The 144179-nt window shown below is 36.6% G+C and overlaps 2 protein-coding genes, 1 long non-coding RNA gene and 1 pseudogene across 13 annotated transcripts; 2 read left to right on the forward strand and 2 right to left on the reverse strand.

Annotated features, from left to right (window-relative positions):
* Window positions 1-22914: 22914 nt before the first annotated feature.
* On the forward strand, window positions 22915-48721 carry LOC145813862 (uncharacterized). Of its 10 annotated transcripts, none has more exons than XR_014357244.1 (8): window positions 22915-23292; window positions 23565-23656; window positions 23753-23798; window positions 29403-29546; window positions 39124-39384; window positions 39518-39576; window positions 45771-46040; window positions 48151-48721. It is a non-coding gene; the product is annotated as an uncharacterized LOC145813862 (long non-coding RNA). The 10 variants fall into 10 exon arrangements; XR_014357246.1 differs by having other exon boundaries at window positions 22916-23292; window positions 29403-29488; XR_014357249.1 differs by having other exon boundaries at window positions 22916-23292; window positions 29414-29488.
* A 2226-nt stretch (window positions 48722-50947) lies between these two features.
* LOC114317721 (putative disease resistance protein At1g50180) lies at window positions 50948-69265 on the reverse strand. Its single transcript, XM_082910003.1, has 5 exons — window positions 68652-69265; window positions 67181-67804; window positions 59892-60701; window positions 51647-52592; window positions 50948-51195 (listed from the first exon to the last, which is right to left on the reverse strand). Exons 1-5 carry the CDS (start codon window positions 69064-69066, stop codon window positions 51147-51149), a joined length of 2844 nt encoding a protein of 947 aa, XP_082766129.1. The 5' UTR covers window positions 69067-69265; the 3' UTR covers window positions 50948-51146.
* A 6790-nt stretch (window positions 69266-76055) lies between these two features.
* Window positions 76056-78770, forward strand: LOC145813651 (uncharacterized). The gene is made up of 3 exons (XM_082909385.1): window positions 76056-77403; window positions 77513-77744; window positions 77857-78770. Exons 1-3 carry the CDS (start codon window positions 76825-76827, stop codon window positions 77940-77942), a joined length of 897 nt encoding a protein of 298 aa, XP_082765511.1. The 5' UTR covers window positions 76056-76824; the 3' UTR covers window positions 77943-78770.
* A 14880-nt stretch (window positions 78771-93650) lies between these two features.
* Window positions 93651-100960, reverse strand: LOC114288863 (uncharacterized; annotated as a pseudogene). The gene is made up of 4 exons (XR_014357013.1): window positions 100819-100960; window positions 100594-100705; window positions 94120-94260; window positions 93651-94000 (listed from the first exon to the last, which is right to left on the reverse strand). The product of XR_014357013.1 is annotated as an uncharacterized LOC114288863 (transcript).
* Between the last annotated feature and the right edge of the window lie 43219 nt (window positions 100961-144179).

Here is a 144179-nt window from a genome sequence, read left to right on the forward strand (position 1 = left end):
AATATCCTTGATTGATTTTTTAATGATGGATAACATGTTAAAGTCATTTTGTTCTTAGAAATAGGGGAGCATGCAGCTTCGTTTGTGCGTCAAGCTGCCCTAAATTAACTTTTTAAATGTTCTTACAAGCCTCCTTCAGAATAATTTCCTAGATTTGTAGATAATCTTGTCATTTAACCAGCAATAAATTTTAGAATAGTATCAGAACTATTTTAAATTATTCATTTCTTTAGTGAACAGAAGCAGCTATCATTATTCTTTCTTATCTTGGCTTGAAGGATTGATATAAATAGGGATTTTTTTTTGCAGCAAAATCAGATTCTTTTGTGTAGATACCCCATTTATTACGGCCCTTAAGACTTGGATGTCCTTGCAGGCACATTCGATGATGGGTCTATTTGCTCACTAAGTGCTTGAAGTCCTCAGCGGAACGCCACAACTTTGAGCCTTTCACACCCTACTTCCTTTTTGTCTCATTTTTGGACCATGCCTTGGTCTTTCCAGCCTGCAATCTCTGGTGGCCTGCGAGCTGCCCCTAGAGGCTACTGGCCATCATTTATTGTCTGCCGGCCATTAATGTGCCTTGCTGGCAATCACTGATGGCCGGTCGACCACTAGTGTTTTCTGCAAATATTTTATGTCAACTGTGCCAACTGTTTGCACATATGCTTGCATCTGTCCACACGTGGAGGGCTGGATCTCCTTGTATAGATTTCATGTTTTCTATATATAGGGACCCCCTCTCTTATGTTTGGGGGTTAGAAAATTTTAGACTCAAAATTTTCCTCTCTCTCTACAAATTCTCTACACTTTTACCTACTTACACTGCATTCTTGCCTATACTTCCTTAACCAAACTTGATCACTTTTAAGCTGAGGTTCCTTGGGGTCTTCTTAGAGCTCTTAAGGTTGGTTTTGGCTTGAATTGTTGCCTAGAATCACTCTTTTCTTCAAGAGGTATAATATTTGCTTTGTTAGCTTACTTTGCATTCTTGTTTTCTTATCTTTTTTCCACTGTTTTTGAGCTTTTTTGGGCTATAAAAAACTCTGTTAAAGTGGGCTGAAATTTGTGGTTTGAAGCCATTTTAAGGTAGGGTGTGATTCACCATTCTTTGTACCTTGTTTGTAAGGCTTTCCCACTTGTGTTTCCCACTTTCAAACTATCTTTTTTCAAGCTTTTAACCACTGAATTTTAGAACTTTTTCAATGGTGAAAATCATATTTTGAGGTCCAAATTTGGAGGAGTTAGCCTCATCTCCTTGTGTCTTGTTTGCTAGCCTAGTTAGTGCCATGTGTTAGCTTATTTTTCTATGTTGTTATAGCTTAATTCCAGCATGTTTTAGCCTCTGATTTAGGCTGTTTTAACTCTGTTTTGGGTTGGTTATTGCATTTGATTCTTGTTTTGCATGCTTATAGTGTAATAGTCCTCACAAGTTTGGTGTTTAGGCCTCTAGACATCATTTGTTTAAATTGATTGCATGTTTTTAGAGCTTTTCATACTTAAATTTAGCACTAATCATCTCTGCAACCTCTCTCATTTCTTGTCTTTTCATTTTGCTTTGAAAGTGGTTTCAAGTCATTTGTGTGCCTAAGTGTGGAATTGAGGTTTCATACTTAATGGTTTAATCCCTTATGAGATTCATTACCAATGGTATGAGACTTCTTTCACACCTAAAGCAACTTGGGTTTTGAGCACTCTTTTCACTAGAGGACTTTAACTCACATTTTGGACTTAATTGGATTAAAGAATGGTTGGTAAGTTTAAATGAGTAACTAACAACTTGGGATTAAAAGTGAGCAAGATAATAACTTGTGTGTTGTGTGTTCAATCGGACGTTAATTGAACACAAGGAAAATTAGGACATTTCATACTCAAAGTGATGAAATGTGTCAAGTTTCCTAGGTTTCTATTACCTTTGATCATGCATGATAGGGTGATGGTTCTTGTGTGTCTCATTTTACATTTATTGATCTTGCATATCTTGAGTCACAACCCGTTATGCAATGAAATTGCTTGAGTTGATGATTTGTGGCTTAAGTTCACCTTTCCTTGGATTTGTTCATGAAAAGGATGGGTGAATTGTGTGAACAATCTGTGAAAATACCTTGTATATACTCTATTTGTCCTCTGTTACAGCAAAATGAACGGTGCATCAGTGGCCGGTAGGGCACCATTGATGGCCGGCAGGTGGCCAGCATTTTTCACCAGTGGCCGGCTAGCCACTAATCCAAATCTCAGTAGAATGTTGGTAAGGTGAAGCAAAATTGTTCTGGAAGTGTTTAATTGTGCAAACAGAGGCATTTAAGAGCAAAACAGAGGTCTTTTCGGGTGGAAACCGAGCATACGCATGCATATCTTTCATTTCCCAAGGCAGAGTAGCTAATTAGCTTAGTCTAGTTACTTAGTTTAATTATTAGTTGCAATTGTTTTGTAATTATTTAATTAGTTAGTTAGCTAGTTAATTCAAGTGCTGCAATAATAATTAGTTAAATAGTTTAGCTATTTATTTGATTTGTAATAATTAGCTTAATTAGTTTAGCTTAGTTAGCTAGTTGGTTTATTCATTTGGACTCTCCTTTGTGAGAGCGTAATGTAATAATATGTATGTCTTCCAACCCCACGTCTTTCTCCATTTTATTTAACTATTTTTTTTGGTTAGATTAGGGACATGTTTCAATTAGTATACTTTATGCTTGCATCCATTCATTTGTATTATATGCACCGAGGCTTGGCGCATTATTCTAATTGCATTGTCATTTCAATACTTCTTTGAATACGTGTTTAACCGCATGTCTTGAATTGAATCACATGTCATATTAATAGCCGAGTCTATTAATTGCATATTACATGCATTGCATTAGACATCTTGTATAGTTAGGAATTATGCATATTTTTTCTAACTCTTTTGTTTTATCTTAGCTTGGAGTACTAGGTGAGTTTTTAATGCTTTAGCATACTTACATGAGTGGGAGTGATTGCCATGTCTAGCATGCTTGCCATGAGGCTAAGTGCTTACTTGCTAAACTGTTTGAATGCCTATGGATAAAGGCTTATTTCTTGAATTGGAATGATTCAATAAATGTACGTTTAAGCCCATTTTCTTAAGTGGAAATATAGCGATCCCGGTTTTCCCTCCATTGGTTATTGTATTCCGGACTCGGTTTCGTGGATGTCTGTTGTTTCATTTCTGTCCTTTAATTCTTTGTATTTGAGTTTTGGGATGTGTTGGGCAGGTTTGTAACAGGTTGGGTGTGTTTTGAAACAAATGGTTGCTGCCCAGTTTTTGGTGTCTTCGCTTGAGCGAGCTCTGTGTTTTAGTTCCTTCGCTCGAGCCAGGGTTCCTTCGCTCGAGCGAGCTTTGAGTGGTGTGTCTCTTGGCTCGAGCAAGCGCTCTTGCGCTTGAGCTTGCGTCTGTATCTAGCTTGGACCTGAAGGTTGTGTTTCTTGGCTTGAACGAGCTTTCCTTCGCTCGAGCGAGCGAGCTGTATGTTTTGGGTTTCTTCGCTCGAGCGAGCATTCTTGCGCTCGAGCGTGCTTCTGGATTGCAACCTGAAGCTTCGTGTTGTTCGCTCGAGCGAGGTTTCTTTGTGTCTGGTCGCTCGAGCGAGGTTCAGTTCACAGCAGCAGCTTCTTCTTCACTTTTTCTTCATCTCTTTTACTCAAACCCTAGATCGGCTTCTCTCTCTCTCTCTCTATATATATATATATATATATATATCTTCTTTCTACAAATCCATGTAGTTTTAGGGGTCTTCTACCCTAGCCTCTTTGTAAGAAAGGTAGAGCTTGGTGTGGGCTTCACTTCTATCCGAAAAAGTTGGCGTTTGGAGCATCTTAGGTTTTCACCTTCTTCTCCATTGGGTCTCTCTATTTGAGGTAGGGATAACCTACTCCTCTATATGAGTTTTGACATAAATATTGGGTATTTTGGATAGATGGTGTTGTTTGGGAATTTTGAGAAAGTTAGGGTTTGTTTTAAAGATATAAAAAGGGGGTTTTCAATTGTTAAACTCCATGTGTATGTGAAACCTTGGAAAATGGAATTATTGTTGTTAAATTGATAAAATTGAACCTTAGGGTTGATACTTGACAAAGGGGGAAAATGCCCTAATTATGTTGAATAATTAATTTGGAGAAATATGAAATTGAGTTGAAAGTCATGAAATTGGAAAATTATGAGATTGAATGGTGTAGTTTGATGGATTAATCACTCGCCTATGAAAATGTTGATAATTTATCTGTTAGATGAATTTATTATCTGTTTAGAGATAACTACTTTGGGCTATCGGTAGAGGATAGTCTTGATTATTGTAGACACTGTATGTTGATTAGGGAAAACTGAAACTAATCAAATGGTTAAGTCATTGAATATGACGGTTGAATTATCACATTGAATATGCGCCTGGATTGATCATTGTATATGATGAACTATTTAAATACATTGCATATATATCTTGTTTGGGAGGAGATAGGGAATGTACTCCATGGTTTGGGAGGAGATAGGGGATGTACTCTCAAACCGGTGTGGGAGGAGATAGGGGATGGACTCCATTGATAACTAAGTTAGCCAGAGCGTCCAGGGTGAAAGTCCCGAAATCCCAATTACGTTTGCATAACGTAGATAATTGAAGTATTGAAATGTTTTAATATGAGTTGTAGTCTCATTTGAATTGTGGATAATGGAAGTGTTTTAATATGAGTTGTAGTCTCATTTGATTGTTTGGCTAGGTAATGGGCCATGTTTATGAATTTGAAGTGGTTAAGTAAGAGAAAGTGGAATAAAACACAGACATATTTGTCATGGAACTGGAAAGTGTTGTAAATTGGTTTATAAGTATTAACCATTTATCGAATACTAATGTTTTAGTTATTTCTCATATTTGGTTTAGTATATCTCTATTGGGCTTTGGCTCACCCTTTATGGGACATCATTTTCAGGTGCAAGTGATATGCCACCTCTAAGGACGTAGCTTGGGAGGTTTAGAGGCTGAAAGACCCTTTTGTTGATATCTTTTGTATTACATGTAAATTTAAGCCGAGGGCTTAATGTGTTTTGAGTTAGTACTCTCTTTTTGTAACCAAGTGTTGACTTGGAAAGTTCTAAGCCCGTAGGGCATTTACTTTTGATGTCAACATGTAATACTTTTGCACTTAATACTCTGATAAATGGAAATATGCTTTATTCTCTTATGTCTATGCATGTCATGAATGTTGGGTTTATGGGTATTATTTTGAGGGCGTTACAAGAAAATTTGCAAACTTTAAGCTCACTTGAGGTGGCAAAATCAAACCCTTTTTTAAAAAACAAACATGAAATTGAATTGTTCCAATTTGAGCAAACTAGTCTATACCTTGTGTGTGTGCGCATCACATAGTAAATGCTAGTCTAATAAACCAGAACAAGAGCATATAATGTTGATGAAAATCATATCATGATTAGTAGATGCCGATCTTTGATTGGGCGAGCGGGGATGCTTAATTCATGATCTTCCCCTCTCGTACCTAAGTTCCCGAGCCGAGACAACTTTGGTGATGACGGACACGTGGCCTTTGGCACGAGTCATGGGTTTCCTAGATTTTTCCAAAATAAAATATTTAAGTGATGACTCTGTATCTGGCAAAGCAGTCCATTTTTGGCAATTTGATTCAAAATCAATTTTCCAAACGATTTACCGGATTTGGACTCTTTGGTGTTTATCAATTTCACATTGCACTTGTGAGATTAGATTCAGAACCACGAGAGTCCTAACTGTAAGGCTTTCTTTCAAACTTTCCAAAAAAGGGGCGTGAAAAAGCCGAGCTACATTTTGCAATCACAACAATCTACTTTATGTTAACTTCTACTTTGATCTAAAGTTGTCACGACCCAAACCCGCCCCCATAGGTTTAGCATCATGACCGGCCAATAATCTTAAGATTATCAAAGACCTCTTAATCAGATTCAAAATATTAGAGGCTAGCGGAAGCAAAATATAAATATACAGCAAATTTAAACTTTATATACAAATATTATATACGTCATCATCACATTAGTCTTACGTCATCTTTATATACAAATAAAACAAAATGGGACTTAGCCCTATTTACAAAGTATGCAAAAACTTGTCTAACCAACAAAGAAAATAAACTTGTATCTTGTTCACAAAACTTGATCACTTTACACTTCGGGAACCTCCGCAGGAGGCACATAAGTTGGCTGACAAAACACAGATCCGGGTACGCGTCATTAGACTTGATATTGCACTCGTTCACCTACATATGTATATATATATATAAACAGTGAACTAAAACTCAGTGAATAACATTAAGGTAAAGAAATTAGTGAACGAACTCTGAGCATATTATATTCATTAAACAGATCATAATAGAATCAATTTCATATATGAACATAATAATGGTACATCCAAAAGAACAAAACAAAACGTCTTCCGACTAGAGTAATCGGTACCGGACACCGATTATCTAACATATCACCATTCCATTAAGTGGCTAACGAGATCTCATAATCACATATATGTCATGCACCCGCATTAACATGCCATCCTCCATGACTGTCACGATCCAAACCCGGCCCTATGGGTTTAGCACCGTAACCGGCCAGTAATCCGAGATTACCGAAGGCCTGCTTAACAGTAATACAGTAAAACAGAGTACAGGGCCTGGCGGAAGCCAAAACAGTAAATAAACAATGTCCAATGAGCTGTGATAGTCTGTATGCAAAAAGACTTTTCACTCATATATACATAAACAGTACAGGACAGTATACACAATATTTACATTCAGTTCGATCGGGGACTCAATCCCTATTTACAGTACAGTACAGTCTATACATTCTATTCGGTCACCACAAAACAGTACAGAAGGGGGACAACTAAAACACCCCTAAGCCAAAGCATGGCAGGCTCGGAACCTCACAGTGAGGCACAGTAGTTGGCTTGACAAAACTGGAGTCTATCCCGACGCTTCTAGTCGCGTTCTGGTGCCTGCACACCTACATATATATATGAGCAATGAGCTAAAGCCCAGTGAATAACACAATGCGTAAAGGGGTTAAGAATGAATGTCCTTACAGTAATAAAAACAGTTCATTGGTTCAGTATATCAGTCATTCAGTCATATGTGGTACATCCATTAGCATAGCAGTACAGTAAACAGTAGGTCTTAAAAGACCGAACAGTAAATGATGGCCATCAGTCAGTAAACAGTAGTGGTTCCAACGAGGGAACCGACAGAGATCTCTGTAGCAGTATCAGTCAATAACAGTAGGTGCTAAGGATGCCACAGTACAGTTCAGAATATAGGACTACATTCAATCAGTTAACAGTAATCAGTTCAGAAAGCAGTACAGTTCAATTGTTCAGAAAATAACCATTTTTGAACATATCTTTACACAGTTGTTACTCACAGAGTTCTGGGCTACAGTAAAGCTAGAGCGCGTCCCCAGTCGCCAACCCTACACAGTTTATAGATTGAACACACACTAAGCTACACAGTTGGGAAACATAACAATTTAATCCCTAAATGCCTTGATGTGTTCTACATCTATATCCTCGTTAAGATGCCTTAAACAAGGCCTAAGAATGCCTAGGATGGGATGAGGATGCGAAGATGTGATCAGAAAACAATTTCAAAATTTTCAGAAAAACAGAGTCCCGCTCGAGCGCAGGTTTCCCCGCTCGAGCGGACATGCAACAAAGGTACACGCTCGATCGTCAACTTTCCCGCTTGAGCGTACTGTAAAAGCACTGGATGTGTGAAATCTCCGCTCGACGGACGCTCGACGCCTGCTCGAGCTTTGAGACACATGCCTTCGCTCGAGCGTCAAATCCTCCGCTCGAGCGGATTGTAAAACAGTGCAAAGTACTGGATGCTCGAATTCCCCGCTCGAGCGCCACTTTACCCGCTCGAGCGAGAGTGCAAAATCTGGAAAACCCATATTGCACCTTCAAGCCAAAAACCAAGTTTCAAAGCATCAAAACCGATCCTCTTGGGCTGAATTTCCAGAAAACACTTGTAAACTCATGATATAACGTGATTCAAAGCTCAATTTGAGAAATCAAAGCCCAAAGGTGTTTAATTCAAACTCAATTTCAAACCAATTTCATGAACAAGAAGAACATGCAAACATGCATGAATTCAAACCAAGTTTAAAGCTTCAAAGCTTGCTCATTTGAGCTAATTGCTCCAAAAACAAGATGAATACATGGTCTACACTCAAAACATGGACATGCATGTGACAATTTGTCATGAGATCAACTCAAAAGTCCACAATACAAACATGTATGCAAAGATTAAGCTTCAATTCAACATGTATGAACTAAAACATGACTTAGCTCTACAATTTGACATGGACCATGCAAGAATTAGCTCAAACACAAGAATGAGAAGATGAAATCCTTACCTAAGTCTTGTATTCAAGGTACACAAGCTCAAATTGCAACCTATACTTCAATTCCTCAATCTCCAAGCAATTTACAAGCAAAATTGAGATGAAAACCACTCCTCTAGTTTCTCTCTCTCTATGGTCGGCAATCACAAGGAGGAAGGCTGATGAAAAGTTGCCTAAGTATATAATAAGTCTCAAACATGGCTCATGTAGTGGGCCACTTAAGTGGCATTAAGGTAATTAGTCCAACCTATGCAATTTAACTCACTTTAATCTAATTTAATCATACCTAATCAGTTTTCAGATAAATATACCATAAAATCGCATAAATCACAATGATCATAAAACGCTAACCGGTTCCCGGTTCGGTCGCCGATAAGGCCTTCAATTAGCAGTTTAAACATAAAACATGAACAGATAATCAAATAACCAACAGATAGAGTTACAATTAAACAGATATACTCAGTCAATTCAGTTTCAGATTTCAGTCAGTCAGTTCAGTAGTTTCATTCAGTTCAATTATCAGTCATAATCAATTCAGTCCAACGGTAATCAGTGGTTATTCGGTAAACAGTGGTGAGGGTTATGACAGTCTCCCCTCCTTAAAAAGAGTTTAGTCTTCTAAACTCGAGTTACCTTCATTCAGGAAGAAAACAGGATTCAGTGGAAACAGTTCAGGATATCTTTTAGCCATGTCATCTTCCCTTTCCCAAGTGGCATACACGCCACCATGGTTTTGCCAGTCGACTTTCACCAACGGGATCTCTTTGTTTCTCAGCTTCTTGATCCGTCTGTTCACAATCTGTATAGGCCGTTTCTCGTAAGTGTAGTCATCACTCAGCACTACACGAGTAGGCTCTATCACATGGAAAGGATCCCGGAGGTAGTCTCTTAACATAGAAATGTGGAAGACGTTGTGCATATGCTCCATTTCAGGAGGAAGCGCAACTTGATACGCCACCGGATTGATTTTCTCAATAATCTCGTACGGTCCGACATTTCTCGGCGCTAACTTGCCTTTGACTCCAAAACGAGTCTGGCCTTTCATCGGTGTCACTTTCACAAACACGTGATCACCCACTTCATACTCTCTGTCTCGTCTTCTAACATCAGCATAACTCTTCTGTCTGCTCTGCGCAGTTTTCAGTCTCTGTTGTATCAGTTTCACTTTCTCAGTTGTTTCATAAACAATCTCGGGCCTAAGCAAAGGCCCGTCTCTAACTTCTGCCCAGCAAATCGGAAATCTACATTTTCTGCCATACAATGCCTCGAAAGGCGTCATACCAATACTTGAATGATAGCTGTTGTTGTAGGCAAATTCAGCCAATGGCAAATGGCTTTCCCAGTTTCCCTAAAAATCAAGGACACACATTCTCAATAAATCCTCTAGAGTCTGGATGGTTCTTTCTGACTGGCCATCTGTCTAAGGATGATAGGCACTACTCAGTCTCAGTTCAGTACCCAGTGCAGTCTGTAGGCTTTGCCAAAACCTCGATGTAAACTTTGAATCCCTGTCAGAAACAATGGACACAGGCACTCCATGCAGTCTAACAATTTCATCATATATAGAGTATAGCCAATTTGTCCGCATTATAAATTGTCTTAACAGGTAAGAAGTGAGCAGATTTAGTCAGTCTATCAACAATAACCCAAATTGAGTCCATACCTTTACTGGAGCGAGGCAATCCCACAATAAAATCCATGGTGATATGTTCCCATTTCCACTCCGGTATCGGTAAGGGCTGCAATAAGCCTGCGGGTCGTTGATGTTCGGGTTTAATTTGTTGGCAATGAAGACATTTCGATACAAAATCGGCAATTTCTTTCTTCATTCCCGACCACCAGAAATTCAGTTTTAGGTCTTGGTACATTTTCGTATTCCCCGGATGGATAGACAGTTTTGAATTGTGGCCTTCCTGTAGAACTTTTCTTTTCAGTTCAGTATCATTCGGTACACACAATCTTTCTTGAAATTTCAGTACATTATTTTCAAATTTGAAACCCGGTCTAGGTTTGGTTTCCCTTTCTTCGATGATCTTTTTCAAGAAGTCATCCAGTTATTGTTTCTCTTTAATTTCTTCGATCAGTGCCGGTTGAGCAGAAATAGCAGCTAAGGTTCCACCTTGTTCTCGCAAAACAATTTCAATTTCAGATTTTTCAAGGTCACAAAGCAGCTCTTTCTGTCCAGTGAGTAAACAGGCTAAGTTCCCACTTGATTTCCGACTCAATGCGTCGGCAACGGTGTTGGCTTTTCCTGGATGGTACAATATCTGTAGGTCATAATCTTTAATCAGTTCTAGCCATCTCCGCTATCTCATGTTCAGTTCTTTCTGTGTGAAGAAATATTTTAGGCTCTTGTGGTTGGTATATACTTCACATGTCGCCCCATACAGATAATGACGCCAGATTTTCAGTGCAAATACTACTGTAGCAAGTTCCAGATCATGGGTTGGGTAGTTCTTTTCATGTGGTCTCAATTGTCGGGAAGCATAAGCAATAACTCTCCCATTCTGCATTAAAACACATCCCAAACCCTTATGAGAAGCATCACTAAATACAGTATAACCATCTATACCTGAAGGTAAGGTAAGAATCGGTGCAGTCACAAGTCGAGTTTTCAATTCCTGGAAGGCAGATTCCCTTTGGTCAGTCCAGTCAAATGATATCCCCTTCTGTGTCAGTTGAGTCAATGGTAAGGCAATTTTGGAGAAATCTTTGACAAATCGTCTGTAATACCCGGCTAGTCCCAAAAAGTTTCGGACTTCTGTCACATTTGTTGGTCTAGGCCAGTTCACTACAGCTTAAATTTTCTGCGGATCAACGGAAATTCCATCTTTGCTAACAACATGCCCCAAAAACATAACATGATCAAGCCAAAATTCACATTTAGACAGTTTAGCATAAAGTTTCTGTTCCCTTAGGGTTTGTAGGGCAAGTCTCAGATGATGTTCATGTTCTTATACACTTTTGGAGTAAATCAGTATGTCATCAATGAATACAACAATAAAGTCATCAAGGTACGGTTTAAAGATTATGTTCATGAGGTCCATAAATACAGCTGGTGCATTGGTAACTCCGAAAGGCATAACTAAAAATTCGTAATGTCCATACCTCGTTCGAAAAGTAGTTTTGTTTATGTCTTCAGGTCTAACTTTCAACTGATGGTATCCGGATCTGAGATCAATCTTAGAAAACACTTGAGCACCCTGTAACTGATCAAACAAGTCATTAATACGTGGTAATGGGTATTTATTTTTCACAGTTACCTTGTTCAGTTCACGGTAGTCAATACACAGTCTCAGTGAGCCGTCTTTCTTCTTTACAAACAAAATAGGTGCGCCCCACGGTGAAGTGCTAGGCCTGATAAACTTCTTATCTAACAGTTCTTGCAGTTGCACTTTCAGTTCTTTCAGTTCAGATGGAGCCATTCGGTAAGGAGCTTTAGATATTAGCTGTGTTCCGGGAATCACATTAACCGTAAATTCGATCTCCCTATCAATCAAATCCCCTGGCAAACTGTCTGGAAAAACATCTGGGAATTCTCTAACTATAGGAATACAGTTCATATTAGCATTATCGTCAGTAGATACAGTCAATACAGAACACAGATATCCTTTACATCCCTTTCTAATCAGTTTAACAGCTTTCACAGATGAAATCAAATACGGAGGAGGTACTACTCCAACACCATTAAACACAAATTCGAGCAAACCAGGTGGACGGAAAACTACTCGTTTCGTTACACAGTCTATGGTAGCATGATATTTCGTTAACCAGTCCATCCCCAATATAACATCAAAATGATCAATGTTCAGTGGCAGTAAGTCAATAAATAGATGTGCATCTCCAACAATAATTTCGCAAGCAGGATACATATATGCACAGGTCATAGATCCCCCAACAGGTGAAGATATAGCTAACAGATAGTTCATAGGTTCTAAGGGTCTATTCAATTTTCGCGAAAAAGCATGCGACACATATGAATGCGTAGACCCCGAATCAATCAGTACATATGCATTTTGAGTACAAATAGAGAGGATACCTGACACAACGGTCTCCGTATTTTGTACATCTCCCGGTACTAGGGCGAACACTCGGCCCTGCCTTATAGGCTCTTTCCCGGTAGCTTTGGGGTTCGGTTTTGATGGAGCATTTGATGCTGCGCCGCTGGCTGCAGCTTTACTATTGCCCTGTGGAGTAGAGGGGCAATCTTTGACCATGTGGCCCACCTTGCCACACCTGTAACAGGCTCCAGATATTTTATAACAGACCCCTTTGTGCTTCTTGCCACACTCAGAACAGGGTGGTATGGAACCACTCCCTTGGCTGGGGCTAGTTGTTGACCCCATATTCTGTTTCTTGTTCAATGGATTATGCTTGCCTTTCTTAAACTTGAAACCCTGCCTTTTACCACGCCATTCAGATGCTGGTGCTTCAGTTTTCAGTGCCTCGATGTTCGATTCAGCCATCAAGGCTCGGTCAAGGACATTCACATAGTTCGGTAACTTCAGAACATTTATTCTGTCCAGTATTGCAACATTAAGGCCGCCTTCAAACTTTCTGGCCTTCTTGTAATCGGTGTCCACCATATGTGGTGCATATCTAGCAAGTTCAGTAAATTTTGTCTCATATTCTGCTACCGACATGGTGCCTTGTTTCAATTATTCAAACTCAGTCACCTTTTTGTCCCTGACACACTGAGGGAAATATTTTTCGAAGAAGGCTTCTTTGAATTGAGCCCAAGTCATAACAGTGTTGGCCTCGCGGACTAACATCCACCACCTTCTGGCCTCTTCTTGCAGTGTAAAGGTGGCTAACAGTACTTTGTGTGCTTCAGAGCACGGAAAAACCTCAAACAATTTTTCTGTCTCAAGAACCCAAGCTTCAGCTTTTAACGGTTCAAGGCCTCCCTGAAAGAATGGCGGTTTCATTTTGCTGAACTTCTGGGTGAGAGCAATTATGTCCCCATCATTTACATTCACATTCTGTTCCGGTATAACCGGAGGAGGAGGTGGGGGCTGTTGATTCTGTTGCTGGTCTAATCTTTCAGTTGTTAGTTCCATCATTCGTTCTAGTCTGGCTATTCTGGCCTCAGAGGATGAGGATTCAGTTTCATTTGCAGTTCTTGCAGCATTATCCATTTCGCTATTAGCAGTTACAACAGTTATTAACATAAGCAGTCATTTTTTTTTAACAGATTACCATATTAGCATATATTCAATCATGTCCAGTCATGTCATAGGCACACACTTATCATGCTCATGAAATGCCCTAATCACTTTTCTAGGACATCCTATAGCTCATTTGGACATGTGTGTGTGGTATAACTCGTGGTTAAGTATCGCTCTGATACCACTCTGTCACGACCCAAACCCGGCCCTATGGGTTTAGCACCGTAATCGGCCAGTAATCCGAGATTACCGAAGGCCTGCTTAACAGTAATACAGTAAAACAGAGTACAGGGCCTGGCGGAAGCCAAAACAGTAAATAAACAATGTCCAATGAGCTGTGACAGTCTGTATGCAAAAAGACTTTTCACTCATATATACATAAACAGTACAGGACAGTATGCACAATATTTACATTCAGTTCGATCGGGGACTCAATCCCTATTTACAGTACAGTACAGTCTATACATTCTATTCGGTCACCACAAAACAGTACAGAAGGGGGACAACTAAAACACCCCTAAGCCAAAGCATGGCAGGCTCGGAACCTCACAGTGAGGCACATTAGTTGGCTTGACAAAACTGGAGTCTATCCCGACGCTTCTAGTCGCGTTCTGGTGCCTGCACACCTACATATATATATGAGCAATGAGCTAAAGCCCAGTGAATAACACAATGCGTAAAGGGGTTAAGAATGAATGTCCTTACAGTAATGAAAACAGTTCATTGGTTCAGTATATCAGTCATTCAGTCATATGTGGTACATCCATTAGCATAGCAGTATAGTAAACAGTAGGTCTTAAAAGACCGAACAGTAAATGATAGCCATCAGTCAGTAAACAGTAGTGGTTCCAACGAGGGAACCGACAGAGATCTCTGTAGCAGTATCAGTCAATAACAGTAGGTGTTAAGGATGCCACAGTACAGTTCAGAATATAGGACATACATTCAATCAGTTAACAGTAATCAGTTCAGAAAGCAGTGCAGTTCAATTGTTCTGAAAATAACCATTTTTGAACATATCTTTACACAGTTGTTACTCACAGAGTTCTGGGCTACAGTAAAGCTAGAGCGCGTCCCCAGTCGCCAACCCTACACAGTTTACAGATTGAACACACACTAAGCTACACAGTTGGAAAAGATAACAACTTAATTCCTAAATGCCTCGGTGTGTTCTACATCTATATCCTCGTTAAGATGCCTTAAACTAGGCCTAAAAATGCCTAGGATGGGATGAGGATGCGAAGATGCGATCAGAAAACAATTTCAAAATTTTCAGAAAAACAGAGTCCCGCTCGAGCGCAGGTTTCCCCGCTCGAGCGGACATGCAACAAAGGTACGCGCTCGAGCGTCAACTTTCCCGCTCGAGCGTACTGTAAAAGTACTGGATGTGTGAAATCTCCGCTCGACGGACGCTCGACGCCCGCTCGAGCTTTGAGACACATGCCTCCGCTCGAGCGTCAAATCCTCCGCTCGAGCGGACTGTAAAACAGTGCAAAGTACTGGATGCTCGAACTCCCCGCTCGAGCGCCACTTTACCCGCTCGAGCGGGAGTGCAAAATCTGGAAAACCCAGATTGCACCTTCAAGCCAAAAACCAAGTTTCAAAGCATCAAAACCGATCCTCTTGGGCTGAATTTCCAGAAAACACTTGTAAACTCATGATATAACGTGATTCAAAGCTCAATTTGAGAAATCAAAGCCCAAGGGTGTTTAATTCAAACTCAATTTCAAACCAATTTCATGAACAAGAAGAACATGCAAACATGCATGAATTCAAACCAAGTTTAAAGCTTCAAAGCTTGCTCATTTGAGTTAATTGCTCCAAAAACAAGATGAATACATGGCCTACATTCAAAACATGGACATGCATGTGACAATTTGTCATGAGATCAACTCAAAAGTCCACAATACAAACATGCATGCAAAGATTAAGCTTCAATTCAACATGTATGAACTAAAACATGACTTAGCTCTACAATTTGACATGGACCATGCAAGAATTAGCTCAAACACAAGAATGAGAAGATGAAATCCTTACCTAAGTCTTGTATTCAAGGTACACAAGCTCAAATTGCAACCTATACTTCAATTCCTCAATCTCCAAGCAATTTACAAGCAAAATTGAGATGAAAACCACTCCTCTAGTTTCTCTCTCTCTATGGTCGGCAATCACAAGGAGGAAGGCTGATGAAAAGTTGCCTAAGTATATAATAAGTCTCAAACATGGCTCATGTAGTGGGCCACTTAAGTGGCATTAAGGTAATTAGTCCAACCTATGCAATTTAACTCACTTTAATCTAATTTAATCATACCTAATCAGTTTTCAGATAAATATACCATAAAATCGCATAAATCACAATGATCATAAAACGCTAACCGGTTCCCGGTTCGGTCGCCGATAAGGCCTTCAATTAGCAGTTTAAACATAAAACATGAACAGATAATCAAATAACCAACAGATAGAGTTACAATTAAACAGATATACTCAGTCAATTCAGTTTCAGATTTCAGTCAGTCAGTTCAGTAGTTTCATTCAGTTCAATTATCAGTCATAATCAATTCAGTCCAACGGTAATCAGTGGTTATTCGGTAAACAGTGGTGAGGGTTATGACAATGACTTGGGAGTTTCTTTGGATGCCATAATAGATTCAAAATAGGACATTCGTTCACGTTAACAAAATCACATTTCAGAAATCATAATTTGTCGTATAACATTTCAAACATAATCATATGAACATATCTTTACAATAACGTTACTCACAGTGGGCTTCCAAAACAATTGGTCGGTCTTTGAGTCTTGACCTACAAACACAAATGTACATAGCACAAAACACGTCTCATTATTACTCACTCATATGTCCATTCATGGCTTAGCTTTCCTTACATTTATTTCTTATTCAATCCATTTCACATTACTTGTACATATGAATCACATACTCGGATTCATCTTATATATTTTCCAATGCAAATACTTATGTTGTTTCTTAGCTTATTAATCTTTAATCACTCATAATTCATGCCTAAGAATGCTCGGAAAGAAATGGGAACGAAGATATGAACTTCAAACATTTTTTGAAAACATGCTGAAAATGAGCTTATGGCTAGAGACATCTTTTCATTGCTACAACCATCATTCGCTCGAGACAACTTTTGGTCGATAGAGCCAACTTTTGTAGATTGCAAAGTACTGGAAGCTTGCAATGTTAGCTTGAGCCACCACTTGGTCACTCGAGCCATCTGCGACTTTTTTGGGTTTCAAAACTCAAATACAAGATCATTCACAAATCATTTGCTCAAAACCTCTTGAATTTTTCAAAATTGAGCTCAAAAACTCTTGCATGTAAGAAATTCCTTTTCAAAACATGAATTTAAATGGTAAAACATGATGGTTCAAACATGCATGTGCCAAATAACTTACAATAACAATTTAGATGCTCAAAACCAACCTGAACATAGCAAAACTCTTCATATTTATGCATGCATGTATTCAACCCAAAAAAAAATAAAAAAATGCTCGCATGTAGAAATCTTTTCCAAATTCTTTTTCTTAACTTTCAAATCATGGAGATTAACTTCAAAACAACTCAATTCTTGAATGCATGTATAAATTAGTTTCAAAACTCAACTTAGACAACATATTCATGATCAAAAGCAAAGAATGATGACAAATCATTCATGCATGCAAAACTTCTTCATCTACTTGGCATTCTTTAACTAAATACATGCAAATGATCTCATATAATTTATGATTTAAACTCTAAATCATATAATCTTCAAGAATTATGGGTTAGATTCTCACCTAGAGTCTTCAATTAGCTAGATTCTTGCACAATCTTGATGAATTCAAGCAAATCTTTGAGGTTCTTCTTCAATTACACACTTTCTCTCTCTAAAAGTGAGTTCACTCTCTCTCTAAAATGTCTCTCTCAGATTTTTACACTAAGGAATGAAGAGAATAAGCTCAAGAATGAGCTTAAGGCTCTGTATATATAGTTAGAGTGGTTTATTACAACAATTAGAATATTGGACTAATTAAACACAATTTAATTAATCATACTGAATCAATTATTAATTAAACTCACCAAATGGCTCTAGAAATTCCAATTAGCTTATTCATGTGGCCAATTTCAGTTTCTGACGTCATTTAGGCCATCAATTTTAAGTTCTAGACAGGAATCTTAACAGATAATTTCTGAACCAGACAGATACGTACAAATTAATCACATGGATCATTTCACAATTAAAATTCATAATTAATTAATTGTAATCATGATTTGCATTTCGGTGTCATCACAGAAGTTGTGCTTTTGTCCTATGTAAATTTCAATTTGTCTGGAAGGTTGTCATATCTTGGATAAGTGCAGTTATCAAATTTTTTATTTATCGCAGTGGTAGGGGGGTAGAAAATGTCTGTGATCATGTTACCCATGACAATAATAAAGTGTTATGTGTTGTGCGGACTCAATTTCGCAATGTAGAGAGTGAATGGGCCTTGTGGACGAGCTGTTGTGCTCTGAGAGGTGAAAACCTGCATAAATAATGAACGGTGAGGCCATTCAACTGGGGATTTGGTTGAAAACCCCTTCAATAGTAAAGTCAGGCTAAAGAGAAAGGTAGGGAAGACGAGTGTAAAGAGAGAGCGTAAAATGAATTCAGATCCCTTGTAAAGGGGTGTGGGTGAGGTTACCTTTTATAGGGAATGCTTGATTTGCTCATCATGTTTCTCTATCTGCCACCTGGCACTTAGCCGTTTAGCAATGTCACTTCTCATTAAAGGAAGCGGAGACTCTGTTGAGCGGTTTCTTTACTCGTGGGCACCATGTGCCCTTCACTCAGATGGCATTTGTTGATCCATTAGAGATTAACTCATTTTAACTCACTTCAAAGTGAGTAAGAGTCTTGGAATTTAAGTCGTTGACGCACTCGCTTCGGAGTGGGAATGGGTGCTAGGGCTTGGCCGATGGTCATGCCCACTTTGAAGTAAGGAAAGGACCAAGGCTGAGTTTCTAACTCGGCCCATTTTTGAGTGAGGGAAGGAGCTTGGGCTACGCCCATGGCCTTGCCTACTTCGGAGTGGGGAAAAGGCCAAAACTCTTAACTAATTTTTTATATGATTTTTAAAAACATTATTGGTTAGCCCATTAAACCAATAATCACAAAAATTTTAATTATCCCATGATTTATGCTTCTTAGAAGGAAAAGAAAAAATTAAGAGAGCTCCAAAACTAATATAAAATTGTCAATTTTATGATTGTAATTAAGAAATACACATATAATAAAACTATTAATTCATCCATCCCATATAATTTAAAAGTTGAAAATATTTATATGAAATTCCAAAATAAAATTGTAATCACATCTAAATCATATGAAATTAAAAAAAAATTAAAAGATAAGTTTAGCCTTAAATTTTATTCATATTTAATTCAAAACTGTCTATTATTTCTATATACTATTAACGCATTTCAAAATTTGTTAATTTAAATTTATCCATATATTGCATAATCTAAATCATATCTAATTCAAAATTTTAAAATATTTAGATGAGCCTTATGGAATTCCTAACTAATTTTTAAATTTTTTTAATTAAAATATAATTTTAAAAAACACTATTGGTTAACATTCAAATAATTAAGCCGAATCTAATTTGAAATTTTTTAAATAAATTTTAATAATGTTATGATTTTTTTTTCCACACTCCTACACTTCAGATTCAACTATTTGAATAAAAAAATATGTAAATTTTAAATTTTATAACATATGACATAATTTTATTAGAAGAACTGTTTGATTATGTGTAAATTTTGAAATAAAAATATTTTTATCAATAAGGTTATACCATACAAATTGAGAATAAATCATGTTAATTTTTTAAATTATTTATTAGTAACTATCAAAGATTTATAAATTTATTAACAAATAAAAAACAAATCTATATTCACATAGTATACAAATAATTTTTTTTATTTAAATTACAGATTATGCTTATTATAAGTCATGTAGTCATTTTGGCTCAAATTATCAAAAACTATAAATATTGAGGTTTATTTTTTGACCATTAGAATGGTCTGATACATTTTCGATACACCACAAGGTAAAAAAAAATGTAGGCCTATGGACTATCTCAATTAAATTGTTTTATATAGAAATTTAGTTTATTTTATTTATTTAATATATTTGTGTAATAGAATAGTTTTTAATATTGGGAACATTTTAAAATATATTAAATGTAAATTAAAAATAATCTATAGTGTCATGGTCAAATTCAGATAATGGCTTTAAGATCAATCAAATGTTAAATTGATTCAGCCTCTTAAAACAAGATTTAATGTGGTTAGTCGATATGGTGAACTCATACGAAAGAGAGTGAGAAGATCAACAGGTTTAACCAAGTGCCGCTTCGAATATTAGAGTTATTGGTGCACTTTTATTTATTTAATTTTTTTTTTATCTTTTATATTTCATTATTCAATGTAATTTTTTATTTAAATTAATTTTGATTGATTAGATTTTACAAAAATAGAAATATGATGCAGTTAGTTCCATATAAGATGTCACATCATATAATATCAAAATATGATAATTCTAACACTACTTAATTTAAAAATACATAAAAAATGTAAATTATCCAAATAGCTCCGTTTTGTAGCTCGAATTTTCCGGGGCTCGAGCGGCCCGAAATCCCAAAATGACATCGTTTTGGGATTTTTTTTTTTTTTTTGCCCCTTTTCTTCATCGTTGTCCATAACTCAGAAGAAGAAGAAAGAAAGAAGAAAAAGAAGAAAGAAGAGGATCATCAACAAACACACACACACACATCTGGAGATCATCAACACGACATCATCATCATCATCAACAACCAACACATCATACAGAAGAAGAAGAAGAAACACACAAATCAAACACACCCCCCCTCCACACACATCTGGAAAATCAAACCAACACACACAGACACACACAGAGCAGTAGCGGAAGCACCCGCACACACAGAACCAGCACGAGCCTCGTCGGCGGCAGCACCAACCTCGTCGACACACATAGAAATCGGCGATATGGGTCTCCGGTCTCTTCTCTCTCTCTCTCTCTCTCTCTACTCTGTTTATCTTTTTTGTTTTCTTTAATTTGAAATAAAACATAAAACTAAGATGAATAACAAACGGGGGTGTACAAAGATATATGGGTGGGTATAAAAGTCGGGCCATATTCGAGCAACAGATCTCGAGCTATCAATCTTTTTTGTTATCCAAAATCAATATTTTATATACAAATATAATAAGTGGTTTTAGGGGGTTTAGCAAAATGGTGGTGATAAAGCAAGGACAACTGACAAGAAGATGTTAAGATATTTAGCAGGAAAAATGCTAGATGATTGGGGTCGTAAAAGTCGTAAGATGGGTGAGAGAAGAAAATAAGAAAATGACCCAATGCGAACTACCAAAACTAGCGAGTGTGAAAAAAATCTAAAAATTATACTTGATATGTAAATATTGATTTTAGGAAAGACAAAAGGATAAGAGTCACAGGTAGTTAATTGTTTGTCATTTTCATTTTGTTATTATTTTTTTTGATTTAAACAAAGTTTGCTAGATTGAGTTTCAGAAAAATAATAATAATAATAATTATTATATGGCAAACTAAAAAAACCTAATTAGTAAAAAATAATAAAAAAAAGTGCAATTTTATTATTTACCATAATTTTTACTAATTACATTATAATTCATGTTATTGTTATTTAAAACTTAACATATAGCATCAATGCTAGGATGGGGGAAAAAATCAAAAGCGAAAATTTTGATAAAAATAGTTATAAAATTTAATTAATTTTTTTTACTGTTTAATTTTAATTGTAAAAGTAATTATTTATTATTTATTATAATAAAACTATACATAGTACGAGTATTACAATAATAACCAATGACATGAAAAATTATCTTTAAAAACTTACAAATTGGACAAAAAGATAAATAGGCATGCATTAGAAATCCAAATATCCAACTCATAAGAAATTGAAAAGAAATTCAAAATTTAATATAACAGAAGCATTAATGAGATTTCATTGTGAATATAAAAATGAAGGTGAATTATGTTAATGGTCCTTGTAGTTTAGGATTTGTGTTATTTTGGTTCTTGACTTTTTAATTGTGATATATTTGACCTTAAATTTTGAATCTCGTTCTAAATAAAGACATTTGAAAACACTGTTACTCCATTTTAAGGGTAAAGTTGTCAATTTGATAAAGAGCAATGATACATCCTCTTAATTTTGGAGCTCTAATTGAGTTTTAATGATATGGCCAAAAAAAAAAAAAAAAGCCAAAATATCACATCAATGGGTGGGGCTCACCATCTAGAGCTCTTTTAGAATTCTTATTTTAGAGCTTTCAAATATTTTTATTTGATAAAACATAAACTAATTTGATAAAAACAAATGTCAAAAAATTATTTTCAAATTTTTAAAAATTATTTATGCCTACCAAAAATAAAATTATATAAAAATAATAAATCTTTTATATTTTTATTTTTTTATCAAATTAATTTTTAGTATATATTTAGATGATGATTATGTAATAGGTGGCTATTTTTGTTAATTTTTTTGATGGTTATAATGTAATAAATGGCTATATTTATTGTTAACAGTTTTTTTTTTTTTTTATGGTTATCATGTAATGGATGGTTATAGGATTTTTAATGTGTAATCGATATGTTTAATATATGAAATATTTTGAATTTTGAATTTTTTGATTTAATAAATTGGTTTAATAATAATATTAAAGTTGTTACCATGTTTGACTTTTAAAAAAATTCAAACTAATTTAACGAAAATAAATATTAAAAAAAATTATTTAAAAAAACCATTTCTATCCTCCCAAAATAAAATTATATAAAAATGATGTGTTTTAAATTTTTTTTACCAAATTAATTTTTAATTTCTTAATTTTTTTTTTCTGAAAATAAATTCTAAAAATTAAAACAAACAGAACTTTATAATCAAAAAAATTTCAGCATTATTCATTACAAAAATATCATTACATTTTAAACAACATATAAGTTAACTAATACAAAATAAGTTATACGATGATTTTGCTCTTAAAATAGACCATTTACAAAGAAAATATATTTGATTATCTTTATTTTAAATAGAATTCTAAATTTAGGATTAAATATATGATAATTAAAAAATTAAAAATCAAAATAACATAAACCTCAAATTACAAAGAATGTTGGTGTAATTCGTCCCGAAAATAACACAAAAGGATTTTGCTTTTTCAATTGGGCCAATTTCTTGAGGCTAGTTCGTTTGGTACCCAAAAACAAAAGGTTCGTTTGGTTCCCAGCTTGCAATCAGACACATGTTAGGACGTGTTTGGATGAGTAGCATAAACATACTCGTGTGTTCTGAGGTATATGGTCATAGTCCAAACAAGCCTTTCGGCTCAAATCTTGGGTCTCAACCCCAACCCCAATCCAAATCCAAATGGTCTGTGTGTGTAAAAAGCTCTTCGTTTCTTTCACCTGAATTAGATCCATGATAGTTGTTGAAATTTTTGTAGCAGAGGGAGTATGGTATGGGAGTCATTTTTGCTTTGAGGGTTTACTTGGATTTGGGTCTCCTTCCTTGGTATGGTTTTTTTTTTTTTTTTGATAATATGGTTTTGGATGTTCAACGAGTGCGGGCAATGGCAATTGACATTGCGAAAATGCTGTTAATAAATAGGGCTAAAGGTGAAAGAGAAGGTATTGATATGATATCTAATCATGAAATACATGTCAAATTGTGATACAATATGAAATCGATACAATACAAAACGTATCTCACGATTCAATCCACCATCATATGAATCCTTTTTGTTTGAACGAATCATATGAATCCTCAATACATATATTTTTCATTACGATTCTGACAACACTGCTTTTCGTGTTTAATCTGCATTTCTTTTCTGAAATTTTCTTTTCCTTTTTCTACTTTTTTGTTCCTTTTTCCCCAAAATGATGTATGACCTTGACAGTGTTCTTATTATCAACAACCGGTTTGGAGTGGAATCTGCACCTGCAATTGTATTTTTGAAAGAACATGGAATCAAACATGTTGTGTACCATGGTATGTCTCTCATTTTTATTTTGTTTCATAGTCTTTCTTGCTACTCTTTGTAACATAAATAATCACACGAGGTTTATTTTGTTTCATTATCTGCAGGACAATTCATGGTTTGTAGCTATAATGGAACAGAATAAACATCAAGGTAATGCTGTTTGTTTTTACTTTATCAAGTTTTATAATATAGGGCCTTGACACTATAACAAAATTTGCCCGGTCATATTGCTTGAGTGACTGCAACCATTGTGTAAATGGCTTGTTACAGTGATTCTAATGTGCAAGTAAACCTCATGTGATTGACAAGTGCAAATGTTTATGACTATGAAGTTTTTCCTCGGTACATGTTTTCCTATGTAGAAATCTTCCTTGATAATTTCCTTCACATGAATCGAATTGTACAGAACTTGTCAGGTTATGATTTTGTTTTCATTTGATAAGATGTTGTGTTGCAACCTTTTTTCCGTATTGTGTAAATTTGTGGTAGAATCTTTTGTCAAATGTGGCCCTCCTTATAAAGTAACCCTTTTTCTTTAGATTTTACAGGAGTATAAGCCTGCAGAGTGTCCACCATTTTTCCCACATAGTAGAATAAATGACTCAGCAATGCATCCTGCAAAGTTGCTTGTGAGGGATCATCTTGTGTCTGCATTTGACAGTTAATGGGAAACTAACTAGGTTGTGTTTATTGGTTCCAATGGGTTGTGCTATTATACAAATGTTATTATAGATATCCTTTAGCTGATTTAGTTTACTTTTGTGATCTAATAAATGCTTGTAAGTTGTTCTATGTTGAGATTATGGTTATCATGGACGAGAGATTAGACAAAGCCAAGGTTTTAAAAAGCGGCCGCAACCGTTACGTAACGCCGTTACGTAACGGTTTTGGCAGTTACCGCCACCCGTTACGGCCGCTTTTGCAGTGTGATTGAGATTCACAGTTGTGTCGGCCGTAGCGGCTGCGGTAACGGTCGTAACGGTGCCGTAACAGCCGTAACGGCCTGGTATGCACCGTTACGTAACAGTTTCAAACTGTTTCTTTCGAAAAAACACAAAAAAAAAATTGAAAATGGAAGAAGAGGGATAGAGAGAAGAGGGAAGATAAAGAGAGAAAATAGAGGAGCAAGAGATAGAGAAGAGGGAAGATGAAGAACATGTTATTGATTTGTTAAAACTATAAGACCTATGCTATTCTATTCAGCTGTTATCACTAAATCATTTTATTTGTGTGTGTCTATCTATATATTGTTTGAAAATAATAATAACAATAAGTGTGGTCATTATCTATTTGGCTTGGTTAAAATATATATATATATAAGCTCTTATTTATTCTTTTACTTTTATCATTGTTTATCTTATATATAATAGTTAGTGATTGATTTTTTATATAATATAAAGTCATTAATTATTAAAATAAAATGTAAAAAAATCAGTTTATAGTTATTTAAAAATATGAAATATATTGCATCATACTTAAAATTTACAAAAATTGATCAATATTTATTTTTAACCCAATAAATATGATCATGGAAAAAAAATATGCGTATCGGTAAGTTTTTTTCAAATTGTGCAAAAAATAAAAAAATTCACGGTTCCGGTTACCGCAACCGTTACACTACGGCCTTTACACCCCGCAACCGCAATCGCGTCACCGCCACCGTTACGGCGACCGCAACCGCTTTTCAGAACCTTGGACAAAGCATTCTTTGTTCCCTTGAACTAAGGCATAAATACAAACCTTTTTAATATATTAAACTATAAAAACATGGAGGATACACGATAAAAAAGGAAAGAGCAAAACACAGGATAATCTCATCAAAATTTCCAATCCGCATTCTGACGTAGGGTTGCCAAGGAGTCAGTTTTGTGTTGCTTAAATCCCTTTACATATATGTAAATTCTTGGCTTTAGTCAGAATATGTTAGCTTCCTTAACAAAAAATAATAATAATAATGCTACGATATACCATAAAAATGTTTGAAAATGAATATACTAATTGTTAAAACAATGACAAAGTCATAGATTTGTTAGCAGAAATATCGACATTTTCGGGTTGACTTCCCAGGGAGGGAGAGAGGACAAGTAAAAAAGGTAGAAATGTTTATGAACCTCAGTGCAAATATCAGGGTTTTTGATCCCCATTTGTGAATGTTTGAACCTTAACATTATGTATTGTGTTCAAGGTTTTAAAAAGTGGCCGCAACCGTTACGTAACGCCGTTACGTAACGGTTTTGGTGGTTACCGCCACCTGTTACGGCCGCTTTTGCAGTGTGATTGAGATTCACAGGTGTGTCAGCCGTAGTAGCTGTCGTAGCGGTCGTAACGGTGCCGTAACAGCCGTAACGGCCTGTTACGCACCGTTACGTAACGGTTCCAAACTGTTTCTTTCGAAAAAACACAAAAAAAAAAAGCCGAAAATGAGGGAAGAGGGATACAGAGAAGAGGAAAGATAAAGAGAGAAAATAGAGGAGCAAGAGATAGAGAGAGAGAAGAGGGAAGATAAAGAACATGTTATTGATTTGTTGAAACTATAACACCTATGCTATTCTATTCAGCTACTATCACTAAACCATTTTGTTTGTGTGTGTCCATCTATATATTGTTTGAAAATAATAATAATAATAAGTGTGGTCATTATCTATTTGGCTTGGTTAAAATATGTATATATATATATATATATATAAATATTTAGGCTCTTATTTATTCTCTTACTTTTGTCACTATTTATCTTATATATAATAGTTAGTGATTGATTTTTTGTAAAATAAAAAGTCATTAATTATTAAAATAAAATGTAAAAAACTCAGTTTATAGTGATTTAAAAATATGAAATATATTGGATCATACTTAAAAATTTACAAAAATTGATCAATATTTATTTTTAACCCAATAAATATGATCATGGAAAAAAAATATGCATATCGGTAAGTTTTTTTCAAATTGTGCAACAAATAAAAAAATTCAGAGTTCCGATTACCGCAACCGTTACACTACAGCCTTTACATCCCGCAACCGCAACCAAGTCACCGCCACCGTTACGGCGACCGCAATCGCTTTTCAGAACCTTGATTGTGTTGTATTTGAAAGTAGTGGTGTTACAAAATTTTTGTGGTTAGAGTGCATGAATTAAAAAGTGGGTGATTGTTTTAGTGATTCCTTTAATTAATTGGAGTTTGGCGATTATTTTAGGGAATTCCTTGTTGGTTTTTTGGATGAATTAATTGTAGGTTAAGTTTGACATATATATATATATATTTATTTTCTATTTTTAAAAGGTGATAGCCCTACGCTGATTAAGATGGTTGTTATGTGCAACACAGATTTGTAGATGAAACAGTAAGTAAAAGTGATGTGATCACCATAAATGAAAACGTTAGGAGGGGAAGATCTAAACTGACATGTGATGTTGTAGTAAAAAATGATTGAATTTATTAAATTTAATTGGTCATATAGCCTTTACATAGCGGAATAGAACAAAAGAATTCATGTAGCTGACTCCACTCAATTGAGACAATGCTTAGTTTGGTTTGGTTGGGTTTTGTGGTTACCATTCCAGTCTTAGTGGCTAAGTGGTTGAAGAAGTTGTGAAGGGACTTTCTTTGGGGTGGGTTGGGGGATATATTGAACCACTTGGTTGATTTGATATGATTCACTCCCTTATTTGAGTGGGTGGTTAGGGATTTGACATCTTAAAATCTTCAATCAAGCTCTTTTGGGAAAGTGGTTATGGAGTTTTGTGTGTGAGAGGGACAGATTTTGGAGAAGGTTTATGTTGGCAAAATATGGCTATAGGCGGGGTGATTGGATGTTTTTGGAGGTTTTTGTGCATCGGGGTGGGCCTTTGAAAGGGTATTAGGAAGGTTGGGTATGTTTTTTCACCATCATGTGAAGTTTGTGTTTGAGGATTCAGTTTTAGTGACATCTTTGCTGTGAAGAGGAGTTAGAGCTGGCCTATCTAGCTCTAGACAAATAGCAATTGATAGATGGGTTGTTGTTAGTGATTATGTGAGGAGGGAGAGGGATCACATCTTTTGGGGCATTTGGCCTTATTTTTAGTCTTGTTTGACGTGGTTGGGGGTCTTCCCTTCAAATGTTTGGGACCTTTTGCTTTCTTGAAGGGTAGCTAGAGTTGAAAAGAGAAAAAAGAAGTGATTGGCGGTTAGGACCTCCCATTTTATTTTGGAACATCTGGAGGGAGCTTAATAGAAGAAGTTTTGATAATTTGATTCGTCGTGGTCATATTTTAGTGAATTGGTGTTGCATGTGCTATGGGTATGCGGAGACGGTGAATCACTTGCTTGTTTGTTGTCCGGTTGCTTCACGTCTTTGGATGTTTATTGTTGCTATTTTCGGTTTTCCTTGGGTTCAACCATGGTCGGTGATGGCAGTGTTACAGAGTTGGGTTGGGGGAAGGGTTGGGAAGAGATGTTGGAAGGCATGGAAGCTTGCTGGCCATTGTTTGAGGTGGTTGGTTTGGTTGGAGTGTAACAGGCTTGTTTTTTCGGGAGAGACGTGTTTGGTGCCATGGTTGGAACAGCGTTTGTTCACTGTGTTGCATGGCTGGATATCGTTATCAGTAGACCTCAATGTGCTAACTTTTGTTGACTTCGTAGAGGACTTGATTCTGTAGTTTTGTTTTACCCTTGTATATGTTTTTTGCTTTCTTTTGGTTTTATATTCTTTGCATCGTTTTGATGCTTTTTCAATAAAGTTTGCTTATTATCAAAAAAAAGAAAAGAAAAGAGTCTTTTAAGACTTCCATTTTTGTTTTAAAGAGTAAAATTCTAATCATCTTTTACAATTGGATCTCGAGGGGTGTTGAGCCTTCATTGAATCCTTTTTTGAATTTTATTGAGAAATTTGAATATATTGATGTATAGGAGTTGTTTTTTTATTTTTTTGGTTCTTATAGCGTGAAGCATGGGCGGCATCCCCTTGAGAGTATATGAATCTAGTTGTGTTCTGGTGTCCTTGGACATAAATGGTTTGATGAACTTGATAGTTTAGCACATGCAGGCACCTGATACCCGTTTCCGAGTGCATGTAACATAGCTTTGAAGTTATATGAAGATATAACTATGTCTATATTCCTATGCCTATAATACATACCTGTTGGGATATATTTACATATACATGTATAACACAACCCGGATTATACATTCTAAGATTTTGTGAATCTCCGTTCCTTATTTTTGGAGCTTCCACAATTGAGAAGTGTGACGTCCATGGAGCTGGGTTGTGATGCCCGTGGCTATTCTCGTGCTGGAAACGAAACAGTGATTTGGTACTGTGTTATTCTAGCAGGAAGATCAAGCCCAGAACTCAACAAAATGCATGCAGTGAGTTTGTTTGGCCTGCTTTTTATGTTAAATTAAATCCCTACGTGGTAGTTATTTCCTAGAAATGATTTAGCTACTTTGTTGGGAAATCATTGTCTAGTGATATCAGCTCATTTTTCTAAACTTTGAAGACAAATTTTCATAAATTAATATAGACAACTACCTAAGAAAGAATAGAAAAGGTAACTTAAAAAAAATAGTAGAGAAAGCGGTTAGAAATAAAACACAGAATGTGAAAGAACTTTATTTGTTGAATCCTGGCAAAGATCCTGATGTTCTTTCAAAGTTATGACACAGAAAGTGTACTCATTCAAAAGTTGACATTGAATATGACAGAAAGATTCATGTATGCATGCCCAAATGCTAGTATATTCTTCTAGTTTACTAAATGGAGTAAATTACTATGATAAAGACTGTGCGCAGGACCCAAGAAGCACCATCCACAGTTGATAACGATCAGCCGTCATCGCTAGCGGCTGTTGCGCTGAAGGAAAAGAGGTTGATATTTACCTGGCTTGATGGGGAAGCCCAACAAGTGTTACCTTTTGTTTGTCAGGCATGTCAATGTTTTCCAAGTTTAGTTGTAGTTCAATTCACATTTGTCATAGTGAATGGATTAATTAATTTGAGGGTCATGTATGTGATGTGTATGCTACTTGGTAGCAATTTATTCTGAAATTTTATTCTCTGTCAAACTTAATTGGGATCACTATTGGCATTGGAAGATTTTTGCCAAAGTGCCAGTATCTTAATCCAAATGGTGGCCTTAGTTGGAAAAGGTGGTCAGTGATTATTGCTGTTATAAATTCTGACACTGTTATACTGCCATAAAATAATGTGAAATTATTTACATTATAAATCATAGCAGGATTAATTCTGAATCATAAAATGCTCAAACGACATGTGACCTTTGGCCATGCAAATGCAGGGTATCAAAAAACATGGTCACAACTTCCTTATGCGCTATACTCTCATGTTGTAAGCAGCTGAGAATTTCTTGTTGAAACTCTTGGAAATGTCCAAGAATCCAATTGCATTCATAAACCTTTTGACATCTGAATATGGTTTTTTGAGAAGATTAGAGAGACCTGTCACTGATTTGGAATTTTAAGATGTAATTCTCATTTTTATGGCTCTTCTTTTTCTTTTTCTTTTTCTTTAAAAAAAATTAAAAAAAATTCAATTACTTTTTAATAATCTTTTAAAATATGTGTTATTAATCTTAGAAAGTTAATGTATGATTTGAGCCACAAATTCTACAATATGTCATGTTTATACAGATATATTGTGTATTTAAAAGATTTATTGAGGCTCATTTCGAGGTGAGGCTAAGGTAAAATGCATTGAGGTTTTTTTTTTAATTTTTGGGCAAAACTCTCAAAAGACTTGCACATCATAGTTTGCGGCGTGCAACTCATGTGCACCTTGTACTCGTTTTGCACATAAATATGAGGAGCTGTGTTACATGGACTCTTCTACTTCTCCCATAGTACCCGTGGCCACTGGATATGACATGGGTAAGGGTGTGGGATATGTATCCGACACTCGTACCCAATTTAAACACTCAGATCCTTTAATTTGTGACAATACATGAAGAAAAAACTGACATTTGTTAGTAAAGCAATATTTTTAGCCTCTCACATGAATTAGATATAGAAATTTCATATGTTTTGTAGAAATTTAATGTATAAAGAGAAAAAAAAATTGTATTATTGATTGTTGTATGTTATATATTACAAATGGTGAGTGGCTCCTTATATAGGAGATGTAGTGGAGTAGGTGGAGTAGGTGATAGTGGGTGGTGGTAGGTGTAGTAGGTGGAGTAGGTGATGGTAGATTTTAACAGCCCCCCGCAAACTCAAGGGGGATAGGAACTAACCAACTTGAGTTTGGAGAGAGTAACAAAACAAGAAAATAATCTGAAAAATAAAAAATGGATAGGAGACACTGTATGGTCGTGTCAGACCGTTGTAGAAGACTGTATGGTTATGGCAGACCGATGTAGAAGACAGTTTATGGGGTCATGTCGGACTGTTGTAGCAGACAATGTTGTGACAGTTGTTGTGACAGTTTACGGAGTCTTGCTGGACCCTTGTAGAAACTAACCGGAATCAATGTCGGGACAGTTTACAGAGTCTTGTCGGACCCATGAAGGAGCTAACCGGAATCAATGTCGGGACAGTTTACTGAGTCTTGTCGGACCCATGAAGGAGCTAACCGGAATCAATGTCGGGACAGTTTACAGAGTCTTGTCGGACCCTTAAAAAGTCACACCTTCAAAAGGTGTGCCCAATCTTTCAAAAGGAGTGCCATCAAAAGGCGTGCCCAATCCATAAAAAGGCGTGCCATCAAAAGGCGAGCCCAAGTCATAAAAAGATGTGCCGGACATGATGGCGAGGCGCGTCACCACATTGGCTTGCGCGCCCGTTTTGTCGTCTGGCGTCAAGTGGCGCACGATACGCGTGTCTGCCTTGGCTATTTAACCAAGACGGAGGCTGAGGCTGAGGCTGAGGCAGAGACGAAAACCTGCTAAAAAACCTCTGAAAAACTGTGTTCTGAGAGAGATACTCTGTAACACTTTGTTGCCCAATCCTTCTCTGAAAGTACCAGTCGGAAATCGCTGCTTCGCTGAAACACTCAGCAACCCAAAAACATGGCCTCGTCTTCCCGTTCAGCTACCCAGAATATGGCCTCTTCGTCCCGTGGTCTGCTCACTCTCTTTCCCGACCTCAACGAGTCAACAAGAGAGATAACTGGTGCGGTGGCCAGTGAACCTCAACCAAGCGCCTCTGGTTTTGCTCCGTTGAACTTTCCGATGCGGTCGGTGGAGCAAAAAATGGCGGTGCAAACTGATATTGAGGCCAATCAGTATACTTTGAAGTCATGTGTGGAGACCATGACGGCGGTCACAAACCTGTCGCACCGGCTGCAGAGTAGGACAAATGAGGTGCAGCAGTTAAACGCCCAGCTGGCTCTGCTCCAACGCATGTATAAGGATGCGCGAGCAGAGATAAGTGTGCTAAAGGCGGAAAATAAGGAGCTGAAGCGGAAGGCCACCGTGATGTTCCGATTTGGAGGTCCGCCATATGCTGCTGTGGAGGAGCAGGGAGTAGTGATCGTGCCCAGTGGAGTGGGAAACACGGAGGCAACACCGTCAAGGGCCGCCCAGGACGGAGGCAAGAAGAAGAGACCGGCGGCAGAGTAGAGAACAAAAATCTCGCCTGTGGATGTGGTTGTTTGGGTTTTGTTTGTGTTTTTATTTTTATTTTTATTTTTATTATTATTATTTTTTTTTGTTTTGGTATGGTGGAACATGGTGATCGGGGTGAGCCCCAACATGAATAAAATGAGTTTGGTGTGCAGTGCTTCTGCTTCTGCTTCTGCTGCTGCTGCTTCTTTTTTTTTTTTTTTTTTTTGAAAATAAAAGAAAATAAATTTGAAGAGAAGTATGTGAATAAAATTGAAGAGAAATGTGTGAATGTGAAAGGAATAAAAAAAAATAAATAAAAAGGAAATGTGAGATTCAAATTTGTTTGGTCGGGTCCTACCACTAATGGAAAAGTAAGCTGATGGGTGTGCAAACCAGTTGATGTTTCGGTTTCTTTTCAAAAGATGGAGTAAAATAAATATAAAAAAGAAAAGAAAGTTGAGTGGGATTGGTGTTGGTGAAAGCAAGATCAAGATCTGTGAGTGGGGTATTAAAAAAAGATTAAAGGTGAGTGTCCTGTAAAGTGATTAAAAAACAATGTGTTTATCTGAGAAAGTTGTGTTTGGAACCTGCGTCTCTTCCCAATTCTGCAGATCCATAGCCTCTCTGGAAATAATGTGTTTATCTTCTGCACATAAGTGCGCATGGGTTCGTACCCCATAGCCAGCATATGTATAACGGGATTAACACAGGAAGGAATAAGTCCCAGATCTTCCCCACAAGCCAGACTCGAATCACCGTCCACGCGAATGTTGCTGAAGCTGCTGCCATGGTGAGGAAGGTGGTGGTGCCGGCACGGAGCTCCGTTGTGAAGGTGGTTTTGCGGTCGGCGAGCTTGAAGTGCTTTCCAACTTTGCTCTCTGCCCCCCACAAGAGAGAGACAGAACCTGTATGTTTCCATGTGTGTTGAGTATGGTGTTTTTCTTTGATCATTTCTGGTGCCATCCAACGGTAAGTGCTCGTGAATCCCTTTGCACTGCCGCATTGAGACTCCAAGCATGAGATTCCAAAATCTGCTACCTTCTGCCCCCCAAGCAATAAATTTTCTGATTTAAGATCCCTGTGAAGTATCCCCAGAGAATGAAGAAATTGCATCCCACATGCAATGTCGAGGGCCAACTTCAGAACTAGGTTGAGAGGAAGTGAATAAGGCTCCTGCTGATGAAGGTATTTTCTGAGAGAGCCCACAGCCAAATACTCAGTGATGATACAAAACACGGGGGGTTTGTTACATGCTGCAACAAATAGTTGATCCACCAACTGTGCAAGCATCATCAGCATCGCCAAGAGGATTTTGTGTGGGAAGGTTCAGGAAAGTGAAGGTATGTGTAGAAAATAAGCGGACTAGGTTGAGGTCCGGCGGACGGCTAAGGTGAGGTTGCCGCCCGCCGGTGAAGCGAAAATATTAGGTTCTAAACCTGCTCTGATACCATGTAGAAATTTAATGTATAAAGAGAAAAAAAAATTGTATTATTGATTGTTGTATGTTATATATTACAAATGGTGAGTGGCTCCTTATATAGGAGATGTAGTGGAGTAGGTGGAGTAGGTGGTAGTGGGTGGTGGTAGGTGTAGTAGGTGGAGTAGGTGATGGTAGATTTTAACATGTTTCCTGTATCGTATTTAATTTCTACTCTATTTCTACACAATTTACAACATCTCATCCGAGAGTATCATATAATATGCAATATATATGTGCATATGACGTGTTCCCCTACCTATAACCAATTGTGGATATGTATACCAAGATTTAAATTTATGAAGGTCTGACGCTTGGATACACACCCGCACCCGATACTCGTACCTGAGTCTATGTAACAGTACGTATATGGGGAGCTTGTCTTGGGATGTTATTAAGCCTGTTATAGTACCTGGTTTTTTTTTTTTTTTTTTTTGATGATCTAATACCTAGTTTAAATTTAAACATCAAAAATAAGAACCTCTTTTGTAACAATCATATTCCGGGGAAAAAACCAAGAAAAAAAATATAAAGTTAAGACTCAAGTAAGAAGTTCAATAACTGAAACTAAGAATGTCAAGTTCATCTTCAATGAGGGCAAGTTTCTTATTTTGTAATGAAATGTTCAACAACACCTTGAAGAGAAAAGTATTTATACATTCATATTTAATTTTAAATAACTTTTTCTCACTAAGTATAAAAATTTGAAATTTGAAATGCTTGTGTGTTGATTCTTGGTCATTTTAAAAACTTACGCATTCACATTTACAAGCTTTGGTAAATACATATTTAGCCATGGCCTGTCTAGTGCAAAGCATGTACACCTCAATTGTTTGGTGTTAAAATCCACCTACTCTCCACCTACTTCACCCACTTAAACCTACTCCACTAAACCTAACCCACTACACCACTACCACCTCACCTACTCCACTAAACCTAACCCACTACACCACTACCACCTCCACTTAAACCTAACCCACTACACCACTACCACCTCACCTACTCCACTAAACCTAACCCACTACACCACTACCACCTCCACTTCACCTACTCCTTACCTACTACACACTCACCATCTTCTATATATAGGAATCATGAATCATTGTAATTGATATAACATTACATCAATCAATAATAATACATACAATTTATTCTCTCTCTTTCTCTATACATTATTTCTTACATGGTATCAGAGCGATAAGATTTAAGCCTGTATTTCTTTCTCACCGGCGGGCAGCCGGCCGACACCTTTGCCTTTGCTGCCCGCTGGAATTTTCTACACATACCTTCCACTCTCCACAGCCGTAACTCTGCAAGAAGAGAAACTTCGCTCCATCATTTTCTTCCACGAATCTTCTTCGTGGCTTTCGAGCTCGTCTCTCACTATCTCGTGCAATCGATCTTTGCACTTCATCGCCACATGTGAGCAACCGTGGCCGTCGTAAACGCCGAAAAAGTGCAAATCCGCCGGATTCTGACTACTCCAGCGGCAAAGCAAGGGGTGAATGGCCACAGCGTCTTCCATATCTCTCCTCCTTCCACGCACAGAAGTCATGCCTAACTTAGGGCATTTCTGAGCCACCTCAGGCTCGTTTGTCACATTTGAAGTCGGAGATGCACACTGTTTCGCAGACGTCGTCTCTGATTCACCGTTCTCCACCAAACGACCTTCACTAATCACGCAATTCTCAACTGCTTTTCCGCACTCAGACAGCTTCGAATCTGCCACCAAAACATCCAATTTCTGACGTTTTCTACCGTGCTCTTCCAGATTCTTCTCAGCTTGGTGATAGATTTTTCATAATGGTTGCTACCGCCGCTACTTCTGCATTTTTTCCAGTTGCATCTCCTCCACCCGATTCTGGTGCCAAGACATCCAGCAAGCTTGGAGGACCTCCAGCAAATGTGGATGCACGAGGGATTAAATCAAAATCTGCTGCCACTGGGGGTTTGCAGGTTAAGGCCAATGCACAAGCCCTTTCCAAGGTAAACGGTACCAAAGTTGGTGTAATGGAGGGGCTCAAGAGTGAGGATGATTCGCCATCACTTCACCAAAGGACTTTTATCAACCAACTGTTCACCCACGTTGGGCAGTGTTACAGCTGCAAATTTGTCTTCTTATCACGTGAGGTGATGATGAGATTTGTGAATTATTTGAAGTGGTTTGAGCTGGAATGCATATCTTCAGAAAAGGAATGTGCCGGTAAACCTAAGATAAACTATGTTAATATGTTACAGTGTGTCACTCTCTCACTTTACTTTTTCCACCACCCACAACACATTATCATCGCCATTCCCTAACCCACATGGACTTGTTCCCATCGTTTCATACAACTCATCATTCATCCCACTAGAATATATAGAATATATATATATATATTTAAAAAAAAAAAAAAAAAAAAAAAAAAAAAAAAAAAAAAAACAATACAAATTTGCACACCAAACCTTCCCTTATTTTATTCATGTTGGGGCTCACCCCGATCACCATTTTACACCAAAAAAAAAAAAAAAAAAAAAAAAAACAAACAAACAAACAACCACAAGATTTGTTTTCTTTTCTGCAGACGGCCACCCACCGATCTCATTTTTTCGCCTATTCTGCCGGTCTTTTCTTCTTGCCTCCGTCCTGGGCGGCTCTTGACGGTGTTGCCTCCGTGTTTCCCACTCCACTGGGCACGATCACTCCACCCCGCTCCTCCACTACAGCATATGGCGGACCTCCAAATCGGAACATCACGGTGGCCTTCCGCTTCAGCTCCTTGTTTTCCGCCTTTAGCACACTTATCTCTGCTCGCGCATCCTTATACATGCGTTGGAGCAGAGCCAGTTGGGCGTTTAACTGCTGCACCTCATTTGTCCTACTCTGCAGCCGGTGCGACAAGTTTGTGACCGCAGTCATAGTTTCAACACAGGACTTCAATGTATACTGATTAGCTTCAATATCCGTTTGCACTGCCATTTTTTGCTCCACCGACCGCATCGGAAAGTTCAACGGAGCAAAACCAGAGGTGTTTGGTTGAGGTTCACAGGCCACCGCACCAGTTATCTCTCTTGTTGACTCGTTGAGGTCGGGAAAGAGAGTGAGCAGACCACGGGAAGAAGAGGCTATGTTCTGGGTAGCTGAACGGGAAGAAGAAGCCATGTTTTTGGGTTGCTGAGTGTTTCAGAGAAGGGTTGGTTACAGAATGTTACAGAGAACGAAGAGGTTTCAACTGGTTTGTTATGCTTCCAAGCCTCAGACTTCGCTTTGGTTTATAAAGACAGAGACGACGAGGCCGACACGCGCTCTGTCAATCACGTGCATCGCCGCGTGTCCGGCGCCCCTTTTGATGGCTCGACGCTTTCTGTCGGGCACGTCTTTTGATGAAGTGGGCGCGCCTTTTGATGGCACATCTTTTTATGAATTGGGCACGCTTTTTGATGGCACACCTTTTTATGGATTGGGCACACCTTTTGAGGGTGCGACTTTTTAAGGGTCCGACAAGACTCTGTAAACTGTCCCGACATTGATTCCGGTTAGCTCCTTCATGGGTCCGACAAGACTCTGTAAACTGTCCTGACATTGATTCCGGTTAGCTCCTTTATGGGTCCGACAAGACTCTGTAAAACTGTCCCGACATTGATTCCGGTTAGCTCCTTTATGGGTCCGACAAGACTCTGTAAACTGTCCCGACATTGATTCCGGTTAGTTTCTACAAGGGTCCAGCAAGACTCCGTAAACTGTCACAACAACTGTCACAGCATTATCTGCTACAACGGTCCGACATGACCCCATAAACTGTCTTCTACATCGGTCTGACACCGCCATCCAGTGTCCTCTACACCGTTATGACACCACCATACAGTGTCCTCTACAACGTTATGACACCCCCATACAGTGTCCTCTACAACGTTATGACACCACCATCCAGTGTCTTCACCAATGGTCTGACACGACCATACAGTGTCACCTATCCTCTTTTATTTTTATGTATTTTCTTATTTTGTTACTCTCTCCAAACTCAAGTTGGTTAGTATCCACCTACTCTCCACCTACTTCACCCACTTAAACCTACTCCACTAAACCTAACCCACTACACCACTACCACCTCACCTACTCCACTAAACCTAACCCACTACACCACTACCACCTCCACTTAAACCTAACCCACTACACCACTACCACCTCACCTACTCCACTAAACCTAACCCACTACACCACTACCACCTCCACTTCACCTACTCCTTACCTACTACACACTCACCATCTTCTATATATAGGAATCATGAATCATTGTAATTGATATAACATTACATCAATCAATAATAATACATACAATTTATTCTCTCTCTTTCTCTATACATTATTTCTTACATTTGGTGTATAAGATTATGTTCTCCATGTGAGGCATGGCTAATTAAAAGTATTCATCATTCATTTGTTATCCTATTTGAGTTCAAACCAACTTTTGGAACTCAATATTGTTTTTGAGTCTTTTGTTTTGTTTTATTTTTTGTCTTTGGTGAATTTTTTTTCTTCATATTTTAGTTTTTAATTTTTTATTTTTTTTAGATCTGCCTAATTTAGATGCACTAAAATTTAAAATATTTATAAAAAAATCTAAAAAAAGTTTATTAAAGACAATTTTAGATTTTTTTACAAATATTTTATTTTTTAAGTCCATCTAGATTAGACGCATCTGAAAAGTTTAAAAAGAAAAAAAAAAGAAAAAAAGACTAGAATATGAAAAAAGTTCACCAAAGAACACCCCCACCCCCCCCCCCCCCACCCACCCCCAAAAAAAAAAAAAATTGAAAAACAAAAAAACTCAAAAGCAATTCATAAACTAAACCAAAGAAGGTGAAGAACTTTGGAGGTTATCTTTCACAAAAAATTTGTACTCTTGTTGGTTGATTTTTTTCCGTGGATCAAGCTATATGTACAAGAAAATGTGATTCATCTCAAAGACTGAAATACAAAGAAGTGTAGAAAGTATATAGAATGAATTTCTGTGATCAAGCCATATGTACAAAGAATGTGATTCCTCACCAGCTATACAAATAATGCTATTCTGTAAGTCAACTATTTAGTGTAGGAAACAGAATGTGATTCCTCTCACGGAAGGTGTTATATAATAAAAATTAAACTAAGTTCACCAGGTAGCGTATGTGAGGCATGTATTATATTGCAAAGGTGAAAATTATTCATAAACTCCAATAGTAATTGTGTAAGATGTCATTGCAGCAGCATTGTACATATGATTAGAGGTTGTTTGCTTCTGCTTTATTCAGTTGAAGGAATGATCTTTCTATGTTATTTCTAGAACCATTTGTAGGTTTTTTATTTTTTATGTAGAAGTATGTGTGCTTACTAATTATGGATTATAATATTTTAATTAATAATGATCATGATGGACTATTCTATGCTGGAACATTTAACAAATGATCTTTTGCTACTGTATTAGTCACTAAATTTCTCTTCTCCAGCGATATTGTTTTTCCACACTCAAACGGAGAACAGCTATGAAACATGTGGACCAGGAGGGATATAACAGATGTACCACAGTTAATTATTGTACATTACAAAAGGAATGCTACCGAAGATAGTATTAAAATTGAGGGAAAAAAAATCCAAAAAACATGTTGAAGGCATTTCTGAATGATGATGTGGATCCTGCATCACAACTTCTTGTGAGGTACAATGGTTCTGAAGAAAGTTCAGAGGTTTGGCCTTCGATCTGTTGTGAGGTGGATTTTACTACATGTTTTAATTATTGAGATATATTTCACTCTGTATTGAGCAGTTAACGCAAATGCAACATTCTTTGTGGTTTAGTGCACCTTTTCACGTTGAGTTGTTTCTATTTTATTTGGTTGGCAGATCATCAAGTGGCTCTCTCAAATAATAGAAGATGGTGACTCTGGGAGCTCCCCTTTTTTGTAAGTTAACATAGATAAACTTTTTTAAGAATTAAGCTTCCTTTTGGTGCTTGAATGGATGAATTTGTATATTTTGCTGAGGGGTTTAATTACCTTCACTCCATTATTGATACCTAAGAAGCACGAACACGTGACATGACATTGATGCACCAACATGTAAATTTTTAAAAAATGTAGGACACGACACGTTCAGGACTTCTGCAAAATATATAATTTATTTATTTATCAAACATGCATCATATATAATAATAAATAATTATTATGCCATGTATATGAATATTTTGATAAGCCATCTGTCACCACCACTCATCAGTCCACCCAAGCCAAGGCTTCAGTCAAGCAGAATGCTTCAGTCGTGCAGGTGCAGCAAGCTCCAGATGCAGCAGCTCATACCAGTGCAGCTTAAGCTGCATTCTAGCACGTGTGTATTGCTGTGGAACAACTCTGCTCTCTTCTGTGTTCTGAATCTATCCATATAGAGTCCTCTCTTTAGCATCAACAAGCTTCAGAAATTCCAGGATCTGCTGCCTATATTGCTCCTCGAGGACATTATTCTAATAAAGGTAGTCAGAAAGGTTATTATAGGGGCAGAGGCACTTTCAGAGGAAGGGATTGAGGTAGGTTTCGAGGTCAGTCCAGTCACTTTCAGAGAGGAGGACCAAATCAGTTTCAGAGAGGCACATATAGCCCTGCAAAACAACACAGGACCTAGCTCTGCAAACAGCACAGTCAATGCTTCTTTAATCTGTCAAATCTGTGGCAAGGCAAACCACACTGCTCTAGACTGTTGGCACAGATTGGATGCTGCTTTTCAGAGCTCTCAGGCTTCATCTTCATCATACAATTCCTCTCCAGGTCACAGCAAAGCTTATGTAGCCTCTGCTTATGCACCCTCAGTCTCTTCATCTGACACCAACTGGTTTCTTGACTCTGGAGCCACTAGTCACATGACAAATGATTTAAGTAATCTCTCTTTATCAACCGTATCAAGGTCATGACCAAGTGGCTATTGGTGATGGTTCTACTCTTCCCATTGCTCATACTGGTAAAGGACTCCTTCCTACTCCTTTTCCATTCCATCTTACCAAAATGCTGCGTGTTCCTACACTTTCTTCCCATTTACTTTCAGTACATCAGTTAACCAAGGATAATCATTGTACTATTACTTTTGATAAGGATTTCCTTCTTGTTCAGGACAAGAACACTCAGAAAATTCTGTATAAAGGCTACTACTCCAATGGCCTTTATCCACTCATCTCTTCATCCTCTGCTGGTTCCTCTGTTTCTTCTCCAGTCTGTCTTTCCTGTTCTACTACTCCAGCTACCTCCTCTTCACCTGATTGGCATTCTCGACTTGGTCATCCATCTTCCAAGAAGCTTCATCACATCATGGCTCATCACCACTTAGTTCCTAAATCTTCAGCTTTGTCTCACAAGCACTTCAGTCTGTGTGAACACTGTTGTGTTAGCAAGAGCCATAGGTTGCTTTTTACTTTGTCTAATTCCACTGTAAATAAACCTTTGGCCCTTATACACACAGATGTTTGGGGCCCATTTTTTGCTTCTATTTCTAGTTTTAAATACTATGTGTTGTTCATTGACGATTTTAGCAAATTTACTTGGATTTTTCCTCTTCATTACAAAAGTGAGGTGTTTGACAAGTTTCTTGAGTTTAAAAGTTATGTTGAAAATCAGTTTCATACTCTCAACTTCAAGTTTTAAGGAGTGACAATGGGGGAGAGTATCTCAGTAAGCCATTTCAACTTTTTTTCAAACAAAAAAGAATTGAGCATCAGCTGGCTTGTCCTCATACACCATCTCAAAATGGTGTTGCTGAAAGAAAACACAGACATCTCATAGAGACTACTGTGACTCTTATGCGTCAATCTTCTCTTCCCTTGGCTTACTGGTTTGATGCACTTGCCACTGCTGTCTTTCTTGTTAATAGACATCCTACACTCAAACTTCAAAATCTCACTCCTTATGAAGTCTTGTTCAAACACAAACCTGATTACACTTTCTTGAGATCCTTTGGTTGTAGGTGCTATCCATGGCTTAAACCTTATACCTCTCATAAACTTCAAACCAAATCTGTTCCTTGTGTGTTTCCTGGTTATCAACCTTCTATTAAAGGTTATAGGTACCTTGATCCTGCCACAGGTAGAGTCTATATCTCCAGACATGTAGTCTTTGATGAATCCTCTTTTCCTTTTCAGTCATCTCATTCTTCTTTCTCTTCCTCATCATCAGTACCACAATTGCTGAGTTTCTTTTGGTCTCCCTCAGCACAGCCCAGTTCTTCCTTCCAATCCCATGTTCCTTCTACACATGTTCCTTCTACAGCATCACCTTTCCTATCTTCCGCACATTCTTCTCCAATTGCAGCAGCTCAGCCTGCCCCTTATTCTCAAGCTCCACCATTTCCTACTGCAGTTTTCCCAACTGCAGCAGCTCAGACTGCCCCCTGCAACAGCTCAGACTGCAGCTTCTCACTCTTCACCTGCAGCAGCTCAGACTGCACCATCTCATACTGCAGCTTCTCCCTCTTCTCAGATTCCAATTTCCTCACTTTTCATTGACCTTCCTTCTATTCCCAACTCTGTTCCTTCTCTTTCTTCTCTTCAAACCAATGTTCATCCCATGCTTACTAGGTCTAAAACCAGCATTCCTTCTTGTCTATCTGTTTCTACTGTCAGTTTTGAACCTTAAACTTATAAAGAGGCTGCTTCTTCTCCTGCTTGGCAAGCTGCTATGCTTGATGAATATGAGGCTCTTCAACGGCAGGGCACCTGGTCTTTAATGCCTCTTCCACCTGGCAAACAAGCTACTGGATGCAAATGGGTCTACAAACTAAAGAAGAATTCAGATGGGACTATTGCTAGACATAAGGCTAGATTGGTGGCCAAGGGCTTTCTCCAAGCTGAAGGTGTTGACTACTATGAAACCTTTAGTCCTGTAGCTAAACAACCAACAATTAGAGTCCTCTTGTGCCTTGCTCTTCACTTTGATTGGCCTGTTAAGGAACTTGATATTTCTAATGCTTTCTTACATGGCATTCTAGAGGAAGAAGTGTACATGGTTCAGCCACAAGGCTTTGTTCATCCCACCAAGTCTTCTTTTGTGTGCAAATTAAACAAAGCTCTATATGGTCTTAAACAAGCCCCTCGTGCTTGGTTTTCAACCTTCTCTACTTTCCTTTCTACCCTACAGTTTGTTGCAAGTCATTGTGATTCACCTCTCTTTGTCAAAAAGACTTCTACTTCCATTACTATTCTCCTCATTTATGTAGGTGACATACTCCTCACAGGTAGTGATCATCTCTACATTGCTTCACTTCTCACTCAAATGCATGCTACCTTCTCCATGAAAGAGCTTGGTCTCATCAACTATTTCTTGGGCATTTCTGTCAGTAAATCCTCCTTTGGTTATGTTCTCTCTCAACATAAGTATGCCTCAGATATTTTAGCCAAGGCTGGGATGAGTGATTGCAAATCTTATTCCTCTCTTATGGCTTCCAAGTGTTCTACTTCATCTTCTCCTCATGATGACTTACCCTTCTCTCAGCCCTCTCTGTATCGCAGTGTGGTGGGTGCTCTTCAGTACCTTACTATCACCAGGCCAGATCTAGCATTTGCAGTCAACCAGGCTTGCCAATATATGCAATCACCCTTGAACAAACATTTTGCTGCTGTTAAGAGGTTACTCAGATATTTAAAAGGAACTTTAACTCATGGCTTACATTTTTCCAGTGGTCCTCTTCTTCTTCATGCATATTCAAACTCTGATTGGGCTGGTAATGCTCTTGATAGACGATCTACCACTGGTTATTGTGTCTATCTTGGATCCAACTTAATCTCTTGGACAGCTAAGAAACAACCAACTGTTTCTAGGTCCTCTTCTGAAGCTGAGTACTGCGGCAGAACTCAGCTGGATTGGAATGCTCTTGGCTAAGCTTCACATTTCTGTTCCTGTCCCTACTCTTTGGTTATGGCTATGGCTCACAATCCTGTTTTTCATGCTTGTACCAAGCACATTGAAGTTGATTATCACTTTGTTCGCAAAAGGGTTGCTGCCAAGAAACTTTACATCTCTCATGTTCCTACCTCAGATCAAATTGCAGATATTTTCACCAAACCTTTGTCTGTGGCTCGTTTCCAATAACTTCAAAGCAAACTCTTAGTCCTTCCTCCTCCTATGAGTTTGAGGGGGCCTGATAAGCCATCTGTCACCACCACTCATCAGTCCACCCAAGCCAAGGCTTCAGTCAAGCAGAATGCTTCAGTCGTGCAGGTGCAGCAAGCTCCATATGCAGCAGCTCATACCAGTGCAGCTTAAGCTGCATTCTAGCACGTGTCAATAGGTAGTTAGTTTGTATTGAAATTAACCACAAGTAGTTAAGAGTTGGGTTAGATAGTTATGGTTAGGTTAATCCTTACTTTTGTATATAAATAGTTCGTCATCTCTGTATTTGATTTGTGAAGAAATAATATCAAACATTCAAATTCTCTTTATATTTAAGTAAAATATATTCATTTTTGAAGTATAAAGGAGGAGAATATGTATATATTTACTTAATTTTTGTTGTATCATTATATTCCAAGTGTTAGAATTTACCAATTTACTCCTCCACCTACCATCTCCACTAGCACCCACTTCACCTACCACCTCCACTACACTACACCTACTACCCAAACCCTCTCCTATATAATGCCACTCTGATTTGTAATACAAATCAATCAATAAATACATCACTCTGACATGTGGACACGCCTTTTGATGGCACGCCTTTTTATGGATTGGGCACGTCTTTTGATGGCACGCCTTTTTACAAAATTGGGCACACCTTTTGAGGGTGCATTTTTTAACGGTCCGACATGACCCTATAAACTGTCCCGACATTTGATTCCGGTTAGCATCCAGTGTCCTCTACAACGTTATGGCACACCCGTACAGTGTCCTCTACAATGTTATGACACCACCATACAGTGTCCTCTACCACGTTATGACACCACCCATACAGTGTCCTCTACAACGTTATGACACCACCATCCAGTGTCTTCACCAATGGTCTGACACGACCATACAGTGTCTCCTATCCTTTTTTATTTTTTATGTATTTTCTTGTTTTGTTCCTCTCTTCAAACTCAAGTTGGTTAGTTTCTATCCTCCTTGAGTTTGCGGGGGGCTGTTAGAATTTACCAATTTACTCCTCCACCTACCATCTCCACTAGCACCCACTTCACCTACCACCTCCACTACACTACACCTACTACCCAAACCCTCTCCTATATAATGCCACTCTGATTTGTAATACAAATCAATCAATAAATACATCAATTCTTACACCAAGTTATTTACTCAAAATTGTAATATGTTTCATGAGTGTCTAAGCGTTAGAAAGCGTCCGGCTGTAAAGCAAAGGTACTCCGAAAATATTGTCATACTCATACTAGGTACTTACAGGGTACTAGTACGCGTACTGTTAGGGTTGCATGCGTATCGGTGTACTTGAAATGCTTACCGGGTTCGTAGGTACATGATGGGTACATCGGGAGTACACCAAGCTATGGGATATTGGTGGTGATACATTTAATTTATTAGAGTTATGATTTACTTGAAATTGCAAATCTTTTACTTGATGTGTCAAAGATGAAAGATATAGTATTCAATGATGAAGTTGATGAAAGTGTAAATTGATGTTTCAAGTTTCCAAATTTTTTTTAGTTTGCTTTTGGAACGAAACTTCGTTTTGTAATTTCTCATATTTAATGGCATTAAAGTAGCTTATAGACTTTGCTTTGATATTGGTATTGTTGAATTGTGATTTCTCTTTTGGTTTTGTAATTTCGCTTTTTAATTTTGGTATTAAACTTTGATTTGTAGGTTGAATCTCAAATTATAAATTATGAAAAATAAAAAATTTGTTGACATACTCCAACCGTACCCGTATCCTTTTTTTTTTTTTTTTTTAAAGGTTTTGCCGTATCATCATACCAGTACCCGCACCTGTGCTACTTAGGTGTCCGGTGAGTGTCGGACACGGCACGTTACACTCTTAGAAGTGTCCGTGCTTCTTAGATTGATACTCATTGAACTGTGTAGTTTTTTTAAGGAAGTATACACTCTAGAGCTTAGAGTTGTATCTCTTTCATACAAGATGTCTGCTCAAACCTTTTCTGTTTATCTCATCGCAGAGAACAAAAACTCCTGCAGTTGTTCCTGAAGGTGCAGATCCTATTTGGTAAGTAGGTGCCAAACCATTCTATCCAAAGGGACAGGAATGAAACAAAGAATTGGTAGCACCATGAACGGAATCCACAATCGCCTGGGAGATCCAAGGATTGGCAAGGATTGGCCCAGTCTTCCTCCTGGAAGCATTGATGTCTTTTGGTAGCATCTGGCTGCGAAGGAGCCAAGCAACTCACCCAAGTCAATCAAATAATCAAACTCAACTGAGCAAAAGAGTAAGTCATGGCATATTGTGCTCCTGGGAGCATTGTTATTGTTTTTTTTTTTTTTTTTTCCAGCCATTATCTTCATCTCCAATCCAATGTGATTTCATTGATATTCTTCTGACTCATGATTAGTCTTTTCTTTTATTTCCCTTTTCTACTTTTCAGCATCATTATTTTCCTTCTAGTTATTTTTTATATATGTGATGTCTTGGCTGCATAATATTTTAGTTGATTAATTTAGTAACTTCTATTAATATTCTCTTAGGATTAGTCCACCCATGTGATATATGTGGGTCCCGTACATTTGTTAGGTTAGTTTAAACATGTATTTGGGTTAGGATAGTGGAGTCCGGAATCTATTGGAGAACCCAATGTGTAGGTTTTGGTTACTTAATTTTATGGAACTAGTTTTTTTGTGGATAGACTATTATAAATAGTCATGGAGACTATGTTTTGGCGAGATTAAGAGGACAATAAAATAGAGATGTAAGGGATGACAAAAAATACCGTGAAGGCACTGGAGTGATCAAGGGCTCAACTACTCTTGACCATGGGGTTCTAGTAGTGATATGGGTTTTGAGTGTGTTGACCATCTCACATGTATTATCTATTTTTTATTCATAGTGGAATCTCTCTTCCATGGATGTTGGCAATTGGTGTTGAACCACAAAAATCTGTGTCTAATTGTTTTTCTCTTTGGTGTTTGCATTGTGTGCTTCCATTCACATTGGTGGATGTGGTATAAATCCCATTCCCAATATATTCTTCAAAGTTTCCCTTCTTTAGTTCAAATGCAGTCACATATACCTTGTAGGTAGCAGCCTTTTTTGTTTTTGTTTTTTTTTTTTTAAAAAAAAAAATTATTTTCTTGACAGCCATGTTATTGCCTATTCATTGTCATTTTATTTCTGCCCCTAACAGATTATTGTACCAAGTGATAGCTTTGAGGACTTGTCATTCTCATTGAACAATTCACATTTTCCAGCTTTGCAATTTCTAGACTTGTCATTCTCATTGAAAAAGCAACACCCCACCCCAAACTCACAGACAACTAAAAAAAAACAAAAAAAAAAAAAACCTAAAGAAGGATTTTTCTGTCTCTCTCACCACAAATTCATTCTTGTATCATTTTTCCTTTGTTGGGAATCTATTGCTTGCTAGTTGAACTTGTTTCCCTCACCACCAATCATTCCTGTATGATTGTGTTCCTTCATTGATATTCTCTAATAATTTTCTTTAACAGTTATCCCCCACCATTTTTCAAGGACATATTGATTCAATGGCTCCTTTGGAACATGAAATTGTGTTTCACTTTGTGTTGAACTACCTGGAGGCTGCTGATGTTGTGTGTTATATAGTTCCCAGCCTCAAAACCTGAATAATTTTGGAAACTACTGCCAACATTTCTCCTTTTGGCACCTCTTACTACTAATTACCAAAGTTTTTGAAGGCAAATGCTTAGCGTGAGGCATTTTTTCCCTTGTGAGGAGAGGCGTAACCCTCAAGGCATTGAGTTGAGGCATTAGAATTTTGAATTTTATATTAAAATAGTAAAAAAATATTAAAAAGTAAATATGATGTAAATACTTTTCATCAAAAACTTTCATTGTAGAGACGGAAGTTTGCCCTCATCAAAGGTAAAATCGGCATTTTTAGCTTAAGTTATTGAGTTTTTCATTCTTAGTAGCAAAAATTCCTTCTTGGTTGACGTTTCTTACCCAGAAATGCGATTCTCTGCTCCCAAGGAAGAAACCTGTAAGAAACTCGCTTCCATTGAGGAAGAAACTCCCACCCAACTGAGATAGAACCTCTCAAACATACAAATCTCATAGAAATGAAAGAAAAACTACTCAAATTTATTCTTGACTTTTTATTTATACTTAGTAAAGGCAATTTACAGTTGACATCAATCTCCGATATTAATTCCGATTTTAACACATAATTACAACTAATAGCATAAACATCAATGATCTTAATTTTGGTATGCATACATAACTGCCCAATTCACTGCAGTGGGACTTGCATAAGCATTTTGTACGTTAAATAGTATTTGTGTTATGCATTTTTATTTTTCTCTGCTTTCTATATGTTTGCTCAATCACCATATGAAAATTTCCAGGATGATGAAGATAGACCAAATCAGAGACACAAGAAGAGAGCGGTGTCAAACCAAGATCGTCCTCCTTCCATCACTGACACAGAACCAAAAGAAGCTTACTAGATGCCATTATCAGATTCTGACTCCGAGTAATAGATGGTGTTCAAAGGAATCCAAGTTTGAAATTAAGCAAATCAAGCACATGGGGTTCTCAAAGTAAAGATCAAAGTTTTATCTCCATTGTGATTATGCTGATTTGCTCACAGGGTGTTACAAGTAACTAGCAAATGGCTGCCCAACATATATACATTGATCATTTAGAAATTATACCATGAGTTTTGGGAACCTGTTTGAATTGATGGTTTGTGCATTTTAGTCTTAATGTGTGACTGAATCATAACTTTGGGATAATTTTCGATTTACTTACAATTGTGTTACCTTCAAGAGCTGCTTTACGTTTCTTATCTGGAAAAAGAAGCACATATGTGATTGTATCACTGAGTTGTAAAATTTTAGTGAAAAATTCTCATGAAGATTGAGGAGATATGTAAAATTTTAGAAGGTTAATTCCCATTAAAGAAAATTTTCAACTAGTTTAGATTAATATATTGTTCAAACTTAACGGAGTCTTGAGGTAATTTCATATTCCTCCCTGAGATTTGGAAAGATGATATCTAGCCCCCAAAGGTTTCTAAGTAGGAAGGGTTGGATATGGGTGTCTCCATTGAGTCTTGTCAAAATGTTAAGGTTGTGTTTGGATCATGGAATGCAAAAGGGAAAGAGAAAAAGGTGGGTGAAAGTAAGTGAAATGTAATTATATTTCATGTACATCGTACCTAGTTTTTCATTTTGTCTTTTCTAAAGTCCATGATCCAAACATAACTTAAAAAAATAAATATCCTCCTTTCATGATTTGAAACAAGGACCTTTTTAACTAAAATGGCCACAAGTAACAAATTGCTTTTACATTTGAAATTGTGATTTACTAAGTACAATTGAGTGCTGATTTATCCGTTAGAAGTGTCATATGGCACATGCATTGCATGTGCAGTGATTGGTAATTCAAAAAAATACAAAAAGTTCCATTCAGTTCTTTTATGATACCCTCTCTATGAGTCCGGATTCTCGGCCGCCCTACTCGGTAGCCCCCAAAACGACGTCGTTTTGGGGGCAAATTTTCAAAAAAAAAAAAAACGCAGAGGAAGAGAGGGAGGAAGGAGAGGAAGAGGGAGGGAGGAAGGAGGAAGGAGGAGGAGGAGGAGGAGGAGGAGGAGGAGGAGGACGGGAAGGGCCGGACTAGAGGGGGCCATAACCAGTGGGGGAGGAGGAGGCGGGGCCGGAGGCGGAGGCGACGGCGGTGCAGCTGCTGCGAGGCGACGATCGGACGGCTGCGACGGCCGGCGGCGAGGCGACGAGCTGCGACGGCGAGCTCGCAGCCTCCTCCTTCCTCCCTCTTCTCCCTCTCCCCTCCCTCTGGTTATGGCAGCCGTCGGAAAAAACGAAGAAGAAGAAAAGAAAAGAAAAAAAAAAAAAAAAAACCCCAAAACGACGTCGTTTTGGGGGGCTGCCGGGTAGGGCGGCCGAGGATCCGAATTCCCCTCTCTATATATACATATATGTATGTACATAACAACGTGGATATCGAATTTTTATCAAGTTCTATCCTTTATGCCTATCCAGTATCTATCTATCTATTTTAATATATAAAAGGAAGACTGTTGGCAGTGTCGACATTTTTGTCTCATATTTTGGAGTTTTTGTAAAAATTATATATATTATATTTGGAGTTTTTGTAAAAATTATATGTATTATATTTGTAAAAATATGTACTATAAAATGAAAACTGTTGTATGCACTATATTTGGAGTTTTTGTAAAAATTATGCAAAGAGGATGACAAGTCTCAAACTCATGACCATGGATTTAATAATAAATACTCTTACCACTTAAACAACGCTTGTGCAAATTTGTTTTTATCATTATTCTTATAATATTATTTTTTTCAAGTTATATATATGTATCGCGTGTGCGGACTGCTAATATATATATGTATATATTTTTTTTAGTCCATCACTTATATTTATTGCTCGTAAAAAATAAATTAATGAGCATAGGAAACAAAACAAAAAAAGAAAAAGAAAAAAAAGCGTAGATAACAAAAGTTTCTCCGTGATAGTTAGCGTGAGGCCTTTTTTTTTATCGCAAATGCTAATTTTGCATTTTATCCCTCTAGTTTAAAATTTTCTATTTGATGTCACTAGACAGTGAAATTTCTTTCTAATCTAGAAACAATGAAATATGATTTTTCATTTTGTAGCATTTAATTTTGGATTTTTAGCTTTTTTTGAAATTTCTATATTTATAAAAGATAATTCATAGATAATAAAAATTTCATTGGTCGAAAATAAATAACATTTTCTTCAATTTTACATATTCAGTACGAACTCTTACGGAATGGATATAGACGATAGTATTCCAAAAAATACTTTAAAAATGAAAATTTAAATTAAAAGTTAATATTTGAAAGTTTAAAAAATAAAACTAGCTATTTAGTAATTGGGTTGTGTTTGTTGCGCGTGTTGTCCTCACAATAAAATTTATGGACTCGTTTGTTTTCTTATAAAAAAATCTTTTTATGAGGGGTCTCTTATAAAAAATCTCTACTTTTATTGCTAAAGCCTTGTATTAAAAAATTCTCTATAGATATGAACCAATATAGGGGTGTGATTGGTTTGAGTTGACATTAAATTTAGAACCAATTTAAATGAATCATGCACTTAAACCAAATCAATCCAATCCCAAAAAAAATAATAATAATAATCAATCAATAATAAATAATTAAAATAAACTAGTCTTTAATATTTGAATATAACACAAACATAAAATAAATATTATTTAATACAAGCCAACAATTGTGAATAGTATAGTGAAATCCACCTCAAGCTTAAATACAACCTATACAAATCAAATCCAGTAACACAATTAATAAAATAAAATTAAGTACCGTGAATTCCAACTCTAACTTCCAGTATTTTCTTCTTCCACTTCCCATTCTTGTTCTTCTCGACTGAAAATCAAAATAAATAGTGAGAAATGATTAGTTGCAATCAAATCCACTAAACCAATTAGGCAAAAACAAGCCGATAAAAATTGAATCTTATAATATACATATATATATATATATATATATATATTTGGTTATCATGTTTGTTCGATTTAGGTAAAGCATAAATCAAAAATCAATCCAATCATGTCAGATTGACAACCCAGAACTAAACTAATGTATTCGAAAAAACCAAACCAGCCTAATCTAAAGATGTCGGTTTGGTTTAGTTTTTTTATTCTATGGTAATTTGTCCACCCCCTAAACCAATATAAAGGCAAAAAAGCAGAGGATATATCAACAATTTTATGATGAGAATTAGTAAGAGGGATGTGAAAGAAATGATAAGAGACCCAACAGTTGTTTCGTCTCTTGTGAAAAAAAAGGATTATTCAGGCAGAATTAAGAAATTTACCGAATCTTGAGGGAAGACACATGTCGCACTTTGTAAAAATCTTCTCCTTCTTCACCATTGACCCTTCGAAGCCTGTTATTGAAATTTTCGCTCATACCATTAGTTGTAAATTGTTGGAGGGTAGCAATGAACATCAATCCTTCTGGAACCATTTCCAGTCCTTTGCAAAAACCAATGTCTAAAGCAGAGAGATTGGGCATGGCTCCTTCTTCCACCTCCCACTCTTTTAAGTGATCCAACGTAATGAGATGTAGGGCTTTGAGTTGGGGGAAACCTTTAGCTGAGCAAACCATTTTGTCCCCCTCAAAGGCATCAATGATTAAATAGAGGACTCGCAGGTTAGGTATCCTCTCCAATGTTGGCATAGGGTCTTCTTTAAGTTCACATCCCCGCAACGTTAACTCGATGAGGGTGGGAGAGAAACAATGGTCGTACTCTTTTAGCTCGGGAATGAATCCTTCTATACTCAATTTGTAAAGATGGTGACACCATAATAGTTGTTTGAGAAGAGTCAACTCTTCTTCTTCTTCGAAGCAAAAATTAACTGATAAGGATGTTCGTCGGAGGTGGATGGCCCTGATGTTTAGGTGTTTGATGAAAGCCGCAAAGTCCTGATTGTCCGACTTCCAGAAAATTGCCTCTTCTAGTTGCCGAAGATTGATCAATTTACGCAGATCATTGACGTCACAAAGCCGTGTGTGAAACCCTCCTAATGTTTCGAGGTTTTTCAACCCATCCAATTTGAATTTGTACATGTAATTCGGCCCATAATAAATATACAAATGCCTCAATTGTTCCATTCCATGTAAGACTATTACTTCATCTGACATGAAGTTCCAACCTCGTAAATCCAAGGTTTGCAAGTATTTCAACTTGCAGATAGACGAATGCCATTTCGGTATCAAACAACTTCTTAAACTCAAGTACCTCAAGCTAATTAGGTTACCTATGTTGGAAAATGGTTTTATATAGACATAATTTTGAGTCCATTTTGGGTGGGCCCCAAACGTCTTTTGGGGTGAGTCCGAAGAGGTGACGTGTTCCTTGCCGCGTGGCAAGTCACACGGTGAAGACGGAACATCAAAACCATTTATCAGTGAATGAGAAGTTGATGTCGTTTCAGGTTTAACATTAATTTCTTTGATAAAAATTCTTTTGAATTTTTTCAATAAAAAAAATTATTGTGGGAATTTAATTTAATTCTAAATTCAAATTTTGGGTTCCTGAGTGGGTTCCTAAAGTTTGTAATTGTGGAAATTTAATTTTATTCTAAATTTAAATTTTGAGTTCCTAAGTGGTTTCTTAAAATTTATACCTCTTACTTTATTAATTAAACTATTCAATTTGTTTTATATATGTTTATATTCAATAGTTTAATTAATATAAGTTACTAACAGGTTGAGAAGTTCCTAACGGTCAACTTTTGAAATTGTTTGACCATTGGTTTTCTTTGTGCCAACGGTCTGACAAATGGTTTGAAATATATATGGCATCTGTTCACTTGGGTTTGCACCCTTTCGTGGCTAAGGATTTTTGTCTATATATAGTGCCATGATTCCAGCATTCAAGGGTCGGGAAAAAATAAACCAGTCTAAGAAATTTGTTTTGCCGTTCGGTTTTTAAGTGCATTATTCTTCATTTATATTTTTAGGACTAATATTCAAAGAGTTAGAACACAAGGTTTGGTTCGCCGAACAAATTGTTTGGAGTACTACTACAATTTGTGTAGATCATTGTATCCTGGGAGATAGACGCCACTCAACCGTAAGTGCCGTAGCGGGGCGAATCTGTCTTAAGGACAGAGTGTCACACACTCGACTTGGTCTTAATTTTAATTCGGTTCGATAAATAAATCTGGTATGCTATTTATTTATTTTGTTTGAATTTATTTCAAGTTATTTTATTTACACAGAAGATTGTTCCAACAATCTTAAGACAGATTCGAATTATTCTGTTTACAGAATTTTTCGTTTGATTCCTTTTTTTTTTTTTTTCATTCTTCGTAAATAATTTCGGAAGAAAAATTATTTTCTGTGAATTTACAAAATAATATTTTGGTTGGAAAAACAAATAGTGATTATATGCTATTTGACAGATAGTAGTAATATACTGTCTCTTTTCTTTGACAACAACTAGTAGTACGATACTGGTGTCATTAACAATTCAGAATATATTTTTGTGAAATTTTGTCAGAAAACTAATTTTGGTTTTTAGAAATTATTTTCTAAGTTTTCTTTAATTAAAATTCTGTTTCAGTATTTTAATTATTGAAGTGTTACAGAAATTTAATTTTCTGTGTGGAATTAATTTGGTTAAATAAAATTTTATTTTATTTCCAAATTAATTGAAAAATAAAAGTTATAGTTTTTATTTCTTTTATTTTTACAGAATTTAATTTCTTGTGTGGAATTATTTTGGTTAAATAAAATTTTATTTTATTTCCAAATTAATTGATAAATAAAAGTTATAGTTTTTATTTATTTTATTTTACAGAATTTAATATTCTGTGGAATTAATTTGTTTAAATAAAATTTTATTTTATTTTCAAATTAATTGGAAAATAAAAGTTACATTCTTGTTTCTTTTATTTTTACGGAATTTAATTCTGTGAATTTGGTTTAATTTTCTGTGTAGTGTAAATTCTAATTATAATTTTGTTTTATATATTAGAATTGATGGCTACTGAAACAAATGCCCAAACAAGTACTACTGTGGTGGCTGCAATGACGCCAACCCCCTCTCCTGTTGTAACAGTACCGGTAAATCACGGTGAAAAGCCAGAGAAGTTCTTAGGAACTGACTTTAAAAGATGGCAACAGAAAATGTTGTTCTATCTTACAACTCTGAACCTGGCTCGTTTTCTCCGTGAAGATGCTCCTATCCTGAAAGAGGATGAAACCGACCGGCAAGTGGTTGCTGCGGTTGATGCTTGGAAACATGCCGATTTCCTTTGCCGGAATTATGTATTGAACGGACTTGACAACACATTATACAACGTCTACAGTCCAATCAAGACAGCAAAGGAACTTTGGGAATCGTTGGAGAAAAAGTACAAAACAGAAGATGCCGGCTCAAAGAAATTTGTGGTTGGCAGATTCTTAGATTTTGTAATGGTTGATTCAAAAACTGTGATCAGCCAAGCTCAAGATTTCCAACTCATTCTGCATGACATTCACGCAGAAGGTATGTTTCTCAGTGAATCCTTTCAAGTTGCAGCCTTAATTGAAAAATTACCAAAAGGCTGGAAGGAATTCAAGAACTACTTCAAACATAAGCGCAAAGAAATTTCTATGGACGAGTTAATTGTGCGTTTGAGGATTGAGGAGGACAACCGCAATTCTGAAAAGCGGGCTGGTAAGCATCCTATGGAGTCTAAGGCAAATGTGGTGGAACATACTTCAAAAACCAAGAAACGAAAGTCTTCTGGAGAAAGTTCATCACAAGGCTCTAAAAGGGGGGATAATAAAAAGTACAAGTTTAATGGCAAATGTTACATCTGTGATAAAGAGGGACATCGGGCCAAAGATTGCCGTAGCAAAGGCAAAAATAAAAGAAGAACAAGCAAGAAGCCTGCTCAAGCCCACATGACTGAAGTGGACAATATTTCCAATGGTGTTGATGACATCAATCTTTCTGCAGTTGTTTCCGAGGCAAATCTTGTCGGAAATCCTAAAGAATGGTGGGTGGACACTGATGCTACTCGCCATATCTGTGCCGACAAAAAGATGTTCACATCTTATTCTACAGTGGATAATGGTGAACAACTCTTTATGGGCAACTCCTCAACTTCCAAAGTTGAAGGACAAGGAAAGATTGTACTCAAGATGACATCTGGAAAGGAACTCACTCTCAACAATGTGCTGCATGTACCGGACATTCGCAAGAATCTTGTTTCCGGATCTTTGTTGAGTAAGAATGGGTTTAGGCTAGTTTTTTAGAGTGATAAATTTGTACTTACTAAGAATGGGATGTATGTAGGAAAAGGTTACATGTCTGATGGCCTTTTCAAGTTAAATGTAATGACCGTTGTACCCTCAGTTATTAATAAAACTACATCTTCTTCTTACTTGCTTGAGTCTTCAAATTTATGGCATGGTAGACTAGGACATGTTAATTATGGATCTTTGCGTAGATTAATTAATATGGAATGTTTACCTAAATTTGACATTGATTCAAATCATAAATGTGAAATTTGTGTTGAGGCAAAATTATCTAAAACTCCTTTTCATTCAATTGAAAGAAGTACGGAACCACTTGAATTAATTCATAGTGACATTTGTGATTTTAAATCAATTCAAACCAGAGGTGGAAAAAAGTATGTAATCACTTTTATAGATGACTATACTAGATATAGTTATATTTATTTAATTCGAACCAAGGATGAAGCTTTGGAAACTTTCATTCAATATAAGAATGAAGTAGAAAATCAACTTGGTAAGAAAATCAAGAAACTTAGAAGTGATAGAGGTGGTGAATATGAATCACCTTTTGGTGAGTTTTGTAAAGAACATGGAATAATTCATCAAACCACTGCTCCTTACTCACCTCAGCAAAATGGAATTGCTGAAAGGAAAAATAGGACTTTAAAAGAAATGATGAATGCCATGTTAATAAGTTCTGGATTACCTCAGAACTTGTGGGGGGAAGCAATACTTTCTGCTAATTATATTTTAAATAAAGTACCCCGAAAGAAAGTGAATCAAACACCTTACGAATTGTGGCATGGAAGAGTACCATCCTACAAATACTTAAAAGTGTGGGGGTGTTTGGCTAAAGTGGCTATTCCTAGTCCTAAAAAGACTAAGATAGGTCCTAAGACCATTGATTGCATTTTCATTGGTTATGCCAAGAATAGTAGTGCATATCGGTTTTTGATTCATAAATCAGAACATTCCGACATGCATGTAAATACTATTATTGAATCTCGGAATGCATCTTTCTTTGAACATGTATTTCCAAAGAAGACTGGACAAGAGACTAGTACTAATAAAAGATCTTTTGATGCTATTACTAGTCAGGATCAAGAACATGATCAAGAACAAGAGTTAGATCAAAATGAGGAAGAGGAACTTAGGCGTAGTAAACGTGCTAGAACCTCAAAATATTTTGGTCCAGATTTTCTAACATATTTGTTAGAAAATGAGCCTTTAACTTTTAAAGAGGTTATGTCCAGTCCTGAAGCTCCTTTATGGAAAGAAGCTGTCAACAGTGAAGTTGAATCCATCTTGCAAAATCACACTTGGGAACTAGTGGACTTACCACCAGGTTGTAAACCTCTTGGATATAAATGGATTTTCAAAAGGAAAATTAAAGCGGATGGATCAATTGACAAATACAAGGCAAGACTTGTAGTCAAAGGATTTAGACAAAAAGAAGGTCTTGATTACTTTGACACGTACTCACCGGTTACTAGAATAACATCCATAAGAATGCTAATTGCCATTGCATCTCTATACAATCTAGAAATTCATCAAATGGATGTTAAGACCGCTTTCTTAAATGGTGAGTTAAATGAAGAAATTTACATGGAACAACCAGAAGGGTTTTCTGTTCCAGGGAAAGAAAAGAAAGTGTGTAAATTGGTTAAATCATTATATGGTTTAAAACAAGCGCCAAAGCAATGGCATGAGAAATTTGACAAGGCAATGATGTCAAATGGATTTAAAATTAATGAGTGTGACAAATGTGTTTACATTAAAAACACAGACAAAGGTTATGTTATTGTATGTCTCTATGTAGATGATATGCTCATCATTGGTAGTAATAATGATATGATTAAAACTACTAAGAAAATGTTGAATAAACATTTTGACATGAAGGACATGGGCATTGCTGATGTAATTCTTGGTATGAAAATTACCAAAACATCAGAAGGATATGCTTTGTCACAATCTCATTACATTGAGAAAATACTTGACAAATTCAGCAAAGATGATGATCATCTTGCTAGAACTCCTGTAGATGTTAATTTGTATCTTTGTAAAAATGTACAGGAAAGTATTTCTCAATTAGAGTATGCCCAAATTATTGGAAGCTTAATGTACTTGATGAACTGCACCCGCCCAGATATGGCTTATGCAGTAAGTAAATTAAGTAGATATACGAGTAATCCGGGAGTAGAACACTGGAAAGCAATGATAAGGGTTCTAAGATATCTTCGATTTACTCGTAACATTGGGCTTAACTATACTAGATATCCAGCAGTACTTGAAGGATACTGTGATGCAAATTGGATATCGGATACTAGAGACTCGAAGTCCACCAGTGGGTATGTCTTTACTCTTGGTGGGGCGGCTGTATCTTGGAAATCTTCCAAACAGACTTGTATTGCTAGGTCTACTATGGAATCTGAATTCATAGCCTTAGACAAAGCAGGGGAAGAGGCAGAATGGCTTCGCCACTTCCTTGAAGATATTCCAATTTGGCCAAAACCGGTGCCTGCTATATGCATACATTGCGATAGTCAATCAGCAATAGGTAGAGCACAGAGTCATATGAATAACGGTAAGTCTCGACACATTCGTCGTCGACATAATACCGTAAGACAACTACTCTCTAATGGAATTATTTCCATAGAATATGTTAAGTCTAAAGACAACATAGCGGATCCACTAACCAAAGGGTTAGCAAGAGAGTTAGTTGAAAATTCATCGAGGGGAATGGGACTTAAGCCTATTAAATAAGAGTTACCACAACGGCAACTCAACCTAGTTGACTGGAGATCCCAAGATCTAGGTTCAAAGGGACAACCGAGTTGTGATTGACTCAGAAGGATCACTATGGAGTCCAACTCCTACCCATTTCTATGATGAAATAAGTGATGTCTGCAGCGATTTAGGTTGAGTAATACTTTTAATGATTCTTATATCTAGGTAAACCTAGTTGAGTATGGCAGGATACTTTTCATAAGAATCACCTATGTGAGTGTGAACTGGGCCGGTTCTATAAGATTTGTGAAGGGCTACAAGTCTTTAGAGCACTCATGAAAGACCAGGTTGTTCAGGGCCAAAATGAACACAATAGTGAGAACTAAACTGTGTCTGGGAATATACTGTGTGGGTTCTATTGTCTTGGTTTACACAAACGGCTGAACAGTTCAAGACATCATGTTCACTGGTTAGCTAGTAAATCCGATAGTGTCTCACAAGGGAAGGTTCAAAGCCAAAAGCTACCTATCCTTTGCAGAATATTTCTAATTTCTGTACTCTCTGATTAGATCATGTTGTTGCATTTTCTCTCCGTCAAATTCCATTCATGTGGGGGATTGTTGGAAAATGGTTTTATATAGGCATAATTTTGAGCCCATTTTGGGTGGGCCCCAAACGTCTTTTGGGGTGAGTCCGAAGAGGTGACGTGTTCCTTGCCGCGTGGCAAGTCACACGGTGAAGACGGAACATCAAAACCATTTATGAGTGAATGGGAAGTTGATGTCGTTTCAGGTTTAACATTAATTTCTTTGATAAAAATTCTTTTGAATTTTTTCAATAAAAAAAATTATTGTGGGAATTTAATTTAATTCTAAATTCAAATTTTGGGTTCCTGAGTGGGTTCCTAAAGTTTGTAATTGTGGAAATTTAATTTTATTCTAAATTTAAATTTTGAGTTCCTAAGTGGTTTCTTAAAATTTATACCTCTTACTTTATTAATTAAACTATTCAATTTGTTTTATATATGTTTATATTCAATAGTTTAATTAATATAAGTTACTAACAGGTTGAGAAGTTCCTAACGGTCAACTTTTGAAATTGTTTGACCATTGGTTTTCTTTGTGCCAACGGTCTGACAAATGGTTTGAAATATATATGGCATCTGTTCACTTGGGTTTGCACCCTTTCGTGGCTAAGGATTTTTGTCTATATATAGTGCCATGATTCCAGCATTCAAGGGTCGAGAAAAAATAAACCAGTCTAAGAAATTTGTTTTGCCGTTCGGTTTTTAAGTGCATTATTCTTCATTTATATTTTTAGGACTAATATTCAAAGAGTTAGAACACAAGGTTTGGTTCGCCGAACAAATTGTTTGGAGTACTACTACAATTTGTGTAGATCATTGTATCTTGGGAGATAGACGCCACTCAACCGTAAGTACCGTAGCGGGGCGAATCTGTCTTAAGGACAGAGTGTCACACACTCGACTTGGTCTTAATTTTAATTCGGTTCGATAAATAAATCTGGTATGCTATTTATTTATTTTGTTTGAATTTATTTCAAGTTATTTTATTTACACAGAAGATTGTTCCAACAACCTATTGATTCGACTGACTTTTCATCAAACTTAAATCCTTCAACATCCAAATTCCTAAGCAATTTGAAGTGCTTGAGATCCAACTCTATTGAAGACTTGTTGTCACGTCTTGGATTGCAGAACAATATTGATCTTAGAAGTTTAGTTGTCTCCAATTCAGGGAGGACAACTCTTTCGACATCCCAATTCAAATGAATTGCAAGTTGGCGTATTTTAGGAGCAGCAGTTGATGTGGTGGAAAAGCGAAAGCAATTAGCTTGATCAGTTTCGCGTTGGAGATGAATGATCCCAAGAAAATCATTCATTTCGACCTTTAAAAAACACAGCTCCAACATAAGGTCCTGAATGTGGCAATACTTGATCCTTTGAGTATACTCATGCACTTGTACTTGAACCATGCCCTTTTGTACAAGCACACCCAAGTAACGTTTTGTTACATCCATTATTGTTTCATCTCCCACTCTAGCACCATCTACAATTATACCGTCAGCTATCCACAAGTGATATAGTCTTTCAGCATCTATCTTATAATTCTCCGGAAAGTAACCAAAATATAGAAAACATGACTTCAAATGATCAGGCAAATCATGGTAACTTAAAGCTAACACCTTTAATTGTTCATTGTTATGTTGTATGGAATCGTCACTCCATTTATGCAAATAAAAATTTTGGTATACCATCTTCCATTCCATTAATGTATGCTTTCTTGCCAAAAGGCCACCAAGCACAACGATTGCTAACGGTAAACCACCACACTGCTTTGCCATTTTCCTCCCTAGTTCCTCCATATGCATGTCTAGCACTCCAAAGTCTACAAAAATAACAAAATGCAAAATTTAAAAACAACAAAAAATAGATTATTGCCTAGAGTCTGTAAAACAACAAAAATGAAAATTCTAATGAATGCATGTGTGAATAAGCAAAAAAAATGAAAATTTGCCGACTTTTTCAAGACCCAAATCAAGTTTTTTAACATGGGCCTTTTATACATATATAGATAGATAATTCTAAAGTGAGCTTGTAATATGGAATGATTTTTAAACTCTTTTTTTTTTTTTTGGCAAAATCAAATCGGTTGGTAATTTAAATTTTATTTAAAATTTTTGAACTTTCATATTCTCGAGTATAAAACTCTAATTAGTAGTTGTAAAATTACTAATCAAACTTGCATAACCACCAGGGTTGGTGGCCTGGTGGAGGATGCGGTCCATTCCCCAGCCAAGGACCCAGGGTCGATTCCTGGGAAGGGCATTTAAGATCACTCCCTGTGAGCAATGCCTTTACTCCCCTCGGTCCCTGGCCTCTGCTGCGGGGTGGGGTTGCCCTCCATTGGTACCCTGGTGGTGGGTCCCTCACTTGGTGGGGGTTAATTCCTAGCTGGCAATTGGTTACCCCGGGGCTAGGGCCCAACGGGGCTGTGATGACACCACAGAGCCCTTTTTTCTAGTTCAAAAAAAAAAAAAAAAAAAAACTTGCATAATTCAATTTAACAATCAAATCCATTGAATCATTCTTGTGACAAAGTTGACCAAAGGTAAGATTTAATCAATTTCAATTTCAAAAAGTTTATTTCTTCAGAAACGACTGTAACAGAGATAGTCAATAACATTCTATACACAAACCATATATTCGGAAAATAATCATCCATTAGTGTTAAATAATTTACTACATTAACAAACTTTTTTGTTTCTATTTAAGGGATAATTTTTGGGAACCCTTTTTCTCAACCAATTTTTGGGGTCCAAAGCAGCCCGCTTTCTCAACTTTGCCTCAAAGGCAGCATTGTTTACATTGATACTTGCATCTTTTCAATGAAAAGTTCTATAAGATGAAAAAGCTCAAATTCTGCATGCATTTGGTGCAGAGAGAGTGATGTTAAGGGGGCAAGAATTGAACTGTCGCCCCCATTTGAAAATTTGCTATTTTAATCGATTTTTAATTTTTTACAAAAAAATATAAAAATACAAAAATACAAAAAAGTAAAAAGAGTAATGTATGTACCCCTAACCTTCCATTCAAATTCCATTCTCCACGCTAGTATTACAAAGTTGTCATACATGACTTGCGCCATTCAAATTTTAATGAATAATTAGTGACTAGTCTTAAAGTATTATGTGTCATTGTCTATATGGTGTTTCAAATTAATTGCATGGCAAAAACTTCTATGAATGGAACATGTTAACTCATCTTTGTGGGATAATTAGGAAACAAATGATGACTATTTAGTGTGTGTTGCAGTTTCTTATTGGCCAAAGTAGATCATTTAGTATCTAATAATTTTTAGCTCTAGACACTCATTCATCTATATAAACAAAGATATTTGTATGATATTTTAAAATTAAAAGGTTTAACTGTACAATTTTGTAGTTTAAGAGGATATTAATATTCAGTATTAGTTCATGAGATGTTATTATAATTAACACTAAATTTTTTAGCATTCAATTATGTTGAGTTCTTTAAGATTAATAAATTACATAAAAGAAGTAGCTTTTCTTTCTAAGTGAAATGCTTGGACCACATTTTTTTGGGGGGTGGGAAATGCTATTTTATCATTAATTTCTACAAAATATTTAATCAAAATAATATGGTAGTTATATTTTTAAATAAAGGCCACTCCAAATGGGGAAAATTCTGCTTTCGAGGTCTGTATCATATGCTCTGCTTATAATTTTTGTGATATTTAGTTATGACCTATTATGTTGTTAGTTATGATTTAGTTATGACTTGATTATAACTCATTATTGTGTTAGTTATGACTTATTGTGATCTTAATTATGACATTATTTAAGGTATGATTTAAAATGTCTTTAGTTATACATTGTGTTGTGTTTAGTTATGGCTCTTTTTTTTTCTTTTTTCTTTTTTTAAATTATAATTGAAAATAATCTAGTTATGACATTTTTTATAATCAAAATTACAAATGTCATAACTTGCATAGAGCATGACCCATCCAATAGGTTTTTTGATTTAAAATAAGAAAACTTAAATATGTCACATCCTATATCTGTATATATATGGGGGACTTACGTGTAAATCTTAATATGTGGACTTATTGTCCAATAGGTTCTACGATTATTAATGGCATTTTTCATCAAACATTATTAAAAAACGTCACTAATTATTAATTTAAAGCAACAGTTTGAAAATTGTCACAAAAAAATCACTAATTATAAGTTTTAGTGACAGTTTAAAAAAACCATCACAAAAAAAGTCACTAATGTACAATTTTCAGTGACAGTTTGAAAATTTTGTTACAGAAAAATGTCACTAATTGTAAATTTTAGCGAAAATTTATAAAAATTGTGACAAAAAAAAGCCACGAATTGTCAATTTTTAGCGACATATGCAAAAAATTGTTACAAAATTATTTTTTTAAATGATTTTACCAGAACTTATTTTCAATAGAAGTTGACGGGAATTAAGTCCAACTATTATGACCTACTGGTACTTTACCTTATATATATTGAAAAATCTAAAAATTCCCTAGATGCTGATTTGTAATTATGTATCAATTTTAAACAGTTAATAATAATCTTAATCAAACAATCAAAGACAAATCGACACAACGATTTTACGTGAAAAAATCACAATTGAAGCGCCTCCAATTGTGATAAAAAATCACGGGCAAAAGTCACAAAACAATCCACTAAGAAGACATAAAGGAATTACACAAATGTACTCTCAATTACCTAGCGAATCCACGCTCGAATTGAACCGACCCTTATGTGCCTCTTCTAGTGTCGTCTTCATCTCGAAATTGTCTTGCCTAACGTTGAATCCATAACGCCGATGTCGAATTTACGACGATGAGCCACTCTAGAATCCAACAAAGCTTCAGGCCCAAATTACACAGAATTCACCGAAGAACAACTCTCTCTTTTGTGAATAAAACAAAACAAACCCTTTGATATAATCCACTCAAATCATGATATAAACTCTCACAGCTATCAAAGGAAACAATCAAAGAAGCTCCAGATAAAAACCCTAATGCCCAAGAAGAAAATCTAGAAGTCGCCCTAAAATCTTACTAAACCGCACCTTTTATAGCAAACAGATCCGCGATCTCCGCTCGAGCGCAAGCATGGCCGCTCGAGCAGGTCTACGCTCTAGCGCAAGAATGGCTGCTCGAGCGGAAATGTGACAACCAGGTGTATCATTCGCTCCGTCCTCTTTTTGTTTTCTTTTGGGTTTCAAGTGTCCGGAAGTTTTGTTCTCAAATGAATTCTCGTTCTCATTTATTCGGTGTCGAATTTCACTTGTTTCGGAGGGTGCATGCCTGGGAGTGAACCATAAAATTCTGGGCTGCTGGGCCAAGGCCTTACGTGCAGGGCCCTAGGCCGCACGTGCGGGGAAGTGGTGAGTTTTAGAGGGTGCACACTATCTAAATTGCAAGTGAGGAGGGGGAGGTGCGGAAGGAGCCGCATGTGCAGGATCAGAGCCACACGTGCAGGAGGCACGCTCCGTACGTGCGGAGGCAAGTGTCGCACGTGCAATTGGGCCTGAGTTCGAGGGGCTCTGTTTTTTCTTCTCGTTTTGGCTGTATGTATCACTTTTCATATATCTCTCTCTCTAAAAACATATTGCTCTCCCTTCTCTCTATATTTCTACCTCAAAACCATCAATTAGAAAATCACACATAGCTCCTTCATCAAAGATAAAGAACTCCTCAAGAGTTACTTTGTGTGCGGTGGAGATCTCCTTCCAACACCATCAATTCTAGGATTTCATCTCTTTTCTTCATCAAACCTTGAGGTAGGGAACCACTTAGAGTTATATATATGTTTTGCAAGCTTTTGATTGATTTTGTGAACTCTTCTTTGTTGATTTTCGAAAATGGGTTTTGGGCTCAAGAAAATTGAGGGTGTTGTAGAAGAAGTTCATCATTTGTGCTTTTAAAAGACTTTTCTTGAAATGTTGAACCACATGGGTGGAGGTTTAGGTATTTAAAAGGGTTTTGTAAAGGGATGAAGAAATGTTGGGATTTTTGGGGAATAACCTAGAAATTGGGGGTTTTAGAAACAATGTGGGGATTGATGGATTTTCTTGTGTTATGGAAAGGAATGAGTGAAAATCTCATAATATTGTTGCAAAAATGACAACTTTGCTTGGTACATGAAGATTGGGAACTTGTTTTAAAACTTTGTTAAATGCAAGAACATGTGTAGTTATGAGATGATAAATTGTTGAGTTACTTGAAAGATGAAGTTGAGAATTGTGCAAGGTGGGGGAAATAATGTCACTTGTTAGCAATGTAGATTGAACACGTAGTTATTTCGTGATTGATAACATTGAAGAAGGAAAATGAGAAATGTGTTTGTTGTAATATTATTGCTGAGATTCTTGAGAATGAAAAATGTTGTGAGGTATTAATAATTGTTGCATTACACACTCATTTCTTCATTTATTATGCATTTTGACTTGAGTTTGGGAAACGTTTGCATTGAGATAAATGTATATTGAAATGGGAGCCATGGAAATGTTTATGGGGTAAATACGTTGGTAAGTTTGGTTAGGAGGTGTAGGTGAAAATGATAAGTTGGCCTGAGTGTCCGAGATAAAAGACCGAAAACACGCGCGGAGGAGGTACCACTTCCCTTTTGGTTAACAACCGGTAAAGTGGGGTTATTGGTAGTGCTTGTTGAGTCTACTTGCAGACACCTGCCTAGTGATTACCTACGTCGTATATACCGCCCCCCTTTTGGTTAAAATTGGAAGTTTTGAAATTGTTAAGATTGCAAACTATTGTTGAAACATGGTGATTTTCAAAAGAGCATGTAAACGAATTTCCCTTTAAAATGGCATTGCATAGCATTTGCATCTAATATTGAAAATCTTGCATAAATGTACACACTTTGTTAAGTGTTCTCTACTGGGCTTCATGCTCACCCCTACGGGATTTTGGTACAGGAAAAGATGTGGTGATCCCGCCAAGTTGAGGACGTGGCTATGTTGTGAAGATTAATAACTCTGTTTTGTTATGATTTAATTACTAGCCAAGGGCTATTCATGTATGGGTCTGAGAGGCCATTTTTGTGTAACCGGGCTTAAGCCTTGGAAATTGTAAGCCTAGAAGGGCATTTTATTATTTTTAGAACATGATGCTCTACATGCTATAGATTCATGTATTTCCATATCATTGAATGTATAATTCGCATGTAGAACTTTTGTATAAATCTTGTTGATTGATAGTATAATAATTGGAGTATTGTTATCATTGTTTAGTGGACGTGGGTTGATGTATTAGAGTTATGTTGGATTATTTCGGGGCGTTACAGTAAAAAACAACTCCTAGTACTTTTGCAGGCGAGTGAAACTTCTGAAAAGTTGAGATCTCCGCTCGAGCGTAGGAATGGCCGCTCGAGCAGAAAAACAATTTTGATCCCTAACATAGTCAGCGAAGTGGCAAACATGAAAGAATAAACATCACAAACTTCTTTGCTAGGCACAATTCAGGTTGGATTCGCATCTAAAACTCATAGCCTCACTGAAATAAAAGTTCAAATAAAATTACAACTGAAAGGAGTTTTATCAAATGAGATTGCCAATAACAAAACCTAACATAGTTGTATAAATTTTATGTTTCTATATGTTTGATAACCATAGAGTTGTTGTTGGTGTCTTGGGAATGATGTTGTGACCCTTCGTGTGGGGCAATTTGGATCTATTTCAATTAGTTGAATCATTTATATTGTAAGATTTGTTGAGTAAATTAATTATGAAAAAAATCATAATTAATCATATATTTATAACCACATAATAATAAGATCATATTTATTTATTTATTTTAAAATATGTGATTTTGATAATATACTATCTATTTTTGGAAAATAATTATGGATCATGTGATTTTGAATGCCTGATTAATTTGATTTTTTTTTGTATGAGTCCTTCCCTATTCCAACTATTGAAACTTGGGGGAATTACAACACATGGGATAGAGAAAAAAAATTATAAAAATATGAGGGTGCAAGTAATTATGTGATGAGATGCAAGTGAAAAAGTACAGAGGTGCAAACATGTTTATGTAAAATTTTATTTTCTATCTCACTGGAAAGAAATTCTTTGAAAGTTTTCAATTTTTCGTAGTTTTTGTAAAATGAATATTCTAAATACATTTGGTACGACCCTACGGCCAGTAGAGCTAAAGTATTTTCCATCTTTCCCAAATTTCTACCCATGGGTCATTAATCTTTTTAGATGATAATAGATCACATAGATGATATGAAAACTAACATTGAAATAATTGAATTTGTATCAAAATATATAGCAATGTGGACTGATTAATATTACCTCTACCATCTCTTCTTCGTAATGATTTCTTTTGAAGTAGATCCCAACTTTCCTCATCATTTAAATACTGGAGTTCATGGAAAATATGGCATGGATCTATCTGTGAAGGCAGTGTTTTATCACGAGTCGTTAGCAATATTTTGCTGCCTGTGTTTCCATATGGGAAAGCCGGTTCCAAACTCTTCCAAGCCTCTATTGACCAAATATCATCCAGTACAACTAAGCATTTTTTACTCTGCTGGACTTTATAAAGTTGCTCAAACAACTCATTATTTGTCATCCTAACAACATCTTCCTTCCTCTCTAGAACAAGATTGATGAAGATTTCTTGCAGAATATCTCTTCTTTTATACTGTTGAGATATGCACACCCATGCCAAACCTTCAAAGTGACTCTGGACATCTTTGTGATGATATACTTTTTTAGCTAGAGTGGTCTTCCCCAAACCACCCATGCCGCAAATAGAGACAACTCGACTAGGAGTAAAGTCATCAACTTGCACCAAATGTTTCACAACCTTGTTCAAGTCTTCCTCAAACCCAACAAAATCCTCTTCAACAACATGCTGATACGATTGCCTCAATTCTTGTTGCTTCTCAACTGCCAAACTTCTTATGCCTTCACCTATAGCAATATTAGTTTAGTCTTTCTAACGGTCGATATTCAATAATAATGTTGTAGAAATAGAATTTTCATACAAAAAACTCACATAAAATGATTTTTTTTTTCTTCTGTGATTCCTTCATTTTAAAGAGGAAAAAAAACACTCATTTTAAGGTTCAAAAATAACAGCGTCGCATAATTTGTATGAATTTTTTATATAAAAATTCTATTTTTTGAATCATTTTTCACCATATAATAATACATACTTTATAAAATATATATTTAAAAAAGTGGAGGCTAAAATTGTGAAATATTATTTTTATATGTTTCTATAAATTTATGGGATTTTTTGTTTATGATTTCTAGTAATATTTTTTTAGAAGGAAATAAATGAAAAGTTATTAAATTTTGAAATTTTGAAATTTTGAAGCCACTTCATAAAAGGTCACACGAGAGAGAAACAAAAAAATTAGGATTTTTAAGATAATGAGGGTATTTTGGACTATATATGTTAAAGTTGTCATTATTATTTTAAGATTTCAAATCTCAAGAATTTAACTAATATGCGAATTGTTGTTATCCTTAAATTCTTAAACAAACTTGTAGAGTTATGTCTTTTTAATTTTCCCTAAATTTAACTAAAAAATTAAAATATAAAATATTATTCTTTCCTAAAATTGATTATGTCATACGAAAGAGTAATGGAATATATTAACATAATTTAAGTTTCAAATTTTAATTAGTAATAATTTTGAATCTCAAAAGAGAGAAAAACTATACTTTAAATCAAAATATAACAATAATTGAAAATTATTACAAATAAATAAATAAAAACTTAAATTTAAAATCAACACTTGAACCGGCTCACCTATACTTTGTAAGCAGTAAGTATGTAAACTAGCGGGGAGGTCAGTGATCTTGTTTTTAATGGCACCAATCTCACTTCCAACCCCGTAAACGTCTAGCCATTTGTTGAAGATGCAAGCAAATCTTATAAGGGTGTTTCGGAAACAACTTTTGGATGAAACTTTGATGACATAAGTTTCGAGGATGTCTTCGGTTTCATAAGCAAGTTTTCTAATTTCCGCAAGCCAGTTGCTGACCCTCGCATCTACAAGATCAGATTGTATTGCATAATCTGCGTCTTGTAAGAAGCATTGCATTCGATTCAACTCGACTCGGATTTGTTCAACTTGGTCACTTACTCCGTATAAGAATTTTGCTTCTTCAGTTAATAAAACTCCAAGTCTGTTGACAATGGAGGACACACCGAGCGCTTCCATTGTGAAACTGTGGTACTTCAATTGAATTCAAACCCACTCCCTGCCAACCCAACAAAATCTGGGTTTAAATAGTTGGTGGTAACCTAGGATGAAGGTTGGATAAGAGTAGGGGTTGGGATGTTGGGTGAGTGTAGAGACTGGAGAGAGAGAGAGAGAGAGAGAGAGAGATTGATTAATTGAGACACAGTTCTTAGAAATAGTCGGGGTTGCACAATTTTGTGGTGGAGCTGATTTATGGACAGTACATTATCTATTCCTGTTTTCATTTTTTTAAATTTTATCTTATTTGTCTTTAAAAATAAATGGTAAAATATAAATGTACTTCTTCAGTTTATTTAAAATATAATTTGTCTTTACAATTTTAAAAATTACAAATATTTTTTTTTGAATTTTTTATTTAAGAGAATGTATAAAAAAATAAAATTTCTAATTACGCTCATATATAACAATAAAATTATTTAAATCGTCAATTGAAATATATTTATAATATTATTAAAAATTATTAATTGATTTGATAAGTTATCACTCATAAAAATGATTATTTATTGTGTGATTAGAAACTTGAAAGAGTCGGATATAATTTTCAAAATCATATGAGATAATTTATATTTTAAACTAATGTCAAGAGTGTATTTATAATTTATCCAAAAAATAAAATAGATGATTAAATTTTAAATATATATTAATCATTTTTTTTTCATAAATAAATTATATAGTATAAAAAATTATAATTATTAAATTAATTTAATTTTTTTATTTATACATAATATTCTAGAATTTGAGTGTCAATTTTTAAAAATAAAAAGTATATCATATACATAATTTTTTATTGCGTACCACATACGAAAATGCAGGACGATGTGATTTACAAATTAACATGTGGGATGGGACCCAACCCAATGCAGGACAATGGACTGGGCTCACGCGTTGAGAACACGATCCGATGGGTGTCATTCAAACGTGTGGGATGTTTGTATGCGTCAACACAGAGGTGCCAACAATTTACGAAAAATAAAAGGAAAAGTTTTCAATGTAAAAAATAATTTGGTTTTAATTTTTTGAAAATTTAATTTTTGTTATTTTTTATATATTTTTATTTTTAGTGAATATTTTAAAAATTTTAAGATTTTTTTTTATTTTCAAAACTTAATAAACACATAAAATTATGAAAAATATACTAAATTTTTATATTTTTGATATTTTAATGAAATTTTAAAGATTTTTTTCACAAATATTATACTTTTTAAGTGTATTTATGTTAGGTGTGTTTAAAAATTTTAAAAATTGCTTAAAATATTAAAAAAATTCAGTCAAAATAAAAAAAATATGAAAAATAAAAAAGTAAAATTTTCTGAAAAGTAAATTCTGGGAATGAAAACCAAAAAGGGTGAATGGTATAAATAAGTAAAAAAATATATAAATATTAATAATTAAAATTATAAAATTTATTTTATAAATTTATAATAGCTTTATGAAATTACCGAGTAATTTCCCAAACAAAAAAAGGCAGCAAAAGACAATGAAGACCGAGACTTTAATGGTGACTTTATTCTGTTACTTTAATTTTAGGTAAATTATCAATAGATTTTAATAGTTAGATTTAATTTTATTAAATTTTATTGAAAATAAGTCATAATAAAATTATTGATAAAAATGTTTTTTTGTGACTATTTTTTTATATATGTTGCTAAAAATTGATAATTAGTGACTTTTTTGTCACGATTTTAATGAATTATCGCTAAAACTTACCATTAGTGATGTTTTTCTGTAACAAATTTTTTAAACTATTAGTGAAAGTTGAAAATTAGCAACTTTTTTTGTGATGATTTTTTTAATGTGTCGCTAAAATTTATAATTAGTAATATTTTTGTGAGAAAATTTTCAAACTGTCTTTGAAAATTAATAATTAATAATATTTGATGAAAAATATTATTAATTTATAATAACTTTATGAAATTACCAAGTAATTTTTTTTTTAATTTTCCCCAAACAAAATGGGCAGCAAAAGACAATGAAGACAAACTTTAGTGGTGACTTTATTCTATCACTCTAATTTTATTAGGTCATGTGATTATTATAAATAACCTATACTATTATATAATTAGTCAAGATTCAAATTTTTTAAATTAATTCATATGATTTATGATTCAATAGATGTAGATGTGATATCCATCACTACTAAAGAGTTATAATATAAGACAAATACTAATAAGTATTTTTTTATGTATTATTTAATATTGAGAATTATGTATAAAATATTTTAAAAATATATGAAAATGTTAAAAATTATATTAATTTCAATGAAAATATATTGAATTTAATAAAAAATTTCTTGAATTCTTTAAATTTTTTGTCTTTTACTTGTGTCCTAAAGACACTTTGTTAGTAAGACTCATAATATAAATCTTCAATGGTATTTTGGGAATTTGGCTAAAGTTAATTTTTAACTTTTTAATCTATTTTGAATCACGTCATCTCTTTATTTTTTTATATATTTTTTTAGAAAAAGTCAAAAAAATTAAAAAATTAATTTTTAATCAATTTCTCAAAACAAGCTTAAAGAAGAAAAAACACAACCTAATTTAAATACAAAAGTTATACTGTCCTGCCAAAAAAATTTCTTTCTCAATTAAGGCTCAATTTGAGAAGAGTTAAAAAAGCTAAAAATTAATTTTAATCTATTTTAAATTATATCATCTCTCATATATTTTATATATTTTTTTTTAAAAAAATTAATTTTTAACCCACTTTCTTTTTTTTTTTTTTTTTTTTACAGGAAAATCCTCCCACCCTCCCGCAGGTCCATGGCAGCGCCCCAAGAGGAGATCACCAGAGTGCCCTGTTGTCCGTTCCGAGTAAGAGACTATAAACTGGAAGCTTGTCCTGATCTCCCAAGGCAAGCTTTGATTAAGTCAGGACTCGCACAGCGAGGGAGCATTAAACCCACATCAAGTAGCTGATTAGGCATCTTTGAGGTCCAACCTCCTAACCAACAGTGTTTCGCCCAGAAGATTGACTCAAAGAAAAATTAAACTTATAACCTTAGAGCTTAAACCCCAAGACCTTACCACAATGTGCCTGTTTGGTAAAAATTAACTTCAGCTTATTTCAACTTATGGCTTAAATTAAGCCATTTTGATCTGTTTGGTAAAAATTAAAGTTGCAAATTATAGCTTAAAAAAAGTCATTTTAAGCCATTTTGGCGAAGTTGCTCCGGAGATGCTTCTGATTTCGGATTAAGCGCGCAGCTGTTTGGAGGGGCATGAAATGACTTAAATGCCCCTCCAAAACTTCAACAATTACAGTTATGCCACTATATAAGCCCTCTTTCGTCGTGCCCTAGCCCACTCCTCTCCTCACACTCGTCTTCTCATTTCCTCTTGGCGACGAAGACGATCCTTCGCATCTCTCGAAGATCAGCCGATCGAAGTCGAAATTTCTCGAAGATTTCTCCAAGATCTGCACTACGAAAGGTAAGATTGCATCTTCTTGGCTTTTGTTTGTGATATATATATATATATACACACACACACATTTCAGCTAGGGTTTACAGACAGATTGCATCTTCTTCCTTCGATTCACCCTCTCCGTCTGAAATTTCCTCTTCTATCTTGCCCTTGGCTTGCTTTCTCCCTTATCTGTCATCTCTCTCTCTCTCGAAGCACATTCTGCTCTGTTTATTAATATGTATGCTCTGATTATTAATGAAGATATTAATATGTATACTTTATCTGAAGATAAACAGAAATTTATGCTCTGTTTACTTCATCTCTCTCCTTTACTGAAGTTCAAGAAAATGATATATGTATATATTGATTTTATTTTTCTGTCATTCATCAAAATGCAACTAACTTAGCAAATCAATAAGTTGTGTTGACACAAATTTGGAATCTCTCAGATATGTTTTATTTTTTAACTTTTGAGAAGAAGGGAAAAAAAAAGAAAAAAAGATAGTAGTACAGAAATACTATTATTACTACTATCTTAGTAAATTTGCAAATCTTATTTTCTTGGGATCTTATGGACTTGCAGAATCATATACAGTTTGGTTCGTATTAGCATTTACATTTTGTTTTTACATTGTTCCTTTATACGAATTAGTGATAAATGTATAAATCTGAATATGTTTAATTAACAATTATTAGTTTTTTTTTATACATTGTATTAATATGGTTGTTTCCTTACAGGATTTCTATTATTTCATAAGTATTTTGGTAATTTCAAAACACGGGCTGTAAAGGTCACCAATGACTGTTCTCATTCATAAGTCGTATTTGGTTTTATATAGGTTTGAGTAGAAGGTCTAACTTTCCAACTAGAAAATCAAAATCCTACTAGACCATTAGGCCAAGGAGTTCTGTAAAGCCTATATAAAACCATGTAATGACTCTCATTCAATAGAGTTGAGTTTTAGAGAATAACCAGAGCTTTTGAAGCTTCTTTGAGATTGCGTGATGCATTCCTAACCCTAAGTGCGATGCCTAGACTTTTTGTCTTCTTTGTTTTACCACTCTTTTCCCCCTTCACTTTTACACTGTAAAGCTCAACAACCAGATCTGAATTAACATCAGTTAGTCCAGCTTTCTAAATAAAAATAATCACAAGAATCAAATATGTTCCTTAAGATTCTAACAAGAAAACAATACTGAAAATCTTGAAAAACATGTAGAATCTACATAAAAACAAATGAATTGCACAAATCTACCAAGTTTTCTATAAGAAAGGGACAACCTTCTTGACTGTCAGATCCAGTTTCCAATGCGTCTTATTTCACTAACCAGTAATGATATTTTGTTGGAAGTTTCAAACTTCGACTGGTGCATGATATTTTGTTTTGGACTTTAACAATATCACATAGTTGCCAACCTGAAGGTCAGAAATCAGAGTGTTAAATTTACTAGCATAATCATGTATAACATCTTTAAGTTCCCAATCAATTTTAGAGGATGTGGATTCAATTCTTCCTAATTACTGCAGAGGCATGTCATCATCTAGTAACTATGCTTGCAATGCTGAGACCTTGGATTTGAGGTACGAGGCTTTGAAATGTGAGTGTGGTGTAAGAGCTGCCATAAGGGTAACCGAATCCGAGAAGCCATCAAAAGGAAGACTGTATGTAAATTGTGAGAAGAGGAATTGTCAATTTTGGAGGTGGTGTACCCCAAAATCTGTGACGATGGTAGAGAGGTTGAGGAACGAGACAAATCTTTATGAAGATCAAAACATCGAGACTGTAGGACTAAAAGTAAAGAACCAAATGCTTGAGCAATTCGTAACATTTATGAAGCAGCTTGTTGTGGGTTTGCTCACAATTTGTATTGTTCTGTCAGTTGCATTACTCTTCAAATGATTGAAGGTGGCTTTTAGATATGTGTTTTTTTGCTCAGTTGTGTACCCAACGATGAGATGTCTATTGTAGTAATCTTATGTTTTATGCTAATCATGCCATGTATGGTTATTTTGTACTAGTCTTATGTTTTAATGCAACCAATGATTAATGAGTATGTGTTAAACAATTTTTTTTTTTTGTTTCATAGAATGAGTACCCAACAGGAAACACAATCTCAAAATAGGCAGAATAAGGGAAAATCCTCTCAAGTACCATCTACTAAGGCTCATTGGGATGCAAAATCAAATGAAATCTTTATTAAGCTTTGTGTTGACCAAGTGAAGGTCGGACACAGACCTGGTACACACTTAGATAGGGTCGGGTGGGAAAATGTCATAACTTCGTTTAAAACTATGACTGGAAAAACATACCAACGACTACAAATGAAAAACCATTGGGATGTGTTGAAAAAAGATTGGCTTTTGTGGAACAATCTTTTAAGGGGTGAGACCGGCTTAGGCCGTGACACATTGACTGGAGCTATATTTGCATCTGATGAGTGGTGGACCAACAAATTGGAGATATTTAAATTGCTTAATGTACATATTATGTTTGTTTTTGTTGTTTAAACGCACCAAATTTTGATAATTGTAAATGTTTATTTTTTTTCTTTGTAATTGTTGCAGAGGTATCCTGATGCTGCTAAATTCCGGCATATGCCGTTGCAATTTAGTGAAGACTTAGACATACTATTCTCAAATGCAGCTGCTACAGGAGAATGGGCATACACTCCTAGTTCAGGGGTTATGCCTGACGTTGATGACAATGTGGAGGAATTTCATACCCCACATGATGCTGAATATGATGATGATGCTTTGGAGGTGATTCATCCCTCTGAGTTAAACAAAAAGCGTTCATCAAACACACCTGCTTCATCAACCAAGAGCCAGAAGACGAAATTTACTGGTGCAGCTCTACTTAACAAGACACTTGCTCGCATAGTAAATGTGGTTGAGTCATCTTCAGGAACTTCAACACAGACCTTATCAAGATATCCTTCAATTGCAGATTGTTTGGCGATGTTGGAAAACATCCCTGGTGTGTCCCCGGATGATGACCTGTATGTATGGGCCGCCCGATTATTCTTACGAGACAAGCGTCGGGAGTGTTTCATGAGTCTTCCTACGGATGAAGTTCGCCTTAAGTTTCTGAAGTTGGAGATTGAGATGGAGAAGGCCACCACAGGTTATCGCGGCTAATTGTGGACTGTCCCGTTGTTATTAATTGTGGAGTGTTCTGTTGGACTTCTTATTTTAGTAATTGTGGACTATTGCAATATTTCCCTAATATTTCCTTTTATGAATATTGACTAGTTGGACTTTTAATTGTGGACTTATTATTTCAAATTTTATTAAATTATGTTGGACTAAATTGTTGAATGGTTGGTGAATGGTTGACATGTTGACTTGTTGAATGGTTGGGGAATGCAATTAGTTGTTGAATGTTAGTTGAATATGCCTGGTAGGTAAATGGTGAAGGTTATATATATGTATATGTAGTTGAATGGTTTACTCAATTCATTTTTGTGCTTTACATTGTTTTTTCTTTACATTTCAATCTGTCCAGGTAATAATTTTGTTGAAGTTGAAGGTATAATTTTCTTACTTTACATTTTAATGTTTCACCTATGTCATTTTTGTATGGCCATTATTTGTTCATATGACAGGTTGAAATGTAAAGCATGAAATGTATGACAGGTTGCATGAAATGGATAAATGGATGACATTATTTGTTATGACATTATTTGTTCATATGGCCATTATTTCTTTATTTGGGATAAATGGATGACAGGTTGCATGAAATGTAGCTATGGAATTTTTGTGATGGAATACTACTTTCTTAGTCCCATAGTCATAACAGTGCTTCTTTCCCAGGGAACTGCTTCTTAAACTGTCATCACAGTGCTTCTTGCTTGAATTGCATTCATGTCCATAGGCTTAATTGTCATAACAGAACTTCATAGTAATTTTGATCTGTTTGAATTTCTAGATTCTGGGTTTTGACATATGAATTCCCATGTTAAAGAATATTTCCCTGAGAGGACTTTCTGGGTTTTGACATTTGACTTCTGGGCATAACTTTGAATTCTGAATTTTAAACTACCACATGTAAGGACTTTCTAATAAGCCATGATGTTGGGTAAAACAAGTTTTGGTCTTTTTCCTTATGAATTGTTGTCCTCTGGCACTCTGTCCGTCCCCTTATTTATTTATTTATTTATTTATTTTTTCATCCTCTATCAGAAAAAATAAAAAATAAAAAAGAAAAATTCAACATATGAGGAATGCTTTAGGATTTTAGTATATCTGGACAAGTTATGATATTTTATTATCATTTATTGGTTTTTGTTTAAAGTTTTAAATTGCAACATGGTTTACCCAGCACAGTTGACAGTTTTAAAGATGAGTAGCAATGATGAAGACCAATGGAATGATGACCATGATGATGAAGATACTGATGATGACGGCAGCACATCACAAACCCAACAAAATAATAATATGCTCTTAGTTACGGCGGCTACAGTTGCAGCGACATATGCAACAAATTATTTGATAAAAGAACCATGTAGGACATCTTGTTTAACAGAAGGGATGTGGATGGTGGAATTACAAGAAGGGAATCGGACAAGAATATTTGAAAATTTTCGAATGGAAAGAGAGGTATTTTACCAATTATGTAATTTGTTACAAACAAATTATGGCCTTCAAACTGAACGACAAGTCTCGGTTGAAGAGCAAGTTGCAATATTTTTGTTTATTGTTGGCGGTGACATTCGAAACAGAAATGTCCAAGAAAGATTTCAACATTCTGGCGAGACTATTTCAAAATATTTTAAGAAGGTGTTAAAGGCTGTTACAAAGATGTCCATTGACTGGGTAAGGCCTCAACCGACTAATGGTGTGCATCCATATATTCGACGTAACCGCAAATATTATCCTCATTTCAAGGTAAATAATTAACTACAAGCGCAACTTGGGTGTTACATATAATTAATGTTGGTAGGATATTTATACTAATCTGTGGCTAAAATGTTTTTTATTCATTATCATGTCATAGGATTGTATTGGAGCAATTGACGGGACACACATCAAAGCATATATATCTCCAAATAAGCAAGCTCGTCTAATAGGTAGAAAGGGATATGCGACTCAAAACATAATGGCCGCATGTGACTTTGATATGTGTTTCACATTTTGCTTACCAGGATGGGAAGGAAGTGCACACGATACTCGGATCTTCTTAGATGCAATTAGGAATCCTAGTTTTAATTTTCCAAAACCACAAGGAGGTAACTGTTTTATATTCGATTGCTACAATAGATGCACCACACTCACATCTTCATATTTCTTTTTGACATTTATAATTGCTTACTTATATTTTATTTTGAAATTTTAAAATAGATGAGTTTTACTTGGTGGATGCTGGTTATCCAAACATGAAAGGATATCTTGCACCTTACAAAGGAGAGCGATACCATCTAGCTTAATTTGAACATAGTCAACCCCCCAAAATGCACAAGAAAAATTCAACCAAGCACATTCCTCACTTAGAAGTGTAATAGAAAGAACGTTCGGGGTTTGGAAAGCAAGATGGCCGATGATAAAGGATATCCCACCAAACTACAAGTGGCCGACCCAAGTCAAACTTGTTTGTGCAACAATGGCAATTCATAATTTCATCCGACGAAGTAAGCTCCGCGATATTGCATTTGACTCTTATGATAGATACACGGATTATGTGCCTAATGAAGAGAAAGGATCTTCGTCTCAACAAGCACGTCATGGGAATGATGTTGCATGTGATGACACTGAAATGGAAGTGAGGAGACATAATATTTGTATGTCAATTTGCAGACGAAATTAGGAGCTCTATAAATATCTATGCAGAGCCCTTTTTCTTGCCTTAATAGTAATTTATTATATTTTTATTGCAATTAAATTTTTTGTTTTCTTGTCAACTCAATATTTATTACAAAAAAAATAAATACAAAAAAAATACAAAAAAAAAAAAATAGAGGTAAATGAAATGTACCAAATTAGGTACTAATTAATCAATTTCCATTAATGAAATAACTTTTTCAATATTTAAACAGAAGAAAATGACAAAAATTACAAATTTCCTCTTCATAAGGGCAAAATTGACAATTACACAGCAAAAAGCTATTTTACAGCTTATTTACCAAACATACTCTACTGCTTAAATCTATAATCCCACAGCTACACCAAACAGGTTAGCAGCTTATACTCACAGCTATAAGCTATAATCTGTTAAGCTATAATCTATAATCACTTTCCCACAGCTCTACCAAACAGGCCTAATACCACGACCCCTTGGTTATTTTTAACCCACTTCTTCCATGCTATCAACGTAAACATCCAAAAGATCAACACTGATTCATACACCCAGTGGGGGTCGACCCCCAGTGAGGTGGCGACCCCCTATTCATTGAAAATACAAAAAAAAAAAAAAAAAAAAACTATTTTTTTGGGATCAATCCCGAAGTAACACCTCACTGAGAGTCGACCCCAAGTGGAGTAGGAAGCATTTTTGTCCAAAAGATATGTTAAACGCGTTGGATTAGGTTGGTTGGGATCAGGTCCATATGTCCAACGCGATAACGCGTGAACCACTCACTTTTTTCAATACTGTACTTTATCGTACTTTATCTTTTTCTTTTTAATTCTCGTCAGGGTCACCTTCATTTCACATGCACTCCATTCACTTGGGTCAACTTGATTTCACATGCACTCACCTTGATTTCACATGCACTCCGCTCACTTGTAGTATATTTTTTAATTCTCGTCAGGATCACCTTCGTTTCACATGCACTCCACTCACTTTTTGTGTTCGACGGAAATAGTATATCGTTTAAATTTAGTTTTAGAGCTCTCCTAAAACTTTATATTTAGAGCTCTTAATATTTTTCCTTATTTTTAAAGAAGTCCACTCACTGTATGACATTATTACAGTGAATAATTTAATTAAAAATGCTAAAAATTCTAAAATTTAATTAAAAATTTTACTAAATGTCTCACATGCGACTCACATTATTTGAGTTCAACATCTATATAAGACATTTGGTAAAAATTTTAATAAAATTTTTGAAATATCTAACATTAGTCTAATTTAATTGCTTCTTCAATATGTGTTTTTTTGAGTGAATATCTTCTTCATTATGTGTTGAGAAAGATAAGCGGTCTATTTTGAAAAGGAGATTAAAAATTAATTTTTTAATTTTTTTTTAAAAAAATATATATAAAATTAAAAGGTGATATCATTTAAAAAATTAAAAAAATAAAAAAATTAACTTTTAATTATATTGCCAAAATAGACCTCAAGATTATCTTTCGCAACACATATTAAAGGAGCAATTAAATTAGTCACTATAATAATGTCATAAAATTAGTGGACTTATTTGTGAATATATTATTTTAGTAATTTTTTAATTTTTTAGTTAAGATATGAGATTAAAAAAAAATAATATATTTAGAATAAATTTTAAATTTTTTACAAAAAAAATGTGTAAAAAATAGAAAAAAATTAATTTTTTTGATATAAATTATTAATTTTTTAATTTTTTAAATAATTTTTTAACTTTTAATCTAAAATATTAATTTACCAAATCAGGCGTTAAAAAGAAAAAGAGAAAGTACAGCGTTGGAAAAAATGAGTGGTTCCTGTTTGGTGTAGCTGCTAGAACAGATTACAAATTATAACCGAACAGATTATAGATTATGACTTTAATCAGAACCTATTAATTTGTTTGGTGTAACTGTTGGATTATAGATTTAAGTTGCTAAGTATTATTTGTTAAATAAGCTGTGAAGTAGTTTTTCAATTAACTTTTATTTTTTATTATTCACTATTTGTCTACATTTCTCATAAAATAATAATAATAATATTCTATAATCCATTTGAGTCTTTTTCTATTTTTTAAAAAATAAAAAATAAAAAAAATCTAAGAATATAATAGTGAATTAATATGTCCACAGCAGAAGCTGATAATTAGAAATAAGGGATGAGCAGCTTTTCAGAATCAACTTTTTGACTTAAAATAAGTTGTTAGAATTAGAAACTGTTTGAAAACTAAATGTTATAAGTTGACTCAAAAACATCCCACCAAACACCCTTATTGCATTGAACATATGGATCCAACCCCACCCAACCTAACCCAACGCGTTCAACATATGGTGCACCAGATTTGCATTAGTTTTACTTTCCTTCCCATTACAATGCAAGTACAGTGTTGGAAATTTATCGCCGGTTTCGTCCCTCATATTTAAATTTTAAAAAAAATTATATGTACATCTTTTGAGATTTATTTAAAATATAAAATACTTTTTATAATTTTAAAAATTACATTTCGTTTCTTAAATTTTTTATTTCATAACGACTGATCTCTCATATTAATAAACTATCAAGTTAATTAATAATTTTTAATGATGATCGAAATTTATTTCAATTAATAATTCAGTTAATTTTATTATTGTATAAGAGAATAATGAGAAATTTTATTTTTTCAATTAACTCTGTTAAATAAAAAATTCTAATAAGGGAGTATTTCTAATATTTCAAATCATAAGTGATAATATATATTTTAAGGAAATATTAATAATGTATTTATAATTTACACTTAAATTTAAATTTAAAGAGTTCATAGGATTATCACAATACCCATTGTGATAATCGAAGATGATGACCCTAGGAAGTTCCCTTTTTTATAGTTAACATAGACCAACTTGTGAGTAAGTTTTCAAATTAAGCTTCTTTTTGGTGCTTAAATGGATGAATTTGTGTATTTTGCTGAGGGGTTTAATTACCTTCACGCTGTTATTCATATACCTAAAAGGCATGGATACAGACATGTGACAGGACACTGACATATTGACATGTAATTTTTTTAAAAAATGTAGAACATGACACAGTAGAGACGTTGCAAAATATATAATTTATTTATTTATGATATGTTATATATATGAATAAATAATTATTGTGTCATATATATGAATATTTAAGTTTAATATATTCATTTTTTAAATATAAAGGAGGAGAATAGGTATAAATTTACTTAATTTTTGTTTTATCATTGGATTTCAAGTTATTTTATTCAAACTTGTAATAAATTTATGTGTCTAAGTATTAGAAAGAATCTAGTGAGTATCGGGTCCTGTCGATGTTAGACACGACACGTTACCTTTTTAAAATTATCCATTCTTCTTAGATTGATACTCATTAAACTTTGTAGCTTTTTTTAAGGATGTATACACTCTAGACCTTAGAGTTGCATCTCTTTCATAAAAGATGTTGTCTGCTCACACCTTTTATGTTTATCTCACTACAGAGAGCTAAAAAATCCTGCACTAGTTCCTCAAGATGCAGATCCTATTTGGTCAGTAGGATGTAGAACCAGTTTATCCAAAGGGACAATAATGAAACAGAGCATTGGCAGCATCATCAATGGAATCCAAAATCGCTTGGGAAATCCAAGGATTGGAATTCTGCTCATCGGAGCATTGATGTCTTTTGGTAGTGAAAATCTTAAAATCCTTCGAGATTGTAATTTGCAATTAAGATTCAATTTTAATGATGAATAATAATTTCTAATCAAACAATCATAGATGTAATCCAATTAAACGAAAATTGAATTATATCTACTAACAACTAATGACAAATCAACACAATGATATAACGTGAAAAAAATTCACAATTGGAATACCTCCAATTGTGATTAAAAAAAACTACAGGTTAAAACCCACAAATCAATCCATTAAAAAAATAAAGAAAATATATACAAAAACTCTCAATTGCCTAATGAATTCACACCCAAATTGTAAACCGAGCTCAATTTGAGTAAAACATTTTATAACAAGCTTCAAGGGGTCAACAGGGAAAAAGGAGACGACTTTTACAAAGTGCAACATATGCCTTCCATCAACATTTGGTAGATTTCTAATTTCTAACCAATCCTTTCCAAGGTAATTTTAGTTTTCAAAATGAGTTATTTTCTCCTCTTGTATTTGAGAGCTTTTAAATAAATACATTAAATTTCTCTATTCACCTATACATACAAATATTTCTTCACAATGTATAATATTTACAATGCATATAGTAGGCGTAAAAATAAGTAAATAAATAAATGGGATATTTAGAATCTATCCTTGTATTTTAACAGACATATACCCCTCATTTTGAATTTTAAAAGAATAAATAAAAATACATGGGAAGTCTTAAATAACCTTGAAAAATAATTATATTATAAATATGTCTTGATACTCCAACAAGGCTAAACACCATGTATGTCCATGTATGCACATCAATGTAGGGGGGGTCATGGTTAGAGAGGCAAAACTATGTTAATGGTCCAATAATGGTCGAAGTGGCTGGAGAATGAGCAGTAGTAACTATCTGGGAGTTGGAGAGTGTATAGCTGGGTGAGGGTGAAGCAAATGGCTCAAGGAGAAGTGTATGGCAATACCAAATTGGGCAGCATCTCTCCAAATCCCCAAAATTCTTCTCCTTTTGAACCTTGGGAAATGGTCCTATATACAGGCTTTTCCTTGGCACCAAGTGGCCAAATAGAGAGAAGACATGTGTTTCAGGGGATCACATGGAATATTCTGTTTTGAGCCACTAGGCTGAAGATGCCACGTGTCTTTCTGCATGTACTATGTACTATCTATTTGCCTCCGCAACTACTCTTTTTGAGCCTCGACAAGTGTAGTTGCGACAGGAGTGTTTGGCACTGCAACTCCCTTTTGACCCTTAGCAAGTGCAGTTACGGCGGGGGTGTTTGCCTCTGCACTTGCCTTCCCATCTTGAACCTCAGCAAGTGCACTCGCAGTGGTGAACCTTGCCGCTGCACTTGCCTTCTCAGTTTTACTTAGCCAATATATGTATTCTCAGGACTCCATTAATCTACTATTGACTATGTTCGTGCTCACCTCAGCGAAGCCTCCACCTTTAGCCACCTAACTACAAACTTCCCAGCTTCCCAGGGTGAAGGCCACAGCTAGGCCTGCTATTAGCCATGCTGTGCCTTAGTACCAAGCCCAAGGGGGCTTCCTTAGTCCTGCTTGTGCGACTAAGGCAGGTCCATGACCTGGGTAATGAAAAAGGAGTCCCTTATACTTGGGCTACCCTACTCCCATCTTCACGGGGTTGCCGCAATAAACTAGTATCTCTGGGCCTGCTATCAGCTCCAACTAGTAAGTCTTGGGGCTTGCTATCAGCGCCAAGCTAAATGAACTTTGGGGCCTGCTATCAGCCCTAGGCTAGTAATGCCTTGGGGCCTGCTGTCAGTGCCAGGCATTAACCTCTACTTGCAAAAGGAAGCCTCTCTCAAAGGCTGCTATCACTTTGGTAGGATATTCCCTCTGCAACTTAGTTGCTGCGGTAGTCATTTACCGCGGCAAGTTCAGACGGCAGAACTGAGAATATTAGAGATGGCGGCACCGACATAACACCTCCGCAACTTGGTCACTGCAAGTGTTGCCTTTGCAACTTAGTTGCGTTGGCTTTCTTTTTCCCTCAGCAACTTCAGATGGCGGTGGAACCGACATTACTTGGAATAGCGGTGACGCTGAAGATACTTGGAATAGCGGCGCTGAGACAAAGTGTTTCCGCAACTTGGTCGTTGCAAGTGTTGCTGTAACAACCCAAAAATTTAAGTTATTTCTTAAATTTTATATTAATTATAAATGAGAAAAATTCTAAATATTTAATTAATATCATAATTAATTATGATAATAATAGTGGTAGTAATAATAAAATTAAATAATTGATTTTATGATTAGGAGTTATTATTTTATTAATTAGAATTAATCTAATTGATGTAGATAAGTAAAAGAAAAAAAAAAAGAAACAAAAATAAAGGATAATATTGAATCTGACAAAGGTAACACGTGTTGGTGATCGGGGGCTTTTCGTGGCTTATTGCCCACGGTTGCCTCCCCTATAAATGGGGAGCATTGGCTCATGATATAGGCAATAACAAAATAAAAAGAGAGGAAGGGAATTAGAAAGTAAGGAAAGCTGTCGACGATGGAAAGTAAAAGTGAGGTATTAATTTTAAGGTGAGTTATATTATACATTAAGCTGCCATAATATGTTTTAAATACGTCTTGAGTCACCATAATAGATTTTATGTATGTTTTGACTTACCATAATTTATTTTACGTAACTTGTGCTTTATATATTATACTAGCATTTTTAATTATGCTATTTATTTTATGAACCTTATTTTATATACTAAGGAAAACCCATGGATATAACTGTTTATTAAAATGTGTTTTGAGTAATCATTTTATAAGTACCACTACGGAGATCCCATGCCTTGGGGGACTTAAATAACCATTGGCTCTCTAATTAGTCACTTTGTGACCCTTTGTCTGTCATGGATCCACTGACACTCTGATTTTTGATGTGGAGCAAAGTGATGTACGGAGCAAAGTGTTGTACGGAGCTAAGTGCTACACCATTGTGGGAGCCACCTCTAGAGTTCGTACGAGCCACCTCTTGAGTCCATACATCTGTTCTGTTCCATTCTGTACTGTTGTTATGATTATTTTGTATTATATGTTAAATAATTTCTATATTATATATTCTGTATTTTAATATCAAGCTCTGTTTAGTCCCATAATTATCCATGGTGAATTTTATGCCCTTATGCTTTTAGTATAATATTTCTCACTCTGTCACGTGCTTATAGTTGTTTACCACTTTCAGGTGACATGTCAGGGCCAACGTGTGGGGTAGGCACAAAGCACTTTGTAGACATAATTAAATAGAAGCTCCAATGATTATTTTGATACCCTCATTTAAATATTATTTTCGCTCGCGTTTATTAATTTATTTAAGAATTGGCCGGGGGTAACGTCAGTTACTGGCCATCACGATACTTAACCCTTGGGTACGGGGAGCGGGTTGTGACAGTTGCCTCGGCAACTTAGTTGCTTCGGCTTTCTCTTTCTCTCAGCAACTTCGGATGGCAGCGGAACCAAAGATATTAAGAATGGCAGCGCTCAGGCAAAATACCTCAGTAACTTTCCCGCTGCACATGCTCTCTCGGCAACTTCATCACTGCAGGTGTTGTCTTTGCAACTTGACTTGGGCCTTTTGCTTCGCGGAGTCTATCTGGAGCCCTGGCGAGTCGGACCTACCTCGGTGCACTTGTTGGCCCACTTCCTTGGGCTTTGGCCCATGCTCCTTTTTTTTTTATCCCTGGTCACCTTTTTAGGGAGGCCTTAGTGCTTGGGTCCATATTAGTTTGGGGCTTAATTTCTGACCCTCTACAGATTGATACTCATTAAACTTTGTAGCTTTTTTTAAGGATGTATACACTCTAGACCTTAGAGTTGCATCTCTTTCATAAAAGATGTTGTCCGCTCACACCTTTTATATTTATCCCATTGCAGAGAGCAAAAAAATCCTGCACTAGTTCCTCAAGATGCTGATCCTATTTGGTCAGCAGGATGTAGAACCAGTTTATCCAAAGGGATAATAACGAAACAGAGCATTGGCAGCATCATCAATGGAAGCCAAAATTGCCTGGGAGATCCAAGGATTAGAAGTCTTGCTCATCGGAGCATTGATGTCTTTTGGTTGTGAAAATCTTAAAATCCTCCAAGATTGTAATTTGCAATTAAGATTCAATTTTAATGATGAATAATAATTTCTAATCAAACAATCATAGATGTAATCTAATTAAACGAAAATTGAATTATATCTACTAACAAGTAATGACAAATCAACACAATGATATAACGTGAAAAAAAATCATAATTGGAATACCTCCAATTGTGATTAAAAAAAACTACAGGTTTGTAGACGTCCCCGAATGTCCCAGGAGGGAATCCCGTCCGTTTTGTTCATTTGGGTTCACTACAGTTCAGACTCAATGTCACAGTCCTGTATCTAATCTCGCAGAGTGCAATGCAAGACCGATAAATCATCAAAGAGTCCAAATCTGGCAAATCGTTTTGAAAAAAGATTTTTAAAAAGAAGTGCCAAACATGAACTGCTTTGCCAAATACAGAGCCGCCACCTAAATATTTTATTTTGGAGGAATTTAGGAAACCCTGACTCGTGCCTAAGGCCACGTGTCCGTCATCACCAAAGTTGCCTCGGCTCGGGAACTTGGGTACGATTGGGGAAGGTCAGCTATGAACACCCCCGCTCGCCCGATCAAAGATCGGCCACTACTAAACATGATATCTTGTTTTTGAAAACACATGTATTCTTATTCCAGTTATTAGCCTAAATTTACTATGTGATGCGCACAGCAAAACAAGTATAGACTAGATCGCCTAATTTGGGATAATGCATCGCATATCCGTTTGTTTTGAAAATGGATTGAAATTTGCTACTCGCAAGTAGGCCAAAACACGGGTTTCGACGAATTATTCCAATTCAAGCAACCCAACCTTCACCCACAGGCATTCAGGCAGTTAATCAACTAAGCAGATAGCCTCATGGTAAGCATGCTGTCATGGCAACACTCACACACATGCAAGGATGCTAAAACGTAAATGCTTACCTAGTACTCCAAGCCAAAACAAAAACTAGTTAGTAATCAAATGCATAATCCTAGTTCATGTTAAGATGGCTAATGCAACACATGCAAAATGCAACTAGAAATAGGCTCGGCTATTCTAAGATGTCATGTGAAATGTAACTTGATACATGTATTCAAATTGGAATTGAAATACAATGCAGTTAGCATGATGCGCCGAGCCCGGTGCATGCAAGATAGATGAATGGATGCAAACATGCGAGCATAAGTATGCTAATCAAAACATGACCTAGAACTAACCATCAAAGCAGGTAAGTAAAAGGGAGAAAGACGTGGGGTTGGAAGACATGCATCACACACACGCACACTTATTACAACATTGCCCTCTCTCGGAGGGTCCAAAAGAATAATACAAATTAACTAACTAACAAGCTAATTAATTATTTACAACACTTAACTAGTTAAATGAAGTAATTAAGCTAAGAAAGCAGCAAAGAGGCCTCGGGAAGAAAGACGAATGCATGCATGTTCGGTTTCGCTCGGAAATCCATCGCCATACTCATGCTGCCTCTGTTTGCACTGCTCTGCACTTCTGAAAACTACACAAGTCTCCAGGATGTTTCTGAACCACCTTCTGAGCACTGTGGAAGATCATCGGCCAAAAGGCAAGGCCACCAGCCATGGGAAACTGGTCATCGACCATGTGTGAAGCTCTCAGCCAACAATGCATAGCCGACCGGCACTGAAGATGGCCGACCGGCCATCTCTTTCTGCAGAATCCTGTTTTGCTACAGCAGAGGGAAAACAGAGCATGTCAATGCATTTTCAAAGCAATGTTTGCACAACTACCCTCCTTATCATGTTTAAGACTCAAAGGAGTATGGTTTTCGACACTCAGACCATTAATCACGCATTTCAATGCGTGATGGCCAAAGAAGCCAAGTGTGCAACTCAATGTGGGATGAAATGCACAAAACACATAAAGGGCCCCAACCTCTATCATGATTGATCAAGAGGCAAGAGATGCACACACAATGTAATGCAACCTAGGCAAGAAAGCAAGCATGCGAATAACTCAAGTGTGCAACAAATCTAATGCAACATGAGCATGTTAACATGCAATATGCAATATGCAATAGGTATACAACCTAAACATGTAGACATGTATAGCATGCAACAATATGCAAAATGAAACAAGCATGCAACAACATGATGAGATGGACTTACACTAACATGGGTAGCTCTCAAGCATGCCAAAATCAGTGGCCAAATGAGATGAGAACAAGGCCTAAGATTCATGCAAACATGCCCAATGCAACGGCTCCAAGCCTAAGGCACAAAATGCAACTCTCCAAAAGCAATGCAAGGATGAAACATGGCATACAATGACATACATTCCAGCTCTGAAATGGCATACTAAATGGCCCCAAAATGACTCCGAAGCATGCAAACACTCATGTAATGCATTGTTAAAGACTCAAACACCGAAGCTAGTGAAATGCAATACACTATAGACATGCAAAGCGATACTCAAATGATGAAACCAACCCCAGACAGACCTGATGCAAGCCAAAATCAATGGCAAAATGTGTTGGGATGGTGGCTTGGAATGCATGAAGATGAAGCTCATGCAATGGTCCATAAATGAGGCATACAAGCACGACTCTCAAACGCATTTAAAGGGTGATAAATGCATGTGCATGACCATGAAACATGGACTGAAATTACACTACAAATGATGCCAAATCATTGAAATAGGCAAAGTAATGCATACTAAATGACTCAATACACAAAGCTTACAAGCAAGATTGAACCAAAGCTATGCAAAACAAGTCATGGGTGACCAAGACAACCAAAATCAAACCTCAAGTATACCAAAACATGGATAAAATCTTCTTGAAGGCAAGCCAAAAGCATGCTAAAAAGACATGTCACAACATGATGCATGTTAGGCTATTTCATGGGATTGCATGGCAAGTGTATGGAGCATGCAAGGACTAACCAAACCAAACCTAAACAAAGGTATGACATGATAAAATAAGCCCAAGAACATGCTGAAATGGACACAACATAGGCTAAATGAGATGTTACTTCAAGGAGCATACAAAGCTAGTGTGTGTGATTTACACTATAAGTGTATGAGGCATGCAAGGGCCAACTAAACCAAGCAAAAATAGATCTAAGGCATGTTAAAACTACACCAAAAATCTACTAAGATGGCCCAAAAACAAGCTAGAAACACATGCTCAAGCATGAGGCATACAAGACTAGTTTGCAAAATTTACACTACAAGTGTATAAACCATGCATGGAATGACCAAGATAGGCAAAAACAGTGGCATATGACAGAAAAATAACCACAAATACCAGCTAAGACATGGCTAACATGAACTTAACAAAGGTGCTCACATATAAGGCAAATATGACAAGTATTGAAGACAACAAGGAGAGGGGATGGCCTTCTCCTTCTTAGGACCTCAAAACACCACCCCCAGTGGTGAGAAGGCCAATACAAGGTGGTCCCGAAGCTCACAAAAAAGGCACAAAAATGAGGCTAAACAAGGCCTAAGAGAGGGTAAACAACCCCAAACACAAAAGTGATCTTAAACAAACTTCAAAAGCATGCCAAAAAAAAACTTTTATCAGTTATAAGTTAAGCTCAAAACAGCATACAAGATAGGCTAAAAGTGTGTGCAAAAATGGGAAATAAAGAGGATAGTTCTCACCCTTGATGCACAGCTGCAAAACCAGCAGGCTCTTGGATCAAGAACCAACTCCTTAACTTCTAAAAATGACCTCCAAGAACCTTAGATGAATGGTGGAGGTGTGTGGCTATGAGGTGTGGTGTAATAGGCCAAGAACAAGACCTTTTTGAACCCAAAATATAGAGATATAAAGAGAGATATATCTTGGAGCCTTAAACAAATTTTTGGAACCTCTCTAAAGGAGAGGGAGGCCCTCTCTTATAGAAAACAAGAGGGTTCAAGCTTCTCGGAGAAGCTAAAGAGGTTCAAGTTTGTTCAAGAAGCTAAAAAGGTTCAAGCTTCTTGGAGAAGCTAAAAAGGTTCAAGTTTCTTCAAGAAGCTAAAAAGGGTTCAAGCTTCTTCAAGAAGCTAAAAAAAGGTTTAAAAGGTTCAAGCTTCTTCAAGAAGCTAAAATAAGGGTTCAAAAGGTCCAAGCTTCCTCAAGAAGCTAAAACAAAGGTGCAAATCCTCCATACACGTGTATGGAGAATAGAGATTGTGCCACCTGGCACTAAATATCTGTATAAAGCAGATGAACAAGGATCGGCCAGCAGAAAAGGCCGATCGACCAACACAAAGGGCCGGCTGACGAAAAACATTGCCGATTGGCCAACAGTTTTGGCCAGTAGTAATAAAACAGGGCCGGTGGCAACATGCCAAGGCCGGTGGGGTGTGGGGATAGCCAACAAGCCATTTCCCGCCCTCAGGTGCAAAGACCACAAGTCCTTAGTCCAACCAAGCACAAAACAAATAAGTCGAGAGATCTTGAGGCAAGGCGCGCGACCGAGACCTCCGAGAACTCGAGACGAACACGAACATGGATGACCATTGAGTGTTCAAACGATGACATCCAAGTCTTGAGAACGGTCAAAAATGGGGTGTCTACAAGGTTAAAAGTCACAAATCAATCCGTTAAAAAAATAAAAAATATATACACAAAAACTCTCAATTACCTAATGAATTCACACCCAAATTGTAAATCGAACTCAATTTGAGTAAAACATTTTATAACAAGCTTCAAGGGGTCAACAGGGAAAAAGGAGACGACTTTTACAAAGTGCAACATATGCCTTCCATCAACATTTGGTAGATTTCTAATTTCTAACTAATCCTTTCCAAGGTAATTTTAGTTTTCAAAATGAGTTATTTTCTCCTCTTGTATTTGAGAGCTTTTAAAGTAATATATTAAATTTCTCTATACACCTATACATACAAATATTTCTTCACAGTGTATAATATTTACAAGGCGTAAAAATAAGTAAATAAATAAATGGGATATTTAGAATGTATCCTTGTATTTTAACAGACATATACCCCTCATTTTGAATTTAAAAATAAATAAATAAAAATTCATGGGAAGTCTTAAATAACCTTGAAAAATAATTATATTATAAGTATGTCTTGATACTCCAACAAGGCTAAAAACCATGTATGTACATGTATGTACATTATATCCTCAACGTTTTAATTATATTATCCTCTCTCTATGTCTCTCCGTGTACATGTATGTACATTATTCCATATTTTGCATCTGTTTTATATCCTCAATGTTTTTTAATAGAAAATCAATGTCAAAACTTTTTTACTATGAACATAAATGTTCAAGATTCATTTTTTTTTCTTCCTTTCATCTTGTTTAGAGCATTTTATTGGTTAAGAGAGCTACTACGGTGATCATCACAAGGAGGTTTATCATCACAAATGAAACTATGGCCTCGTTTGAAAAGTTTACTATTTTAATAGGTTAAAATTTTTGTATTTAGGAAGAGAGTTGAATTTTTTTTAGTTACATGTAATGTTTGTAAGAGAAAAAAAATGATTATGAATTTATTGTGATATTTTATTTTATTGACTTATTTTGATTTTTTGTAAATTTTAACTTGAAAAAAGCTAAAAATTCACTTGCCAAACAGGACCTATCTGGGGTCTCCTTTATTTTGAGTCTAATCTAGGGGCTAAGAGTAATTTGTTCAAGGCTCCGTTTGGGAAGAAAAAAGCCAGGCTATTTTGTCTAAAATAGCCACAAAAAATAAAATAGGCTATTTTAGCCACAAAAAACAAAACATCAAATCCAACCCATAATCATTACAATCCTCTCTTACAAAAAAAGCTAAAAAAGTCAAAAAGCCAAAAAGTCCTTCCCAAACCAGGCTAAAATAGCCCAGATTAAAATAGTCAAAAAACCAAAAAGCTAAAAAGCCAACCCACTTCCCAAACGGAGGCTAAATCAAATAGGAGTTTTATCCTCGTCTTGGAAAACGAAACAATGTGATAAGGATTAGCACATGTCACAAACCATTTTGCCTATGATGACTCCAAAATCCTACATATGACTAAGTGTAACTCTGCATAGAGTGCCTTCACCTAAACTACAGAATTGTTTAGGATTAAGTATATTTTTTGATTTTTTATGAAAAAATGTATAAAAAAAATAAAGAGATAATATAATTTAAATAAATATATTTTTCTAAGCAGGTGATTAAATAATGTGTATGAGAGAGAGAGAGAGAGAGAGTGTGTGTTCTGTATATTCTAGAATGTGCATGAGATGTTATGTTCCCCTACTCATCATTTTTGTATGAACTTAAGGTGGTGTTTGTTTTGAAGGATTGGGACATGGGATTGGACTATTAGTCTGGATGGACTGATAGTCCGTTGTTTGGTAGCCAGTTTTTGCTCCGGATTAATAGTCCCTCTGAACTATTAGGCCCCGTTTGTTTTCCGAGGTAGAATGGAGGGGATCCATAATGAGGGGATCAATAGTGAGGGATTGTTAGTGAGGGGATTGATAGTGAGTGGATTAAGTAAAATTGTGTTTGTTTTGATGATATTTGTTAGTATAAGAGTTGTAAAATTATTTTTATATAAAATAATAAAACAAATAGAAAAATATAAAAAATTAAGCATTAATGATTAAAAGAAAATTCCCAATATGTAAAATATAAAAAATAAATAAATAAATTTCTAATCCCCTCACTATTTTTCTAATACCACCTCCACCTCCACCTCCTCCATTCCAATCCCCCTTCCAACCTCCATTTTAATCTCTTTTTCCATCCTAATCCCTTCCCCAACTCTACAAACAAATACAACACTAAATAACCCTACCTCCATCCTAATCCCCTCCTATCCATTACACCCCAAAACAAACGGGGCCTTAGTCCCATAATTGTTGGATTGTTGTATCCCATGGGAGGTGGGATAGAAATCATGAGATTAGCTTATGAAATTACATTTTTGACCCTCTTATATTTAATATCTTTTTTTTAGTGTTGTTAATTTAAAATTATATATTAAACAAAAAATATAAATTATAAATTTAATTTAATTAAATAATAAATTATGGCATTATAAATTAAATTTTTTAGTGTTGTTAAAAAATTAAATTTATATACTAAATAAAATTATTTTTTTAGTGTTGCTAATTTAAAATTATATATTACATAAAAAATATAAATTATAAATTTAATTTAATTAAAAATTATGGCCTTATAAATTAAATTTTTTGTGTTGTTAAAAAATTAAATTTATATATTAAATAAAATTATTTTTTTAGTGTTGTTAATTTAAAATTATATATTAAATAAAAAATATAAATTATAAATTAAACTTAATTAAAAATAATAAATTAACAATTATGGGCTTATAAATTAAAAATTTTTAGTGTTGTTAAATTATAAATTATAGATTACAAATTTAAAATTATATATTAAATAAAAAAAATATAAATTATAAATTATAAGGGTAAAATAATCTTTTGAACATTTATCCTTATCTAATCCGTCTAACCAAACATTAAATTAACTAAAAATAGTCCAATCCAGATATTTAATCCCATGACTAAACAAACATAGAATATGAATCCAGTCCAACCAAATACAATGTATCTCAAGACTAACAGTCTGATGAATTACAATCTTCCTTATCCAGTCCCCTCCAAACAAACATGCCCTAGGGATCAGTGGATTCCATGCAAAACCTTTGATTATCAAATGATTTTTAACAGAGGGTGGACTCCAATGAAGACCAAATCTAGTAGTCAGAACTCTATATAACAGAAAGTGGACTACCAAAAAAAAAAACTACTTATCAAACCAACGTCTAAAAGGTTTAAGCATCATTGAGTCAATTATGTTCTAAAAACCATGCCGCAATCAAGCCAAAGTCTCACACAGATAAATACACAATGCTTACTTTGATTTGGTGGTTAATAATCCGAGAGAGCACAACTTTGAATGCCAAGTTCTATCAATTCTTCCTCCATTAGGACAAGATAATGTGGTATCCATTCCTGTATCATCAATAGCATAAAAAATTTAGCCGGTCTGAGGAACATGAATAGCATAAGATAAATCTTAACATGTGGTTAGTAGGTTTGCAGAGCAAAAATCAGAAATTAAAATAGCATACGTTGATTTAAATGGTGCACTGATAGCTCCAACAGTTGTGCTAAAGGCAACATCCTGAAATAGGCCAGCCATCTTACCACACGGAAACCATCCCAAGTCTCCACCCTTCTTCCCTGATGGACACTGAATATTCAGCTGTTAGCTAGAAGAAAAAGACAAAAAAGCAACGCAGAGATGTCAGTGTTATGGCTTCTTCAAATATTCCTGAGACAATATCTCGGTCAAACATTCTCTATAGGAGATTGTACAGAGAACACCCTAACTATTTTCTTACGCTCCTTTTGTTTCAGCGAAAAACATTTTCCAACAAAAAACATTTTGCATCCTTAAAACTAATGTAATAACGGTTGTATTAGTGGTGGTAAAGAGGTGGCAACAGGGTGACGGTGGTGGTGGCAAGAGTAGGGGTGGTGATGTGGAGGAGGTTGTGGCGGTGGTGGTGGCAGTGTGGTGGTGGTGTTGCTGGTGGTAGTGTGGTGGGATTGGTAAGACTTTAGTTTGGAAAACGTTTTGTACTTTTTAAAAGTGCAACCATTTTCCGCCCAAATAGGTTTATTTTTACCACAGGACATTTTTTGTTAACTTTCATTTTCCATTATACCAAATGCCAAAAAATAAGAAAAACATTTTCTCACCCAAACATATGGACCATTAGTTAACTTTCAACATGGTGTGTTCATGCAATTTGTTTCCAATGACCAAGGTTTTGTAATGTAGTACTTCAAAACTGTTATAAAAATCATTAAGTTGAAGAGATCATGATTATTTAGCACATTTTAGAAGGCTTGAAACCAATTAAGTGTTGGGTATACCTCCTTATTGGAGTGTGAGACCCAATTGGTTTTGGAACAAGAGTTTAATTTGGTTTAGTATTAATTATAATATATTTTTATATATTATATTTAATTTGGTGGAGACCCAATTTAGTTTGGAAACAACTAAAGTTTTGATAAAAAAAAAAAAACCCTAGATTCACAATACATATTGTGGGTATTGTTTTTCCCAAGAAAAACGTGAGCGGCATCAGCAAAGCTTTAGGTGAGAGTGCTTGGTGTATAACTTAATTTGGTGGGTTTCAATTGATTTTGTTTTGTTGCTTTGTATTTGACTTGGTCAATCAAGAATTGGTGCTTTGATTTGTGATGCAATTTGGTTCAATTTTCGGTTCTGATTTGGTTCATTATTTTGGGTCTTCTTCAACTCTAATTCTGAAGATTTTGGTTCATCTATTTGGTGAGGTCTTTCCTCTTATTTATTTGTGATTATTTGGAATTCACCTAAGGTTGATTTTGTGAGACCATTAGTGTCTCGTTTGTAATCGTTTGGAACTTATTTGGTTGATAGTGGAATCGGATTTCGATCCCGTGAACGTACCTCACATTGAGGGAACCACGTAAAAATTCTTGTGTTGCCTTTGATTTAATTTTTCCGCATTAGTTTTTATTCCCATTGATTGATTTACTTGTGGGGAATCACATATTTTCCCTAACAACTGGTATTAGAGCTTACGGTTTATTTGGGTTTATTTATTTGTGTAAATCAATGGAGGGGAATATGGGTCGTATGTCTAGCTTCAATGGAAGTAATTGGGTAACTTGGAAAACTAAAATAGAGGACCTATTATTTTGTAAAGATTTGTATGGACCTATTGAGGGTGATAGTAGCAAACCCAAGGGTATGAAAGATGATGAATGGAATAGGCTTAATCGAAAAGCCGTTAGTGTTATCCGTCAATGGATTGATGATAGTGTGTTTCATCACGTTGCTACTGAAACTTCGGCACATGATTTATGGAAAAAATTAGAGGGCCTTTATGATAGGAAATCAGCCACAAATAAAGTTTTTCTGTTTCGTAAGTTAGTTAATTTAAAATATAAAGAGGGCAGCCCTACTCCGGAACATCTGAATGAAATAAAAAGTATTGTTAACCAACTTGCTTCTATGAAAATTATTTTTGATGATGAGTTGCAGGCTTTGATGCTACTTAGTTCTTTGCCCGAAAGTTGGGAGACTTTGGTTGTGACCGTTAGTAATTCGGCGCCCGATGGAGTTGTCACAATGGGCCAAGTCACTAGTAGCCTGTTGAATGAAGAAACTAGAAGAAAATCAGCGAGTTCCTCTCATTCAGAAGCATTTGTTGTGAGAGGCCGAAGCAAAACAAGGGGGAGGAGTAAGACTCCTCAAGGTCGTGATCAAAGCCGTGACAAATCAAAAGATGGTTCTTTTTCAAAGAAAGACATTGAGTGCCATTATTGCCATGAGAAAGGGCACATGAAGCGGGAATGTCGAAAGCTCAAGAATAAGGAGAAAAGGCGTGACAAAAGTGTGGACAAGAAGCAAGAAGACACAACGGCAGTTACTACCGATGATCTCATGGTCGTTTGTAAAGATAATTGTATCAATTTTGTGGGCCAAGAGAGTAATTGGGTGGTTGATTCCGATGCTTCTTTTCATGTGACTTCTCGAGTTGATTTCTTCACTACCTACACCGAAGGAGATTATGGTTTTGTTCGAATGGGTAATGAAGGTTTGTCCAAGATTATTGGTATGGGTGATGTTTGCTTGGAAACAAATTTGGGTTGCAAGTTGTTGCTTAAAGATGTGAGGCATGTTCCCGACATTTGCCTCAATTTGATCTCTACTGGGAAGCTAGATGATGAAGGCTTCAACAACAAATTTGGTGATGGAATATGGAAGCTCACAAAAGGTTCTTTGGTGGTGGCTAAGTGCAAGAAGACTCATACACTTTATTCGATGCAAGGGAAAATTTGTAAAGGTGTTGTCAATGCACTTGAAGATGATACTTCTACCGAATTGTGGCACAAGCGGCTTGGCCACATGAGTGAAAAGGGACTGCAATTATTGTTCAAGAAAGAGCTTCTACCCGGTTTGAAAGGTACACATCTCAAAACTTGTGTTTATTGTTTGGCGGGTAAACAACATAGAGTTTCTTTTCATAAAAATGTTACTTCTAGAAAAGAAAATGCTTTAGAGTTGATTCATTCGGATGTTTGTGGTCCTTTAAAAGTTAGAACACATGGTGGTGCACTTTATTTTGTTACTTTCATTGATGATTATTCAAGGAAAGTTTGGGCTTTTCTACTAAAAACTAAAGATCAAGTTCTAGAAGTATTTAAGCATTTTCAGGCCATGGTTGAAAGAGAAACATGGCAGAAATTGAAGTGCATCCGATCAGACAACAGTGGTGAATACATTGGGCCATTTGATGAGTATTGTCGCAGCCAAGGTATTCGGCACCAAAAGACAGTTAAGAAGACTCCTCAATAAAATGGCGTTGCCGAGAGGATGAACCGCACCATTGTGGAAAGAACAAGGTGTTTGCTTTCACAAGCTAAATTGCCAAGATCCTTTTGGGGTGAGGCAATGAAGACAGCGGTTGATATGATCAATTTGTCTCCTTCCTATCCTTTGAATGGTGATGTACCAGAAAGAGTTTGGACTGGCAAAGATGTATCTTATGAGCACTTGAGAGTGTTTGGTTGCTGAGCTTTTGTTCACATTCCAAAGGATGAGAGGTCCAAGCTTGATTGTAAGTCAAGACAATGCATTTTTCTTGGCTATGGGCGTGATGAATTCGGGTATAGATAGTGGGATCCGGTCGACAAGAAAGTCATTTGAAGCCGTGATGTTGTGTTTCTTGAAGACCAAACAATTGAAGACTTTGGCAAGGGTGATCAACCAGAGCCAAAAACTAGTGATCTCATTAACATGGATCCATCTCCTTCATCTTCAATTGACGATGAAAATGGGGGAGAGGTGCAACCACCTCTTGAAGATGTATATGATGATGCTATTCAAAATGAAGTTGAGCCCGAAATTGAGGAAGAGCGTCCAACTCAAGAACCGCCACCACAACTTGAGTTAAGAAAATCTACAAGGGACCGACAACCTTCAAGAAAGTATCCTCCCAATGAATTTGTGTTGATTTCTGATCAAAGGGAGCCTAAGAGCTACCAAGAAGCAATTGAGCATGTAATGAAAGGTGATTGGAAAAAGGCCATGGACGAGGAGATGAATTCCTTACTTGAAAACCAGACTTATGATTTAGTGAAGTTGCCTAAAGGAGGAAAATTCTGAAAAATAAGTAGGTTTTCAAATTGAAGAATGATGACAAGACTCTGAGGTACAAAGCACGTCTTGTTGTGAAAGGCTTTGGGCAAAAGAAAGTTATTGACTTTGATGAGATTTTCTCGCCGGTTGTAAAGATGTCTTCTATTCGGGTTGTACTTGGCATGGCTGCAAGTATGAACCTTGAAGTTGAGCAACTTGATGTGAAGACCGCATTTCTTCATGGTGATCTTGAAGAAGAAATTTACATGGAGCAACCGGAAGGTTTTGTGAAAAAAGGGAAAGAGAAATTTGTTTACAAATTGAAGAAAAGTTTGTATGGTCTTAAGCAAGCCCCGCAGCAATGGTACAAAAAATTTGACTCTTTCATAATGAATAATGGTTTTTTTAAAACCACTTCGGACCATTGTGTGTTTGTGAAAAATTTCCCGGATGGTAAATTTATTATTCTTTTACTTTATGTTGATGACATGTTAATTGTGGGTCAAGATTCTACCATGATTGACAAGTTGAAGTTAGAGTTGAGCAAGTCTTTTGCTATGAAAGATTTGGGATCGGCAAAGCAAATACTTGGTATGAAAATTGTTCGTGATCGCAAAGAGGAACTGATTTGGTTGTCTCAAGAAAGCTACATTGAGAAAGTTCTTGAGAGGTTTAACATGAATAAAGCAAAGTCGATTGGTTGTCCACTTGCGGGTCACTTCAAGCTTAGTTTGAATCAATGTCCTACAAGTGAGAAAGATAAAGAAGAGATGTTGAAAGTTCCTTATGCTTTAGCAGTTGGTTCTTTGATGTACGCCATGGTTTGTACAAGGCCGGATATTGCTCACGCCGTTGGTGTGGTGAGTCGTTTTCTCTCTAATCCTGGTAAAGAACATTGGGCAACGGTAAAATGGATTCTAAGGTATCTTCGAGGGACTTCGAAGGTATGTTTGTGTTTTGGGGATGGTAAGCCGATGCTTGATGGGTTCATAGATTCTGACATGGCCGGTGATATTAATTCTAGGAAATCTACTTCGGGGTATTTGATGACTTTTGCAGGGGGAGCTGTGGCATGGCAATCTAAATTACAAAAATGTGTTGCTCTCTCAACTACCGAAGCTGAATTTATTGCCATTACAGAAGCTTGCAAAGAAGAGTTATGGTTGAAGAAATTTTTGCAAGAGTTGGGTTTGAAGCAAGAAAAGTATGTGCTTTATTGTGATAGTCAAAGTGCTATTCACTTGAGTAAAAATTCTACTTTTCATTCGAGATCGAAACACATTGATGTGAGATACCATTGGATTCGTGATGTGTTAGATTCGAAATTGTTACAACTCGAAAAGGTTCACACAAATGATAATATTTCGGATATGTTGACAAAGACTTTGTCGAAAGACAAACATTTAAAGTGTCGAACTTTGGCGGGTATGGTTGATCTCTCCACCTAAGTCGGTAGGGGGAGAATTGTTGGGTATACCTCCTTATTGGAGTGTGGGACCCAATTAGTTTTGGAAAAAGAGTTTAATTTGGTTTAGTATTAATTATAATATATTTTTATATATTATATTTAATTTGGTGGAGACCCAATTTAGTTTGGAAACAACTAAGGTTTTGATAAAAAAAAAAAAAAAACCTAGATTCACAATACATATTGTGGGTATTGTTTTTCCCAAGAAAAACGTGAGCGGCAGCAGCAAAGCTTTAGGTAAGAGTGCTTGGTGTATAACTTAATTTGGTGGGTTTCAATTGGTTTTGTTTTGTTGCTTTGTATTTGACTTGGTCAATCAAGAATTGGTGCTTTGATTTGTGAAGCAGTTTGGTTCAATTTTCGGTTCTTATTTGGTTCATTATTTTGGGTCTTCTTCAACTCTGGTTTTGAAGATTTTGGTTCATCTATTTGGTGAGGTCTTTCCTCTTATTTATTTGTGATTATTTGGAATTCACCTAAGGGTGATTTTGTGAGACCATTAGTGTCTCGTTTGTAACCGTTTGGAACTTATTTGGTTGATAGTGGAATCGGATTTCGATCCCATGGACATACCTCATATTGAGGGAACCACGTAAAAATTCTTGTGTTGTCTTTGATTTAATTTTTCCGCATTAGTTTTTATTCCCATTGATTGATTTACTTGTGGGGAATCACATATTTTTCCTAACATTAAGTAGCTAAGTGAAAATGATGAACCCATTAAATACCTAAATAAAAGCTAACTAAATACAATTGAATCAGGTTCACCATCAAGATCATAAAACATTACAAAAATATGAAAGAGTCAAAAATGACCCCCTCCAAGTTCAAAATCAGAAATTGATACCGACAAAACCTTGACCAACAAGTGTAAAAGTTTTAAACTAAATGTGTTAAAAAATAATGAGAAAATGGATAATGTAATGGGGAAATCACCTCTGCAAACTCAACAGGTGGAACCTTGTCTCCATTACTAAGCCAGCCATCTTTTCTAGCTTCTTGTATGCTTCATTAATCTTCCCTTGCTTCTCACGTAAGATATGCCTTGCTAAAAACAAAATCCAAAACCCAGAGTCAAATCAGGAGACTCAACATACTAGATAAATTGCAATTAAAAAAACATAGAAGCTCCTGAAAAACAGATTAAGGGGAAGAAACAACCTTTGACATATGTGCAGTTGCCAAGCCCATCTGTCTTCACTTCTTTTCCTTTACCTTTTGAAGCAGTATCATCACTTCCTTCCGCTGCCTGTTTTCCCTTTCCCTTTCCTCCTAACTCCTTTGGCTTTGAGTCCTCACACATGACTCTTTAACCTTCTACAAAAAACCACAATATGAAGACCTTAATCAACAAGGAGTGAGCACTGGAAGAGCTTAAAATCACACACCACAAAACAACAATTGCTTAAAGGCAAGTAAATTAATATAACCATTATCTCATACATAACAGATATGTCCAACATATAGTAAGATTTGCTTGAGTTCATTCCTAAGAAATATATTACTTTTGGGCTATGTTCGGATTTGCTTGAGCCAGCTCTCTCTCCCCCTCCATGATTTTCTACAAATAGCTCAAACACTATATAGTTATCTATATGTATGTACATATTGTATCTGTGTGTGTGTGTGTGTGTGTTCCCAAATGCATCTACTAATTCTTATCATTTTAGATTTAAATCCTTAGATTTGAATCCACATCCAAACTCAAATCCATTGTGAAAATATTAGGTTTTATGTATATATGGTAGTACATATTTTTTTTTTGTATATTTTAGGGAATGTTGGGGATTGAGTAATTATTCTAGTTTCCTTTTTAGTCTTAGGGTTATTTTGTGATATAAACTGATGTACTCTTGTATTAGAAACACAATTGAATATACATAAGTCATTTAGAAATCTTACATGGTATCAAAGCTATGTTCAAAACCCTATTGTCGATTCTTCTCTGGTTCAGCTTTCTAGATTCGTGCGACCAATTTGAGTTTGAATCGCAATCCACCGATTGTGGTACTCTTGTTGGTCTGATTCGAGATTGGATTTGGCTTGTTTGGTCATCTGTTTGAGTCAACCGATCTGGTCATCTAAGTCATCCCATCTGTTTGAGTCGACTCGTCTATTTCGTTCAATCGACCCATCTGGTCATCTGATTCGCGATGCTGATTCGTAGGTGGTCTTTGCTGCACCGTAACCTTCTCTGGTTCATGGATTATAAGTCGTGGATCACGACTGTATATTTGGGCTTCATCTGGTTGGTCACTCTCTCGTTTTGATTCACCATCATCTCTCTGGCTCAACTTCACATCGCGAAGATCGTCTTTCTGAACTGGGTTTGAATATTTGACCCATATGAGGTATTATCATCTGGTTCCTTATCTGAGGTGTTATTCACTTGGTATTTAGTGCTTATTATTCTTTGACTCCAATGGATATCCCTGTTTGCGTATTGGCTCTCTTTTGTTTGGATCTTTTCTATTGTTCTTGCTAGTTCATTACAATGACGGATGATAAAATGGCTAGGCCCAAAAATAGGCTACTGGCTTCAGATGAGTATGCTTACTGCCATCAGAGAAGCCATTGGAAATATCACTATCCCAAGAAGGGACCTCTGCCTGCCTCGTCTTCTCAGCAGTCTCAGACTCAGTCCGTGCTTCTCTTCAGAGTACTCTTCGGCCTCCCGCCACTTATATTGCTCCTGTTTCGGCTCTTGATCCTGACTTGACTTTCTTGAGTGCTCAGATTGGTCAGCTTCAGCATTTACTGTCTACCTCTCAGCCATTCGCGCCTGCCTCCGTTGTTTCCTCCATTTATTCAAATTTGCTTGGGTCTTTTTCAAGTATCTCTTCATCTATCTAGATTTTTTACTCTGGTTCCTCTCATCATATGACGACCCATCTCTCCTTACTTCAAAATTATACTCCCTTTCCCTTTTCTATCACTGTTAATATTGTTAATGGTTCTGGTATGTTTGTTATATCTGTTGGGTCACCGTCTGCTATGTATGATGTCTCTATTCCATCTGTCTTATATCTTCCTCAGTTATCTGTCAATTTATTATCTATCAGTCAGCTTAATGCCTCCAGTTTTAATGTGATCTTTTCTTCTTCTATCTGTTCTATGCATGATCAGATGTCCAAGCAGCAGATTGGAATTGGCCATAAAATTGGAGACCTCTATGTGGTGGAGATATGTGGTGGAGAGCCTGCATCTACCTATGACTACCTCTTTGACTGCCTTTTCTTCTTTCAGTTAGATTCTCTATCAAGTCTTTTCTATTTGTAGCATTCCAGATTAGAGCATTTGTTTGCTGACCGCTTACGGTCTTTTGCTCAGTCAAGTATATTGGGTAAAGTTTCTCTTACTCAACTTACCAAGTGTCAGGGGTGTAAATTTGCCAAAATGACAGCCTTACCTTTTCGTAAAAGTATGTAACGCCCCAACCCTTCACATGCCATCGATATTGTCCGCTTTGGGCCACTCTCGTACGGATTTGTTCTTCCCAGTGGGTCACCCATCCTAGAACTACTTCAACTTAAGCACGCTTAACTGGGGAGTTCTAATAAGGATTTCACCACCCGGGAAAAGGCCTCGATGCTATATAAGGGTCTAGGTTTTACTTTTATAGCTCAGGAACTCCCTCTCCATTCCCGATGTGGGACACCAGGGCCTTACAATCACCTCCCCTTAGGGCTGCACGTCCCCGTGTAGTAGCCTGCCAGCTCACAAGCCCGCCCACATGCACCGAGAGACGCCAGGGGCCCACACTCGGTACTCCGGAGAGTCGGCTTTGATACCATTTGTAGAGACCCTAGTTTTTGAAAGTCCATTAAATCCCTAACCTTGAGTTTATTTCAATAAAACCTTTGAATTTTCACCTAATTGCATTTTAAACCCTAGAATCGGGTAGCATTGCGAATTAATTCGAGTAAACCCTAATCGATCCCATAGATTAATAATCACCTTTAAAACCATATTATTAATTATTAGACCTTATCATTATATATTAATCACTGTAAAATCTTAATTCCCGGTAATGCTGTTTTTGCTCAGTTTCTCGCCTTGTTTGCGCTGTAATTTAACGGGACCCGAATTTATTATTTCAACTATTTTCTAATGTTAGTATATTAATAACATATATCAAGGTTTCATAAATTTAGACTTGGTCCCTATATACTTTTATTTTATTTCATTCCAACCCTTAGTTGTAATATTTTATTAATTAATGTACTTGTATTATATTATGTTTATAAATATAAATATCTCATAAAAATATCATATATATGTCTTGAAGCCCAAGTTGTTGACCATATATATAAATATCATATATATGTCGGCTCTAATACCAAGTTGTGATGCCCCAAATTTTGATAACATATTACAACGATACAACGGGGTTTAACTAGTGGATTCACATCATTTTTAAGCACAAAATACAAATAATTATACTAAAAGAAAATATTAATAATACTTACAGATAAAATTCTTCAAGTCTTTGAGTACAAATCAGTTCATTGATACAAAAAGATTATCTAAAATACAGGAAATATGAAATCTAATCTCTAAGGCAGCGTGGTTCCACGAAGCTTTTAGGGATTCTGCTCTCAGCGTAAAACTCACCTTCACCTGGCATAAAACGCCACGAGCTTGGAATGCCCAGTAAACACACACACCCCAACCCTTTTCCCATTCCAAATACACAAGTAACATAACGGCACGATCATAACATACAGCGAAAGCAATAATCAAGCAGAGATTATATTTAAATTTCAGTTCTCATAAATAATAGTCAATTTTAATTAGTTCTAGGCAACTCCTCGCGGAATGTCGTTCCTACCCAACCGCTAACTTTGGCCACGGGCAATTCTGACTCCCCCTTGGTTAATACAATACCAATGCATCGCTTATCGCATAACCACCAGTGCGTCGCTTACCGCACAATTACCAATGATGCCCACGCACCTAGGTTACATACCCAAGTAGTGACATCATGGTCTGCCCAAGGAAACGGGCTTCCAGGGATACTCTCCCTGTGTGAGACCCTCACTACCACCCTTATGCCTCCCATTTCCGTTAAGCAGCCAAAATATCTCCCGTGCCATGTTAGGGTTCGAAAACACACTTGCGCAAGACTTCACAAAAATGAAACACATTCCACTATATCATACTCTTGAATCCATCATTTATGATCTCATAAAATTTAATACAATGATCGCAATCCATTACCATCCCATTTGATTTCCCCTTTATTAAATGTATTATGTTCTCAGTTATAGCAAAACATGGTCAGTATAATTACGAATCCAAACTAAAAAACAAGTAATTTATTCATGGTAAAGCAAATTTATAATTTATCATAGATTACATATCAAGACTAAGACATTCAAGAAATATAGAATATAAGAGTTGCAAACCAAATAAAAGCATATTAACACAAATTTTCAGATTTCCAGATTTGAACCAGTTTGAAAATAACTATGCAAAAAATAGTTTTATTGGCCCTAAAGACCTGATCTCATGTGAGTTTGTAGATAAATAAGTCTAGTTTCAAACCCAATTTACGAAAATAGGATAGGTATTTTATATTTTAAGATAATTCAGAATTACCAAGCTCTATCCAGATTCATTGACTGTTACGCAAATCAGTTTTTCTCTCAAACCCCTCACTCTCTTGAGTTCAAACAAATTTTAGTTGAAATACAACACCCAGATTAAGATTTTGACATAAAATTGGACTCAAGATTATTTTTCTAGAATTTTATAAAAATAGAGAAAGTTGGCTGTTTTCCTGGTTCTGGGAGTAACAAACTTAGAAAAATTGTTTAGGTTATAAAAATACATCCTTAGATCCTACCAAAATTAGTACATACTCTAGACATACCAAATATTAGGCCCTAAAAACAGATTTTATGTTTATGGAGTTTTGATAGGAAAATAAATTCAAAAGAGGAAAAAGATTTGCTGCTGGAAATTTAAGAAAGAAAGAGAAGCATACCATTTCTTGATTAATACACATTTATACAAGAGTGTAGGCCTAGACTACAACAAATATATACAAAAAGAGCATGTATTAGGAGGGGAAAAACAAGTGGTAAGAGAACTTGAGAGAAGAGGTGTTGTATGTTTACCTCTATTGTACAAGACTCAACACAATTCTTCCTTTTCTTCTTCTCTTCTCTCTCACTCTTTCCCTCTCTCTTTTTTTTCCAAGATCAGTCACTCTCACTCCTCTAGTGCAAGGCTGAAAATGTAAATAATGAGGGGGAGAAGAGTGCATATATATAGAGAGAAAAGATTGGGAAGGTTTCTTGGGGACTAAGTTTTATAAGTGCAAATTGTCAAAGTTGCCATTATGGCCCTTTTCATCCATCACATGGTCAACAACTTGGGCTCCAAGACATATATATGATATTTGTATGAGATGTTTATAGTTATAAACATAATATAATACAAGTACATTAATTAATAAAATATTACAACTAAGGGTTGGAATGAAATAAAATAAAAGTATATAGGGACCAAGTCTATATTTATGAAACCTTGATATATGTTATTAATATACTAACATTAGAAAATAGTTGAAATAATAAATTCGGGTCCCGTTAAATACAGCGCAAACAAGGCGAGAAACCGAGCAAAAACAGCATTACCGAGAATTAAGATTTTACAGTGATTAATATATAATGATAGGGTCTAATAATTAATAATATGGTTTTAAAGGTGATTATTAATCTACGGGATCGATTAGGGTTTACTCGAATTAATCCGCGATGCTACCCAATTCTAGGGTTTAAAATGCAATTAGGTGAAAATTCAAGGGCTTTATTGAAATAAACTCAAGGTTAGGGATTTAATGGACTTTCAAAAATTAGGGTCTCTACAACCTACCCCCCTTAAACAAATTTCGTCCTCGAAATTTTAAGCAGTTGAAAAGTTGTGGATAATTTACCCACATTGCCTCATTGTGCTTCCAAGATGATTTTAGAGTTGGAGCTATTCATGCCTTGGAGATTGAAAATCAAACGCATAAACAATTCTTAAAGGTTTGCATCCACATAGCAGATACGAAAGAATACGATGAATAAAGCATGTACTCAAGAGTTCTAAAACTATATTAACCAAAGGAAATTTACATCGTCTATATATATTTTACAAAAGGTCAGCCAAAAGAGTTATAACTAATATCCTAGTTATATTTTTCCTAAGTTAGCCATGGCTCGTACTACTGTCCCTTGGGTTCATATGTGGTGTACTGCTCTTCCTTAAGATACTGCTTAGTGAGATGTTCATTTTCTTCTCCTTCCAGTGCAAATATTCTGCCTGTTGGCCTTTGATTGTTAACCGGTCCAGATTTCTGATTACTCTCCGCCTTGTAATTTTGTTGCCTAGTAGCTCCCGACTTAGTTACCCATGGTTGTTGCCCGCCAGTAACTTGCGTATTTGCTCCCGAGCGCTCTCCTCGATTTTCGACCAGTTGGGGGCATTCAAACCTCCTATGTCCCATCTGTTGACAATGATAGCACTTGATCAACCCAGCTAGTCTTGTCTGAAAACTCTCCTTCAGATTTTGTTGCTGCGATTGTTGGGGTTGTTGGGGTTCCCTAGAATACGGCTTATGTGCTACATGCCTTCGACTATTTCTTTCGGGTCCCATATTGGAATGATTGTTTTCTTTCCTCAAACTCCAAATCCTCTTGGAATCTGCCACCTTCTGTTCTAAATCAAGTGCTATGTCAACCACATCTGCAAAAGTGGGAAGTCGCATGGGCAAAACTCTTCCTCGAATTGTAGGGTCTAGACCCCATTCAAATTTTCTTTCTTTGTCTTCATCGTTTTCTACGTATCGAGTCGCATAACACGCTAACTCCTCGAACTTTGCCACATATTGGGTCACCGTCATCGTGCCTTGTTCTAGGTTTAGAAATTCACGAATTTTTTCTTGTTTGATTGTGTTTGGAAAGTACTTCCTCAAAAATAACTGATTAAACTGTTCCCACGTCATTGTGGTGATGTCTCTGGATTCCCAAATCAAAGCCCACCAATGATCTGCTTCCCCTTCAAGTTGGTAAATTGCTAAATCAATCCTACCAATGTGTTTAGTTATTCCCATTGTGCTGAACATCTTTTCAATTTGTCGGATCCAATTTTCAGTAATTTTAGGATCGGGTTTGCCAGTGAAGATCAGCAGTCTCTGTTTGCGAAACTCAGAGAATAGATGTGTCCTCTCATTCTGACGCGTTCTCCTCAGCCTTCCTAATTCTTCCAAAATTTGATTTCCGACATTCTCGAGTAAGTTGGTAGCAGATGTAGGGGCGTGATCGTGATTGTTAACCCTAGGTGCCCCATTCCTATTTAAATTGGCATCATCGTTGTGGTTGGTGGCGTTGTTGTTGCCTACGTATTTGTTTGCTCTTGTATGGTTCACCATCTGCGAAACGCGCAGTTAAGTGCAGGTTAGGGTTTTGTTAATGCGGTTAGTCAAGGAAATTACTAAGTGAAATGCTCTATTCGAAACACAATCCAAGTAACACCTGATATGAACCTAACGTAGTCTTACTCAACCATCGACTCTATCACCACTCTCGATCGCTCTGGGCAACTGCATGTTTTGGTTCGCTGATTGAACCTAACCTTTCCTTTCTTTATTATAAAATTCTAGTTTCACTACACTTGTCTAGAAGGCTTTTTTCAGCACCTAGTACAAATACTAGAATCGTAGGCTCACGACTATATATTTTCACGAATCGACATTGCCATGCCCGAAATTTGAAGAAATGTCCTAGGGTGGGTCAAGAAAATTTTAATTTTTGACATCTTCTTGTCTCTAGACTAAGTAGTGTTATCATAATATAATATAGTTGGTGGCAAGGTTGTTTCTAATCGCAAGTCGAACGCGTGGGTAAGGGTTGAACCTAAGCTCTGATACCAAGTTGTAACGCCCCAACCCTTCACATGCCATCGATATTGTCCGCTTTGGGCCACTCCCGTACGGATTTGTTCTTCCCAGTGGGTCATCCATCCTAGAACTACTCCAGCCTAAGCACGCTTAACTGGGAGTTCTAATAGGGATTTCACCACCCGAGAAAAGGCCTCGATGCTATATAAGGGTCTAGGTTTTTACTTTTATAGCCTAGGAACTCCCTCTCCATTCTCGATGTGGGACACCAGGGCCTTACAAAGTACTTCTATATTTGATACATTGTTTTCTTTAGTTCATACTGATGTCTGGGGTCCTTCTCCTATTCTCACTAAAGGGGGTCCTGCATACTATATTTCATTTGTTAATGACTGCACTTGTTACACTCGGATTTACCTTATGACTCATAAGTCTACCTTCTATCAGATATACTGTACTTTTCAGTTTATGGTCACTATAGTTTGGGTCTACTATTAAATTGTTATAGTTTGACTTGGGTGGAGAATATTTTAAAACTAAGGTCTGTGAATATTTGGCCAATTTGGATACCATTCACCAAACTTCTTGTACTGATACACTTGTCCAAAATGGTCAAGCTGAGCGTAAATACCCTTATCTCCTTGAGACAACTAGGTTTCTCCTTCTCTCTGCCTCTCATCTTGGGGTGAAGCAGTTCTTATTGCTACTTTTCTTTTCAACTGTATGCCTACTTTCCTTCTCTCTAGTCGATCTCCTTATGAGGCTCTGTTTTCTCAATTTTCCAATTACTCCCTCATTCGTGTGTTTAGGTCTTCTTGTTTTGTCCTTTTATCCCGTAAAGAAATATTATAGTTTCTAGTGCAATCTTAGGAAAATAGATAACAAACTACAAGAAAGAATAGGGCACGAAATATGTAAGTGGCTGAGCTAGCAAGGTAACAAAAATAAGTATAAGAACAAACTATGCAAAACAAAAATAAAAATAAAAATGAGAACATTTAACAACAAACAATAGAACAATGAAATTTTGTACAGTTGAGCTGGCTAAGAAATTAACACTTTTGAGATAATTTATTATCTTTGATTTCTAATAATGAGGAAAAGTGAAAATTGAAAACCAAGAGATACTTAAGAGTGAACAATTTCATTATCTAGATTCAATTATTAATAAGAATTGAGAGATTGAAGATGATGTGGCTCACAAACTGAAGTGGGTTGGTTAGAGTAGAGGAATACTTCTGACATATTATGTGATCGACGTATACCAACATAATTGAAAAAAAAATTATAGAGTAGTTATAAGGTCAGCAATGCATCATGAGACAAATGTTAACAAACTAAGAAATAACGCATAAGTAAAATGAATGTAACTGAGATGAAAATGTTGAGGTGGATGTGTGGTAAGACCATGAAAGGTAGAATCAGAAATAAATTTGTTTGTGAAATGGTAAAAGTAGCACCAACTGAACATAAGTTAAGAGGGAACAAATTATAATGGTTTTTTCATGTATAATGAAGACCGATAGAGGCAACAACGAGGATGTTTGATAGGATCACAGTTAATGGAAACGCTAGGGAGGAGGGAAAGACCTACATTGACATGGGATAGTGCAGTAACTAAGGATCAGAATTTACTTAATTTAAGTGAGCATATGGCCCTTGATAGAGTATAACAGAGAAAAAAGATTCAGGTAGGTCACCTAATGTCATGACATTGACGTCCAATCACTACCAAGATTTCCAATACAATATCTGACTTTTTACCAATCAAATAACACCCAGTCTCAAATCTTGTAATCATAAGTAAATGCTAGAAGAAAATATCTCGGTTCATAATGTAGACACCCCATTTTTGACCACCCTTAAGACTGGGCACTACTGATGGTTTACTTGGTGATGAAAGATGTGCAGGGCAAAGGTTCGATTTCTTCGGCAAGAGGAGAGTCAAATCCTAACCTCACACCCCATTTTTGGACTAAAACTATTTTGGATGATTTTTAGACCTTAAAACCCTCTCTTTCAAAATATTTTTGAAATAAAGTTCCTACGATGTTCCAAGGCTCGCATTTCATTAAATGTTGCGCTTTTCGGTAAACCGAGTTAGGACAGAGTGGAAATGAATGAAAGAGAGATGAAATCTTTGAAAAATCTTTCAAAACACCTTGTTTAGGGGTTTGGAGTTGAGGAAAATTGGAGAAGAGGGAAGAAACCAAGTTGAAGAAGAAGGTGGGTATGAATCGCTAAAAGAGAGTTGAGCGGTCCTCGCTAAATCATGTCTATCTGTTTATACACTTGGATTTAAGATATGAGGCCACCACCATTGGAAAGGAGACTTCTGGGGCTTCATTTTACACTCAAGAATCTCCTAAATCCGAGTTCGGATGGGGGAGATATGATTGGTTGAAGTTGGGCATCATTCTAGTTGGACCAAAACTGAGTGGCTTCACCGAAAGAGGTATAATTTTTTTCATAGTTATAATTTGGATGCAAGGCTGCCACCATTGGAAAGATTACTTCCGGGGCTTCAATTTGGATACAAGAATGGCCTAAAAAGGAGTTCATATGAAGGAGTTATGCCCATTTGAAGTTGGACCTGCAGAGCAGAATTTCCTGTCGGCCACAAGAATAGCAGATTGGCCAAAAAAGTAGCAGATCGGCCATCACAAGTAGCAGATCGGCCAAAAAAAGTAGCAGATCGGCCATCACAAGTAGCAGATCGGCACTAAAGATGGCCGATCGGCCAAAAGTGACCCAAATTCATTTTTTTGAAGATATTTCTCCTCCAGTTGTTTCTGGCTTGCTCCAGCTGTCCCAGTTCAGATATTTTCGACCAAAATTGATATTTTGCTATATAATGAAGCCTTATATCTCATTTTCAAAGGGTTGAACTTCTTGGACAAGCTTGAGAGCTTCTCTCACTAAAATCCCTCTCTCTCTACAAAACTTCCAGAGCAAGATCTCTGCCTCTCTCTCTAGAGCCTCTCTCTCTCTTGCTCCTTTTGTGCATAGAAGTGCATATAAGTAGAGAAATAATTCTAGTTTGCATACACTTCCTTCATCAAAGTTGATCACCATTCGCTTGAGGTCCCTTGGAACCTATTTTTGGGCTGATTGAAGGTTGTTTGGCTCAAAAAAGTGGTTGTTTTGCAGTTGTGCTTCAAGGGTAAGCATCTCCCTCTTTTAAGCTCATTTTTGTACACTATCTTGGCCATTCTTGTATTCTTGTTTTGCCACCCTTTTAAACTGTTTTTGGCTTGGTTTTGAACTGAAGAAAACTCTGTTTTTCAGTCCTCAAAGTGTTGGTTTGTGCCTTGTTTGGCTAGGAGGTGTTTTCTTCCCTTTGCTCCTTGACTTGTATAGCTTTTGAGCCATCTTCTAATGCCTTTCAAAATAAATATTCGTGGCCTTAGAACCACTAAAATCCAAAGGATTTTCAGTGGTAAAAAACTTGTTTTGAGGTCCCAAATGGGAAAGGATAGCCTCCCCTCCTTGTTTCTCCATGCCATGTCTTGTTAGCTCTATAAAGTAGCATCTTTTTGTGGCTTATGTTAGCTCTTTTCAAGTATGTTTTTGTGACTTTTTGGGCATGCTCTAACTCTGTTTTAGGCTAGTTTGGTCACCTCTTGCATACTTTATACACTTGTAGTGTAAACTTGCACACTAGCCCAACATGCATCATGCTTTAGACCATCATTCTAGTGTGATTTTGGCTTAACTCCAAGAAGCTTTTGGCCATGTTTTAGTATGCTTAAGGTCTGATTTATGTTATTTTGGTCGTGCATGTATTGCTTTGTATAGCCATGGTTCAATCTAGCTCATTAGCTTTGTGTATTGAGTCTACTAGCATGCATTGCTTGGGCTATTTGCATGATTTAGCATCATTTAGAATGCTATTTCAGAGCATGTTTCATTGCCATGCACTCACATGTTTCACTCCTTCAATGCTTTGAAGGGTTCATGCTTTATGTCTTAAAAAAGAGCCCATGTGTATGCTATCTTGCCTAGACTTTTGGACCACCATTTCAGTGTGTTTTGGGTCGTATTTTGCCATGATATAACTCTGTTTTTGGTTGGTTAGCGCATCCCTCATTTGCTTCTTACACTTGTAGTATAAGTCCTCTTTACTAGTCTTGCATGCTTAATGAGTGAGCTTGTTATTCTAGCATGTGTTGACTTGGCATGAGCCCATTTTTTATGTTAGTTTGACATGCCATAACTCTGATTTTTGTTGGTTAAGTCATCATATGCTTGGTTTTGGTACGTGTAGTGTAAACCTCCTTATTGGCCTTATATACTCCATGTTTTGACCCTTCATGCTAGCTTGTTTTGGCTTTGCTCCATGCATGTTTTGTCATTGTTTTGGCATGCTCTAGGACTGTTTTGGGTTATATTGGCCATATGCTTCATGCATTGCATAGTTATAGTGCAAATGCCTTGACTAGTCATGAGTTTTGAGGCCTCTACCATGCTATACTTGTGATGTTTGCATGCCTTGGCATCATTTTAAATGATATTTCAGAGCTTATATCTTTGCCATACTCTCATGTTTATCACTCCTTCAATGTGTTTGAGAGTTGCACCTTTATGCCTTATTTGTGAGCCATTGCATGTGCATGCATTTTTCTCACTTTTCATGCCATCATTTCATCATTTTGGCCACTGATTTTGGCATGGCTGAGGCCTACCCATTTTTAGTATAAGTCCATGGCTCATGCGGTTTGTGTGTTGTGGCATGCTTGTCGCATTACATGTTGTTACATGCTTGCCCATCCTTGCATATTGTTACATGCCTTGCATGTTTGCATGCTTAGGTTGCATTTTGCACGCTTGGTATGTTTTTACATGTTGCATGCTTATTTCATTTTGCATGTTGTTGCATGCCATGCATCTTTACATGTGTAGGTTGTATGCCTATTGCATATTAGTTGCATAGCATGATATTGTTGCATGTTGTTGCATGCTTGAGTTGTTTGCATGCTTGCTTACATGCTTAGGTTGCAATGCATTATGTGTGCATTGCCTTGCCTCTTGATCACCCATGATAGAGTGTGAGGCATTTATGTGTTTTTGTGCATTTCATTTATATTAATTTGTGCAACTCGGCCTCTTTGGCCATCATGCATCGAAATGCATGATTGACGGCTCAAGAGCCGAGCACTATATTCCTTTGAGCCTTAGACATGATAAGGAGTGTGGTGGCACACACATTTTCTTGCAAATACATTGCCATGACTTTGTTTGTGCTCTGTTGCAGCAAAAAGGGAAGTTTGCAGGAAGCAGTGGCCGATCGACTACTTTGTCTGCCGATCAGCTATCAATGATTGGCCGATAGCCTGAGAATTGGTCGATGACCATTATCACTTGGCCGATGGCCTTTCCATTTGGCCGATGGCCTCTCAGTATGTCCATGAAGTGGTTCAGAAGCATCACAGAAATTTGTACAGTTTTCAGAAGTCAAAAACAGTGCAAACAGAGGCAACATGAGGCATGGCAACGGATTTCCGGGAGGACGCGACCGAACATGCATCATTTATCATTCTGAGGCAGAGCTTTGGCAGCTTAATTCAGCCTCTTTCCTTCTTTACTTAGTTAATCTTGTAACTTAATTAATTTGTTTAATTATTTAAGAGTCTTGTAATAATTAATTAGCTAGAGTAGTTAATTAATTAGTTGGTTTGTATTATTCATTCGGACCCTCCGTCGAGAGGGCGAATTTTGTAATAAGTGTGCGTGAGTGTGTGAATGTCTTCCAACCCTACGTCTTTCTCCCTTTTACTTAACCGCTTACGATGGTTAGTTTTAGGGCATGTTTCAATTAGCATTCTTATGCTCGCATGTTTGCATCCATTCATCTGTATTGCATGCACCGGGCTCGGTGCATCATACTAATTGCATTGTATTTCAATTTCCTACTTGAATACATGTATCAAGTGTTGCATCTCATATGCCATTTTAGAATAGCCGAGCCTATTTCTAATTGCATTTTACATGTGTTGCATTAGCCATCTTAACATAGCTAAGATCATGCATTGATTACTAACTAGCTATTGTTTTGGCTTGGAGTACTAGGTAAGCTTTTATGCTTTAGCATCTTGCATGAGTGTAAGTGTTGCCATGAGGCTATTTCCTTATGTGATATAACTGCCTGAATGCCTGTGGGTGAAGGTTGGATTACTTGAATTGGAACAATTCATCGAAATGCTAGTTTTAAGCCCACTTGAGGTGGCCAAATCATGTTTTCTTAAACCCACTCGAGGGTGGCAAATCCACGTCTGAGCCTACTGGAGAGTAGCACATTCAAACCATTTTCAAACAAACAAACATGAAATGTTTTGTTCCAACTTAGGCGATCCAGTCTATACTTGTATGTTGTGCGCATCACATAGTAATTCTAGGCTAATAACCGGAATAAGAACACATGTGTTTTCAAAAACAAAATATCATGCTTAGTGTAGACGTCCCCGAACGCCCCGGGAGGAACGAGTCCCCCGTTCCATTCAATATTGGGCTCACTACAGCTCCGGACTCTTAAATTGTCACGGTTCTTAATCTGAACCAAAGAGTCCAAATCCGGCAAATCGTTTTGAGAAACAGATTTTTGAAAAAGAAGTGCCAAACATGGACTGCTTTGCCAGATACAGAGTCGCCACCTAAATATTTTATTTTGGGAAATTTAGGAAACCCTGACTCGTTGCCTAAGGCCACGTGTCCGTCATCACCAAAGTTGCCTCGGCTCGGGAACTTGGGTATGATTGGGGAAGGTCACTTCGTGAGCACCCCCGCTCGCCCGATCAAAGATCGGCCTCTACTAACCATGATATCAAGTTTTGAAAACATTGTGTGTTCTTATTCCGGTTATTAGCCTAGATTTACTATGTGATGCGCACAGCATACAAGTATAGACTGGGTCGCCTGAATTGGAACAAAACATTTCATGTTTGTTTATTTGAAAATGGTTTGATGGTGCTACTTGCAAGTAGGCTAAGACGTGGATTTGCCACCCTCGGGTGGGCTTAGAAAACATGATTTTGCCACTATCTAGTGGGCTTAAAACACACATTTGATGAATTGTTCCAATTCAAATAACCCAACCTTCACCCACAGGCATTCAGGCAGTTATATCACATAAGCATATAGCCTCATAGTAAGCATGCTATTCATGGCAGTCACTCACACGCATGCAAGGATACTAAAGCATAAAACTTACCGAGTACTCCAAGCCAAAACAGAAACTAATTAGAAATCCATGCATGATCCTAATTATACAGAAATGCCTAATGCAACACATGCAAAAGTGCAACTATAGCAGGCTCGGCTATTCTAAACATGGCATATGAAATGCTACAGCTAACATGTATTCAACTTGGAATTGAAAATACAATGCAGTTAGTATGATGCGCCGAGCCCGGTGCATGCAAAACAGATGAATGAATGCAAACATGCTATCATACTGTATGCTAATTGAAACATGCCCTAATCTAACCATCATAAGCTGGTAAATAAAAGGGAGAAAGACGTGGGGTTGGAAGACATACATCACACACACGCACACTTATTACAATTATGCCCTCGCACAGAGGGTCCGAAAGAATAATACAGTCCCGAATAAATATTACAGTCCAAATAATTACAAAATCCTAATTAAATTACAAATTTAACTAAGAAAACTGTAAACTAGCATGCAAGCTAGGGACTGCCTCGACTCCGCTCCGGATGATGAATGATGCATGCTCGGGTTGCTTGGCACGGAAATCCACTCCGATGCCCCAATTAGCCTCTGTTTTGCAATGATCTCTTGGAAAGCGCGCCAAGGCCCGGAAGACTACTGATTCTTGATTTGCTGCAACAGAGAGCAAGAAAGGAGCATGGCAATGTATTTTCACAAATGTATGCATGCCTCGATCCTCGTGCCACCAATCACGCATCTCAATGCATGATGGCCGAGGAGTCGAATTGTGCAACTCAATATAGAATGAATGCACATGAAAAACACAACAAGGCCTAAACTCCATCATGGATAATCCGGAGTGTCGCCGACCGGGAATTGAGACACGTTCTGTCACTCGGAGTACAAAACGTCCCTCGTTTCCCGTGCTCGGGCTAACTCCTATCCCAAACACGATGCAATATGCATGATATGCATGAAATGCAACTAAGATACAACCTAACATACACAATGCTATGAAATGGCATACACGATGCACGAGATAACATAGCATACACAATGCGCTAACATACAACCTACCATACACAATGCTATGAAATGAAATGGCATACACAATGCATAAATGGGCTTACACCAACGTAAGTGGACCTCAGCCACACTCGCATAAGAGGCCATAAGATGAAAATGAGACACTCGAAATGCGTACACGCATGCACGCAAACCGAGGACCGACCCTAAGGCACCAAATGCCACTCTAACAAGACATGGCAGGGCATGAAATATGATATGCTAGCATGCAAATTTCAGCGCTAAAAAAAATGACTCGAAACAGCCCCGAATCATGACAATATAGCACCCGATGCATGAAATGGTCCCGAAATGCAAGATTAAGCACATGAAATGACTTGTAGCTACATCAAGCATGCATTATTTGATCATGACATGTGAAGACAGATTCAAGGAAGCCCCAAAACAAGCATGTTTACAGTTTTAAGCAAGGCCAAACAGCAAACACAAATAGGGCTAAACCGATACGCAAAAATGGCCCTAAATGTGAGATAAAGAAGCAAGCCACAGCTGCTGGCCCGAAACAGATGAGGGCCCTTCAACAATGTTGAAGAGGGGCCCAAAATATACCTTTTACAGTTTATGACCGAGCCAAAAACAGTACACAAGCATGCTCAAAATACTATGCAAAACAAGGCCAAAAAGAGAGCTATAACACAAAGTACAAAAAGGATGCCTCAAACAGTAAAAGACCCTTAATGAAACATGAAGAGGGGGTCAAAATAAGGCTGTTTTACGTTCAGACAAGAGCCCAAAAATAGAAGCTCAAGAGGATAATAAATCATGCAAAAATGGAGCCAAAAAAAGGGATATAAAGGCAAGTGGAAGATAGAAGCCTCAAACAGTGATGAGCCCTTCAACAACATTGAATAAGGGCTCAAAATAATCCACTTTACAATTTATGACATGCCTCAAAACAATTTATATATAGGCCAAAAATACTACACAAGAAAATGGCATACAAGGGAGGCAATGAAGCAAGTGCAACAAGGAGGCCTCAAACAATGAGAGGCCCTTAAAAAAAATGAAAAATAGCTCAAAATAAGCCTATTTCCAGTTAGGGTCGGAGCCCAAAACAGCAAGCAAGTGTGTCTTAGAAAGCATACAAAAGAAGGCTAGAAAATGGAAGAGAGTGACTCACCCTTGTAGACCAATACTCCAACAACCTTTGAGCCAAGTTTGGGAGTCCTTCACCTCTGAAAATTAGCTTCAACCTGCTGGAATGGAAGATGGGGATGTGGTGCTATGAGGTGTAGTGTAAAATGGTGTAGGGTTTGAAGGATTTTGGTGCTTGGAGTAGAGAGGGAGAGAGATGTAATGCAAGAGCCTAAAGCAATTTTTTGTAACCCTTAAAACCATAGCTGGAGGCTAGTTTATATAGGCAAAAAGAGGGGAAAAAATGGGGGGAAAATGGAGGGAAATGAATCAAGTTTCCCCCCAAAAGGGCCAAACCCTCGGACATGGGTGAAGTGTAAAACAAAATACATGGCTAGAATGTACTTAGGACAAGGATCATGGCCGGCTAGTTTAAATGGGCAAAAAAGATCATCCACCAGAAAAACGTGGCCGGCCGGCTACTTTTTCTGACTTTTTTGGCCGGCTTGCTACATTTTCTGGCATTTCTGGCCGGCCTGCTACTTTTCAGGAAAAAAAAAATGGGCTGCCGGGAAGAAATGTGGCCGGTGGGTGATTGGGTAGTCCAATGGTGGCCATTCAAGTGTCCAAATTGAAGCCCCGGAAGTTAGCTTTCCAATGGCATAAACTTTGTATTAAAATTCTTCCTGTGGAAAAAGTTATGCCCGTTTCCGTGAAGCCGCACAGATTCGGTCCCAGCCGGAGTGATGCCCTACTTCAATCAACCATATCTCCCCTATCCGGAATTGGATTTAGGAGATTCTTGAGTGAAAAATGAGGCCCCGGGAGTAAGCTTTCCAACGGTGGTGGCCTCATAGCTTGATTCCAAGTATGTGAATGAATAGGGCTGATTCGGCGAGGGCTGTTCAATTCTCTCTTAACGATTCATGCCCATTTTCTTCCCCAACTGGACTTCTTCCCTCTTCTCCTCTTTTCTTCAACTTCAAACCCCTAAGTAAGGTATTTTGAAAGATTTTTCAAAGATTTCATCTCTCCTTCATTCATTTCCACTTTGTCCTTGCTCGGTTTACCGAAAAGCGCAACTTTTAACAAAATGCGAGCGTCAGAACATCGTAGGAACTTTATTTCAAAAAAACGTTTTTGAGAGAGAGGGTTTTAAGACTAAAATCTTTTGATCAAGATTGTTTTGGTCCAGAACAGGGGTATGAAGTTGAGATTTGACTCTCTCTTTGCCGAAGAAATTGCACCTTTCCCCTGCACACCTTTCTCCACCAAGTAAACCATCAGTCACTTCCAAGTCTTAAAGGTAGTCAAAAATAGGGTGTCTACACTTAGTAAAAGCCGATCTTTGATCGGGCAAGCGGGGGTGCTCATTGCATGACCTTCCCCTCTCGTACCCAAGTTCCCGAGCCGAGGCAACTTTGGTGATGACGGACACGTGGCCTTAGGCACGAGTCAGGGTTTCCTAAATTCTCCCAAAATAAAATATTTACGTAGCAACTCTGTATCTAGCAAAGCAGTCCATGTTTGGCACTTCTTTCTTAAAAATCAGTTTTCCAAAATGATTTGCCAGATTTGGACTCTTTGGTGATTTATCAGTCTTGCATTGCACTTTGCGAGATAAGATTCAGAACCGTGACATTTGAGTCCAAACTGTAGTAAGCCCTAATGAACAAAATGAGATTTCCTCGGTAGTTCTCCGGGCACGTCTACACATAAGAACATTACTAGCAATTATAGCAATATGAGGAATTCTACCTTCATAGAAACACATCTTTGTGTGAACATTGTCACTTTCTAAAAAAAAGTGAAAAAAAGAATGGTCTTCAATCTAATAATTGCCACATTCAATAACTACTAAATGGTTTTTTTCATTCATCAAACTGCCTAAAATTACAAATCAATTTACCTTATTCATTTGTCCAAAAACTTAAATTTAAAATTATAATCGCATAGCATTTGCAACTACCACTAGTATATATGTATATATACATCTAGCCCCCAAATTACAAGTTATTCTGGTATCCAAAAATGCCCAAATCCCAAACATTTGGTCACTTTGGACAGTTCACTTCATTCCATGAATTAGCATAGGAAAAACATAGCCCACAAGTAATCCAATTTAACAAAATACACAAACAATGATAAGTTTTCTCATAGAAAAAACATATGATGCAAATCAAATCACACCAAGGAAATGGAAATGGAAGAAAAAGGGTAGAATTGAGAACCAATGATGAGATCAGTGAGCTGGGTCTTTACATTTTGATTCGATTTTACGGTTCTGGCAAGAATACTAACACCACAGCCACATGAGAGCAATGTCGTCCACCAAGAACTTGATTAATCTCCCTCTATTCAAAGCTTAAGTTGCAGATTTGCCCTAATCTCTTATTCTTATGTCCTTTATTCACACTACAGTATGGTATACCAACGTATATATTTTAGGGTTTATAAATTATGGGTACATTAGTATTGATTTCTTTTTTTATTACCAAGATAAGTATATATATTGGTGAAAAGTCCCCTATTATCATATGTTATTTGATTTTATTTTTATTTGTTATTTGATTTTTTATTTTTTTAAATTTGGTTATAAAACAACATGAGTTTGAAAAATCGTTGGAAAAATCACTGGTGACCACTTGATAGTTGGCGATTCGTGGAAATAAGTGAACACAAAGATGAATAGATAAGTGTGTGAGTGATTTTCTAACCACACTGCCAACTCAGTAATCAGCTGGAGAGTACTGGCAGAATAGATGACACTTGGCTGACCTGCAGTAGAAAGGGAAGATTCCGGCAGTGGTTCGTCTACCTGGGGGCACTCCGACGATCAAGTCAGTATATCTCTCAAAGATAATCAATAGTGCTAAACTCACTGTTCATAATATAAATTGTGTACCTTAGACCCATCGGGGGTGCATTTCTTTTATAGTTAACTCAATCTTAGTCCCTATAGAAGCTTAGCTTCAATGAACTTTTACTCAGTGATTATCCTGGACTCCTCAATAGATAGAGATAAACTCCCTAAGAGTGTTATCCTTATCCATGCTGAAGTCCTTCCTCACTCTAGGACTCTTGTGCCTTATCCACTTATCTCAGATTCCGATATCTTCGGAGATAACCTCGGCCTAGCCGAGATCACCTCGGCGTCATGACCTAGACACGTGGCACCTCGGCTGGTTCGTTGGCATCACCTTGGCCACGTGTTGGTATTCTGAAAATGTATCCCCACAACTGCCCCCTAGGTTCTATTACCTCAGCATCCTGAGGTGATGGAACCTATATCATTGCCTGACTTCAGTACGTCGGTTTAAAGTATCTTAGCCGAGATCATCGCAAAGGCCGACATGTCTCTTTAAAGAACAAGGACCCTGAGAGCTCTTTTATGCGTATGAGCTGTCATACACAATAACTCAACCGTTTTAGCCACGTGCCTTCCCCTTACTGGATCGTTCCTATCACGCGCCCGTAAGTCGTCTCGCGCCTGCGTGCGCCATCTGACGAATCCGTCGTTCTAGGCTCATTAATTTTATTTTGCCGCCGTTTCAAGTTTTAACAAAACTTTTCCCCCTCTTCCATCATTTCACTTTTCTCCATCGTTCCTGAGGCTTTCTCTCTCTTTAGTTTTTTCTTCCAAATCCTCCATTGTTCAAGCTTCTAAAGCTCTGCAACTTGCTCCGTCCACCTCCTCTGGTGAGGTTCTTGCTAATCTTTTCCGCAGCTGCCGTTCGTCTGACTTCGGCGAACTCAACACTGGCTTCTTTTCTTCGGTGAGTCACTGTCCCTCTTGGTTTTAGTTCTTGTTGCTCTTCTAGAAGTTTTGCTTCATTACCATTTTGCTCAAATATTCGATTTATGAATCACGTACCTGAATGTGTTTATTTCACGATTTTGCTTTTGCCCATGCCTTGAATACACATTGATCACAATTTTCTTGCACTTTTGCCACTGTTCTTGGCCTTATACCCTTGCACTCACTCTGGCACACTGTTCTTGATAGTTCATCGCTGTTCTTGATTTTGAAACTCGTTCTTGTTCTCTGTTTTTCTGTGTCTTTTCCAGATTCGTGCCTACAATCTTCGTTTCCATAGATCTAGGCTTTGGGATTTGTTTGTAGAACCCGCGATTCTTAGGAAAAACATAAACGATTTCCCACTGATTTTGTATATTTTTAGGTTTTAGCCGAGGTCCCTAAAACCCCCCAAAACATTCCTTTATGAATTTCGACTCTTCCAGTTTAAGCGATATCATGGGTATGTGGAAGTATAGGGTAGACACCCTGACCAAGTTAGAGCACTTTAGGAGAGAGTTCGACATCCCGGCTGACGTTCATCTGAGGTTGGCTGGGGAGGATGACTCTATCATGCCCACAACTGATTCTATGCCCTTTCCCGTTGTAACCTTTATTGAGTGCGGATTTCGGCTCCCACTCAATACTCTTTTCCGTGAGATACTTCATTATTATAAGTTGAACTCGATGCAGCTTGCCATCAACTCCTACCGAGTCATCAATGGCATAATAGCCTTAGCCAAACAAGAAAACGCTAGAGTTACCTTATCCGATATCCACTACTGCTACACCATGTGTGGCCTCAAAAAAGATACGGGCTACATTTACTACCTCAAGCCGAGGTCCATAGAGTACAAAATTGTCGCCGACCTCCCTGACTCCAACAAGGGAGCTGGGGATGACTATTTCATTACCTCGAGGAACTGGGAGTTCGCTCCAGACGAGGACCTCCATCTCTACCCTCTTCCTCGATCAGTTTTTGTAGAGGACAATGGTAAGAGCCTTGTGTTCATACTAACTTGTTTTTAAAGTCTTCAATACTTTGCTTGTTTCTAATGTCTGTTTTTCTTGCAGCTCTTCCTCAACCACCAAAGGGCTTCCATCAGTCTTTCTTTCCCAGCAAAGACTTGAAGAAACTTTTGGATCTGCCGGTCCACAAACGGAGAGCCCCTCTATTACTCAATTTCATCCCAACCTATAAATCGGCGCTACCCGACGTCCCAAAGAAGAAGAAGAAAAGCCAGTCAACTCTTTCTGCCACAACTCCTCAATCTGCCTCCTCATCTCGGCCAGATCAAGGATCGACCTCTGATCCCGCTGAACAGCCGTCTACCTCGGCTCCATATCTGATCTCTATATCTCAACGCTGTCGACGACGCCGAACAATTTTTGCTGCTGAAATGGGCCGCCAAAAAGCAGTTGCTAAGGATCTTTTGGCCAATATTCCTTATTCAGTTGATGCTCAACCAGCACCAACCCAGTCTCCAAAGCCAAAGCAAAAAAGGATAAAGAAGGCTCAACCAAAGGCAACGGTGACTTAGATTGATTCTGAGGACACTTTGCCAATTTCCAAATTGGCTGAGAGTGAGAAAACCACCTCTGTCCCCGAGAAGAGGTCTGCTGAAACACAACTATCCAAATCCACCAGATCAAAAAGGCCGAGGTCATCATATGCAACTACCTCAGGGTCCCTAAAGGATGATGCGCCCTGGGCCCCCAAAATCGTACTAGAGGGCAAACTAGTTAGGGCTGGCGATAGCGCTGATGACATTAATGTCGGTGTTGCCCTTAGTACCGCTCTGCTTCTTCCCGGCGATCTCGACCGAAACGCCGAGTTGAGCGAATATGAAAACTATGCTCTGATGCTCCAGCGCTCCGTTCAAATAGGTGTCTTTATTTGGTAATATTTCTTTCTCTTTTTTATACTTTAGAAAATTTTGTAATAACTTCTGCTCCGTTTTATTTTTTCCCAGGCAATCCAGCATGCTCACTCCTTCTCAGTACAATCTTTTGAGAACCAGAATGAGCTGGCCAACAAAAAGAGGGAGGTTGTTAGTCTGCAAAAGACTAATAAAAACTTGCAATCAAAGATAAAGACCTTGGAGGATTAAGCCAAGGCTGCTATCAAAGCTCAAAATGTCGCCGAAGAAAAGGCGGAATCCGCTGAGGCTATTAGGAAGGTTCTCGAGGCCCAAAAAAGAGAGGCCGAGGAAAAGATGTCCCAGGCCCAAAAAGAACTTCGGGATGCTCTAGCAACAAAAGAGGTCGAAGTCAAGGCCACCGACAAGAAGGGGTATAATGAGGGGGTGTCCGATGTCACGACGGATTACAAAAAACAAGTAAAGCAGGCATGCAACAAGGGTTTTATCGTTGGTTGGATGTCTTTACTTAAAAAGCTCGAAATCCCCGATGACTCCCCCCTCAGGAACACCGACGTCCTTCCTCTACCATTCCCCCCAACTCCAAGCCAATCCGACGACGATTCTAAGTCTGAAGAGGAGGTTCTGGTGAGGAAGTCAAAGGAGGCTGCTGGGGCCAACTCCCCTGCTCCAAATGAGCAAGTCCTGGACTTGACTCAGGATGAGGAGGGTGAGGAGGTTCCCAAGGATGCTACACCCGAGAAGGCATCTTCGGACGTGCTTCTCGTCAACAAGAGCCTCGATCAAACCCTTCAAGAAATCGATGCCGAGCTTGCGGCCGAGAAGTATGCCGAGATGTCTTCCCAGCAGTCGTCTGAACTTCAAACCCAACCATCTACTATTGCTGAGGAGTCTTAATTTTGATGTCTTTTTTCCTTTGTTTTTTGTACTTTTGTTCTTCTCCTTTTTGGAACAATTTGTAAGCTTTGGCCGACATGCCTTCTTTTGAACGTTAATACAACTTTCCTGCTTGTATCTTTCTCTTTACTGTTCTTTGTATGATTCCACACTTAGAATTTTTTGCATATCCTTAATATACATTTCAGTCTTGTCTAACCTTCTCGGGGTGACACGCCTTGGTTATACAAACTGATAATTTACCTCGGCAAATACCCAAGTACCTCTCTTTTGGCTTTAACTTGTAAATTTTTCACAAATTTCAACAAGTGTTTTACCTTGGTTTAACTTTAACTTGTAAACTTTTCTCAAGTTTCAACAAGTGTTAAACATAATCTCGGTTTAACTTCAACTTGTTAACTTTTCTCAAGTTTCAACAAGTGTTTAAACATAATCTCGGTTTAACTTCAACTTGTAAACTTTTCTCAAGTTTCAACAAGTGTTCAACATAATCTCAGTTTAATTGCAACTTGTAAACTTTTCTCAAGTTTCAACAAGTGTTAAACATGATCTCGGTTTAACTTCAACTTGTAAACTTTTCTCGAGTTTCAACAAGTGTTAAACATAATCTCGGTTTAACTTCAACTTGTAAACTTTTCTCAAGTTTTAACAAGTGTTTAAACATAATCTCGGTTTAACTTCAACTTGTAAACTTCTCTCAAGTTTCAACAAGTGTTAAACATAATCTCGGTTTAACTTCAACTTGCAAACTTTTCTCAAGTTTCAACAAGTGTTAAACATAATCTCGGTTTAACTTCAACTTGTAAGCTTTTCTCAAGTTTCAACACGTGTTAAAACCATTTTTGTTCTCTCTGCCCCCTAATGTAAACCTAAGTTCGACTTGGGTTCTCATTATACATGTATTCCAGAAACAAAGTTATGTATTTTTATCAGTCACAAGTGTATAAACAAATAAATCAAGGTAAAACTTTATTTATTTACTTCGGCAAATGACAAAAGAACAAAAAATTCTAATGATAGAAAAATTTCAGATTGCAAGTATTCTAAGGCCTTGGCAACTCTTTGCCCTCATTATCTTCAAGCCGATATGCCCCATTGCCCAGTACTGAGATGATTCTGTAGAGTCCTTCCCAATTTAGGCCAAGCTTCCCCTCTCTGGGATCTTTTTTGTTGCCGACGACTTTTCTCAAGACGAGGTCACCGATTTGAAACTCCCCTGGGTTAACCTTTTTATTATAAGCTCTGACAAGCTGTTGTTGGTATGCTGCGAGTTGAACTACAGCTATCTCTCTTCTTTCTTCTAAAAGATCCAGATCTCGGGCTAAGAGTACATCATTAGTACCATTTTCTAATCCTTAGGTTCTGATTCCTGGGATACCGAGCTCCAACGGAATGACTGCTTCTATGCCATTAGCCATGGCAAAGGGGGATTCTCCTGTTGATTTTCTCGGCGTAGTCCGATATGCCCAGAGTACACTGGGCAACTCATCCACCCACTTTTCTCTTGCTGCCTATAGCCTCTTCTTTATCCCATCCAAGATAACTTTGTTGGATGCTTCTGCTTGTCCATTGCTTTGGGGAAAACTTGGACTTGAGAAGTAATTCTTAATTTTGAACTTTGCACAGAAGCTCTTGATTAGCTTACTGTCAAATTGTGTTCCATTGTCTGCAACTATTGGTCTTGGAATCCCAAAACGGGTGATGATGTTCTTCCAAATGAAGCTCTTCATATCCACATCTCGAATCTTGGCAAGGGGTTCAGCTTCTATCCACTTGGTGAAGTAATCTATTGCCACCAGTAGATACTTTCTTTGTCCAGTTGCTTGGGGGAGTTGTCCGACAAGATCCATGCCCCACTGGGCAAACGGCCAAGGACTGGATACTGGGTTCAGGTCTGTTGCTAGTTGGTGTATCAGGGGTGCAAACCTTTGGCATTCTTCACACTTTTTCGCATAGGCCTCTGCATCTTTTTGCATGTAAGGCCACCAATACCCCTGGGTAATGGCCCTATGGGCAAGTGATCTGCCTCCAACGTGGCTTCCACAAATTCCTTTATGAATTTCATATAAAAAATCTTCAACTTGTAAAGGATGTACACACCTCAAAAGGGGTCCAGTGAAGGATCTTCTGTAGAGATGTTCCTCTGCTGTCAGACTAAATCTTCCCGACTTCAATCTGATCTTGTGTGCCTCTTTGTGATCATCTGGCAATTTTTCTTCTTTTAGGAATGCTGCTATTGCATCCATCCAGCTTGGTCCCATGTCCACACACATTGCTTCACGCTCTGTGGTCAGTGGTTCGATGCTCGGGCCCGACAAATAGTCAATCATTATTGTCCTTGCTTTTTCAGGTTGTACTGCACTAGCTAAGTTAGCCAATGCATCGGCGTGACTATTATCATCTCGGCTAACCTGAAGTAGTCGGCAGTTCTGAAACAAGGCTGCCAACCTAATGACCTCCTTTGCGTAGGCCGATATCCTTTCATCTCGGGCTGCAAACTCGCCCGTTGTCTGATTAACTATAAGTTGTGAGTCACAAAAAACTATTACCTCATCTGCTTGTACTGCTGTTGCCAGTTTCAGTCCTGCTGTTGCCGATATCCTTTCATCTCGGGCTGCTCTGCTTCATTGTTTGAGGCCTTGAACCCTAAACGAATCGATTGTTCTAGTATCTGCCCATCTGGAGATACCAGTACTACTCCTGCCCCCGCTCCCTGTCAATTTGAACTCCCATCAACAAGCAGTCGAAAGGAGTCACCGATGTAAATGCTGCAGGGTCTGAGTTTTTCCTCTTTCCTTTGTTCTTTTGCCTTTGGCTGGGCTCCTCCTTGCTTGTTTGGACATTGTTCACCCTGGCTCAACGGAGCCCGATATTTGATGGATTCTGGCGTGAACTCCGCCACGAAGTCGGCCAAAACTTGGCCTTTGATTGCTGTTATGGGTCTATACTCCAGGTCATACTGGCCCAAGGCGACTGCCCATCTGGCTATTCTCCCTGTCAGGTCTCCTTGTTGCAGCAAGGACTTCAAGGGGTGTTCAGTTAGCACCACAATTTTATGGGCCTGGAAGTAATAGTTCAGTTTCTTTGAAGCCATTACTAAAGCCAGTGCCAATTTCTCTAAGGGTAGATACCTCGTTTTTGCATCGGCTAGGGTTTTGCTTACATAGTAAACAGCCCTTTGCTCCCCTTTTTCTTCTCGGATTAGCACTGCACTTACTGCGTGTTCTGAAATTGCTAAGTACAAAAACAATTCCTCTCTAAATTCTGGATTTGAGAGAACTGGAGCCGTGGTTAAGTACTTCTTTAAGTCGGCCAAAGCGGCTTTGCACTCCTCGGTCCATAAGAAGTCTGTGGCTTTCTTTACTAAGTTAAAGAAAGGTTTACATTTGTCTGAGCTTCTGCTTATGAACCTATTCAGGGCTGCAGCCCTTCCAGTTAGCATCTGCACTTGTTTTGCCGATGTCGGGCTCTTCAACTCTAAAATGGCCTTGATCTGATCCGAGCTGGCCTCAATGCCCCTTCTGGTCACCAGGTATCCCAAGAACTTACCAGATCCAACTCCAAATGCACACTTCGATGCATTGAGTCGGAGCCGATATGTTTTAAGGATTTCAAATACTGCTTTCAGGTCGGCCAGATGACCTTCAGGTTCCTTGGTCTTTACGACCATGTCATCGATGTAAACTTCCACCGTTCTGCCAATCAGGTGTTTGAACATCTTGGTTACCAGTCTTTAGTAAGTTGCTCATGCATTTTTCAATCCAAAAGGCATCACTCTGTAGCAATGCAACCCTTTGGGAGTGATAAACGTAGTATTCTCTTCATCTGGGGGGTACATGGCTATCTGATGGTACCCCCTGTAGGCATCCAGGAAACTCATCCTTCCATGCCCTGAAGTGGCGTCTACCAGTTGGTCAATCTTGGGTAGAGGAAAGCTGTCTTTGGGACAGGCTTTGTTCAGGCTGGTAAAGTCTACGCTGACCCTCCATTTACCATTCTTTTTCTTCACCACCACTGTGTTTGATAGCCATGTCGGGTAATTTACCTCTCGAATGGCCCTGGCCTCCAGAAGTCTGTCTACTTCCTCTTCCACTGCTTCGACGTGCATCAACGTTGGTCTTCTTGCTCGTTGGATTATGGGTTTTGCCAACCTATCAACGTTCAGTTTATGACAAGTGACCTCAGGGTCAATGCCAGGCATTTTGTAAGGCGTCCAAGCAAACACCTCAATATTTGCTCTCAAGAAAGCTTCCAATTCTTTTTCCTCTTCTTCGGCTAAGCCCGAGACGAGAAAAAAGAAGCGTTCCTCATCCCCTTCCTGGACGAGGATTTTCTTCAGTGCTTCTTCACTCTTCTTGGCTGGCTTCTTGCCGACATCCTCAAGGACCTCCACGTCCTCGTCTTCGATCTCTGCATTCTCTAGTTCTTAAATGCTGAAGGTGGATTTCATGGCTGCCATGGAGCAATTCTTTGCCTGCAGTTGATCTCCTTTGACCTCCTCAATCCCATGCTCTATTGGGAACCACAATAATTAATGCAATGTTGAGGGAACAGCCCCCATTGGATGCAACCATGGCCTTCCCAAAATGATATTATATAGGGAAGGGTGTGTCGATTATGGTGAACTCCGTCTTTATTTTCTTAGTGCCTGCCTGCACTTCCAGGTTTGTTGCGCCTAGCAGCCATGTCGGCGTTCCATTGAATCCGACCATCGGGCCGTTGGATTGCTCCATATCATCAGGGTGAAGGCCCAGCTCCTTGTAACATCTGACGTACATGATGTCATAAGAGCTGCCTTGGTTAATTAAGATGTGCTTTACTTGGCACTCCCCAACCTGGAGGGATACTAACAAGGCATTATGTGGATGCTGCACCATCTTAAGGTCGGCTTCAGTAAAGGACACTACTGGTCCCTGGCACTCCTCTGCCCGATGTCTCTTCTCCCCAACTTGGTACACATACTGCAAGTGCCTCACCTTCTGAGTCTCCCCCGTATTTCGTTTTCGTTAACCTTCGAGTGAATTACATTAATTACCCGAGGTCCTCCTGCCTGCGGCTGCTGTGCTGGGGGAGGTGGAGCTGCCGGTGCCTGAGGCAGTTTTGCCTGCTCTTCCCTTGTCTTGGCCCCATCTATAAGGTCTCTCAAATGGCCTTGCCTTACCAGGTCTTCCAGGTGTGCCTTCAGGGCTCTGCAACCCTGGGTCATATGCCCATCTTCATTATGGTAAGCACAATGCTTACCAAGGCTTCATCCCATAAACTCTCCTGGTACCCTTGCTGGTGTTCTGAAATAAGGTTGGGTTTGGATTTTATCCAGGACTTTGTGAATGGGGATCCAGAACACAGTTGTGACTGCCTGTGCAGCCCTTAGTCCTACCTCCTACTTGTTGGTTTCGTTGTTACCTCGGCCTCGCTTCGACGAGCCATTTCCTTTTTCTTGCTTTATCGCCGTTGTTCCTGGCGTGTCTTCCTTGACTCTGGCATATTTCTCGATTCTGGCCATGAGCTCTTCCATGCTTTTTGGCAATGTCTTTGCCAGTGATTTTCGGAGTAGGCAGCCATCTTTCAAGCCGTTTTTAAATGACACGACGGCCACTTCTTGATTGTATTATGGTATTCGGTTGAACACCTCATAATACCTCTTGGTGTAGGCCCTCAGGCTTTCATCCTCGCCAATCTTTAGAGCCATTAGGGCGTCTACCCTCAAGGGCTGTAGTTTGTTTGTCACGAACCTAGCCACGAACATCTCGGCCAGGCCGTCCCAGGTCTTCACACTTCCTTTCGGCAGTTTGTGAAACCAATCCGATGCAATCTCTCCGAATGATGAGGGGAACACTTTGCAGAGCAACGACTCACTCCCAGTGTACAACGCCATCGCGCTCAGGTATAATTCGACGTGAAAGTTGGGGTCCGACTTCCCATCGTATATCTGGAACCCTGGCATACTGAATCTCTTCGGGACCTCAACTTTGTCTAGCTCTACCGAGAATGGTGTTCTCGATTTAATAGTTGAGGTTACCTCGGCATGATCTTGCTTCCTCTTGAGGTAATCTCTTAAGTCCTCTTTGGTTCGCCTAGGAGCTTGGCTATCTCCTGATTTTAGTCTTTTAGGTGCACTAATTTCAGCCTCGTTGTGAGCCCTTTTTGACCTTTCTCCAATGGTTGCATCAAAGCACAATTCTTGCCTTTGAACATGCCGATGTTCTCTGGGGCCTCCCTCCTTGGTGCCATGTGTCCTTCAAGATTCTTTCCTTCCTGGCTCTCCACGCCCGACCTCCCTTGAAGGTAGGTGAGAATGTCTTTCGTTTCTGGGGTGCTGGGGGGCTATAGGGATAGTTTTCTGTCCTCCCTTCTGGGCATTAGCTGCTGGAATCGGCGTGTCCTGTAGCGGGAATGGTAGCTGCATTACGTTGTTCTGCATCATGAAGTTGACAACCAATTGCAGGTCCGCCAACTTGTTCGCCATCTCTTTAACCTCTTCGTCCCTCCGTAGGCATCTGTCCTTTCATATCTGGAGGTTATCTTCGTTATAGTACCCACTTTGGTCTGTTTGCTTTGGTATGTCGCCTTCCTGGCCAACGTCTTTCACTCTGTAATTTTGGTCTTCGTTGCAATTGTTCTTCTTGACATCAACGTCAACAGGTCTTCCACTCTCGTTAGGAGTGTCATCCCCAACCTTCTCTTTATGTCTGTCGTTGGCCATCTATTCTTCTTTCTTTCTCACAGACGGCGCCAAATTGTGTGAGTGATTTTTTGACCACATTGCCAACTCAGTAATCAGCTGGAGAGTACTGGCAGAATAGATGGCACCTGGCTAACCTACAGTAGAAAGGGAAGATTCCGGCTACGGTTCGTCCACCCGAGGGCACTCCGACGATCAAGTCAATATATCTCTCGAAGATAATTAATAGTGCTAAACTCACTGTTCAGAATATAAATTGCGTACCATAGACCCATTGGGGGTGCCTTTCTTTTATAGTTAACTCAATCCTAATCCCCATAGAAGCCTAGCTTCAATGGACTTTTACTCAGTGCTTATCATGGACTCCTCAATAGATAGAGATAAACTCCCTAAGAGTGTTATCCTTATCCATGCTGAAGTCCTTCCTCACTCTAGGACTCTTGTGCCTTATCCGCTTATCTCGGATTCCGATATCTTCGAAGATAACCTCGGCCTAACCGAGATCACCTCGGCGTCATGACCTGGACACGTGGCACATCGGCTGACACGTCGGCTTCACCTTGGTCACGTGTTGGTACTCCGAAAATGTATCTCCACAATCAGTAATATAAGACTATAAAGAAATGACATTTGGATAGATAATTAAATAGACAGGTAATACATGTATAACTAAGTAATATTTAGATAAGTAAGTAAGTTTTAAACAAATAAATTTCCTTTTAAAAATATTAATGTTCTTTTAATTCAAAAAGATTTAAATTTGAACCTATTGATCTAAAAGTTTAAAAAATGAAGCTCTAGTATGCTTCTATAATAAATTGTAAATAAATTTTTTAAAATTGCCATTTTTTAAGCACTAATAAAAATTCAAATTTTAACAATAGCATATTATAATAATATAACAACTGTCACGTCAATTAACAAAAACAATTATAAGTAAATATTTGGTAAGTTTATGTCAATAATTTTTTATTTTTTATAGAATTTTTAAAAATTATAAACAAAACTTGTTTTGTTTTGGTTTTAAAAAGTTATAAATAGCTTACAAAATTTACTAAACACACCAAAAAAAAAATATTTGTTTCACTTAGTTATTTTAATTTTTTTTTTCTCTTCCTCCTATTTTTTTTTTTTCCCCAACAACCAACTATTATTCATCTCTACAGGCTACATTATTAATAAACTTCACTGTTAATCACTTCCAGCTATTATCTCCTAATAATCACATTTGGCCACCAACTCTGGTTGAAAATCACCTTTAGCTATCACTTTAGGCGACCAACCAACCATCCATCATGCTTTTACTATCGACAATCACTTTCGCCCACTATTTTTGTAGCCAACAACTACCTTCGGTTACCACCAACCACCTCTTATGGCCAACAACTACCTCTAGCTATCATTTTTAATTGTCAACAACCTCCTCCTGTAATCATCTATTTTCACTTGTTTTCAAAATATATTATTAAAAATCTTGTATACCAAATATATTTTTATTTTCGTTTTCAATCAAAATTAATACAAATATATTTAATATTTTTTATAAACTAAAAAAAATAAATTATAAATATTATCAAACAACACCATACATTACTCAAATAAAAATTTTCAATGGAGTCTATAATTTAAGCGTGTCCATTCAATTATAGAGTCATGTAATTATTTTAGAGAAATATTACAAACTTGAAAAGTTATTGGTTGGTTTTGGGACATCGCCACGTGATGTCCTATTGGTGTTGTGATTAGTGGAGGAAGTGGAGCTCACAAATTGTGTTGGGTAATTGAAGAACCTGGGGGATATGGTAAATTATGATTGGTGTGGGGTATGGTAACGTGGCGTCCCAAGACCAACTAATAATTTTTCACAAACTCACCCATAATGATGTGACAAGAAACTTAATCATTATATAATTGGGTATGTGACAAATCAAAAGTTGGCACTTATCATGTCATTTCATTGTGAATCAAATTAAAAAAACCATTTTAAGAGTCTTAAACATTTTTTATTACTTTATTCTATTTTTTATTACTATATTCATTAATAAATAGAGTGATAACATTTGATGTTTATAAAAATGCTCACATTAGCCAATCTTTAGCTTTTCCTCAAAATTTTATTCGAATTTATAAATTTGTGTCACACAACAGTCTTGAAAATTTTAGTTAAACATTTGAGTCTCTTTGATTTAAAGCGAAAATTTGAGTAAAATTTTATTTGGTATAAATTGAGTCCATGAGTGAAGGATATTTTTTTTAAAAAAAATTATTTAAATCTAAGTTTAATATAAATTTAAGTAAATGAAAATGTTCCTTTTCCGCATAATAAAAATTTGGCAAATTAAAAATATACCTTTTGTTTATTAAAAATATAGATTATTCCATCACATTCGAGAAATTACATCCAATCTCCTGAGATTTTCGATCATATAACAAATGACATTTTTCGTTAATCAACCTTTATTTTATTTTATTTATTTATTTATTGAACATGAAAAAATGATACTCTGAAGTGTCATCACGGCATCCATGAACCCAGGCCCCAGGGTAACCGGCTGCCCACCTGATTTGGCTCAACCCATAGGAAGGAACCCAAACACCAATGGAGTTTAACCATACGCCACTGACAAGCCCAGGTTTTGATCAGAATATAGTGAGAGGTCTCCGAAAAAAGCCACCTGCAAAGCAACCATTTTTCGCTCCTCCAAGATTCGAACCTGGGTCACTCCATGGAGAGAGATGCATTCTCCACTAGGCAACCACCCCCGGTGGCTCGTTAATCAACCTTTAACTAACAAAATCTATGATATAAGCAACAATTTTTTATTTTAAATACTTATATTAACTTTTATGAAGTTAAAAATTTAATTTTATTTTATATTTGTCCTACTCTACCTTCATTATTCCTCATTTTTTCTCAATTAGTAACACTATTCTCTCCCACTCTCAATTAACACTATTACAATTATTGTCTATAAATATTTGATGTGCCGCCGGAGAGAGTTGAAGACTATCATAATGGCATGAACAGAATGATTTGGTGAATTGTGGATTGAAATGAAAGTAGTATAATAATTTTCATTTTGCTACTAGAGGCTATTTGGGTAATGAGAAATGCTAAAGATTCACAATAATTTATCCGCAATGATGTAGCAATAGAGTTAGGTTCAATATAGTTAAGTGTGTGGCAAATCAAAAGTTTACACTTATCATGCCATTTCATTGTGACTTAAATTAAAGGACTTTTCTAGGGATCGCAAATATTTTCTGTTGAGTATTTTTTTTTTTTTTTTTTTATGTTAGGTCAGTTGAATTGAAGGATAAATTCTCACAATAAGACATTTGTAATTTCCAGAATATAAAGAGAGAATTTGTATTTTTGACAAATCTCTGGAGACATATTTGTAATTTATGGAAACTGAGGTCATAAGTCAAATTTTAAAACTTTTGGAATAATTTGACCATATTATTCTTATCTATCTATCTATATGTTATTGTCAACATCACTTATTTATTCAAATATAATCTATCTGTCTATATATTTGTTCACATGTCATCGTCATATTTATTTATATGTCACCTATATATTCAACTGATTTGTCTCTTTGTCCATCTAATCTGTCTGTACATCCAAATTACCACTACCAACAGTTGCCCATCAGCAACATTATGGCGACTTTTTGATGACTTTTTTTGACCATTTTCCAGCGGCAGTCTGACGATCTAGCAGCAATAGGATACAAATAGAAAAAATATTTTCCAAAACAATAATTTATCTCTAAATAATTTCATTAGTATTATTATTATTATTATTATTATTATTATTTATTCAGGGGCTGAAATTTTGGTCACACGTAGAGACTAGAGAGACGGAAAACAAAAGCACCAAACTTTCTCTCACTACCTAACCGTTAACGCCTCACCCACCCATTCTTGTGAAAATGGCAACAACTTCGTGGAGTTCGTCAACTCTTGTCCTGTCCCAGATTAGTGGGTTTGGTGGAAGTCTTAGGCAATCTCATTCTCATCCCAATTCTCTCACATTTACAAGGTACTATATTGGGTTTTTCGCATTTTGATGATATCTTAATGCTACTTTGGATTTTGATTCCTACTTTATATATATATACATATATATGTGTATTCATATGGATACTAGTTCTATGGAGTTTTGAAGATTGAAAAACCATATTGATTATGTCTTTATTTTCAAAGCCCAGTAGAGAAACCAAATGGGTTCTCTTGACCTTGCGTTGAATTGCTTGGATTATTCAACTGATTAATTGCAGTATGTAATAGTGTATTAGGTAATAATCAATGATGGTACACTGCATTTTTGGGGATCAATGAATTGTAATTTATCATTGAGCAAAATCCATTCTACCCCTTGTGGTTTCACGTTGGAACACTTTACCCCTACATAAATTGAACTAAAATAACTATTTTATTGGAAATTGCAAAAAGCTATAACTCTCTCTCTTACTACTATAATACTGTCTTGCTCTCTAGTCCCCATGGTAACTCCCACCCAAAATCATGGTTTTATTAAGATCCAGCAATCCCATTGCATCATATGATATACACATTTGATCTTGGGTTTGAATTGTGTTGGTAAAAATATCAAAAAAAATTATATTTTATTGATAAATAATGTAAAGAAAATGAAATACAAATAGATCAGGCTGATGCACGGATGTCTCGTTTTCTTTAAGGAGATCAAGCCCACTGCAGTAGAAAGAACCCAAATACCGATGTAGCAGTCACAAAACTATGACTTGTCCCCTCCAAGATACAATAGCCCGAACACTTGTTGTATGGTTTGAGCCAACTCTGCACAAGATGGTAAACCCAAAGCTCCACCAAGAAAAACACCCTTCTTTGCTAGTAATCTCTCTTGTATAAACAATAGTTGGTGTGTTGGTGTAGAAAAGAGTAGATGTGAGGAACTATTTATAGGCCACTAAGACTTTACAAAATACACCAAAAAATAATAATGACTATGAACCTAGAGAAAAGGGAGAGTCTCCAAAAATTAACTCACCAAGTTCATGAACTCCAATTAATCTCCATTCATGAACAAGACAAAAGGTCACCAAAACAATGAATCTCCATTCATGAACAAGATAAAAGAAGATTCATGAACAAAATATATATATATATATATAAATAAAAGATATTAAAATGGTCCAACAAATTGCAACCCACTATAACAACCAGCCTGAATCAAGGTTTTAAGATCCAGTAATCCCACTACATCACATGATATACACGTTTGATTTTGATTTGAAATTTCCATTTTAATTTTGGCATTCAAACCCAAAGAAATTATGTATATATGTGATCTGTATGTATATATGTGTGTGTGGGTTGTGTATATGTATATTGTTTACTTTGAAATTCAAATAGCTTGAAGAGATTAGTCGAAAAAAGAAAAAAGAAGATGAAGACGACTCAGGTGCAACGATCTACACTTTGTTTTGTTTTGTTGATTTTTTTTCCTTAAAAAATAAAAAAAGAAGAAGAAAATACTTCTTTGGTTTAGGCTCACCTCTATTTTGTTTGAACTTGCTTAGGTATGTTTCTATAATTAGTGATTTTAAGACAATTTTTGCAACGAATGTTGTAAATAAATCAAAGTTATTTGCAAAACCCGAGTAGTGCTGGAGGGGAGGTGGTGGCATGGTAGAGAGGTGCAAGATGGTGGCAAAGAGGTGGGAGAGGTGGTGGGGATGGTGGTGAGAGAGAGTGGGTGAGTTCGGGTTAGGGTTAGAGTTTTCAAATGGGGAAGAAGAAAATGAAATGGAAAATTTGTCTTTTTACACTAAAATTTGACTTTTGACTATTTGTTTTTCATGCCAACTCTTAAAATAGGGTGGTGTGACATAATTTCTGTCAATTTGGACAAAATTAGTAATGATAGGAGGGTAAAGTGCAAGATGAGTCAAAATCATGTGAGGGCACTTTTGCATATATATATATATATATATATATATTTAAATGTCAATAAAATGCCCTAAGCCAAAATCATAATTAGGATTTAACGCTTATCATTTTTACTTAGCAAAACCCAAAATGTAGAATTGATGTACTGAATTTAGGAAATTTCAAGTGGAAAGCTTTGTGCTTGAAAGAGTCAAGTTCGTGGAGTGTGTTAACCTCTTACTCATTTAACATGTTTGTTTCAAATTGATGAGTGGTATTTTTGAGTTTTGTTTATTAAATTTTTTTTTTTTTTTTGGATAAATAATAGAGAATCAGCTTTTGTTCATTAAATGTTTGTTAATATACTATAGTAAACTATACTTCAATGTAATAGTTGGTTGGGCCATGATTTTCCTCAAGATCTAGACAAACATTGCCATGAGGCTTGATCCACGTAAAAGAGTTGCATAACCCAATACCATCATACTTATGTGCATTATTAACCACTCTAATTGAATTTTACTTGAAGTCATCAACAAATTAAAAACACGGAGGATAAACAATAAATAAAAGGAAAGAGCAAAACACAGGAAATTTTATTCGCTTTTTTGTTTCAGTGAGGCTATGAGTGTTTAGATGCGAATCCAACCTGAATTATGCTTATGCAAATGAGTCTGAGATCTTAATCCTTTCATGTTTGCCACTTCGCTAATTAAGTACGGGGATCGAGCGATCAGCCTATATGTTTCGCACCGCCTTTAGTCACACTACTCGAGTGGTGAAAAGTGCGCTTGAGCAGGCTACGTGATCCTGTTTTCTATAAAGTGCATTGTTCGCTATTTCTAGGGTTGAAGCCATCCAGATTTTCAGAGAGGAACAAGATACAAAGTGTTTTATATTGGAGGGTGTTTTCTGAGTATTTCCTTGATGATTTAAGAGAGATCAATGGATCCATGAACTTCATACCAACATCATCAAGGGTTTGCTTGTTTTCATTTATTCACAAAAGAGAGAGTTCTTCTTCGGTGGATTCCATGGAACTTGGGCTTGAAGCTTTGGTGGATTCTGGAGTGGCTTATCATCGTGGATTTGACATCAGCGTTGTGGATTCAACGTTGGGTAAGACAATTCCGTGGTGAAGACAGTGGTGGAAGAGGCACGTAGGGTCCGATTCAATTCGGGAATGGATTCGCTAAGTAATTAAGGGTACACTTGTGTAGTTCCTTTCTGTCTTCATAGTGGATTGTTTTGTGGTTTTGGCTCATGATTTTTTTTTTATCACAATTTGAAGCGCTCCAATTGTGGTTTTTCCACGTTAAATCGTTGTGTTGATTTGCCTTTGATTGTTTGATTGGGATTGTCATTCGTTATTTAAAATTGAAACATAATCACAAATCAATATCTCAGAAATTTTTAGATTTTTCAATGATAATGCTACAATGTACCATAAAAAAGTTTGAAAATGAATATACTAGTTGTTAAAACAATGAGAAAGTCACAGATTTGTTAGTAGAAATCTCGACATTTTTGGGTTAGCTTAAAACATGTTCCCATGGAGGGAGGGAGCACAAGTAAAAAAGGTAAAAATGTTTATGAACCTCACTGCAAGTATCAGGGTTTTTGATCCCCACTTGTGAATGTTTGGACCTTAACGTTGTGCATATTGTGTTGTATTTGAAAGTAGTGGTGTTATAAAAATTTTGAGGTTGGAGTGCATGAATTAAAAAGTGGATGATTGTTTTAGTGATTCCTTTAATTAATTAGAGTTTGGCGATTGTTTTAGGGAATTTCTTGTTGGTCTTTTGGATGAACTAATTTTAGGTTGAGTTTGATATATATATATATACATATTTTTCTATTTTAAAAAAGGTGGTAGCCTTACACTGATAAAGACGGTTGTTATGTGCAACAAAGACTTGTAGATGCAACAGTAAATAAAAGTGATATGATCACCATAAATGAAAATGTTAGGAGGGGAAGATCTAAACTGACATGTGATGTTGTAGTAAAAAATGATTTGAATTTATTAAATTTAATTTTTCATATAGCCTTTGGCAGAGCGGAATAGAACAAAAGAATTCATGTAGCCGACTCCACTCAATTGGGACACAATGCTTAGTTTGGTTTGGTTTGGTGGTTACCATTCCAGTCTTAGTAGCTAAGTGGTTGAAAAAGTTGTGTAGGGACTTTCCTTAGGGTGGGTTGGGGGATATATTTAACCACTTGGTTGATTTGATACGGTTCGCTCCCTTATTTGAGTGGATGGTCGGGGATTTGGCGTCTTAAAATCTTCAATCAAGCTCTTTTGGGAAACTGGTTATGGAGTTTTCTGTGTGAGTGAGACAGATTTTGGAGAAGGTTTGTGTTGGCAAAATATGGGTGTAGGTGGGGTGATTGGATGTCTTTGGAGGTTTTTGTGCATCGGTATGGGCCTTTTACAGGGTATTAGAAAGGTTGGGTATGTTTTTCACCATTATCTGTGGTTTGTGTTTGAGAATTTAGTTTTGGTGACATCTTTGCTGTGGTGAGAAGTTGGAGCTAGCCTGTCTAGCTCGAGTCAGATAGCAATTGATAGAGGGGTTGTTGTTAGTGATATGTGAGTAGGGAGAGGGATCACATCCTTTGGTTCATTTAGGCCTTATATTTAGTCTTGTTTGACGTGGGTTGGGTCTTCCCTTCAAATGTTTGGGACCTTTTGCTTTCTTGGAGGGTAGCCAGAGTTGAAAAGCAAAAAAAAAGGTGATGGCAACTAGGACCTCCCATTTTATTTTGGAGCATCTGGAGGGAGCTTAATAGAAGTTTTGATGGTGTTAAGAGTCTTAAGACTTCCATTTTTGTTTTGAAGAGTAGAACTCTAACCATCTTTTATAATTGGATCTTGAAGAGTGTTGAGCGTTCATTGAATCTTTTTTTTTTTAATTTTGTTGAGAATTTTGAATATATTGATGTATAGGAGTTGTTTTTTATTGTTTTGGTTCTTATAGTGTAAAACATGGGTGGCATCCCCTTAACAGTATATGAATCTAGTTGTGTTCTGGTGTCCTTGGACATAAAAGGTTTGATGAACTTGATAGTTCAATGCATGCAGGCACCTGATACCCGTTTTTGAGTGCATGTAATATAGCTTTGAAGTTATATGAAGATATAACTATGTCTGTATTCCTATTCCTATAATACATACCTATTGGGATATATTTACATATACATGTATAACACAAACCCGATAATACATTGGTTTATTCTCCGTTCCTTATTTTTAGAGTTTCCACAATTTGATGACGACATTAATCAATCATACAGCTCAATTGCATTAAAACCCTGTCTAAACTAAAGTAACATCATCCACAAAATTATGTACGAAGAACAAATAGTAAAAGAAATGCAAATGTAACATCAAATTTATTCTAGGCAAGTAGCAATCATTTTATAGGTACTAGAGGACCCTTATGTATTCATCTTCAACAAAAACATCTCTCTCTCACACAGTTAAACATATCTTGATTTGGATTTTTGTTCAATCCATTTAATGTTCTGTCAAAAACAGGGGTGCCCAAGAACTCAAATGTTCTCTCCCTTGAACCATTAAAAACAGAGTACTCTAAAACCAAAATGATAAAAACAGAGAAAGAAACAAAATAAAATATGTTACTGAAGCTGAAATTAGTAGCAGCAATGAGCTCGGTTCGACTGAATTTCCTTCACGATGGTTTGGATACCACCATGTCACCGCAATCAATTTCATCATCAGCACTTTGATTCCCCCCAATTTCTTTATCAAATTTTTCTTCGAAATATTGTACCCAGACAACAAAGGAATAGTAGTAAACCGTCTCATCGATTTCATCTTTATGGTGTCAATGAAACTTTTCCACTACAAACCACCTTAACTCTCCCCAAATAGAGTTCTGTAAACCACCGATCTCTTTGACACCGACGATTCACAAATGCTGATACTACTATTATCAAAGAATTTGCTTACTTACAAAATCGAAAATAATAAATACTCACCTTCAACAATCCAATGAAGGGTCTTCAATGGAAGGTTGAGCTGGTAGGTCTTTACTGCGTGGAACCGAAATAGGGTTCAACAGTTGGTCTACAATTTTGAAGAAGTGTATAGAAAGAGGGTTGAGGTAGTTTGTGTACAGGATATGAGTTAAGGGTATAATTGGACATGTGGTGTGTGAAATGAGAAAAATAACTAATAATCAAATTATTAAATGTGTATATTAAGAAATGATGTGCACAAAGACAAATAGGTGTGTGGAAATAAAATTTCCCCTTTTCAAAGCTTTGAAAGTTGGTGGAAAAATTATTAGGCCTGGTTTAACATTTAATTACAAAAAACATCATTATTTTTTCTTAAAAACTTTTAAAAAAAATGAAGAAAGAAAAGTCAACAAAAAAAAGCTTAAAACGTCAATGTCAATCCCAAACACCTTTGGAATTTTATATATATATATATATATATATATATTTTTAAATTAAGTTTTCAGAAAGAAAAAAAAAAGGACTAAAAAACTAAAAATAAAAATAAAAATTAAAAAGATCACTAAAAACAAACATCCAAATTGATACTTTACAACATGATGATATGCAAGGCATGTGTTCCTTCTTTGATGACACTGCCACGTTCATTCTTACACTGTTTGGCTTCAATACCATGGGTAGATTCATGTTTTATTTATTTTATTTTTTTTTATATCTATTAACGGTTAGAAATGGTTTGAAAATTGGTTTGGGAAAAAATAATTTTTTTTCCAACTTTGGTCTAATTTTTAGGTGGGACCCATACACCAAGGTTGGCGGGTCTAAGTTGTAACGCGTTCTATGTCGCATTGTGATTCACTTAGTATATTTGGTTGCTCAAAACCATATCAAGTGAATGAGAAATTGATGCCAAAATGGGCTACATGAAAATTGTGTTTGGTAAAATTTCCTTAAAGGTTTGAGTTAAGACTTGTCCCACATTAGTTTGGTGGGCAAACTTTTGTGGGTTTATAAGTCTTGGGTTTACAACATAGGGAGGGCCCCAAGGGGTACCCAAGTTTTGTGAAAGGGTGAGGTTATGGGCAAAGTAAGCTAGATCCATTAGACCCAAAACAAACACACGCGTGTCGCCGTTGTCGTCCGTCCAGTCGGGCTAGGCTTGGGCGCGAGTACGTGGTGAGGTTGGGTTGGGCTTGTCCAGCCCAATACTTTTCTTTTTGGGCAAAAAACATTTAAATTTATTTTTATTTTTGGAAAAAATAAAATCTATCCAATTTTGTTTTCAAATTTTGGTTAGAGAAAAATTCAAATTTGGCTTGCACCTCTTCAAAATTTCTATACAGGTTCCATATCTGTCCATATAGATTCAATCTATTTTGAAATTAAACCAAACAGATTCAGTATCTGTTCAAAACTCAAACCCAAACAGTTCGTTATCTATTCAAACAGTGCCGAACAGGTATGGTACCTGTTCAAACAGACCTGCTGCCTGTTGGATTCAAACCGAATAGCCACTATTCCATGTATAAATAGGCAGTCCCTCATTTGGATTTTGGATTCAGAAATATCGTTCTTGACTCTACTATTACTCTCTGCATTTTGCTGCATTATTTTTCTGTGAGAAAGAGTGTAAACACAAAGTGTGTTCGTTGTGCGAATAGTTTGTAGTGCTGCTCCTATTCGTTGTTGATCATTTTATCCTAGGAGATAAATGTCCACAATCTGAAAGCACCGTGGAGAGGACGAATCTATCTTAAAGACACAGTGTTAAATACTTGACTTGATCAAATTTTGTTCGAGAAAAATAATAGAGTAAGTGCTTTGATTACTTTTCTATTTTATTATATTTTCTTTTTCAGATTCTGATTTTGTTTTTGTAACAAAATAAGAATCTGTTTTTATTTATTTATTTTTATATACTATTTTGATTTTTGTAATCAAACAGTCTCTCTCCTCTCTTTAATCCATTCTTTGAATAAAGTGAAGATTGTCCAACAATCTTAAGACAGATCATTTTTTGGCGTCTTTATTGAATTTATTTTCTATGCTTTCACAAAGTGATATTTTGGTTGGAAAATACAAATGGTAGTCATATACTGTTTGATAAATAGCAATAATATACTGTTTATTTTGTTTGACAAATAGTAGTAATATACAGTTTGTTATTAACAATTTCATAATATTAATTTGTGTAGTAGTATTACAGAAAATTATTGGGTAGTATTTTATTTTTTTTATTTTAGTAACTAGAAAATTAATTTGTGTTTTGATTTTTTTCTGATTTTTGTAATCAGATATCATGACTATTGCAATTGAAAGTGGTACTCCAAATGTTACAACGACTTCGGTCCCTATCTAAAACCATGTTCAAGTTCCAATAAATCATGGAGAAAAACTAGAAAAATTTAATGACACCAAGTTTAAGAGATTGTAGCAGAAAGTGCTGTTCTATTTTGAAACTTTGAATCTTGCCCGGTTTCTCCGTGAAGAGACTCTAGTACTTAAAGAGGATGAAAGTGATTAGCAAGTTGTTGCCGTTGTAGATGCCTGGAAACATTTTGATTTTCTGTGTAGAAACTACATCCTCAATAGCCTAGACAACATGCTGTATAATGTTTATAGCCCTCTAAAAACAGCAAAAGAATTATGGGATTCTTTGGAGAAAAAATACAAGACAGAGGATGCCGACACAAAGAAATTTGTTGTCGATAAATTTCTGGACTTTGTTATGGTAGACTCCCAAACGGTAATTTCTCAAATTCAAAGTTTTCAATTAATTTTGCATGATATTCATGCTGAAGGTATGTCTCTTAGCGAGTCTTTCTAAGTCGCTACGTTAGTGGAAAAATTACCATCAGCTTGGAAAGATTTCAAAAATTATTTAAAACATAAACGCAAAGACATGACCATGGATGAATTGATTGTAAGACTGAGAATTAAGAAAGATAGCCGCAAGACTAAAAGAGGAATGGTAAAAATCTCATTGAGTCCAAGGCTAATGTGGTTGAACAAGTGCCCAAACCACATAACAAAAAGAGGAAGTTTGCTGGAGATAGTCCTAAACATGACAACAACAATGGCAATAAAAAGTTTAAAGGTAAATGCTATTATTGTGGCAAGACTGGACATCATGCCTCTGA

This window comes from Camellia sinensis, chromosome 15, assembly GCF_055761805.1.
Source record: "Camellia sinensis isolate YWXY chromosome 15, ASM5576180v1, whole genome shotgun sequence".
NCBI classification, from domain to species: Eukaryota; Viridiplantae; Streptophyta; class Magnoliopsida; order Ericales; family Theaceae; genus Camellia; species Camellia sinensis.

Bases quoted from the DNA above. Each gene is read 5' to 3' on its own strand.
- LOC114317721 (XM_082910003.1), bottom strand. From the start codon at position 69,066: ATGGAAGCGCTCGGTGTGTCCTCCATTGTCAACAGACTTGGAGTTTTA. The intron at 67,805-68,651 runs GTGAGCCGGTTC...ATATTGCTATAG, and splicing joins TTACTGCTTACAAAGTATAG to GTGAAGGCATAAGAAGTTTG. The intron at 60,702-67,180 runs GTAATATTAATC...TTATTTTTGTAG, and splicing joins ACGAAGAAGAGATGGTAGAG to ACTTTGGAGTGCTAGACATG.
- LOC145813651 (XM_082909385.1), top strand. From the start codon at position 76,825: ATGGTTTACCCAGCACAGTTGACAGTTTTAAAGATGAGTAGCAATGAT. The intron at 77,404-77,512 runs GTAAATAATTAA...ATCATGTCATAG, and splicing joins AATATTATCCTCATTTCAAG to GATTGTATTGGAGCAATTGA. The intron at 77,745-77,856 runs GTAACTGTTTTA...ATTTTAAAATAG, and splicing joins TTTTCCAAAACCACAAGGAG to ATGAGTTTTACTTGGTGGAT.